The 144,179-nt window shown below is 46.0% G+C and overlaps 1 long non-coding RNA gene across 2 annotated transcripts; it reads right to left on the bottom strand.

The window, feature by feature from the left end:
- Positions 1 to 11,442: 11,442 nt before the first annotated feature.
- LOC137528293 (uncharacterized) lies at positions 11,443 to 85,625 on the bottom strand. Of its 2 annotated transcripts, none has more exons than XR_011023346.1 (3): positions 85,333 to 85,625; positions 78,562 to 78,621; positions 11,443 to 11,755 (listed from the first exon to the last, which is right to left on the bottom strand). It is a non-coding gene; the product is annotated as an uncharacterized lncRNA (long non-coding RNA). The 2 variants fall into 2 exon arrangements; XR_011023345.1 differs by lacking the exon at positions 11,443 to 11,755 and adding an exon at positions 22,728 to 22,789.
- Between the last annotated feature and the right edge of the window lie 58,554 nt (positions 85,626 to 144,179).

Raw genomic sequence — 144,179 nt, forward strand, 5'->3', positions numbered from 1 at the left:
AGGCCCCCCTCCTTCAACCACTGGAAATGCACTATTATGAGAAGCCTACCTTTATATCATCTGACGTATAAAAGCCGCAACTGCCCTCGCAGATTTGATAAAATATGGGCCCCATGGTATAACAACGTAGAAGCTCTTCCTACAGGCCCAGAAGACTAAATTATAATATCAACCTAAAAATATTTTTTGAGAGATGCTATATAATATCCTCATTGGCTCTGGTCTAAGGAGGTAAGCTCTGGACTCTCACACTCTACTCATTTTATATTCTATCTCTTTCTTCTTTTCCTTTCTTTTTCTTCCTTCTTTCCCTTCCTAACTTCTTCTAATGGATGGTACAGCCATAATTGCACAGATCAAACCGAGGAATTTATATGCTATTGCTATAATCAGTGATTTACTGCTCAACTGCTGTATATGTATTATTATACAAATATGCTTTCATATTACATAAAAGATTCAAAGCTATTGATCCTGTGCGATCTACCTCCTGTATGCTTAATATATGTACCACTGTTACTCTCACCTATCTAATGTTACTTGAGTACCTGCGTGTACTTGTTTGTACGTGTTTTTAAAATCAATAAAAATTGATTATCCCGTTTTTTTCGAGAAAAATCTGATCGGGACATGCTGGAAAAATCTTTATATTCGATCTAACGGAATAATTAAACTAAATTATCTAATCGAAAAAAAATAAAAAAATTGTACCATGTATGGACACCTTTATACACACCTTGTTGAGCAAATGATTGCTGGAAGAACAGATCTGCTGGGATAAATGTGACAGACTGAGAGATAACCATTTTTGGTTGTAGTGTTTCGCAGTTGGTCGACTACCTTCTTACTATTATTGGCAGATCCATCATTGATCGTTTGTTACAAAAGATTTTTATCCCATGTGTGTGCAGTCTTTGGGAGAGTGAATAAGGCTCCTTCTATATTATATGCTTAAAGGACAACCGTAGCGAGAGGTATATAGAGGCTGCCATATTTTCTCCCCTCTAAACAATACCTGTTGCCTGTCAGTCCCCGCTGATCTATTTGGATGCAGTAGTGTCTGAATAACACCAGAAACAAGCATGCACCTAATCTTGTAGGTAGGTGCTCCCAGTATAGGTTAGATAAGTAGGTGCTTGCAGTATAGGTTAGATAGGTAGGTGTCGCGAGTATAGGTTAGATAGGTGCCCTGAGTATAGGTAAAATAGGTAGGTTCCCCCAGTATAGGTTAGATAGGTAGGTGTCGCGAGTATAGGTTAGATAGGTGCCCCGAGTATAGGTAAGATAGGTAGGTTCCCCCAGTATAGGTTAGATAGGTAGGTTCCCCCAGTATAGGCACAGCGGCGGTGGGAGAAGCATAGCGTAGTTACAACTCACCTTCCGCGATCCCCCGCAGCCTTTATCTCCTTCCTGTCCCAGGCATCTGTCGCATTGGTAACAGTGCCTCCTGTGATAACATGCGGTCATATCATCACAGGGGGTGCTGTTACCAACATGATGGATGCTTGGGAGAGGATGCTTGTTTAAACTACGTGCGTCGCCCATAGACTTACATTTACCACAAGCACCGTGCGTTAAAGGACAACTGTAGTGAGAGGTGTATGGAGGCTGCCATCTTTATTTCCTTTTAAAGAGACTCTGAAGCCTCTTAAAAAATTCTTTTTTTATTAAACCATCCTGTTTAATACCTTAATCCTACCTAAACCGTCGCATTACTGAGGCTGTAAGCTATCTAAAACCCCCCTTACTCCCCGGGGGGGGGGGCATCCGGGGAGCGCTTCCGTGTGAGGCAGGGCTATGAGCCGCAGCCCTGCCTCACATGCATCTGTCAGTGGCGGATCTCCGCCTCTCCCCCGCCCCTCTCAGTCTTCCTTCGCTGAGGGGCGGGGGAGAGGCGGAGATCTGCTGCCGACAGACGCTTGCGAGGCAGGGCTGCGGCTCATAGCCCTGCCTCACACGGAAGCTAATGCGGGCAGCAAAATCCACGACCAAGAAAGTCGTGGATTTTGCAGGGGAGAGGGAGGGCGAGTTAGGGGGGTTTTAAATAGCTTACAGGCGCAGGGATATGGTGGTTTAGGTAGGATGAAGGTATTAAACAGGATGGTTTAATAAAAAAAAAGGATTTTTAAGAGGCTTCAGAGTCTCTTTAAACAATACCAGTTGCCTGGAAGCCCTGCTGATCTATTTGGCTGCAGTAGTGTCTGAACAACATCAGAAACAAGCATGCAGCTAATCTTTTCAGATCTGACAATTATGTCAGAAACACCTGATCTGCTGGGTTTACCCTGCTAGTGTAAAAGGCGCCTAAAGGGTACCTGAAGCAAGAGGGATATGGAGGCTGCCACATTTATTTCCTTTTAGGCTTCTTTCCCACTAAGACGTTGCGTTAGATGGCACGTTAAGGTCGCATAAGGTTCTCTAAAACCACATCAGCCCGAGGGTTGTTTTCACCTTATGGACGAGAGGAATTTTCACATTTCAGCGCTTCACCCATTCACTCCCCAATAACTTTATTGCTACTTGTCACAAGAAAATGATCTATACTTTGTTTTTTTGCCACCAATTAGGCCTTCTTTGGGTGGTACATTATGCTAAGTATTATTTTATTCTAAATGCATTTTAATGGGAATAATAAGAAAAAAAAAATGAAAAAATGTCTGTAGGTGTAATTTTACTATTTGGCCACAAGATGTCTTTGTGCACTATTTCTTATTGCATACAATAAGTACACAAATAGAAAGTAATGCGTGGCTGTGTTACTTCGGAAGTGACACAGGCATCTCATTGATGCCGTCAATCACAGGGACTTTGAGAGCAGATGAATGAATGGGAACTAAGTTCCCATCTATTAATCTAACAATCGGCGGCGGAAGCACCGGGAACAAGCAAGCGGGAGGGAGCGCAGCGGCCCCATTCAAGAATGATCACCGTTTTTGAACAAAAATAGTGATCACTTTTGCTGTACAAGAACGGATTGGCCACCAATACCCCCTGTCTCTGGGACCATCGGGATTGCGATCTTCCACCAAGCACGATTGCACGCGCAGCTCCGCAAAGTGCACGGACGTGAGTCTCATGTCCTTGAGGCTGTAGCCGCAGCAGCCACGGATGTGACACTCACGTTCGTGTGGCTAAAGTAGTTAAATGGCAATATGAAGAGTGTAATAATAAAATAGTTACTTTGAATAAATGCAAAGTAATTTTCTACCTGATCTGAATGTGTAAAGATACTTAGAAACAAAATATGATCGTTGCTTAATCAGCCATGTTTGGCCAGATCAGGTGATCATATTATATCATTAGTGTCATGGACTGACATGTTACCTGTCTCATTCAGTACTTTTCCTGCCCTTCCCTAGCCTCTCACAAATAGGCAGTACCAGCAGTGTTTGTTGCCGACTACTGACCCATTCCTCACCATAGGCAGAAGCACGTATGGTTGGCCAAATTAAGAATCGGCATTTAAATAGTAACTCCAGTGTATTTTAACTTGTAAGTAATGGCATCCAAAGGCCTAGTCACAGTGGCGCATTAAGGTATAATGGATGCTCTGTAACGTGGCTTACCACAATGCTTTGCACAACCTATGCGATGTTTACAGTGTGGTGGGTGCGTTGCAGTATAACAGGTTGCAGTATGGTAACGCACTGAATGCAGTACATTACTGGTAAACACATTCTTTAACAGTAGCAGTGAAGCATACTTTTCATTGACTATATGATTCACTGTGCCCGACGCAATGCAAACATAATATGTGGCGCTGCTGTCCCGATCCATTGCGTTCCTGCTGCTACAGGGAATGCAACTGCTAGTGGTATGCAAAGTCTTACCACTTTCCAGCCACATTTTCCATAGTAAGTGGTATGCAAAGACCTACCACCTCAGCCACATTATCCTTAGTTACTGGTATGCAAAGTCTTACCACCCCCAGCCACAGTGTCCATAGTGATATGCAAAGTCCTATACACTGCCTCTGAAGACGCTACTGAAGCGAAACGGACGTTAGGTGGGCCGTTCTCACCACCATGCCCCACAACCTTTGCTAACCACAACGGGTATGTGCACTTTACATGTTTGTACTGCATGAATACTGTTTGCATATTGAAAGAGCCGCTGGCAATAAAGCTCTTTTTAAAGCTAGAAGCAGTGCCGGATCTTCATATATCTATTTGGTGAATAAGTCTGATATCTATGTTTCTGGATCCTGAGCATGCTGTGCTTTGTATGTGTTACTACCTGGTGGAATCGATGCATTTTGGGATCGCAAGAAGCGATTTATTTTGAGTGCTGCCGTAGTGCCAGTTGCTGTATCCTCCATTGTGCAAAAGTCCTACCACCCCAGCCACATTTTCCATAGTTACTGGTAACCAATGTTTTAAAACGCCCTGGCATACTATCCGTAGTTAGTGGTATGCAAAGTCTTACCACCACAGCCACATTTTCCATAGTTAGTGGTATGCAATGTTTTACCATCCCAGCCACCTTGTCCATAGTACTTGTATGAAAAGTCTTACACTCCCAGCCACAGTGTCCATAGTTAGTGGTATGCAAAGTCTTATCTTTGCCGCATCAGCAAACTAGAGCTAAGGCTGTGGCCTTTCTTCTGCTTTCCCGAGGCTCTAGTGCCCATGGCCTACCACTAAGTGGTTTGTATATTATTCTGCATGAATTTTAATGGAGGAGAGCCCCTTTTAAAAAAACTGTTTATCGCTACATAAAGGTAAGCATATAATATTTGATTAATGCTCCATGCAGTAAATTGATCAGTATTTCCCTGGTCAAGAATCAATCAGGGAATACTTGTCATTTAACCACCTTACATTGCTTGATATTGATCATATCTCATAAATCTGATTGAAAATTGATTGGAACACTTGGATCACTTTCATTGTATAACTTGAAGTAGCTATCCTGATCAATGGTAAATTAATTTTTTGCTCAGAATCTATCTAAAATGGCAATAGTTTCTGATTTTTCTTTTTGAGCCAACGTTTTTGTTGAACTGAATGCATAATCTTTTAAAAGCACTTATTCGTACATGTCTATAATATGAATACAGCAATGAACCAGATTTTAGCATTTAGCACAGTAGATACTCTCTCATTCACAGAAATGTAACTATAGTAGTCCTGGCAACTAAAGGAGGGGGGGGGGGGCAACGACTGTATGGGGCCCAAACTACTTACTGTCCTTCCAAATCAGGGGTCCATCCTCTAGATCTGATGTTTTTTTTTCTGCCACACTTGTTATTGGTGAGGGAATCATGATGTTATATGACCCCTGGCAGATGAGTCATCAGACTGTGGGCGTTTGTAAGTGGGAAGGGGAAAGAGGGGTAAAAGCTGCTAGAGCCCTATGTAAGGACCCATAATGTATTCATGTTGTTGGTCATACAAACCCCTCTAGAAGCAGATCTTGCTTTTTGGTTTGTTCTATTAACAGAATGCATCCATCCATGTTGTTAAGTGCCGGGGTCCACTGTGTCCCAGATGAATGGCAGCGTTCATCTAAATGCGATTTCCGTCATTTGCTGGCGACTGGGCAAGGGCTATGGTCGATCAAATTTTCAGTGTCTGTTGCAGTTTCGTATCGCACTAGGGGCTGAAAACCCGATGCAAAAAATGAATGACGGGAACCAATGGCCAACGCTTTTCTGCTCGGCTGCAAAAAAGCATTTAACATCGGCGAAACTAGACGGCGGTAGGCGGCCATGTGAACTGACCCAAATACATGTAACACGTACGATGCTTGTATAACAGGCAATGCAAGCGTTGTATAATAGAGTGAGTTATGCTGTTTGCATAATTCTATATAATATACGTAAACATGGTAACAGGGGCGTAACAATAGACCCTGCAAGGGATGCAGCCGCGGGGGGCCCAGAAGCTGCAGGGGGCCCTCGTGGGGAGAGAAGTTTATTTTCCCTGTCTGGAGAGACTGACAACTAGGCATTGAGAGAAAAAAAACTTTCTGCTTACTGCACAATTGTTCTAACGACTGCATCTGGTCAGCCACTGATCAGGAATCATACACAGTTTTGCAAACAAAGATTTGTAGATAGTCCCTATTCAGTGTTCAGCAGGGTCTTGTGTACAGCGCTGTTCTACCCCCAGCCTTTCTACCACTTCCCAAGTACTTTATTCTGTAGTGATGCTTGAGGAGTTTGGACATTGAGAGAAAAAGCTTTCTGCTCTTTGTGCATTTGTTCTAATGACTGCATCTGTTCAGCCACTGATAACGAATCATACAAAGTTTTGTAGACAAAGATTTGTAGACAGTCCCTATTCAGTGTGCAGAAAGCTCTTGTTTTCACTGTTCCCCTCCCCAAGTGTTCTGTACTGTAGTGATGCTGGAGGAGTCTGCAGAGCTAATTCTGCCCCCAATCTCTCTACCCCTCCCCAAGTGCACTGTACTGTAGTGATGCTGGAGAAGTCTGCAGAACCAGTTCTGCTCCATTAAAGATGGACAGAGTAAGTGTAATAAGCCGAGGCTGAGAGCACACTCATCTGTCGGTTTTCTGTATGCATTTTCTGCACACCACGTGTGTCTGTATGTGTGAAAACATGCATGTTTTATCACAGAAGCTAATGTAATTGATAGAGAAAATGCACGCAGTGCTTCACTGCTGTCTGTTTTTATCTGCATCAGGAAAACACATTCAAGTGTGCACTAGCCAATTGAATAACATTGGTGCTCAGCTTACCTGTGCAGAAAGCAGGGGAGGGGGGCCCATCCAAAGATTCGCTGGGGGGGCGAGTGATTTCTAGTTACGCCCCTGCGTGGTAAGCTTAGAATCACTTTTTAGCTAGTGACCTGCAGCTCTGGAGAATCTTACTATATTAGGGCTTATGTGTCTTTGCTGGTCCCTCTCCTACTCTGTATTGAAGTATGCTTTGTCTATAGCTTGCCGCTTAAAACAATCCTAAATTCACGTTTCTATTTTTACTGAAGGATGCCAATGACGTAATAATATGTTTTTTCAAAGTAAATTCCACCTCTTTCCTAAACCACCAAACTACAGTATATTTACCAGTTTAATTTAGACAGTCTACCATTATGAATCAAGCACAGCATCTTTATTAAAGTGACCTGTGTTCATTTCCTTTTAAACAATGCCAGTTATCCTTTGTATCCAAATATAAGCCTTAGTCCCACAATGATTACGGTATGTAGATTAGGTGATTTAACTATGCAGTTTACAATGAGTGTCTCCGTGCTTGGAGTTCTTTTTAGTTTGTTGTTTCTCTTTGGAATCACTGTTGTAGAGGTCCTGTAGAGCGGACAAGCTGTAGCTGCTAATCCTCTCTGTCAATTGCATGATGTGCCAAAATATCACTTTCTTCTGTACTGTGCATGAGCCAAATGAGACCGCCAATGAAGATGTAAGAACTGGTTCAATCATGGCAGAATGGAACTTTACCATTAGTGTCTATGTCTGGATGAATTTTCTCTGCTCTCTCAGGTGGTACACCTTCTTAGACTATCTTGTTGATGGCCACAGTTTAGGCCTCCCATTTTAGGTCTTGAGAGATTTTGGGCCCAAATAATTCAAATGACTCTACCAAGGCAACTGTTGCTGGCTCCATTTGGGATTAAAGGAAACCTGAGGTGAGAGGGATATGGAGGCTGACATATAATATTTCCTTTTAAACAATGGAAGTGGCCCGGCTGCCATGCCTGATCCTCTTCTTCTAATATTTTGAGCCATAGACCCTGAACAAGCATGCAGATCAGGTGCTTTGATGCAAGTCGGACTAGATAACCCACACACTTGGCTTGGGTGTGTGATTTAGACTCCTGATGGCAGAAAGTTCAGCAGGACTGCCAGGCAACTGGTATTGGTGAAAACAAAATAAATACGTCAGCCTTCATCCTTTTATCTCTATAATGCAGAACATGCGGCTCTGCAGATAGCTGAGCATTGCGTTTGTACAGAAGTAGACCACACAAAATGATCATGATTGTTTTGGAAAATTACTATTGCGTATACTTATTTTTATTGTCCAACAGGTAGACATCATCAAGGCTGGCGCTGCCATTAAGGCAAAGAGGAAAATAACTCCATGGCCCCCAAGCACTGCTCTACCCCGCCCCCCCCCCCCCCCAGGTTTCCCACTGACTGCTCCCCGAAGCCCCTGCACCGTTTGGCAGCTTTGTATCTCACCTATCCTGCTGCACTCCTCCATCCATTGTTCTTGCCTTTATCCCCGGTACTGGCAGTTTCTTCCCCAAGACCTGTAGCATGTCATTCCGCATGCGCAGATCCACTAAGGAGAGGCAGCCAGCACTAGTGATGAAGACGGGGAGCAAAAACTGAACAGCGTCCCGGGACAGGTGAGTTACACTATTGCTAAAAACAGGGTAGGGGCCCAGGGGAGCATTGAGTTGAGTGGGGGGAGGAGGGAATGTAGGGGGAGAAAACAGCAGCTGGCTCAGGGGCCCCAGGGCTGATTTTCTTGTTTTGTTTGCTGGGTGGCGGTTTGAGCCTTAAACCTGTCCTGGTCAGTGTGATCACATGACCTGGAGCTCAGTCAGAGTTTCTTTTGTTCTCCCCCCTTATTTCCTATGAAAGGTTTTGTAACTAAACCATTTTCAATCCTGTGTCGGACTATGTCGGACATTGGCATTTTCTAGTTCAGGCACAGGAAAACATGGCCGCTGCTAGGAGCACAACATTTTGATTTGCGCTGGCCTCATTTGATGCCGATGCACCACGTCATTTACATATTAGGTGGGTGCATTTTGGTTTGTTGCTAGAAGTGCCATTGCTAGATCTAGTTTTGCATGATCTATGCAGATTTTAGTGTATACCCACTGTAACTGCCTTGAATATGATTATATATTCAGTATTACATTTTTAGATGTAATAATGGTATTAACTGGCATGAACAAACTAAGGGGCTAAAAATTAAAATACAGGATAGGACATGTGGAAAAATTCAGGAAATGCGTAGGATACACATGGATAATTTTTCCACATGTCCGATCCTGTATTTTATTTTTTTTCCTTTGCAATTTTTTTGTTTTTTGTTTTTTTAAACTGATATTTTTGGATTGAGATTTTTATGTGCACAGCAATGAAATTCATTTACATGAGAATGTATCTAATTAGATACACGGTGGTGTAGTGGTTAGCGCTCTCACCTTGCAACGCTGGGTCCCCATTTCAAATTCCAGATAGGTCAACATCTGCAAGGAGTTTGTATGTTCTCCCCGTGTTTGTGTGGGTTTCCTCTGGGTACTCTGGTTTCCTCCCACATCCCAAAAACGTACAGATACGTTAATTTGCTTCCCCCTAAATTGGCCCTAGACTACGATACATACACTACACAATACATACATAGACATAGGACTACGCTAGGGATTAGATTTTGAGCCCCTCAGAGGGACAGTTAAGTGACAAGACAATATACTCTGTACAGCGCTGCGGAAGATGTTGGCGCTTTATAAATAATAATAATGATAATAATAATTAGCTTCAAAACTGGATGCAATTTTTGCAAAACAAATGTGATTTTTCTGCATTTCTATTGACTTACATTACATGCAAATTGCACATCTCCCACCCAGAAAAAAGCAACTCGATTTAGAAACATGGAAAAAAAAACCACAATGTACAAAAAAATAAGAAAAACGTGGGTCAAATGGGATGCCATTGAAATACATTAAATGTGCAACAAATGTGAAACCGCAATTTCTCAAGACAGGCAATTGCTAATAAGTGTTGATGGCCCCTTATCCCCCTTAGTTGTAAACCCAAGGCAGGCTCGCGCTGGAAATCTGCAGCTCAGAGCGGTAACCCCAAGCTTGACTTTGGGTAGCCGCCGGGAGGTATATGCAGAGCTTGGGTGTAGCGGCTGTTTGTAACTCCCTTCCCCCAAGATCCAGACGCTGGCAGCCATCCTTCTACCACACCTCAGAGGCTCTCAATCCTTCTGGTGGGATCGCCGTTTGTCACATGGCGACAGACGGCAATCTCACTTAAAGGGTAGAGCGCCACCTGGTGGATGGAGGGAGAATTGCAGCACTGGATCCAGGGGAGGTAAGTTATATGCAGGGCTGCCACAGATCCATCTAGCGATAGTTTTTCCTGCTTTTAGGGTCTAAAAGCTTGTAAAAAAATTGCACCACTTTTAGACCCTAAAATCCTTAAATAATCATACCCCTAGGGAGGTTAAACAAAATAATAAATATAATTTTTATATGTGTGTGTTTATGTGGATAAACAGTGTTGACTTTATAGACACATGGCAAGCCTCCTCTCTCAGTGAACAGTGTTTGGATATGACCCTGAATAAGAAATGACTAATACACATTTCACTATCCCCTTTTGCAACGTTTTATGCTAAGTGAAAATGAGAGTTTTCTGGCAGTTGACCACAGTCTTGTCTGTTCACTAGACCCCTCAGTGCTCTTCTCAATAGCCTTTCACAAAGCAGAGATTGTTCTCATTATAGAAGAAAACAGCGCTAGTGGCCAAATTTCTTAATTAGGAAGTTCCTTAATGCTGGTCATTCAGGTGTTCTACAGGAATTTGTTTATTAGGTTCGGACAAACTGATCCCCTGGTAATCCCCCTTGCAGTAATAGGGACAGCGGTAGGGGAGGTATTGCTAGGACATGGTTGCTTGTTAATAAGGATTTTTCTTAAACAAGCTACTAATTATCAGCCTTGTAAAGAAGACCACCAGTACTGAGCATCCTAGCAGGACACAGGGCTGGGAAGGAGAATGAGGATGTTCCAGGCAATTTTAGAGCAGACATCAGCAATTAGATAAAGAAAAAGGTTCTCAAGGTTATTAGAAATGACATTCAGTCTTTGATAATTGTAAAGAAGGGGAGAAAAAATGTTTCTTGAAGAAGTACAGTGTCCTGCCAATGCAACTACCATATAAAAAAAATAATAGGCGGGATAACTTTTTAATACTGATTTTTATGATTCTTGTGGAAAAATATGCTTTAGCCCCGCTTTTATACAAGACCTGTTTTTTTTTTTCTTCTTTTTTAACATGGAAATAAAATGTAGCTTCTGCCACCAGTGGTGTAGCTTAGGAGGTCTGGACCCTAGTGCGAGTTTTACATTGGACCCAAACTCTCTATACATGACAATTGATATGGAGCACCAAAACCTGGACAAGTGCAGTGTCAGAGAGGTGTAACCAGACGGAGAACAGTCTAACAATGGTTACAACTAACACAAGAACAGAACGAACTGACAAGGCAGGCACACAATAGTTAAAACTTAGCACCAACTTTACTGCTGAATTTTCAATTACACAGTTCCAAAAGCTGCTAAGCAGCCTCTTGTAAACACACTGTCCACAACAACCAGAAGCATTATTCAAGCTTACTTGGTGATAGCAGCATAACTTAGCTCAGCATAGCTCAGCATAGAAATAAGACAGCATGGAGTGAGTTAGCAGTGCAGGTTGACCATACTTGCATATCCACGTGAAATTAGACTGGCAACAGATGATGCTGGGCTGCTGTCTCGCGCAGCATGGGGCCTAAAAGCCCACTGCGCCTTACAGCTGTTTCACCTCGTTTGGCCTCATCAGAGGATCACTGGTGGTCAGGGCTCCCCTTGTGGCAACCATCGCCGCAGGACACTCGTACTGCCACTCATACGGATGCTCGTCGGCTTCTAGTGTGGCGGAGGTCGGCGTCTTCCGCCTTTTGACGTCATGCCAGACCTCCGCCTCTTCCATCTTCCGCCCTTCCGCATCCCAAGCCTTGCTCCCGCCGAGGCTTTACAACTAATCAAAGCATATACAGAAGTATTATTTTTGCATTAATTTCCATGAAAATAATCTTAAATTCGACTTTCATGCAAAAATGCCATTGAAAATCATTTTGTATTAAGGTTGTGATTTTTCGTGAATTTTTTACGCTAAAATAAACTATTTTGGCAGTAAAAAAAAAAATGATTTTTCGCATTTTCCTGAATTTTCACCATATTGTAAAAATGCTATGTATTTTCACGAAAAATATCTTGAAATTGAAAATGCCACTTTCAATGCAAAAATTACTTTGGATTATTGTTGCAGCTGCCCACTGCCTGCACACAGCAATGTTATCAGCGGTTGGTGCATCAACCTCATACTTGTGTGGCCTTGCCTGACTACCCATAATCCTCTTCTCTAGATGTTGACCTAGCTAGTCTAACTACTCTGAGCTCTTCTGTTCCAGTTAACAATACTGCTTTACTACCAGTGATACCCTTCTCTCCTTAGTTAGAAAATTCTGCTATATGAATATCGTGGCAGAAAGGCTTTTGCAACACTTGTGGTAAAAGTTTCTTTAAACCAGTGAAAAGATCTTATAATTGCAGAGAATAGCTGGAAAATGTGTAAATCCTGTCATTTAATAGGGCAGCTTTATCACTTGAATGCAATTCTATGGAACTTCTTATTGACATTTTTTCCAAAACCTTTTCTCTGGGCTGGTGCTCACCGAGCGGGTTTTTTGGTGCTTGCGGCTGCGGATACGCTTGGTCAATGTATCTCAATGGGGTGGTTCACACCAGAGCGGGAGGCGTTTTGCTGAAACGCATACTCCCGGGGTGAGGCATTTTTTTGGATTGCGGAGGCGTTTCTGCCTCCAATGTAAAGTATAGGAAAAACGCAAACCGCTCTGAAAAATGGCATTTTTGTTACAGAAGCTGTTCAGTAACAGCTTTACTGTAACAATATATGAAATCTACTACACCAAAAACGCTTCCCAAAGCGGATCTGCTAGCGGGTTTTGGTGTGCACCAGGCCTCTTTCAGTAAATTTCAGTTGCTCCACCTTCCAAGTCTATTTTGCCTAAAATAATTAAATAAATTGTAATCAATTTAGTAAAAAAAAAAAGTGGTAACAATTTTTTGAAAATGGAGAAAGCTCAGTTTTTTGTCACTTTATTAAGTGGTCCAGTACACTCTTAAACTGTACCTCTTTCTTGATTTTCTTTGCTTTTTACTTATTTGTACCACTTTCTTTGTTTATGACCACAAAACAAATACAAAGACTACCTAGGTGAACACAAACTGAGTGAACACAAAAAAAGTTTCTGATGATTGTATGATTTACTGAAGTTGAGAGCTAACCAACACACATATAGTCTTTGTGTAAAAGTGGCCACCACCAAATGTGTTAGTCTACTTTTAGCAGGCTTGTAAGACAAAAACAAAGATAATCAAGAGCCTGTAATAGTGTGATATGTTACAGCCCAGATGAATAAAGTAAACAAAACATGGTTACTAACAAAGGTGAGTTACCACTTAGGCAACCACTGTAACGGTAGAGATGGCCCAAACCTCCGATTTTAGGTTTGCGAACATCCGCAAAAGGTTCAGTTCGCGTGAACTTTCGCGAACCACAATAGACTTCAATGGGGATGCGAACTTTGAAAACTAGAAACATTTATGCTGGCCACAAAAGTGATGGAAAAGATGTTTCAATGGTCTAACACCCGGAGGGGGGCATGGCGGAGTGGGATAAATGCCAAAAGTCCCGGGGAAAAATCTGGATTTGACGCAAAGCAGCATTTTAAGGGCAGAAATCACATTGATTGCTAAATTGCAGGACTAAAGTGCTTTCAAACATCTTGCATGTGTATACATCAATCAGGGAGTGTAATTAGAGTACTGCTTCACACTGACACACCAAACTCACTGTGTAACGCACCGCACACAGCTGTTTGCGTAGTGACGGCCGTGCTGGACTGGTGCGAACCATGGCGAGAGTGGTAGGTAGGCATAGGTAGGTGCCCCAGTATAGGTAGATAGGCATAGGTAGGAGTCCCAGTATAGGTAGGTAGACATAGGTAGGTGTCCCAGTATAGGTAGATAGGCATAGGTAGGTGCCCCAGAAGTTAGCTAGGCATAGGTAGGAGTCTCAGTATAGGTAGGTAGGCATAGGTAGGTGTCCTAGTATAGGTAGATAGGCATAGGTAGGTGCCCCAGTAGTTAGTTAGGCATAGGTAGGAGTCCCAGTATAGGTAGGTAGGCATAGGTAGGTGTCCCAGTATAGGTAGATAGGCATAGGCAGGTGCCCCAGTAGTTAGCTAGGCATAGGTAGGAGTCCCAGTATAGGTAGGTAGGCATAGGTAGGTGCCCCAGTAGTTAGCTAGGCATAGGTAGGAGTCTCAGTATAGGTAGATAGGCATAGGTAGGTGTCCCAGTATAGGTAGATAGGTATAGGTAGGTGCCCCAGTAGTTAGCTAGGCATAGGTAAGAGTCCCAGTATAGGTAGGTAGGCATAGGTAAGAGTCCCAGTATAGGTAGATAGGCATAGGTCGGTGCCCTAGTGTAGCTAGGTAGGCATAGGTAGGTGTTCCCGTATAGGTAAATAGGTAAGTAGGTGCCCCAGTTTTTAGGTAGGTATAGGTAGGTGTCCCAGTATAGATAGTTAGGCAGGGCCTCGCTGGCAAAGTAATAACAATTACCAAGGTCCAGCTGCAACAGATAGGGCTGAATAATGCAGTGTCAGTGGGCAACACACACAAAAAAAACACAACAGGAGAACATTAGCTCTCAAAAGAGCTGTTGTGGGGTGCTATTTTAGCAATAACAATCAGCCAGGAGCAAGCTAACAAGCCTATAACAGCCTAACTAATCTTTACCTATGAGCGTCTGCCAGCAGCTGTCCCTTCACTAATTACTGCAGGCACATGAGTGAGTGTAAAAGCCAGCGCTGCCTGCCTTTTATAAGGGGGGGGGGAGTGGCTCCAGGAGAGAGTGTAGCCTAATTGGCTACAATGTGCCTGCTGACTGTGATGTAGAGGGTCAAAGTTGACACTAATGGCGCACTATGGGGGTGAACCAAACTTCCTCAAAACCGTTCTGGCCATCCGTTCGGGCCATCTCTATGTAACGGCAGGTGGGGAGATTAGACTCGACCCCACTCGGGTTAAAAGTTGCTCTCTGTAGACAGAAAAAAATGGGTAATACCACTCCAACAAGGGTGGACTAGACCATGTGATGAATGTACTATATAAGCAGAGTAAAAAGTTTAAAATCTGTTTAAAAGAGAGGCAGTGGTGGACTTACCTCAGTTAAAGGGATTCTTAAGCCAGGAATAAAAACATCAGTTTTACTTGCCTGGGGCTTCTACCATCCCTCTGCAGCTGTCCCGTGCCCTTGCAGTTACTCACAGAGCCTCTGGTTCCCCGCTGCCAGCTACTTTCGTTTTCGCTGACAGGCCCCGACAGGGAATTGGCGGGCTTACTGTACCTGCGCAGGCCTGGCCACGTGTATCCTTCTTCATGTTCTTGTCCTCAATAGCATCCTTGTGGACGGGAGCGCAAGGAAAAATATGTGTGGCTAGGCCTGTGGGATCTGTCAGCGAAAACTAAACTAGCTGGCGGCAGGGGACCGGAGGCTCCGTAAGTGACTGCAAGGGCACGTGGCGGCTGGAGGGGACTGGCTTAAGTGTCCCTTTAAGTAGACTCAATGCAGTCAATTATCAGCAAAATACTTCATAATTCCAAAACTTTCCAATGCGTTTCACAGATCTTAGCCTGCTTCCTCAGGCTATAACAGGACTAACTGTTATCTGAGTGTGGGCCAAGCAAAAGCGCCTCTGTCAGACAGAGGTGCTTTTGCTGGCATGGATTTTAAAAGTTTTTACGATACTTTTAGTGCCTCTGTTCATGTATTCATCACATACTTTTAGAAGTAGCAGCTGCAATGAAAGGTTATCAGTCTTTGGAACACTCCTTTCTACATAATAGTTTTAATCCAAAAAGACTGGACAACAATATCTCATTAGGCCTCAAGTCGCGACTTCCTTGGTTTGAAATCTTACATTTCAGGTTTTCCAATCATTCAGATGTGGACTTGTTCTTTGCTTAAAGGATACCTGAAGTGACATGTGACATGATGAGATAGACATGTGTAGGGACAGTGCCTACACTGCCTAGCACACAAATACCTATGCTGTGTTCCTTTTTTTTCTATCTGTCTGAAAGAGTTAAATATCAGGTATGTAAGTGGCTGACTCAGTCCTGACTTAGACAGGAAGTGACTACAGTGTGACCCTCACTGATAAGAAATTTCAACTATAAAACACTTTCCTAGCAGAAAATGGATTTTGAGAGCAGGAAAGAGATAAAAAAGGGGATTTTTTATCAGTAAGGATCACACTGTAGTCACTTTCTGTCGGAGTCAGGACTGAGTCAGCCACTTGCTTACCTGATATTTAACTATTTCAGGCAGAGAAAGAAAAAAGGAACACAGCATAGTTATTTGTGTGCTATGCACTGTGCATACCTATGTCTATCTCATCATGTCACATGTCACTTCGGGTATCCTTTAAAGCAGGAGGGACAGCCATACCATTCAAGGGAAAAAAACGCATATATAAGTAGATACCTACTAGTTCTAATGACATAACATATGTATTGTACTGTCCACATTTTGAATTCAGTTACCATATTTTTCGGACTATAAAACGACCCGGACTATAAGATGCACCTAAGTTTAGAGGTCAAAACCCAGGAAAATAAAAAATATTCTAAACCTGGCGCATCTATAGTGCAGGGGTGTCTTGTAGACCCCTTCCCCCCCCCCCCCAAGCTGTCCTTGTCTAAGCTTCACTGCCAAGCTACACTAACCCCTACTGCCCCTGACAGCTAGACCAAGTACCCTACACTGACCCCCCGATGCCCAACCAGTAACCTTGTGCTACACTACACTTGTCCCTGGTGCCCCCACCAGTAGCTACACTACATACTACATTAACCCACCCCTGCTGCCAGACCAGTAACCTTACTGTACACACTACACTACACTGGTCCCTGATGCCCCCACCATTCACTACACTATACAACCCCACCCCTGCTCCCCCACCATTTACATCGGCCTCCCCCAGAAGCTACACTTACTACACATTAACATTACAAAGTGGATGATCTCACCACTTTGACAGAAGGTTCCTTGGTGCAGGCCACACCACGTGGGTCAACAGCAGCGGGATCCAGGCATCTCAGCATACCGGCTGAGGGACAGAAGAGGGGCGATCTTTGTGGCGGTGTCCTCCAACACTCTGGACTTGTGCCCGCTGGATTGAAGAGGGGCGATCCCGGTGGCGGCTGTCCTCCAAATGTCATAGCCTTGTGGCGGCTGGATAGAAGAGGGGCGATCCCGGCTGTGGCTGCAGTGGCTATAACGAGTACCGATGCCATTGTACTTCCTTGTTTACTGGCGCCCCCTCATGACCCTGCCGCATGTGCGTCACACATCATGAGGGGGCGCCAGTAAACAAGGAAGTACAAAGGCATCGGTACTCGTTATAGCCGCTGCAGCCACAGCCGGGATCGTCCCTCTTCTATCCAGCCGCCACAAGACTATGATGTTTGGAGGTCAGTCACCACCGAGATCACCCCTCTTCTATCCAGTGGGTGCAAGTGCAGGGAGTCGGATGACAGCTGCCGGGATCGCCCCTCTGCTAAGAAGACGCCACAAGTGCATTGAGAGGAAGGACAGCAGCCGCCGGGATTGCCCCTCTTCTATCCAGCGGGGGGCAAGTCCAGGGAGTAGGAGAACAGCTGCCGCCAGGATCGCCCCTCTTCTATCAAGCTATCGCCAAGATCGCCCCTCTTCTGTCCCGCCGCCGATATGCTGAGATGTCTTAATCCTGCTGCTGTTCACATGGAGTGGCCTGCACCAAGGAGTGCATGGATAGGTAAGAAAGCTTCCGCTGCGCTATCTGCATCTTCTGTTAGGGGGCACATTTGGACTATAAGACGCAGGGCCTCCCCCCCCCCCAGTTTTGGGGGAGAAAAAGTGCATCTTATAGTCCGAAAAATACGGTAATTATATAAAGTAAATAAAGGGAAAACCTGTTCCTGTCATTTTCCATTTTAATTCCCTCTAACTGAAGCCAATCATGATGTAATTGCTTGCTTTACTCTTTTTTTTCCCTCTGCCTGAGTAGGAACTGCATTGTCATAGCTAGCTTGCTTTGTAAACACATGAGAAGACAGACATAGATCATATTTCAGCAGCACTGAACTGCCCTCAGCCAATCAGTGAGGAGCATGAATGTGGGAGGGTTGATGACAAGCTTCCTTCTCTGCGGCCAAGTACCACATAGAGCCAGGCTGACTGAGAATATGTTAGATTGGAGTGCTTGCAATGCAGGATAAGGCTGCATATTAAACACAGAGCAGTGGGTAAATGGAATTTGATTTTGTGGCTGACAATCCCTCTTTAAGTCTTCTAGAACCAAATAGCAGTGACATTCAGACATTTAGTTCAAGCCCAAAAATCATGTCCACCAACACTGATATACAACCACGTTTTGTTGTTTTATTTAATAGCGATAGGACTTAAGGTACACAAAGCCTCTTATTGACCAACTTAGCAGCAGCCAGTCAGAGGCTTTATATATATCTGAAGGCACATGCCTATGGCCAGGTTCAGGGGCATTGCAAGCCCCAAAGATCAGTGGTATGTTCCCCGGATCTATTTTGGGGTGCCCTGGATGTCTCCAAGGCAAAGTGAGCTGTGGTGCCTCAATGGCGGGCATGCTGGGAGCTGTGGTGCAACAATTGGGGGTATGCCTGGTGCTGTGGTGCCTCTGCGGGCATACTGGGTGCTGTGGTGCCATGCATGGCGTTGTGATGCCTTAATGGGGGAATGCAGGGAGCTGTGGTTCTTCTATGGGGGCATGCTGGGCATTGTGGTGCCTCAATGGGAGGCCCATGGAAGCATGGGAGGGGATACACTAGAACTTCAGGGAATTCTATGGGGGGACTTCTAGATAACCTGGTGGCAGGTCAACCCCGCCCAGCAGAAAGCCACACTAGCCAGCACAGAAGCCAGGTAATTCTGCCTAGTTATGTTTAAAGAGAAACTCCAACCAAGAATTGAACTTTATCCCAATCAGTAGCTGATACCCCCTTTTACATGCAGAAATCTATTCCTTTACACAAACGGTCCATCAGGGGGCGCTGTATGGCTGATATTGTGGTGAAACCCCTCCCACAAGAAACTCTGAGTACCATGGTACTCCTGGCAGTTTCCTGTCTGTGAACCTTGTTGCATTGTGGGAAACAGCTGTTTCCTACTGCCAAAAAAGCATGCAGCAGCTACATCACCAGCCAACAGTAAAAATGTCACCATGTAATAAATGTCAGAATGTAAATCAGGGATTTAAAAGATTTTACAATGGGCAAACACTGACCAAATCATTTATACATAATTATTGTAAAAATGAAGCACTTTTTTTATTACATTATTTTCACTGGAGTTCCTCTTTAAGTGACACTGCCTATTTATGTGCCTACTTATAGGTTTTGTTTTTTGCATTAATGGAGAGGGGGCTTTATTCAACAATTTTCTGGGCAGGCCTACTTAGACTGCTGTTAAGTTCATGTAAATTAGGCTCCACCCAAGAGCACACTCACATTCTGGTGTGTGGTCTCACCCATTTTTTAAAGAGAAACTCCGACCAAGAATTTAACTTTATCCCAATCAGTAGCTGATACCCCCTTTTACATGAGAAATATAATGATTTTCACAAACAGACCATCAGGGGGCGCTGAATGACTGATTTTGTGCTGAAACCCCTCCCACAAGAGGCTCTGGTACCGTACGGTACTCTGGGCAAACTGCCACAATGTAACAATGTTCACAGACAGGAAATGGCTGTTTACAGCTGTCTGCAAGGCCAGAACAGCTAGAAACAGCTAAATAACCTGCCCACAGTAAAAATGTCACCATGTAATACATGTCAGAATGTGAATCTGGGAGAGGAGAGATTTTACAATGAGCAAACACTGACTAAATCATTTATACATAATTATGGTAAAAATGAAGCACTTTTTTTATTACATTATTTTCACTGGAGTTCCTCTTTATGCTGCAGTGCCCAAAAGTGCCTCGGTTCTCTTAGGATCCTAGCAATGCCCCTGGCTAGGTTCTTGTGTCAGCTTAACTGCTGGCACAAGTTTAAAAATACAAGCCACAGTATGCACTGAAGAATTATAAATAAAACACGGTAGGAATCCCTCTCCCAAACACGCCATGTATCGGTTGTTATCGTCTGACTTAGCTGAAAATCTGGTGTGTGTACAGCAGCCCCTGATCCCTGATAGCCGCTAGGCCTGCCTGTCGCATGATGTGAAGTCTGCACTGCTCTGTCAGCCCTCCACCTCCCCACAATAGGCCAGAACATGTCATAAGCTGTATAATTGACTTCACGTCTGTAGGGCTTTGGCCGAGCAATGTCACCCGAGGAAATGGGGCCGATCCTTGTAAGGCAACATCAATCCAGTGAGTTTATGAGCCTTAAGAGGTCAACCATTTTTTTTTCACATAGGTGAAATGGGTTTTAGTGATTTTGTTTTGCTCAAATACTGGTGTAAGAAATTAGCTTTCAAAAACATTCTATTGTATTTATTTAGTCTTTTATATTACACTAAATTTATTTTAATAATAAGGAAAAATAAAAGAAACCAAGCAAATATGTTTTAACAGTTTATTTCATATCTTAGTGAATATGAAATATTCAATATAACACTGTTAACTTGATCACAAAAGCATTCTTATTTTGCATTTTTGCACAAAACAATTACTGATTCTGTTAGATCGTTACCATTAAAGAGAGATTTGAAGTATGAAGGTTTACATTCATAAATTGTTTTATCAACCTGGCTAGTCTTATGTATGTTAGCATTTTATATCAGCTGGGCTGTGTTTTTTAAACAACAAATACAAGCTTAATAATAAACTGTAAACAGCATTTAACGTCACAGTCTTGAAAAAAAAAATCATTTTTTTTTAAATTGTAAACCAAAATGGATTGTATGCAATTTACATTTTAAATTTCTTTTGTCCATAAAGAAAACTGAGTTGTTTTTCTCCGTAAATTATTGTGAATTGCACCCCTTTAGAATTCTTGCCTCAAAGTCCCTAATTAGTTTAGAATAACACCTTCATTAGTATTAAATAAAAAAAAATAACACATTGACCGCGCCATCAGAAATCTAATTTCACATTACAAGCTCTTATAGAGTTAATAATAATATCTAAGGCTTACTAATTTAGGTTTCTAAAGGGCTTTATAGGATAAATAATGAAATTATATTCTATGTTAATTGACAGTATAAAAGCACAAATGAGCCTTTTCCTTTGCAAAGGCATAACAGTTTCTAAATAAAGCTTGCGAGCCACAGAAAAGAGGTTTCAGGCAAATGAATAGTCATTACTACCTTCAATGATGTGGCTCTTTTGATCAGAAAGAAATTAGCTCCACACAACAGACAATACAAGCCTTCCCTGCAATAGGGAGAAAATTAGACAGCCAGGCTTACTTCGCACCTATGTCTATAAGCTATAGAGTGCCCTACTTTTCAATTACAGCTGTTCACTTGGAGAGGGCTGAAGAACATGTGACTGATGGTAACCAGGCTGCTTTGAGCGTCCTCCCAAAAAAAGGAGCACAAACCTTTTTTTCTTCTGTAATAAATTATTAAATGAATATAAATAGATTATAGTGTGTGTGTGCATATATATATATATATATATATATATATATATATATATATATATATATATATATATATATATATATATATACATATATATATATATATATACTGTGCCATTACACTCTAGAAACTGAAAATGTGTTCTATTTATTTTATAGCTATTATAACTATTCTGTTGGGGATTTATGATGTTTACTCTTTAAAAGAAAAGAATATTGATAAACAAAGATAATCAGATTTTCAATAGACTAATAGTTTTTTTTTAGAAAAGAATTACAGAGACATATTTGAAAAAAAATTGTGTTTTTTTTTTTCGTTCTTTATAAAGGGTCATTTCTATGTAGCTAAAAAATATGCAATTAACTTTTTCACCTGAGTTATCTCCCAGGAGATAATTTTCATCTTCTCTTTAAACTAACTTTTCAGCATTTTACATTTGAATGAGTACCCAAAAGTTGGTGAAAAAGTATAATGAAATTTATTTTGAGTATTATCGTGCTTGTTGGTGGCTTAAAATTAATTTTATGACAAACTGTTAAACTATTACCTGGGAGAAAACTCAAGAAAAAAAGTGAATTGCATATGGGCCATTATGTTTATGCCAACATAGCAGTATCAAATATATAGTGTAAAATATTGACAAGCATCACTAAAACTAGCGTGGAGAAATCAATGCATTTTGCCAATTCCCCCCTAATAAATAACTCTTATTGACATTTTTGTTTTTATAAAAAATTATTTTTAAAAGAAAACAAAAATCAAAAAAGTCAGCAGATTGAATACACACAAATCTACATTTACAGAAGTTATGTACAAAAACAATCATCAATTTAGTTTTTTTTTTACCACTTCCCACTTCCACAAAATTGTTAGGACAGATTTAAGCCTCCTACATTTCTTTAACACAAAGTATTAAGTTTCTTATTCCTTCTGCCATTTACCTGTTTTAGCTAAAAGCCTTATCTGTGACACTGGCTATAGAAAATAGTAGCTTAAAATATTGTGAATTCTCCCTGCTCTGTCCACAGTTCTGACATCTCCAGCAAGACAGCAGATTTCATGCAGGCCAAACAATAGACAAAAGCGTTAAACTATTATGAAAATGTAAAAGTGAAAATATACTGTGATGGATAAGCAAGTTTGTTGATGCAGCATGCTCAAAATGTTTAACTTAGTTGAAATCTACATTCAGTATAGGTTTGTTTTCATTTTGGTGTGCTTCCTATAATGTATGTAAGGCATTATTCTAACCTTTATCTCTTTTGCAGGAATGAAGATCCGTCTCTGTCATGTTGGCAATGCCAACAGAAGATCTAGTGGAGTTTTAAGAACAAATTAGGTTACAAAATATCAGAACTCAAAGGAAATCTTAAACAAAGCTTATTCAGCCCTGTCACTTGACAGCACCCCAGGGAAGGTGACACTGGGAGGGACAGCATAGCAACCTGTTACAGTATAAAATGACCTTTCTTGATCAGTATCAAAGAACAACAGAAACCTTTGGCATCCTGGTTACAGAAATCTTCTGCACACATGTGACTTTTGTGTCATGGTGTGAAAAGATCAAAATTCAAATGTAACCGCAATATCACACATGGAGGTGTTTACAATTCACAGGTTGACACCTGTGGGCATGGACCATGTTCATATTTCCAAAATATTGAATGACAAGATGGTTGGCTGGTCGTTAAAACGTCACATGACACCTTTGCATGACACCGACAGAAGACATCAGACTGGAAGAAAAGGTTCCAAGTTGTGGGCTTTAACTTCTTTACTTAATTATTTGTTATCTGATAGGGTGTCCTTCTATTACATTACATTTCATGTTAAATTAGTAGCCTAGTGAACACGGTTTTTCTTGTTGTAAAGATTTCGAGTAAACATAGCACAATATAATCTATGGTTGAATATCTTCCACAATTAAAACCATGATGATGCACCAAACCTGTTTTTATCAAGGATGATGTCTTGTACTGCAACAAGAAGACAATTGGAGATGCAGGTACAAAGTAACTATACTACTAGTGATGGCTAACAAAATTCACAAGGAAAGGGAATTAACTGGTAATAATAGCCATGGATGCCCTTCAATGCAAGGAAAGAATCCAAGCTTTCCAAGCTTCCTTTAAATGCAGATATAAAATCTACCATAACTACCTGTGGTAAAATATTTCACATTGTAACCACTCTTACTGCAAACCACTGTAACCACTCTTGGTGCAAAAGTTGAGGATGCAAGGACTGGGGAAGAGTCTGTGTTCATGGATAGGGAACTGGCTAATGGACAGAAAACAAAGAGTTGTGGTCAATGGATCGTACTCAAAATGGGAGACTGTTAGCAGTGGGGTCCCACAGGGGTCTGTTCTGGGTCCAGTGCTCTTCAATTTATTTATTAATGACCTAGTAGATGCAGTAGTGAGCAATGTTGCTATTTTTGCAGATGATACAAAATTGTACAGAATCATCAACTCTCAGGAAGATAGTGTCATATTGCAACAGGATCTGGATAGGATGGCTATATGGGCACATACATGGCAGATGAAATTCAATGTTGACAAATGTAAGGTCATGCATTTTGGACGTACTAATGGTCTAGCACCATACAAAATAAATGGGATACAGTTGGGGACATCAAACTTGGAGAAGGACTTAGGAGTACTCATTGACAACAAGTTAAATAATCGCAGCACGGTGGCGTAGTGGTTAGCGCTCTCGCCTTGCAGCGCTGGGTCCCCGGTTCGAATCCCAGCCAGGGCACCATCTGCAAGGAGCTTATATGTTCTCCCCGTGTCTGCGTGGGTTTCCTACGGGTACTCCGGTTTCCTCCCACATCCCAAAAACATACAGATAAGTTAATTGGCTCACCCTTAAAATTGGCCCTAGACTACAATACATACACTACATAATACAAATATAGACATATGATAATAGTAGGGATTAGATTGTGAGCTCCTTTGAGGGACAGTTAGTGACAAGACAATATATATATATATATATACTGTACAGCGCTGCGTAAGATGTCGGCGCTATATAAATACTAAATAATAATAATAATAATAATAATAATACTCAATGCCAAGTAGCTGCAGCTAAAGCTAATAAAATTTTGGGATGCATTAAAAGGGAAATAAAAACTCGAGATGCTAGCATAATATTGCCCCTGTTTAACTCTCTAGTAAGGCCACATCTGGAATATGGAATTCAGTTCTGGGCACCACATTACAAAAAAGATATTGCAGTTTTAGAGCAGGTGCAGAGACGAGCAACAAAATTGATGCGTGGGATGGAAGGTCTCACTTATCGAGAAAGGTTAGATAAACTGGGTTTATTTAGTCTAGAGAAAAGACGCCTTAGAGGGGATCTAATTAACATGTATAAATACATCAGAGGGCAATATAATACCTTGGCGGATGAGCTTTTTGTCCCTAGGCCTTCTCAAAGGACTAGAGGACATGATCTGCACATGGAGGAAAAACGTTTTAGCCATTTATTTAGGAAAGGGTTCTTTACAGTTAGAGTGATTAAGATGTGGAATGCATTGCCACAGGAAGTCGTTATGGCAAACTCTATACCTGCATTTAAAGGGGGCTTAGATGCTTTCCTAGCGTTGAAACACATCCATGGCTACAATTGCTAGGTAATGCCTAATGATGTTGATCCAGGGATTTTATCTGATTGCCATCTGGAGTCGGGAAGGATTTTTTCCCTTTAGGGCCTAATTGGACCATGCCTTGTAAGGGTTTTTTCGCCTTCCTCTGGATCAACAGGGATATGTGAGGGAGCAGGCTGGTGTTGTACTTTATACTGATTGAACTCGATGGACGTATGTCTTTTTTCAACCAAAATAACTATGTAACTATGTAACCCTTTTATTTATAGTTATGGAATAAAAGGAGAAGATGGAGCATGCATCCTCTGGCATTGTCAGGCTAAAACTTAATAAATACATTGTTTGGTTGAAAAAAATAATCGTTCATCAAGTTCAACCAGGAGAAAATACCGTAAATAAATATCCAAACATTTGTGCCCTGTATCCTCACATATTACAGTTGATACAGGTGAAGAAAAAAAACCCCTAACAAATACAAATGGCAGACAGCGGGGGAACCAGGACAGTGATAGAACCAGGAAGGCTTTATAGGATCTAGAGCCTTTTCTCTCCATAGGTGCGTATGTGACCGCTACAGATTTGCTTTAACATTTTGAAGGGAAAAATTCCTTCCCGACTTTAATCCGTCAATGCAAGGAAAGCATCCAAGCCTCCTTTAAAAAGACTCTGAAGCAATTTTTTTTTATACTGCAGTCCTCTTCAGCAATACCCTGCTAAATGTTCCACCGCATCCCCGCTACCGAACGATCAATTCTGTCCTCAGACATGTGCTATTTATTTTCCACAGAATAAGAAGAGGCAGAGCTGTTAACCATAGCTCTGAATCTTCACCAGTCAATCACTGCCTATCTCCGCTAGTGTTGGGCGAACAGTGTTCACCACTGTTCGGGTTCTGCAGAACATCACCCTGTTTGGGTGATGTTCGAGTTCGGCCGAACACCTGATGGTGTTCGGCCAAACCGTTCGGCCACATGGCCGAACTAAGAGCGCATGGCCGAACGTTCCCCGAATGTTCGGCTAGTGCTGTGATTGGCCGAACGGGTCACGTGGTTCGGACCCGAACGCGCTCTGATTGGCCGAACTGTCACGTGGTTCAGATAAATAAATACCCGAACCACGTCATATCTCCGCCATTTGTCTGTGGGTTTAGCTTTGGGTAGGCAGGCAGGGTAGTTCGCGCTCCAGCCACGCTAGCCAGGGTCCCCCCAGTCATTGTGTCGCTGCTGGGAATAGTAGTACACCGCTCGCTCAGCCACACTATATAGCATTGTGTTTACTGCCACTCTGTGTACCTCGCTCAGCCACACTATATAGCATTCTGTTTACTGCCACTCTGTGTCTGCTGGGAATAGTAGTACACCGCTCGCTCAACCACACTACATAGCATTCTGTTTACTGCCACTCTGTGTACCTCGCTCAGCCACACTATATAGCATTCTGTTTACTGCCACTCTGTGTCTGCTGGGAATAGTAGTACACCGCTCGCTCAGCCACACTATATAGCATTCTGTTTACTGCCACTCTGTGTACCTCGCTCAGCCACACTATATAGCATTGTGTTTACTGCCACTCTGTGTCTGCTGGGAATAGTAGTACACCGCTCGCTCAGCCACACTATATAGCTTTCTGTTTACTGCCACTCTGTGTACCTCGCTCAGCCACACTATATAGCATTCTGTTTACTGCCACTCTGTGTCTGCTGGGAATAGTAGTACACCGCTCGCTCAGCCACACTATATAGCATTCTGTTTACTGCCACTCTGTGTACCTCGCTCAGCCACACTATATAGCATTGTGTTTACTGCCACTCTGTGTCTGCTGGGAATAGTAGTACACCGCTCGCTCAGCCACACTATATAGCATTCTGTTTACTGCCACTCTGTGTACCTCGCTCAGCCACACTATATAGCATTCTGTTTACTGCCACTCTGTGTCTGCTGGAAACAGTACTACACCGCTCGCTCAGCCACACTATATAGCATTCTCTTTACTGCCACTCTGTGTACCTCGCTCAGCCACACTATATAGCATTGTGTTTACTGCCACTCTGTGTACCTCGCTCAGCCACACTATATAACATTCTGTTTACTGCCACTCTGTGTCTGCTGGGAACAGTACTACACCGCTCGCTCAGCCACACTATATAGCATTGTGTTTACTGCCACTTTGTGTCTGCTGGGAATAGTAGTACACCGCTCGCTCAGCCACACTATATAGCATTGTGTTTACTGCCACTCTGTGTACCTCGCTCAGCCACACTATATAGCATTGTGTTTACTGCCACTCTGTGTCTGCTGGGAACAGTACTACACCGCTCGCTCAGCCACACTATATAGCATTGTGTTTACTGCCACTCTGTGTACCTTGCTCAGCCACGCTATATAGCATTGTGTTTACTGCCACTCTGTGTCTGCTGGGAACAGTAGTACACCGCTCGCTCAGCCACACTATATAGCATTGTGTTTACTGCCACTCTGTGTCTGCTGGGAACAGTACTACACCGCTCACTCAGCCACACTATATAGCATTGTGTTTACTGCCACTCTGTGTACCTTGCTCAGCCACACTATATAGCATTGTGTTTACTGCCACTCTGTGTACCTTGCTCAGCCACACTATATAGCATTGTGTTTACTGCCACTCTGTGTCTGCTGGGAACAGTACTACACCGCTCGCTCAGCCACACTATATAGCATTGTGTTTACTGCCACTCCGTGTACCTCGCTCAGCCACACTATATAGCATTCTGTTTACTGCCACTCTGTGTACCTTGCTCAGCCACACTATATAGCATTGTGTTTACTGCCACTCTGTGTCTGCTGGGAACAGTACTACACCGCTCGCTCAGCCACACTATATAGCATTGTGTTTACTGCCACTCTGTGTCTGCTGGGAACAGTAGAACACCGCTCGCTCAGCCACACTATATAGCATTGTGTTTACTGCCACTCTGTGTACCTTGCTCAGCCACACTATATAGCATTGTGTTTACTGCCACTCTGTGTCTGCTGGGAACAGTAGTACACCGCTCGCTAAGCCACACTATATAGCATTGTGTTTACTGCCACTCTGTGTCTGCTGGGAACAGTAGTACACTGCCGCTCACTCAGTCACCCCATTACTATATAGCATTGCTGGGATCTGTAGTACTCTGCTCACCCACCCATACCATTGTACTGCCAGTCACTGTGTATATTGCTGGGATCTGTAGTACTTCACTCACCGTCAACCACTATATAGCATTGCGTACTCTGCCAGTCAGTGTGTATATTGCTGGGATCAGTAATACTCCACTCCACGTCAACCACTATATGAGCTCACCATGAGTTCCTCAGAGACCTCCGCTGTGAGCAGCACTCCCAACAACAGCAACAGCCAATGCCCCACGCAAGCTATAACATCCACCCCAGCAGCCAGTGGTCAGCAGCAGCCCTCCCCGGAGGAGAACGTTGTGTCCATCGGTCCGGCGCCAGAGCGATTATTGAGGGCTGCCATTGAGGAGATGATGGGGCCTGATGTGGAGGAGGAGGTCGGGCTCAGGCCAGCATCCCAAGTTAATGTTGAGGACGATGAGGGGTCTGTGTCTGGGGATGTTGGGGTGGCAGAGGTGGTGGGTGGGTCAGACTCAGGAGAAGAGTTGCATGATGAGGATGATGATCGGGACCATCTGTATGTGCCTCAGAGTCCGACCCCGGAAAACATGTTGTATCGTGTGTTTAGGTACTAAAATCTGCGTTCCCACTTCCCAGTACTGCCCGGGTCCACGGATCCATATAATTTTTTGGGCAGCACTATCAAACTGTGGTACTATGAGTGAGTTGCCATGGTCCTTCTGTGCTGTCACACTCACCGTCTGTCTGCAGATGGATTGTTCAACACAGCTACGCCATCTGACATGTAGTCCTTGACCATCTTCTCCAGGCGATTGGTGTTGGAGGACGTGGAACTGCCCGATTGCTGTTCTGTGGGCTGCTGCATGGGTGTCAGAAAATGTTCCCACTCCAAGGACACTGCCAATACCATTCCCTTTTGGGCACTAGCAGCAGCTTGTGTTCTTTGCTGCCCTCCTGGTCCTCCTGAGTTTGCTGAAGTCAGTCGATGTTAAAAGAAAATAAACGTACTCAATGAGACTCCTCCATTACGTTGCCAATGAAAATGAAATCTTTATTCACTCAGCTGAGGACCCTTTTATATACCAGCATTTAATTTGAAAGAAGAAACAGGCTAGCTGCAGCCCGGCTAGTCACAAAAGGGTAGAGACTTCCTTTCTCGGTAAATCTTTATACCCCAGTTAACATGCTAATATATTCCTCCCTCCAAACAGTCTGTAATCCCATAAGTCCAATGAGCAATGTCCACTTTCTTCTTCTGGGTGTGTCCTGTCCTCCTCTGTGTCCTTCATAAATAATTTAAAAGTCAACAGGAACAAGAAATCTTCTGTTCACCAGTTTCCGGTTTCGTTTCTCTCACCTTCAGGAAACTGGTTTAGACTGGCCCCTTCAACCTGCTCATTCTGCGCCTGGCACAGAATAACACTGGGGGGAGGTTTTGGAGGTTGTTCTGGAATTTCACTGTGAAGGACAAAGGAGACTGCACAGTATATGGTTCAAAAACATGTATAACATATATTTAATGGTATCGTGATAACTCCTTGGTTAACTTAAAGTGTCACTCTAACACAATAATCTAATCTTGTGCATGTGGTCTATATAGTCACATAGGTTACACAGGATATACAGAATATATATAAAGATTAACAGATTAATTATAAAATTCTTTCCACATCTGTCGGCGTACAACTGGCTAGAGAAGGAGGAGGATGTCAATCTCCTCTCTAAAGTCTCCATCCTCAAGGGCCTGCTGGAATTGTTCCATTTTTGACCTGTCTGACACTTTCTTCAATCAGTTTTTAACATTGTGTTTGTATAAACTGGGTATAAACCCAGTAATTGGTGTTGTCCACAATAATGAATAATAATGAATAGTGAATAATGCGCGGGCCGCGTTCAATGCAGTCTAGCATGAATTGAGCCATGTGTGCCAGAGAATCCTGCCAGACTCCTCTGTCTTCCTGTTCTTGTGAGCGTTGTGATTGTTGTGATGCACCATATTCGTCACCAGCATCACTTTCTTCCTCTTCTGCTGTCCATTCCAGCTAAATTGTGGAAGTCCAACGTGCACCGCTCTGTCCCTCGGCAGTGGGGGCATCCAATTCCTGCTCCAACTCCAGCTGTTCCTCGTCCTGTTCTTTGTCATAGCTGGGACCAGCGTTTCCTGAGGCAGGTTGCCTGATGTTGGTATCATCACGCTGATCATTTTCATCTTCAGATTCCCCCACTTGCATCATGCCAGCGGTTTCCATCTTCAACATTGATTTCTTCAGTAAACACAGCAGTGGTATTGTAATGCTGACTGTAGAGTTGTCACTGCTCAGTCACAAGCAACGTGGATTGCTCAAAATTTTGGAGGACTTGGCAGAGATCCAACATGGTGGCCCAATCAGATCCACAGAAGCTTGGTAGCTCGCTGCTGGAATGCGCCTCGGCACTGCGCAAAAGCGTGCTAGCTTGTGCAGCGTAGAATTCCAGCACGTAGGGAGGGACATCACCCAGCGAGCGATGATGCGCTAGATTGAAGCGCTCCTGCATCTCTTGGTGAGTCCTTCAGAAGCGGTACTGGACTTTAAAAAATGTTTTTTTTCTTTTCCTTCAACAAAAGATCTGCCACGTTGGAGTGAGGAGGACGCCGCCGACCCCGACACCAAGCTGAACCCCGGCGAACTCCAAGCAGAGGATCTTCAGGAACCCTCAAGGATTTGAGCAAGCTGAGGAGGATCAGCAGTCCCGACGAGACCTCTCCTCATATGTGACTGTATGCAGTGGAGTAGAGCTCCCCAGAACAACCTCTCACTTGTCACTTTGTCACTGGTCACTTTGTCACTTTGTCATTTTGTCACTTTGTCACTTGTCACTTTGTCACTTGTCACTTGTCACTTGTCACTTTGTCATTTTGTCACTTTGTCATTTTGTCACTTTGTCAGTCACTTTGTCACTTTGTCACTTTGTCACTGGTCACTTTGTCACTTTTCACTTTGTCACTTGTCACTTGGTCACTTGTCACTTGGTCACTTGGTCACTTGTCCAGATGATCTCGGGACACCTCCTGCGATTCAAATTCCTGCACACATTGCTCTGGGATTTGGGTGTGATGAATGATGCATCTAACTGGCCACCGGAGGCAATTAAGGCCTTCAAAACATTGAAAGCAGCTTTCTGTTCCGCCCCCATTTTGCGTCATGTTCAGTTGTTGACGTCATGTTCATCCTCGGCCTCGCCTTGCATTTCAGTGCGAGGTGCATTTTCCACAGAAAAAGGTTGTGAATCCGGGCACAACATTTGTGGCTGTTCCATTGACCTTTCACAGGTAGAAGATTGTGGGGGTGGGAATAGCTCCTCCGAATAGCCCATTGTGTCCTGAAAACTACTCATTGCATTGCTTTGCGCACGCATTTTTTTGTCCTCATGCAAGGCCTGAGTTGCGCCTGAAAGCGTGGCCTTCTCCTCCTGCGCCTCCTCCTGTTCCATCACGTCTGCTGCTGCTGGGTTAGCGTTGCCGCCCGGTCCCTGTTTATTGAACCTCTTATCTTTATTACATTTATGACTGCATGGCGGTACAAAGCATGCTATCCGCACGCTTCTTGTCCTCCTGCAAGGCCTGGGTTGTTGTGTCTCAAAGCGTGGCCTTCTCCTCCTGCGCCTCCTCCTGTTCCATCACGTGTGCTGCTGCTGCTGCTGGGTTAGCGTTGCCGGTCCCTGTTTATGGAACCTCTCATCTTTATTACATTTATGACTGCATGGCGGTAAAAAGCATGCTATCCGCACGCTTCTTGTCCTGATGCAAGGCCTGGGTTGTTCTGTCTCAAAGCGTGGCCTTCTCCTCCTGCGCCTCCTCCTGTTCCATCATGTGTGCTGCTGCTGCTGCTGGGTTAGTGTTGCCGGTCCCTGTTTATGGAACCTCTCATCTTTATTACATTTATGACTGCATGGCGGTAAAAAGCATGCTATCCGCATGCTTCTTGTCCTCCTGCAAGGCCTGGGTTGTTGTGTCTCAAAGCGTGGCCTTCTCCTCCTGCGCTTACTCCTGTTCCATCACGTGTGCTGCTGCTGCTGCTGCTGGGTTAGCGTTGCCGGTCACTGTTTATGGAACCTCTCATCTTTATTACATTTATGACTGCATGGCGGTAAAAAGCATGCTATCCGCACGCTTCTTGTCCTCATGCAAGGCCTGGGTTGTTGTGTCTCAAAAAGTGTGGCCTTCTCCTCCTGCGCCTCCTCCTCCTGTTCCATCACGTGTGCTGCTGCTGGTGCTGGGTTAGCGTTACCGGTCCCTTTTCCTGGAACCTCTTCTCTGTATTACATTTATGACTGCATGGCGACAAAAAGCATGTTACCTGTGCAAAGAAACATGACATTTTCCACATTTAAAAGACAGTTTTTCCTTTGAAACTTTACAATCAATTTTCTCAAAAACTATAAGCTCTTTTTCAAATATTTTTTTTCCTCTTGTACCCCCTTCCAAGGTGCACATATCCTGCAAATTTGGGGTATGTAGCATGTAAGGAAGCTTTACAAAGCACGAAAGTTCGGGTCCCCATTGACTTCTATTATGTTCGGAGTTCGGCGCGAACACCCGAACATCGCGGCGATGTTCGGCGAACGTTCGCGAACCCGAACATCTAGGTGTTCGCCCAACACTAATCTCCGCCTTCCCCATCCCTCTCCGCCCCCTTGTGAGACTTCACAGCAGAGAAGGGAAGCTGTGGGATGCGCTGCTCTGTACGATGTGTGCGCACCACCATCCCTAGCTCCGTAGACTTATCGGCATAGGTGCAGGGTGGTGCGCTATGACGTGCGGAGCGCACGCACATGAGCGTGGACCGCTCCTTTATACATCTTGAATCTCATCCAGAGATATTGCCTAACCTGCTCTATCTGCTCCTCCAGCACTCTACAATTGCCCAACCCTGGCATCACTTGCTCAATCATGAGGTTCAGGACTTCTCTTGAACTACCCCTACTCTACTAACAGTTTCCCATTTTCAATACGACCTATTTACCACCACTGATTGCCTTCTGTCTCTAACCAGCTCTCTGTAATGCACACATTTTCTCCTAGTCAATGTATCCTTGGCTTCTGCACCAGACTATTGAACAGTGTCAAAAGCCTTTGGAAAGTTCAAGTACAATACATCTATGGCTTTCCAAATATCTAAATTTGCATTTAACACTTCATAAAATACATTTACATGGATATATTATAGTTACATAGTTATTTGGGTTGAAAAAAGACATACGTCCATCAAGTTCAAGCAGAAAACAAATCTCAAGCAAAGGCTGACCATAGCCTCTGTTCCAACTTATACTTCAGTTTTTATACCTGTTATTATTATTAGTAATTTAATGCATTTAAAAGTATATAGTTCTGATATTTTCTGCAATCCTTTACAGAGTACACAAAATAATTAATGCCATGATATCTCAAAGGAATTCACAATCTATTGCCCCTATAGCAGTTAGAGTTTAGTATTCCTACCACAGTGTAGACTCTAGGCCTGGGGTCAGGAACCTTTTTGGCTGAGAGAGCTATAAACGCCACATATTTTAAAATGTAATTCCGTGAGAGCCATACAATATGTTTCAAACTAGGACAGTGCGCATGCGCAGCAGTGGGCTCAAGTCCCTGTTACCATGGAGATGTGTATACAGTTGATCCTCCTGGCAGCAGAAGTGCCAGGCACGTCTTCAGCTTCTCTTGGGTTTCAGCAACATCAGCAATTTCCTCGAGAGCCAGACAGGAGAAATACCGACAGGAGCACCCCAGTTCAGGCAGTGACAGGAACCCCCAGTTCAGGCAGTGACAGGAGCCCCCCAGTGTAAGTAGTGACAGGTGACCCCCAGTGTAAGTAGTGACAGGTGACCCTCTAAATACAGTATAAGTATCCAGGTCTATAGGTGTCCCCAGTTTAGGTAGTAGTCAGGGGCGTAACTAGAAATCACTGGGCCCCCTTTTGGCAACAGCAATTTAAACTAAATACTGTACAAACGTTTTAACTCATACATGAACATTATGGAAAATCCAAGTTGAAAATAAACTGTGAAGATAAACAATTTCATCCATCCTACTCCTGAAAAATAAATACATGAACATTATGGAAAATCCAAGTTGAAAATAAACTGTGAAGATAAACAATTTAATCCATCATACTCCTAAAAAATAAATTAATTTTTCTTACAACCTCCCAGTTTTATTTTCTGTTTTAAAAAGCTAAAAAAGTAGGTTTAATGCTATTGTCTCATATGATGATGATTCAGCTTTTCCCATAGTCTCACAGTTAGCAATCATGTGATCCCCAACAAGACAAATTCAGCAATCATGAGGCCCCTATCAAGACAAATTCAGAAATCATGAGGCCCCTATCAAGACAAATTCAGCAAAAATGAGGCCCCCAACATGACAAATTCAGCAATCGTGAGGCCCCCAACAAGACAAATTCAGCAATCATGAGGCCCCCAACAAATCATGAGGCCCCCAACAAATCATGAGGCCCCCAACAAGACAAATTCAGCAATCATGAGGCCCCCAACAAGACAAATTCAGCAGTCATGAGGCACATAAATAGACAGCATTTCACATAAATAGGCAGAATGCCCCCTTAATATGGTAGACACCTCTCACCTGGCTTCTTAATTCTCCTGTACTGGCTGCTGTGTCTGGCAATACTGTTTTTGGCTGGATTGGGGATGATGTGTGGGCTGAAAGGCCTGGCAGTGATGCTGTGGCCTGGCTGGCGGTGATGCTGTGGCCGGGTTGGCAGGCGGTGATGCTGTGGCCGGGTTGGATGGCGGTGATGCTGTGGCCGATGCTGTGGCTGGGTTGGCGGTGATGCGGTGGCTGGGTTTGCTGGCGGTGATGCTGGGCTGTGCTTGGCTGGTTGAAGTAAATGCTGGCCTGACTGGTGGTGATGCTGTGGCCTTTTTGACAGTGGTTCTGGGCTGGTTGGCTAGTGGTGATGCTGGGCTGGCTGGCCTGGATAGTTTAGGTAGTGACAGGTGCCCCCTAGTTAAGGTAGTGCCAGGATTCCCCAAGTTTAGGTAGTGACAGGAGCCCCCCCAGTTCAGGTAGTGACAGGAGCACCCCAGTTCAGGCAGTGACAGGAGCCCCCAGTTCAGGCAGTGACAGGAGCCCCCCAGTGTAAGTAGTGACAGGTGACCTCCAGTGTAGGTAGTGACAGGTGACCCCCAGTTCAGGTAGTGACAGGGACCCCCCAGTTCAGGTAGTGACAGGGACCCTCAGTGTATGTAGTGGCAGGAGCCCCCAGTTTAGGTAGTGAGTGACAGGGACCCCCAGTTAGGTAGTGATGGACCCTCAGGTTAGGTAGTAAGTGACAGGGACCTCCAGGTTAGGTAGTGAGTGACACGGACCCCCAGGTTAGGTAGTGAGTGACAGGCGCCCCCCAGGTTAGCAAGTGACCGGAGCCCCTAGGTTAGGTACTGAGTGAAAGGGACCCCCAGTTAGGTAGTGAGTGACTGGGACCCCCAGTTAGGTAGTGAGTGACAGGGACCCCCAGGTTAGGTTGTGAGTGACAGGGACCTCCCGGCTAGGTTGTGAGTGACAGGGACCCCCAGTTAGGTAGTGAGTGACAGGGACCTCCAGGTTAGGTTGTGAGTGACAGGGACCCCCAGGTTAGGTTGTGAGTGACAGGCGCCCCCCAGTTAAGTAGTGAGTGACAGGCGCACCCCAGGTTAGGTTGTGAGTGACAGGGACTCCCAGGTTAGGTAGTGAGTGACAGACGGCACCCCCCAGGTTAGGCCGCCCCTCCCCCCGGGCCCGCTCAGGGCCGTTTTTGAGGGCTGGAGGGGTCGCAGCATGAGGGGAGAGCTTGGAGGCATGTCGGTGGGGAGGGGGAAGGGCCCCCCCCCTCCCTCACCTCGGGCTCTCCCCTCTGCGCTCCCCTCCAGTATTGAATAAACATTGTATGCAGGCGGTGGGGCAGCGGCGGCAGATACATACCTTCCGTGCGCTCCCCGGATGCTCCTCTCTCTAGCTTCTGACGCGACTTCCGTTATAAACAGGAAGTCACGTCAGACACTAGAGGGAGAACCATCTGCGCTGGAGTGCACGGAAGGTATGTATCTGCCGCTGCCCCACCGCCTGCATACAATGTTTATTCAATGCTGGAGGAGAGCGCAGAGGGGAGAGCTCGAGGTGAGGGAGGGGGGGCCCCCCTTCCCCCCTCCCCACAGACGTGCCACCAAGCTCTCCCCTTATGCTGCGACCCCTCGAGCACCTAGCGGGGCATCCTGCTGCAGGCCCCCTGTAGGCAACGCTATGGTTGCTATAGCGATTGCTACGCCCCTGGTTGAAAGGCAAGTGGTGACATCTCTGGCACACAGAGTTGGGTCAAGGGTCCATGCCTGGTCTGCAAAGCATGCTCAGGGCTGCCCGAAGACTAAGTCAGTCCCCACAAACAGCATCTCTGCCTGCACACCGTGTGACTGCCTGCCCCAAGACTAATTGCTCCCCACACAGCATCTCTGCCTGCAGGCCCCTTGTTTGCAGTCACTGCATACCTTTCACTGCATCTTTGACTGCACATTGTATTATACCTGGCAGTCAGTGCATACCTTTTACTTGAATGGATGGCAGCCCTCCATAACAGATTCTCGTTAAAGGATTTAAAGTTGATTCATCTCATATACAGCAGGGCCTCGAAAGTCCTCCTGTATTGTTATTTTTGGTCACTACCTCGGGACGTGCATGCCATGCCTGCTGCCTTTCTTGGATGTGTGGTAGCCATTCCTGTTCCTTTGCCCACAGCGTGCCTGCTGCCTTCCTTGGATGTGTGGTGGTGGTAGCCATTTCTTAGGCTCCCACTCCGGACCGAAATTGAACCAGAATTCCCCGTCCATTACCTGTGGTCACCATGCCACTGAGAAAGTACCATTGAAAGTTTCACATAGTTGAATGAATGGCAGACTTGCCCTCCATAACAGATTCTCGTTAAAGGCAAGTGGTGTCATCTCTGGCACACAGCGCTGGGTCAAGGGTCCATCTGACCACAGATGCCTGGTCTGCAAACAGGGCCGGGACAAGGTCCAACATCAACAGAGGCTGAACTGCCCAAATGCGCCCCCCCCGCAAGTTTAATGCACAGCTCTCTGGTGACTGAACTGCATGTTCAACCGCATAAGTAGGGGGGAAAACTCACACAGACAGGCTGACATCACATGAGATGCACGCTGGCTGTCTCTCTGCACAACAGAGGCGCACTGGAGTGGGGAGGGGGGGCGCATCGCATAGTGACCATGGCACAGGGCTGGATTTCAACTTTTCAGTGCCCACACACCACTTTTATTAACTGCGCCCCCGAGTCTAAAAAGTATACACAGAAACCATAACTGTCTCTCGTAGGGACCAGAATCCAATTTTTAGGGTGACAAATTAGGCCACAAGCTCATACAGACACAGTGCTATATAAATACATAATAATAATATGGTAGGACATTAGATTATGACTATGATATGATTAGATTGTGAGCTCCTCTGAGGACAGTCAGTGACATGACTATGTACTCTGTAAAGTGCTGCAGAAGATGTCAGTGCTATATAAATACATAATAATAATATGATAGGACATTAGACTATGACTATGATAGGATTAGAGTGTGAGCTCCTCTGAGGACAGTCAGTGACATGACTATGTACTCTGTAATGTGCTGCAGAAGATATCAGTGCTATATAAATACATAATAATAATATGATAGGACATTAGACTATGACTATGATAGGATTAGAGTGTGAGTTGCTCTGAGGACAGTCAGTGACATGACTATGTACTCTGTATTGTGCTGCAGAAGATGTCAGTGCTATATAAATACATAATAATAATAATATGATAGGGCATTAGACTATGACTATGATAGGATTAGAGTGTGAGCTCCTCTGAGGACAGTCAGTGACATGACTATGTACTCTGTAATGTGCTGCAGAAGATATCAGTGCTATATAAATACATAATAATAATATGATAGGACATTAGACTATGATAGGATTAGAGTGTGAGCTCCTCTGAGGACAGTCAGTGACATGATTATGTACTCTGTAATGTGCTGCAGAAGATATCAGTGCTATATAAATACATAATAATAATAATATGATAGGACATTAGACTATGACTATGATAGGATTAGAGTGTGAGTTGCTCTGAGGACAGTCAGTGACATGACTATGTACTCTGTAATGTGCTGCAGAAGATGTCAGTGCTATATAAATACATAATAATATGATAGGACATTAGACTATGACTATGATAGGATTAGAGTGTGAGTTGCTCTGAGGACAGTCAGTGACATGACTATGTACTCTGTAATGTGCTGCAGAAGATGTCAGTGCTATATAAATACATAATAATAATATGGTAGGACATTAGACTATGACTATAGGGATTAGAGTGTGAGCTCCTCTGAGGACAGTCAGTGACATGACTATGTACTCTGTAATGTGCTGCTGAAGATGTCAGTGCTATATAAATACATAATAATAATATGGCAGGACATTAGACTATGATAGGATTAGATTGTGAGCTCCTCTGAGGACAGTCAGTGACATGACTATGTACTCTGTACAGTGCTGCAGAAGATGTCAGTGCTATATAAATACATAATAATATGGTAGCACATTAGACTATGGCTATGGTAGGATTACATTTTAAGATTTGAGGATAATCAGCAATATTGCTATGTACTTTCTAACATGCTATGGAGGGAATCAGCACTCTTGTCCAGAGAATTTTATTGGTAATGGCCACTTTAAAGCAGACCTGAACGCCCTCTCTGCTCTAAAAGATAGGCAACAGCATAAGAACCTTTAAAGAAAAACCTTTCTTTGCTGAAGCTGATACAAATTCTGCACTGTTTCCACTTCCTGCTTTCATGGAAGCAGACATACTGCAAACATCCTGTGCTTTCAAATGAGCTTATATGCCTTATATGCTGTGGCAATCAGGTGGCACAGGGGAGAGATCAAATCACAACTTTGTATTAGTCACAGATAATAGGGAATTAGACAGACGTAGCTCTCTAAGTACCTACAGGATGCACGTTTCTGTTTTCTTTTTAGACACAGACATAAAACACTTATATCGTGCTTTTCTCCTGACGGACTCAAAGTGCCAGAGCTGCAGCCACTAGGGCGCGCTCTATAGGCAGTAGCAGCTTTAAGGAGTGTTGCCCAAGGTCTACGAACTGTACAGGTGCTAGTTTCTTGAACAGGCAGAGCTGAGGTTCAAACCCAGCTCTCTTGTGTCAGAAGCAGATCCCTAAGCCCTTACACTATCCAGCCACTGCATAGTGTTCTGTGCAATAGTTCAGGTCCACTTTAAAAGTGAAACACTGAAGGGATGCTTCTGGAGAGGGAGATATTTGAGGGAAGGAAAGATAGGGTAGAGAGGCAGAGAGGAGTAGAAAATTTAGAGGGGGGGGTTGTTAAGAGGAGATATAGCATTAGAAGGGAGGAATGGAGAGTGATAGGGAATGGGAGAGAAAAGGAGAGAGTGTTAGGGCTGGTTCAGACGGACGTTTGGAGGCGTTGCGTTTGCTGGCGTCGCGTTCAGCAGCGTTCGTGTGCGTTTGGATGCGGTCGCGTTTTTTCTTCCCCTAGGGGGACATTAGCCGTCGCGGTTAACCTCCCCTGGAAGCTACATGTAGCTTCCAGGGGCTCCTTGAACGCCAGAGAAAATCGGGACCCAAACGCCGCGTTTGTGTAAACGCACTTGAAAGCTTGGTACAAACGCTCCCATTCACTTGAATGGGAGCGTTTAACACCAAGCCCTGAACGCTGGCTGTAAACGCTCTGCAAACGTCCGTCTGAACCAGCCCTAAGTGACACATAGGGCAGCATCACCACAGACCTGACACACAGCTCCTAGCTACTTCCCCCTGTGTGCTCTCCCTGCAGTTATTCCTGTTATCTAACAGCCCCCCACTTATCATGCAGCAGCTTCAGGTGTCATGAGAGAGGGAGGGAGGGCTCCCAGCTGTGAGTGTCTCATGTACACTCGTGGCAGCAGCAGAAACAGATCCATTCAGCTTTAGGAACAGGCAGCGCGTGCTGCATGTGAGCAGAATCATGCCTGCATGTTCTGCTCTCAAGGCATGATTCTGCTCTGGACACTTCTCCCCCTTCCTTACAGTGCCTCTGCCTCACCTTCGTTCCCCAGCACAGCTTCCTGTCTTCCGAGTATTTCATTTCATTCTTGAATTCCCCGGGTTCTACTGTTCTCAGCCCCGCCCCTCAGAGTCACACAGAGGAGAGGAGGGGAGGGGCGCTCTCCTCCATGCTGCAGTGCACGCATGAAAGACTGGAGGACAGCGAGCAGCAGACAACTGATTACAGATAAACAGTTGGATCTGCTCAGCTCCTTCTTCCGCAACCAGCCAGCACTGCAGCGTAGCCAGTAAAGTGGTGAGCGATTCACAGCGTGAATACAGCGGGGTGGTGGTGGGTGGCAAGCCAGGCACAACACAGGCCTGCTCCTTGCGCCCCACCCACACTGCAGTTAGCTCCGCCCAGAGGCTCCAGCCTCGTGAGCCTATGTGTCGGCCCGGCCCTGTCTGCAAAGCACGGTCAGGGCAGGTACATTACTTATACAGCAAATGGGTCCTTACTTGGATGTGTGGTGGTGTTAGCCAGTTCTCAGGCTCCCACTCCGGACTGGAATCGAACCCTGATTCCCCGGCCATTACCCGTGGTCACTCACAATGGCTGACTTGCCCTCCATAACAAATTCTCGTTGCAGGTACTGAACAGCCAGCAGAAAATGTAATTTAAAAAAAATAGATGTAAGCTTTAACAATGGTAGAGAAAGAACCATCGAAAGTTGATAAGGCAGTCAGACATTACCTGATATCACTAAGGAAGAGCAATCTCGCCATGGAGTGCACCAGTCCAGCACGGCCGTTACTACGCAAACAGCTGTTTGTGGTGCGTTACACAGTGAGTTTTGTGTGTCAGTGTGAAGAAGTACTCTAATTACACTCCCTGATTGATGTATACACATGCAAGATGTTTTAAAGCACTTTAGGCCTGCAATTTAGTATTCAATGTGATTTCTGCCCTTAAAACGCTGCTTTGCGTCAAATCCAGATTTTTCTTTTGGCGTTTATCTCACTCCGCCATGCCCCCTCCAGGTGTTAGACCCCTTGAAACATCTTTTCCATCACTTTTGTGGCCAGCATAAGTGTTTCTAGTTTTCAAAGCTCGCCTCCCCATTGAAGCCTATTGCGGTTCGCGAAACTGCGCGAACCGAACTTTTGCGGAAGTTCGCCAACCCAGTTCGCGAACCGAAAATCGGAGGTTTGGGCCATCTCTACCCTTTTTACATGTACAACCTCTGGGCACCAGGAAGGGAAACATTTGGTGTGGTCATGATGGCTTTGGATGGGGCCAAATTTACATGCATTTAGCAGCATCATAACTCAAATACAGCAGCCCTGGCCAGTAAAATATTCAATTTACTTTTAAGAAAAAGTAAGGCCCTAGTTACTGAAGAACCAGCCTTATGAGATGTTAACATAATTAGGCAGCATGCCTCTCCCTACTCCCACAAAACGCATACCAGTCCTCCAATCAGAAGGTAAGCTGCGACCCAGGATGTACTGCCCAGGTCGCAGCTTAGCTTCCGATTGGAGCAAACTCATGGAGGCAGGCAGCGGCGGAGACAGAGGCGGGGAGAGCAGAATAAATGACAGCCTGCAGGTAAATAGAAGGCTAGCGACAAGCAGATTGTCGCTAGCCTGTTGCTTTTTTTAGGGGGCACAGCAGACTCCGGGGGACTAGAGGCAGCAATAGAGAGACACAGAGGCATGTGATTATGCACAGAACATGCCTCTGTATTCTCTTAAGATTTAAAATACCCACCTTGGGTTCTCTTTAACCACTTCAGCCATCAGTGTTTTTTCACCTTATGCATCCAAACAATTTTCACCTCCCATTCATTAGTCAATAACTTTATCACTGCTTATCACAATGAAATAATCTATAGTTTGTTTTTTTCCACCACCAGTTAGTCTTTCTTTGGGTGGTACATTTTGCTAAGAATTGTTTTTTTCCAAATGCATTTTAATGGGGATATTAAGAAAAAAAAAATTCTCATTTTTAAGCCATTTTAGCTTTAAAATAATACATGCTACCGTAATTAAAAGCCAAATATTTTATTTGATCATTTGTCTCGGTTATACACCATTCAAATTATGTCCCTATCACAATGTATGGCGCCAATATTTTATTTGGAAATAAAGGTGCATTTTTTCAGTTTTGCTTCCATCACTATTTACAAGTTTATAATTTAAAAGAATAATTGTAATAGACCCTCTTGACATACATATTAAAAAAGTTCAGACCCTTAGGTAACTATGTTTTTTTATTGTAATTTTTTTTTTTATAAAACATTTTATTTGGGTATTTTTGTAGAGTGTGGGAGGTAAACAGTTAATTTTAAATGTAATTTATTGTGTGTTCATTAAAAAAAAGTATGTAAATGTAATTTTACTATTTGGCCACAAGATGGCCTCAGTAATTTTTTTTAGCATCCTGTAAGCATGAGGTCTCGCTTACAGGAAGTGAAGGGAGAATGTGAAACGTTTCTTTCTTTCTTCAGAAATATTACGGCTTCTCCTAGAAGCAGTCGGTTTTTCTAATGGGGACTTAGACTCAGGGGCTCCGACAATGACATAATCTCTCCTCTGCAGCATGCCCAGTGTCCTCTTCTTGGTGCACATCTTAGGGTGCACACCCAACTATCTGGGGGAGGTGGCCCATCTGGCTCTCTAATGGGGGAACATCTGGCTTTCTATAGAGGGGCAAATCTGGCTATCTGGGGAAGGGGGCACATCTGGCTATTTAAAAAACATTTGACCCCACCCATGACCACGTCCACATTCTGGTGCATAGCCACACCCATTTTTTTTGCTCAGGATCATCCAGAGGGGGAAGGGGGCGCAAAAAAAGCTGTCTTTATCCCCGGGCACTGATAACCTAGCTATGCCTCTGACTGTTGCTGCAGTGACTATAGTGGTGCTTATGAATACAAATTCTAAATTAAACCAGTTTAGTAGTTTCTTTGTCCCCCAAAGTTTTACTTTAATATAACTGTTTAATCTGTTGACCTAGAAATCCATCTTAATTAATTAGACAATCCAAGTACCCACACGCTTGGCAGTTCCTGTTCTGCATCACTGAGACATCATCATCATCATCAGCTGAGGTAAACAATGACACTTCAGTAGGGCTCTGTAAAATGAGGCTGCTAGTTTTTGTGCTAATCACCACTTTCAGATGAGTTGTCATCATTGAGCAATGATTTAAATTATATGCATGTAATCACTCTACCGTAAAAAGACATGTCTTGACAGATAGTTTGTTTGCTTTAATAGTTCAAAACCAGAACCATTTCTGTCTGAATCTCCTCTCATCCTAAATGTTTAATTAAGCACTGTGAGACTTGTCACTACTGATATGCTTCTTTCCAGTACATTAAACACCCTAATCCTTTACATTCCTTGCCTGCCTTCCCTGCCAAGTCAAAAATCTATCCCTTACTACCGTATCCTACTTCCTGTTGCAGCACGGTCGGCAGAGTGAAATGGTAATAACAGGATTTATTACGCTGCTTCATCATTGCCAATTACATGTCAAAAAACATGCAACATTTCAAAGCTTGGAGATGAATTCTTCAGAGAGCAATAGGAAGCAAATGAAGGGAGGTGCGCCACCATCCAAATAGGATAATTGGGATGCTGGGAACCAGATTAAATGGTTTAGGTAATAATATCCAGGGCATGACTGAGCCCACCTGCCTGTGGTTATAGTCAAACATTTTTCCTTGGAAATCTTCTGTTTCCTGGTAGACCTGCACATGACCTCTACAAGGTCGTTGGTCAAGTACGGAGTCCTAAAATCTGTGCTACTACTATGTATTCATATAGCATTAACATCTTCCCCAGTGCTTTAAACAGTACATATTTATTTTGCTAACTGTCCCACCAAGGAGCTCACAATCTAATCCATAGAATAGACATTTTTAACTATTCCAACAGTACCACTGTCTAAAGCCCCATACCGACGGTTAATCTGTGTCACCCTTCAAATGTACCTGAGAGACGTTGAAAGCATTTATACTTACCTGGGGCTTCCTACAGCCCCCTGTAGTCCATCTACACCCTCACCATCCTCCCGGTCCCCTTCATTGTGCTGCTGTCAGCCTTGATAAAGTCTCAGACTGAGCAAAATATTGTGCATGCGTTGTCCTGGGCTTGCCACATGCTCCCCGATTGCATTCCTGTGACCTGGGGTGTTCTGTACAAGCACAGGTTGTAAAGACTGCAACTATTTCCTCTCTCATTCCCTTTTCCTCCCGCTCATCTGAGGCAGCCCCCCCTCTGCCAATCTCTACATTGGTATTTATTACCCAAAGGACCCAGTTTAAATGCCTCATCCTATCACAGAAAGCTCTACATAAGTTGTCATCTTCTTTCATTTTCTCACTAATCTCCATTCTCCAGATACCATCCCACCTGGAATCTTCATTCCTCCCAGGAGACCCTCTTGTCCTCTAGCTTAGTCACCTCATCTCACTTCTGCATCCAGTACTTCTCACCAGTGGCGTAGCTGAGGAGCATGGGGTCCCAGTGTGAGTTTTACATGGGGCCCAAAGCACTGTAGTGATAAGGAGCCCCAAAACCTACCAAGGACAGCTGCAGGTGTAATCAGACTTAGGGCCCTTTTCCATTGGTGAAAGTGATGCGAAGCAGCTACGCATCACTTTCGCTGGAACCCATGTCACTTCCGCATCGCCCGATGCGGAAGAAAATTGTAGAGATGGGACACGGCTGCGGGCGGATGCGGCCATGTGAGAACCTGCAGCATGCTGCAGATTTTCGGATCGCTCTGCACAACATGCACGCAGTGGAAACTATTCCATTGCCGTGCATGTGTTTCAGCATACCCGTGGTGCGGTGCACACCGCTTCTAGTGGAAACAGGCTCTAAGGAAACAATTTGTTAAGGAATAATACTATTTAATGCACATATAGAGGTGTTCATTACCAGCATAGCACCAATAAGAAGCTAAAAACATGGATGAAGAAAGGCCATTAATGGGTCACTCTGGATTAGGGGCCCTGATATGGCCACAACCTCTGCATCCCCTATTGCTAAGCAACTGCTTCTCACAAGCATCACCTCTCCTTCAGAATCCATCATGCTTCAAGCCTGGAAACCTTCAAATGCTCTCTCAAAAGACACATGTTCAGACAAGCCTATACTATATTTTTTGGACTATAAGATGCTGTCATGCTTACCGTCCTGGTTCTCTCCAGCGTCTCCGCGGGCGGGCTCTTACGCGCGCACGCGCGAGCTCGCTGGGATTTGTAGTCCCTGCTTCCTGTCATGGCGCGCACGGCATTGGGCGGTGCGCGCGCAGCGCCTGCGCGCGTGCGCGGTGCGCACACAAGGTTGTGCGCATGCGCGCACAAGGTTGCGCGCACGCGCCCTCTGCACGGCGCGCTGCGCGCATGCGCAGGCGTTAATTTTGGCGCCCAAGCCTCTATTTAAACAGCTCTGCCCTTTAGAGCAGTGCTGTTTGTTCTTGCAGCTTGTACCAGTGAACCTGCTAGTTATTTGTTGTCTTCCTGATATCGACCTTGGCTTGTGACCCCGACTACTCCTGATTGCTGCCCGTCTCGACCCTTGGCTTGTGTTAACGATTACGTCTGTCTGCAGCCTGCCCTGACCTCTGGCCTGTCTCCGATCTTCCTGACCTCCGCCTGCCCTGACCCTGGCTTGTATTTCTACCTCAAGACTCAGTTACCTGGCTCTCCACATCGAGTCATCCCCTGTTCTCCAAATCACTGTGGGGCTATCCCGAGCGCAACCTGGTGGGCACTAGGCAGCGAAGTTCCACTTCCCTCTCAAAGGGTCGTGGTCCTGCTTCCCCCTCAAGGGGTCGTGGGTGAAGACCCGTGGTCACTTAGATCCTGTGCTTGGGTGGTCCGTCAACATAGTGGTGCGGTCAACAGCTCCCATCCCGCAATCCTAACAGTAACAAACAGCCATTATGGAAGGCTCTGGAGAGCGAACTCCGTTTGATGCCCTTTGTGATCTGGTGCAGCAACTGACCCAGTCTGTGCAGAGTGTCCAGAGAGACTGTGCCGAGATTCGTGGCCAATTTGCAAACCTACCGGCCCAAGGAACCGCAGCTGACTCTGCCTCGGCTCCAACTCCAGCTCCAGCTCCTGCCGCCATTCCTGTTCAGCTACCGGCAATCCCTGAGCTACCTGCTCCTGAACCTAAGTTACCTCTTCCGGAGCGCTTCTCTGGTGACCGAAGCAAATTTCGACTTTTCAGAAGCGCTTGCTACCTACACTTCTCCTTACTACCCCGAACTTACGCTGATGAAGGTATTCGAGTTGGAGCCATCATCTCCCTTCTTCAAGGAGAACCACAGGCCTGGGCCCTTCGATTGATGGAACAAGGTCATGTGTGTTTGCAGACTTCCGTGTCATTTTTTGAAGCGATGGCTGAATTATATGATGACCCTAGTAAAGAAGCCTCAGCTGATGCCGCCTTACGTGCCCTTCGCCAGGGTCGAAGATCCGTAGAGGAATATGTCCTTGATTTCCGTCGTTGGTCTGGTGATCTGGACTGGAACGACTCAGTACTCAAATCCCAGTTTCGTTTGGGTCTGTCAGAAGCGGTAAAAGATGAACTTGCCCGTGTGGGAATTCCAGCCACCCTCAAAGAACTTATCCAGCTCTCCATTCAGATCGACCGACGCTTGAGGGAGAGACGACAGGAAAGAGCCGGAATGTCTCGCACCTCTTGGTTTCCTCCCACTCCATTTTCTTCTTCCCCTTCCTCCGCAGCCTCTAACACCCTGACAACGGATGAGCCCGAGCCCATGCAATTGGGTCTTGCCCGTTCTCCGCTGACTCCCGAAGAGAGACAACGGCGTCGAGCTGCCAACCTCTGCTTGTACTGTGGAGCTACAGGACACTTTCTTCAAGATTGCCCTGTCCGCAGGGGAGGACTGGCCCAGGGGGACGGGGGGCAATTGCCCCCCGGGCCGCCCGAATCTTAAGTGATTAGGGCCAGCCTCTGCTATACGCAGCGGCCGCAGACATACCACAGGTGACGGGTTCGCAGTGGGGATCGCAACCTCGCGCGATATTTCCCGGCAAGTTGAAGTATCCAATCAGAGAAGGGGCTGAGGCGGCCGGTCGTGGTGTGCCCTTGTGCGTGGCTGCGCCTGCGGTGTATGTGAGCGGCACAAGGACACAAATAGCTTAGGTCCTCTCCGGCCCGGTGGGTTGACCCTGCTTGACTCCGCCCCCCCGCCTGGAGCCATTGCCGCCCGCAACGTGCTGCTGTGCCTGCGGTGTCATCGGAGTGAGCTGTCTCACTCTTCAGCTTTCTGTGCTGGGGAGGCTGGGGGCCTGGAGCTGTGGCTACGAGTGGCTGGCTGGAGGAGTCGGACACAGTCCTCCCCTGTGCTGCTGTGCCTGAGGTGTCGTCAGAGTGAGCTGTCTAACTCTTCAGCTTTCTGTGCTGGGGGGGCAGGTGGCCTGGAGCTGCGGCTACGAGTGGCTGGCTGTCCTGGCTGGAGGAGTCGGACACTCGGGGGGCTGGGAGTCGGAGATGCCACCTATAGCTGCTTGCTGCTGTGGAGGAGGAGGAGGTGTAGGACTGAGGAGACAGGAGGATAGAGGCGGTCGGGTCCAGGTTGCCAGAGGAGAAGGTGTTTTTTATAAATTTTGTTTCTGTACTTCTTCTCCCTTCTTGTCACTGAGTTACTCACACTTTGCTGCCTGCCTGCTACTGCTGTCAAATTCAATTCTCTGCCCAGGCCAGTGCCCTCTGAGTTTTTTTTTGTGTGATAATCATCCCCATTCTGACCCTGGCCTGAGGGGAAAGTTTTTTCTTCTTGTGGTGTGATTGGCGGCAGGGGAGGGGGGAGGCAGGCAGTTAGGCACCGGCAAACAGGTAGTTGGAGGGGGGGTAGGTGTCAGACAAGTAGTTTGTATGGTGGGTGGGCAGGAGTGGGGTTAGGCATCACCAGGTAGGTAGGTTTGTGTGTGTGTGTGTGTGGGGGGGGGGGTTGTATAAAGGAGTTATCAGGCATTTTTAATGAAATAAGTGCTACTTACCCGGGGCTTCCTCTAGCCCCACACTCCCAGCATGTCCCTCGCTGCAGCTCTTCAGTCAGCCATTCGCTGCCGCTGCCTCCCAGTCCCCGGCTGGATGTCGGCCTGGACTGCGCCTGTGCGAGCAGCACTGGCAATCACCGCCACGTGGACCGGAGTGTACTGCGCAGGCGCAGTAGTTCTGCGTCTGCACAGTACGCTCTGGTCCATGTGGCAGTGACTGACAGCGCCGCTCGCACAGGCGCAGTCGGCCTGAAGTCATCGCCGGGGACTGGGAGGCAGCGGCAGCGAACAGCTGACTGCAGAGCTGCGGCGAGGGACATGCTGGGAGCTTGGGGCTGGATGAGCCCTGGGTAAGTAGCACTTATTTTCATAAAAAAAAAAGCCTGATAACTCCTTTAAGGTTAGGCATCAGACACAGACAGGTTGTGTGTGTGTGTGTGTGTGTGTGTGCGTGCGTGCGTGCGTGCGTGCGTGCGTGCGTGCGTGCGTCTGTTAGTCATCACAATTTGAAGATTTGCACACAAAGAGATATGGCTTTGGGCTGGGGATGGCGTGAAACGGGCCTCTAGTTTGTGTTGTCCCCCCAGGCCAAAAGGTCCCAGTCCTCCCCTGCCTGTCCGCCCTCTAAGTAAGCCTGATTCCTCTCATCCAATGGAGCTTCACAGTCCTTTAGCCTCCTCGGCTCACATTCCTCTTTCTCTCCTTCTACAGGGTCCCAGAAGAAGGAACGTTAAACTCAAGGCCTTCGTTGACTCTGGAGCCTGCTCCTGTTTCCTCGACCTCCACCTTGCTCAAGAACTTCAACTACCCATTCGCCAAAAGAACAAACCTTTACTGGTCCAGCTTGCCGATGGATCAGCTATTCATTCCGGTCCAGTTACCTTAGAGACATTCCCTCTGCTAATCACTATCAAGGATGATCATCAGGAATACCTCTGCTTCGATTTGATTCCTTCCCCGCTGTTTCCTGCCATTCTGGGAATGCCGTGGCTCAAGAGTCATAATCCACTGATTGATTGGGCTTCCGGGGAGGTGTTCTTCAACTCCTCCTACTGCTCCCGTTTCTGCTTTCCAAGCATCGGCCGTCTACTCTGCACTAACTCTGAGAAGGCCTCCTTGATCCCTGCAGTCTACCATGATTACTTAGATGTGTTTGACAAGAAAGGGGCCGATTCTCTTCCCCCGCATCGTATTTATGACTGTCCGGTGAACCTGCAGCCTGGAGCAGCCATTCCTTACGGCAGAGTCTATCCTCTTTCTGAGCCAGAGTCGCAGGTACTCAAAGAATACATCGAGGACAATCTCAAGAAGGGTTTTATCAGACCCTCCACCTCCCTAGCGGGTGCAGGTATCTTCTTCGTGGAAAAGAAAGACGGCTCTCTCAGACCGTGTATCGATTACCGAGCCCTCAATGAAATTACCATCAAGGATCGCTACCCACTGCCTTTGATGTCTGAACTATTCCAGAGGTTACGGTCTGCCAAAGTCTTTACCAAACTTGATTTAAGGGGAGCCTATAATCTAGTGAGGATCAAGGAAGGAGATGAATGGAAGACTGCCTTCAGATCCCGTTACGGACATTTCGAGTATCTGGTCATGCCTTTTGGCCTCTGTAACGCTCCAGCAACTTTTCAACGTTTCATCAATGACGTGTTAAGAGACTTTATAGATGATTTTCTCGTGGTTTATCTTGATGATATCCTCATCTTTTCTTCTTCATTAGAGGAACACCGGATCCATGTCAAACGAGTCCTCTCTCGTCTACGCACACACGAACTTTATGCTAAGCCCGAGAAGTGCGAGTTCGAGCGAGACACTATCCAGTTCCTGGGTCTTCGAATTTCTGCTGAAGGTATCGAAATGGATTCCAAGAAAGTGTCTGCCATCTTAGACTGGCCAGTACCTTCAGACCGCAGGGCAGTTCAACGTTTTATAGGATTTGCCAATTTCTATAGAAGATTCATTAAGAACTTTTCTAAGACTGTTGCTCCTATTACGCTCCTGACTAAGGTCAATCTTCCGTTTAGATGGACTTCTGAAGCTCAGTTTGCCTTTGAGGAATTAAAGTCGTTATTCACCTCTGCTCCTATCCTCAAGCATGCAGATCCTTCCCGAGCATTCGTCCTGGAGGTAGACGCCTCGGAGGTTGCAGTAGGGGCCATTCTCTCCCAACGATTTGGCCCAAAAACCATCCTTCATCCGATAGCTTTCTTTTCTAGGAAACTCAGTCCTTCGGAGAAGAACTACAATGTTGCTGACAGAGAACTTTTAGCAATCAAAGCAGCCTTGGAAGAATGGCGCTATCTGTTAGAAGGGGCGATGCATCCAATCCTTATATTTACTGACCACAGGAACTTGGAATATTTACGTTCAGCCAAGCGATTGAGGCCTCGACAAGCCCGCTGGGCCTTGTTCTTCTCCAGATTTCGTTTCCACTTAACTTTTCGTCCTGGTGCCAAGAATGCCAAAGCGGATGCACTCTCACGCATGTTCCCTGACGATCCTGCAGCCACTTGTGCATCGGATACCATCCTCTCAGCCAATCACTTCCTCCTTCTCCAGACTGGGTTATTGGATCGAATCAAACAGATCACCTCTACTTTACCTGCGCAGGAAGTTCCTTCTCACTTAGTTTTCCAAGATGGCCTTTTTCTTCACGAAAATAGAGTTTTCATTCCTTCCGAACTCCATCAGGCTGTGTTGGCCAGTTGTCACGATCACAAACTAGCAGGTCACTTTGGAGTTACAAGAACTTTGGAACTTCTCAGGAGGAGCTTCTGGTGGCCAACCATGTCCAAGGACTGTAAACAGTTTATTCATTCCTGTGAGACTTGTGCCAGATCGAAGAGTTCCAGGTCCAAGCCCTGGGGTCTACTTAACCCGTTACCCATTCCAGAACGACCTTGGGACAAGATAGCCATGGACTTCATAGTCGAGCTACCTCCTTCTGAAGGGTTTACCACCATCTTGGTAGTGGTGGATCGTTTTACCAAGATGGCCCACTTCTTGCCTTTAAAGGGACTCCCCTCCGCTGCAGTAACGGCTCAAGTGTTCCTAAAAGAGATTGTCCGTCTCCATGGACTCCCTTCTGAAATTGTGTCTGATCGAGGAACACAGTTCACCTCTAGGTTCTGGAAGGAACTTTGCAGACTTTTGAACATTAATTCTTACCTTTCTTCTGGTTACTATCCTCAAACCAATGGCCAGACAGAGAGGACTAACCAAACACTTGAACAATATTTACGTTGTTTTTCCTCTGCTTCCCAGGATGATTGGTCAAATCTACTTGCCACAGCCGAGTTTACGTATAACAACACCGTCCACGCTGCCACAAAACAATCTCCATTTTTTGCTAATTTTGCCTTTCATCCTGTACACTTACCTGGAATCATAGCTGAATCTTCAGTCCCTACTGTTCAAGACAGGCTAAATTTTTTAGTAGAAAATTTCAAAAAGATACAATCTGTTCTACTGGAATCGCAGGAAAGGTCAAAATTTTGGGCTGATATGAAGCGTGAAGAAGGTCCTAGTCTTTCCCCTGGTGACCTGGTTTGGTTATCTACCAACAATCTACATCTCCGTTGTCCTTCCAGGAAACTGGGCCCTAAGTTTGTGGGTCCTTTTCCCATCGAAAGAGCCATTAATGCAGTGGCCTTTAAGCTGAAACTTCCGAACTCGATGAACTTACACCCAGTTTTTCATATCTCCTGTCTTAAGAGAGTGGTCTCTGATAGTTTTAATCGCTCTCCTTCTCCTCCTCCCCCCGTACTACTTGATGGTCATGAGGAGTATGAAGTAGAAAGGATCTTGGACTGCAGAAGAAGAGGGAGATCTCTTCAGTATCTGGTAAAATGGAAGGGTTTTGGTGTTGAGGAGAATTCCTGGGAGCCCTCGAGAAACATACATGCACTAAGACTAATTAAGCAGTTTCACACCAAGTTTCCTGGGAGACCTCGTCCAGAAGGCACCCAGAGGTTGCCTCTAGGGGGGGGGCAATGTCATGCTTACCGTCCTGGTTCTCTCCAGCGTCTCCGCGGGCGGGCTCTTACGCGCGCACGCGCGAGCTCGCTGGGATTTGTAGTCCCTGCTTCCTGTCATGGCGCGCACGGCATTGGGCGGTGCGCGCGCAGCGCCTGCGCGCATGCGCGGTGCGCACACAAGGTTGTGCGCATGCGCGCACAAGGTTGCGCGCACGCGCCCTCTGCACAGCGTGCTGCGCGCATGCGCAGGCGTTAATTTTGGCGCCCAAGCCTCTATTTAAACAGCTCTGCCCTTTAGAGCAGTGCTGTTTGTTCTTGCAGCTTGTACCAGTGAACCTGCTAGTTATTTGTTGTCTTCCTGATATCGACCTTGGCTTGTGACCCCGACTACTCCTGATTGCTGCCCGTCTCGACCCTTGGCTTGTGTTAACGATTACGTCTGTCTGCAGCCTGCCCTGACCTCTGGCCTGTCTCCGATCTTCCTGACCTCCGCCTGCCCTGACCCTGGCTTGTATTTCTACCTCAAGACTCAGTTACCTGGCTCTCCACATCGAGTCATCCCCTGTTCTCCAAATCACTGTGGGGCTATCCCGAGCGCAACCTGGTGGGCACTAGGCAGCGAAGTTCCACTTCCCTCTCAAAGGGTCGTGGTCCTGCTTCCCCCTCAAGGGGTCGTGGGTGAAGACCCGTGGTCACTTAGATCCTGTGCTTGGGTGGTCCGTCAACATAGTGGTGCGGTCAACAGCTCCCATCCCGCAATCCTAACAGATGCACTTTTTCTCCTCCAAAAGTGTGTGTGTGTGGGGGGGGGGGGGGGGGGGAGTTAGTGCGTCTTATAGTCCAAAGTCCTCTGTCCTACTTTGCTGCCCAGTTTATCCGATGTCCTCCCTCGGTGTTCCCCATGTGCCATCTGCCCTCCTGTGTCCCCAGTCTCCTCCTTTGTCTCACTGCTCGTCCCCCCATGCCCTTCTGGTATAATATTTATAGGTACTTTGCATGATCAACATGTCTTCGGGACATCCATGCAGCCATCCAGTCCCCTTCACTGCAGCTCCAACTTATCCTTGCCTGTGTTGCGGCCTCCAGGCACCATGCGGCCAATCAGCGGGAGCGCTGTGAGCCAATCCACAATGTTTCCGGGACCTCCATGCAGCCCTTCAGTCACCCTAGCCGTTTAGCTGTTCCTTGCCCGGCCTCCAGGCGCTATGCGGCCAATTGGGGGAGCGCTGCAAGCCAATCATAGCCGCCTGCTGTTCTGACTGGAGTTGCTGGTCTCGGAGTCGGGACCTTGACTCATTGGGCCAATCTCTGCACTCGCTCAGTGTCAGCTAATGCAGTGATTGGCCCAATGACAGAGCCGTGGTCCTGCCTCCGAGACCAGCGGCTCCCCGCTGATTGGCCGCATTTTGCCTGAAGGCTCCTTCCTAGTAGCCGGTATCCTGTTATGTTTCTTCGCCAGCAGAACAGCCATGATCATGGTGTGGTGGAGCGACCTGATCCCTACCAGGTGGACGCGCAGCTAGAGGAGGCCAAGCCAGGGCGTCATCAGCACATCTGCAACCGCAAGTTCCCGAATGGTGAGCTTTACCACCTGTCCTGTTTAGTGAGTGGTAGTGGTGGTGGCCATGGTTTAGAATCTCCGTACCCTCAGGTCTGCATACTTTGCTGTACTCTGCAGTAGAGTGGTGCTCTTGGGCAATGTATGTCACTTGCATTCTGTGCATGTCCTGATCAGTTGGAGTGGCGATGAGGGGGAATGGCTGCATGGTGGTCCCGGGCGTCTACACCTGGGACATCCTTTATTGTGCCAAGTATCTAAAATTTGTTAGAAGGGCACAGGGGGGCCAGGCGGTGAGTTAAAGGTGGACACTGGGGACACAGAAGGAGATAGGGGCAGATGGCACATAAGACACAGGAGAGTGAGGACACAGGGGCAAATGGCACCGAGGAGACACACACAGGAGGGTACATGGGACACAGTTGGGTACAGGGGGAAAATGGCACAGAGGGGACACAGGAGTGCATAGGGGGGTGGGTGGCACACAGGGGACACCAGAGAGGGGACACAAGAGGGCACGGGTGGGGGGGGGGGCAGATGAGACACAGGAGGACAGAGTAGGAGACAGCAGCAAAGGAGAACAGAGGGGACACAGGAGATAGAGAAGGGCATGGTGACATAGGAGGACAAGGGGCAAAGAAGGACACAGGGACATAGACAGTTATTAAGGTCATAAGCGAGGCAAAGGAGGATACAGATGGAACAGCGAATGACACAAAGTACAAAGAGGGCACTGGGTGGATACAAGGGGAGCATAATAATTGGGAGGATTGAGGGGAGAAGATCCACAAGATGCCCCTGTACCATGGATGCACCAGGTTTAGTATATATATATTTTTATCCTGGTTTTTGTCTTCTAATCCTAGGTGCGTCTTATGTCCAGAGCGTCTTATAGTCCGAAAAATACGGTAATTTGCTATAGGTAGCATTGGAGGTTTACTGCCTTATCTGCTAACCCCTGTGCCACTCACCTTCCCTAATGTCTCCAACCCAGTAGCGTAGCTAAGGAGCTGTTGGCCCGATGCAAGTTTAACATTGGGCCCCCCCAGCACTCTATACATAACAAATGGTATGGCGCACCAAAACCTGCCAATTGCAACTACAGTGTCAGAGGTGCAAGAAGGGGATGGGGAACAGTTTGTTCATGATTACCACAATTCAAAGTATCTGTAGAAGTGATTATTATGAGCACAGGACCAATAGAGAGCCAATACTGTGGTTGAGGGAGGGCCTCTTGGACCCCGATGCGGTTGCAACCTCTGCAACCCCTATTTCTAGACCCCTGCTCCAACCCACTACCATTTCTCAACATTTTATTGGTATGTACCCCTTTTAAAACCCTGTACTCACCAAGTACCTCCTAGCATGGTAAACATTATCACAAGTACCCCTTGACAAATATATATTTAATCATAATACATGATAATTGGTTCTAAACAAGCATTTACTATGGCTTTTAGCTAAAGTACTAATTTGGTGTTGTTAAAATAAGATTTATAATTTTCTAAAACTCTAAATTTGTTATTCTTAGTTAAGTTTATCAAGCCTGAGTACCCCCTGGAACAATCAGAAGTACCCCCTGGGGTACGCGTACCACACATTGAGAACCTAGGGCTCTAGATTGTAAGCTTGCAAGGACAGGGACCTCTTCCTAGTGTTTCTTATAGTGATGTATTGTATCATATGAACATGCACCAGTATTGATGATGTCTCAAACCACACATCTACAATGACTGTATTTGTATTGCTGGATGTCCTGATTGTAAAGAGTGTTAAACCTCTCAAGTATTGATGTTCCCCACTATTTGTTCTGTACTTTGAACAGCGATACGGAAGATGTTGGTGCTATATAAATAAAAATAAATAAATAAAATAATAATAATATGGATAACTTCACTTGCACAGAACACTTCTGGCCACAGGAGCACAATCTGGGAATGCACCCAGCCAGGACCATACATATGCAGGGGCCCACAACCCGGCTGGATCGTGGCAGAATGGAGGTGGCTGGACAGACGCAGAAGGGGCTAACAAACTACAGAGGGGTGGAGGAAGCCCCAGGTAAGTATAAATCCTTTTGCTTTCAATATCTCAGATTTATTTTATTAATGGTCTTTGCTTGGTGTACTGTTGAATGGAGAGGGGTGGAGGGATGATGGGATAGCACATGAGTGAGTAGCTTCTGGTGGGCAGGGTAACTTGCTCTGCTAAAATAGTGTGCTTATTTGTGGCTATTAGTTAGTGACCTGGCCTGCCAGAACACTAAACAATATTGTGTGATACCTATGATACCTACAGGTACACACACACACACAAGATTCTCAGTCAAGATTTTGCAAAACAACCGTCTCAGCTGAGTTTTTTTTTCTAGTGTGTGTATGAGCCTTATGGCCAATTTTCAGGAGATCCAATAAAAATCTTTTTTTGGAATTGGGACTGAAACCAAAGTACCTACAGGAATCTTAAAGGACAACTGTAGCTAGTTACCTGGCTATCCTGCTGATCCTCTGCCTCTAATACTTTTAGCCATAGCCCCTGAACAAGCATGCAACAGATCAGGTGTTTCTGACACCTGATCCACTCTGAAGCACTCCACCAGCTCCCTCCTTGAACCACACCAGTTTGCCTACAGGGAAAACTGATCAGTAGACAATGCCATCAATGTCAGCCTGGAATACATCTCGGAACACCTCGACAGACCAGGGGCCTGCGTTAGGGTCCTATTCCTGGACTTCAGTTTGGCCTTCAACACCATCTGTCCGTACATTCTGATCGAGAACCTTGCACATCTTGGGGCAGACTCACTCCTCTGCAGGTGGGTAAAGGACTTTCTCTCCAACAGAACACAATGGGTCAAGCTTGGCAATCACATCTCCAGCGAGAGAACCACCAACGTTGGTGCACCGCAGGGATGCGTGCTGTCTCCACTCCTGTTCTCTCTGTATACTAACAACTGCACCTCGGCCTCCGACTCTGTCAAAGTTATCTAATTTGCAGACGATACCACGCAATCGGCCTCATCGACAGAAACGGGGAGGACGCTTATCGAAATAAAGTTACGAAGATCTGTAATTGGTGCAAGGACAACAATCTCATTCTCAACACTGCAAAGACCGTGGAACTGATCGTGGACTTCCGGAAACTCCACCCTGCAACCCTACCTGTGTTCATCAATGGGTCTGAGGTCTCCAGAGTTCAAAGCGTACGGTTCCTAGGCACAATCTTAACAAGCGACCTCAAATGCGGACAGAACACCACCAGAACTCAGAAGAAAGCACAGCAGCGGCTATTCTTCCTACGCCAATTGAAGAAATTCGGCATGTCACGGGAACTGCTTACCAGCTTTTACACCGCGACCATCAAATCCATCCTCTGCTGCTCCATCATCGTGTGGTATGCCGGAGCAACCGCCAAAGACAAATACAAACTCCACCGAGTGATAAATGCAGCAGAAAAGATTATCGGCGCCCACCTGCCCTCGCTAGTTCTCCTCTACTCCACGAGGATGAAGACAAGGGCCTCCAAGATCTTACTCGACCCCTCCCAACCGGGCAGATGCTACTTCAAGACCCTTCCACTGGGACGCCATTTTAGATCCATCCCCTCCAAAACCACTAGGCGCATGAACACCTTCTTCCCCCAAGCAGTTCTCCTGTTTAACTCACTGAACTCAGGACGCTCTGGCTTCCAGAGCAACCCTCTATCACAGCTGTAAACTCTGACAAGAAACATGGACTGTCACACCTGTAAACTCTCACCTCCCAAGACTCTAATCGTTGCTCTATACGTTTGCTGTTTGTTGTTATATGTTCCTGAACTGCCATTTGCCATGTGAACCACAAGCAATTCTGGGCACACCTAGCGGTGTGCTTGGCGATAATAAAGATGATTCTGATTCTGATTCTGACATTATTGTCAGATCTGACAAGATTAGCTGTATGCTTGTTTCTGGTGTGATACAGACACTGCTGCAGCCAAATAAATCAGCAGGGCTGCCAGGCAACGGCTATTGTTTAAAAAGAAATAAATATGGCAGCCTCCATATTCTTCTCATTACAGTTGTCCTTTGAGGCTACTTTCACACCAAGACGTTGCGTTTTAGGGGACGTTATGGTCGCATAACGTGCCCCTAACGCAACATATGGTGGTGTTGAAGTTGGACGTCAGATTGAGCTGCGTTATGCAGCTCTCAAAGCAACCGCTCCAGGTTAGTGATAGGAAGTCCAGATCTTTTTAAGGATTCGGATCATTTGAATCGGATCATTGAAAAGATCCGGATCTTTGAACCAAATCATTTGAATCCTTTTACTAGGGAAGAAGACTGGGTGAAATGACTAGCAAGACAGGATTTTCCCTGCACTGTACATTCTGTATGTTCCTGTTTCTTCCAGACAGACATCCACTGTGAACCGAATCTTTCATTGTGATGATCCGGATGATTCGACTCACAAAAAAAGATCCGGATCAAATGAAAGATCCGTTCATGATCCGAACAACACTACAGTCCTACGAGGAGTCTCTGCAGTGCAGTGAATATTAATTAGCCATGTGGCTGGCCGCAGAGGAGGAGGGGAGTCCTCCTCCTCCAACATTACTGAGCATGTGCAAGCAGTCTAACGCTGCTTAGCCCAGTATGAGGTACAGCATGCAGCACTTTGTTTAAACGTGCTGCGCAGGGGTGCAGCTAAGGTTTTTGTGGCCCCAAGCGGACTGTAGTAAGTGGCCCTATCCTGCGCCGCAGCGAAAAATGGGTGTGGCTATCCCGCATAAGTGGGCATGGCCATGACATGTGGGTGGAGCGGGAGGGCGGATTGGGGCGGGGCTGTTTGCAGGGAAAAATGGATGTGGGGGCGATTGAGGCGCGCGTAGCGCGCTGCGCCGGAAAAATGGGCGTGGCCATGACATTGTATGGGCGGAGCTTAACTGTAACACAGCAATTATAGCCAACTATGACCATTAAATAATAAATGCAGCAACAGTTACCCCAGACACCAGAAAATAAAAACGCAATTTGTGCAACATTTCAACAGAAAACAAACGCAATTTGGGCCACATTTCAGCAGAAATCAAACGTAATTTGGGCCACATTTCAGCAGAAATCAAACGCAATTTGGGCCACATTTCAGCAGAAATCAAACGCAATTAGGGCCCATTTTCAGCAGAAATCAAACGCAATTAGGGCACAGTTCAGCAGAAATCAAATGCAATTAGGGCCACATTTTTAGCAGAAATCAAACGCAATTAGGGCACAGTTCAGCAGAAATCAAATGCAATTAGGGCCCATTTTCAGCAGAAATCAAACGCAATTAGGGCACATTTTCAGCAGAAATCAACCGCAATTAGGGCACAGTTCAGCAGAAATCAAATATCAGATACCAAATGTAGGTGAAAAAGTACTGTCAAAATTATTCTAAGTATTAGAAGTATTTTTTTTTGCATGTTGGTGGCTTAAAAGGCATTTTATTGATAAGATGAAAAAATATCACCTAGGAGAAAACTTAGAGGAAATCCGAGGTAAAATAAATAAATAAATAAATACAATAAAAAATCTTTACTCACCTGAGGCTTCTTTCAGCCCCTAGAAGTATGTGCGGTCCCTCGCTGTCCGCCCGATCTCCTCCAGGGTCCCACTGTCACTTTTGGAAGGCCGCTGACCCTGGCCTGGGTCATGAGCTTCTGTGCTCACACCCCCACCCCACGATTTTACTCTAGTGCATGGAATGCTCCTGAGAATGTGAGCATGATTGCAGTGTGGGCACGTGTGCAAAAGCTCACGGCCCGGGCGGCCTTCCAACAGTGACAGTGGGGCCCTGGAGGGGATCAACCAGCCCCGGTCTGCCCATAATGCCAAGTGAGGAGACTTCATCAGGCAGCAGAAGTTTGGGGGAAGCACCAGGCAGAAACAGGAAGTGAAGAGAGTGCCTGGCCAACCTATATTCCCTATATAACCTGTACTGGGGGCAATTGTCCCTGGCTATCAATACTGGGGGCATTTATACCTGGCTACCTACCTATACTGAGGATGTTTTTGGTGGGCTCAATGCAGCTATAATGTGCGATGCAAATTGTCAGGGGCTGTGCGATCTTTCCAACTCGTGGGGTGGGGGAGGGGACATAGGGACAGGATGTACTTTTATATATAGTGGTATTGCCAACACTTTAGTGTGGAACACCCAGGTGTGGTATAATACCCATACACCCTATACAATCACAAACTTATTAGGAATAGTACTATTTTGTTGTATAGTGATTTGCATACTGCATAATATAGCACCTGCTACAGAAGGGCGCCCTTTTGTAGCCCATATTTTTTATTCGGCTACAAGGTTTTCGGCTACAAGGTTTTCGGCTACAAGGTTTTTGATTCTACTACAAAAGCGCTCCCCTTTGTAGTCCATATTTTTGATTCGGCTGCAAGGTTTTCGGTTACAAGATTTTTGATTCTGCTACAAAAGGGCACCCTTTTATAGCCAAGATTTTTTATTCGGGGTGCAGGGGGGGGGGGGGGTAAGATTAGGCATCACAAGTGTGTGTGGGTGGGGGTTCTGTGTGAAAGTATGGAGAAAATAGGTCTTAGTAATAACCGGGGGGGGGGGGGGGTCTAAGGGTTAGGCACCACCAAGGGGGTCTTAGGGTTGGACACCACCAGGGGGTCTTAGGGTTATGCACCACCAGGGGAAATCTTAGGGTTAGGTACCACCAGGGGCGGTTAGGGTTAGGCATCACCAGGGGAGGGTTCTGTGTGAGAGTAGGGAGAAGTTAGGTCATAGTAATCATCAGGGGGGGTCTTATGGTTAGGCACCACCAGGGGAGTCTTTGGGTTAGGCACCACCAGGGGGGTCTTATGGTTAGGCACCACCAGGGGGTCTTAGGGTTTGGCACCACCAGGCAGAGTCTTAGGGTTAGGCACCACCAGGGGGGGTCTTAAGGTTAGGCACCACCAGGGGAGTCTTAGGGTTAGGCACCACCAGGGGGGGTAAGGCACCACCAGGGGGGCAGGGGGGGGGGGTTAGGGCTAGGCACCACCACAGATTCTGTGTGAGAGTAGGGAGAAGTTAGGTAATAGTAATCACTTTTCTTGGCTATATAACTTTTTTAGGCTATATCACTTTTCTAGGCTATATCCAGCACCCTTTTATAGCCCGACAAATTTTGCCTATAAGAGCATCCTTTTTATAAACTAAAACTAGCTTTTCGTCTACACCAGGCACTTTTTGTAGCCAAATTTGGCTTCTCGGATACACCAGGCGCCCCTTGTAGACAAATTTGGAATTTTGCTTTTTTGGTCTATATCGGGCGCCCTTTTTTCCAGGCGCCCTTTTCAAATATACGCCACACCATACCACCACGCCAAAATGGGAGCGGGATCAGGACCAGGTGCAGCCAGACCAAACGACACAGGTAAAAGGAGTCCAATCTCTACCAGCAAACTATTCTGGACAGAGACATATCAGCTCATGCGCACTAATTCTAATTTTATATATGTAAAAATGATTCCCTTTAGAACAACTAAATGCATTTCAATAAACATTAGTGGATTCCTTTTTGTCCTTTTTTTTTGGTCACCTTGTTCACAGGTGTTCTGTGGGAAGTTTTATCTGGGTGTGGCAGGACATGGGCTGTGAGCAGACATTTGGCACTGTAAATTCCCTGCAGACAGGACTACCCCTAGCAACACAACTAAAATATAAAACTATCAATGCAGAGGGAAATTAGGGATTCAAAAATCCTGGATCTGCTACATTGACCAAACATTTGAGTGTCACCATGCCTACAAGGAGACATCCTTTCACATATGCAGACAATCATGTCTGCAGACTGAGCTGGGAAATTTAATTAAAGTGGACATGAACTTTTGACAGGAAAAAAGAGAAACAGAGAGTTCAGCCTAAGCACAAGTTGTAATGTGTTCCCTAAGTTGTGTCAGCTGACTGTCACTGAGGAGAGGCAATAGGTAAACACAGGATATTAACAACATGTCTGCTTCCATGAAAGCAGGAAGTAGACAAACTGCAGATTTCTTGCAGGATTTGCATCAGCTGTAACAAAGAAATGTTTTTCTTTAAAAGTTATTATGCTGCTGCTTATCTTTTAGAGCAGAAAGGAAGTTCTGAGTTCAGGTCCGCTTTAAATAACTAATAACTTTATAAGACAAAAAAGTTTTTTATAGAAACAAACTAAGCAGGATCCTTTTTAACAAACACAACATTTCACTTTAAATTGAGTTTGTATCCAAGTAAGTGTGCCAGGCACTGTGTTTTCTATACACATGTTCAAAACATAAATACATACCCTTTCACAGGCCTGTGTCTATTTGTGTGTATAAAATGTCTTTGAAGTTAGATTATTGCATTTTCTGCTTGGTGAGCCACTTTAAGGCCCTTCCCATAGACTGCAGTATTGATAAGTGATGCCAGAGTATCAGATAAGAGCTCGCTAGCTACATTTCCCATAGTCATGCAAATGAATAACATTTCTCCAGCACTTGCCAAAAACAGCAGCCTTTCCAAGAGACTAGGCACAACATTTCACATTAAATCAGCATGCAAAGCATTTACCAGCAGATGCTGTTGACATGAACCCGATGTAATCTCTTTAACCTTGTCCTGTAAGGAACGCACAAGTCATGACCAAATAATTCAGATTAAATTAGATTTAATATGGCGATTGAAAACCTATGCTGGGCTTCATTTTAAAAGGAGTTCGGCTTTATTGGACTCAAGCTAGGGTAACAATAAAATAAGTACTTTCACCCTAGGACATATGACCTATTGTTCCAGCATTAAAGGAAAAAAACATTTTTTTTTAAAGGAATAGACATATTTATTTATTTTGATACAATGTGCATTGCCTGGCTGTCCTGCTGATCCACCGCCTCCACTTTTACTACTTTTAGGGCCAGATTCCACTGCCCGGGTTGCAATCGTATCGCACCGCAATTACCCGCGGGTGACTTCCAGTTGTCTTATGGAAGTCTGGATGCGGCCATATGTTACTGCCTAAGGGAATCGGATGCATGCTGCGGATATCTGCACAGGGCTGTTTCTTGGGCAGTGCGGGCAACGCAACTGCCCTGGGCGCAGACCGGCAAGTAGAAGAAGGGAGATGCAAGCAGAAAAACATAAACGCTAGGGAGCTGGTGATGCGCAGTGCAGCCAAATGGAAGAAGAAGATTATCAGCTCAATCGCCTTGGTTGACTCCTCCTGGGCTGCCTGTGTCTGATGTCAAGTCATCATCACGTCACCACCGCGTTATGACACCTGATGTCCTGTAGCAGTACTGCAGGCTGTCGGTATGCCGCGCTCTTGGAGGAGTTGGCTTTCCGGGCTCTCTTTACCTGTGTGTTTTCCTGGTCCCTGTTTCCTCCTGGATGAGCGGCTGGTCACTAGTAAGTAGGCAGATCTACTTGTGACTTGTGGCTGTGTGGCTGTCCCTAAAGAGTAAGGGTTCATGAGTCCACGGGGTGGGGGGGGGAGGGGACACAATTTTTACACCCTCATCCTGGGTGCAATTTAGCCTAGAAACTGGCCTGTATCTGCAGCATGCATTTGGTTATTTTCCTGGGTCGCATCGCAAAATTTGCATGCAATGAAAACTACTCCATTGGCATGAAATGGCTTCAGGTTTAATGCGATGCAATGCAAATTCGCAGCTATTGAAAACAGACCCTTAGCCGTGGACCCAGAACAAGCTTGCAGATCAGATGTTTCTGCCAAAAATCTGACAAGATTTTCTGCATGCTTGTTTCAGGTGTGTGATTATGACACTACTAGCTGGAAAGATCAGGAGGGCTGGCAGGCAACTGGTATTGTTTAAAGGGCGATAAATACAGTTAGGTCCATAAATATTTGGACAGAGACAACTTTATTCTAATTTTGGTTCTCTGTACATTACCACAATGAATTTTAAATGAAACAACTCAGATGCAGTTGAAGTACAGAATTTCAGCTTTAATAAAGTGGGGTAAACAAAACGATTTCAGAAAAATGTGAGGCAACTAAAGCATTTTTTAACACAATCCCTTCATTTCAAGGACTCAAAAGTGATTGGACAATTGACTCAAAAGCTATTTCATGGGCAGGTGACGTGGGCAAGTCCATCATTACGTCAGAATCAACAAAGTGGATAAAAGGCCTGGAGTTGATATGAGGTGTGGTGCTTGCATGTGGAAGATTTTGCTGTGAAAAACAACATGGTAGTTTGGGCGCTGGCGACCACCTGGTAAAATTGACACCGCATAGACTGCAGTGTTAATTAATGCTGGCTGGCGCCTAAAGGGTTATTTGGGCACTGGTGGCACCTGGTAATTATTGTAATTATGTGGTGCGAATATTAGCAGAGGAAGTATTTAGCGGCAAAGGTGGCATTCATATTTGTGGATTTTGTGGCGCAAGAGGTAGGTTAGGGTTAGGCATTAGAGAAAAAGTTTAAGTAAGAACAAGGTCAGATTAGGCTATAGTAAAATATTTGCAAAATTTACTGATATTTTACTCTAGAAATTAGTTAGAGCCGAATAGTAAAATATTGGTAATTTACTGATATTCTACGCCGACTAACCCCGGCCCCCAATTTACCATTGTGCACTTTTTCGATGTACATATTTTAATGTGATATAAGCAAACATTTTTACAAACTCCAGGGCCATTAATAAACTGGCACCCTAAACAAGGAAGCACTAGGCACCAAACAGTATTATTTTGTTTAGTTATGCCACCACCCCTGCAGCTCCTACATCAAACAGCACCACTGTACATATTGTAAATCTTTATTATATACTAATGTAACCAACACACAGCAATCAAAAATCAAAAACACTTAAAAAGCAGTGATGATCGTAATCAACAAATTACGATTTCGCTAAATTTCACATACATTTTCGCAATTAAGCTTATACGTAATTACGATTTGCAAATTCAATTGATTTCATGTAGTCATTCGTAATTTTGCATAAAATTTCGCAAAATTTCGCAAAATTTCTTGCCGACTTTAGCAGTGAATAGCAAAGCCCCCATACATGCTATTGACACAAAAATTGCTACATATGTTAAAGAGAATAGTGGGTACAAGTCAAAAATAGAATTTTGCTAAAAGACCTTATCGTTTTTGAGAAACTCGCTTTTAAAAATGCAAGTAAAAAATGTTTCTTAAACTTAGAAAAATTAGTTTAAAAACCATTTTCTTTGCATTTTTAAAATCAAGTTTCTCAAAAACTACTTTCTTTTTGAAAAATTTATTTTGTGACTTATACCCACTATTCTGCTTAACATATGTAGCAATTTTGGTAGCAATAGCATGTATGGGGGCTAAAGTCGGCACAAAATTAGGCAAAATTTTGCAAAAATTACGCAAAATTTTAAAATACTACTATTACATATGAAATTAATTACGATTTTCTCTGAAATTTTGCATTACAAATACGATGCGTAATTGCGAACTTCGATGCGAAATTTCGGCCCACCACTGATTAAAAGTACAGATGACTACTCCTAACTGGATATAATTGTCACAGATAATATACAGTATCATAAGAATCAAACAGCACCAGATGACCTAGAGGACAATTCACCATCCCACAGTGATTTCCAGAGGGACCTCACAGAAATAGACACCCAGGTTAAAAAGTGGTAATGAAAAAATGTACAAGAGTCTGTTGTACAGGTTTATGGAAATAAAGTGCTTATCCTGACCAGCTGGTAATTGTCATTAAAAAAGAGCAAGGTGCTTAATAGAAAATACAATTCATACACACACAATTGATATACAGTGGGATGTGAAAGTTTGGGCAACCTTGTTAATCGTCATGCTTTTCCTGTATTGTAATCGTTGGTTGTTACGATAAAAAGTGTCAGTTAAGTATATCATATAGCAGACACACACAGTGATATATGAGAAGCAAAATGAAGTTTATTGGATTTACATAAAGTGTGCAATAATTATTTAAATAAAATTAGGCAGGTGCATAAATTTGGGCACTGTTGTCATTTTATTGATTCCAGAACCTTTAGAACCAGAGCCGGATCTTCAACCAGGCACCTCAAGCACCTGCTTGGGGCCCCATCCTGGCAGCAGGCAACATGTTAACTTTACTGAAATTATAAATTTAATATAATGCTCTCCAGCCCCACTTCCCACACACGCAGACACACAGATCTCCATTGCCAAGTAGCAGCAGCAGCAGCAGCAGGCAGGTGAGGGTGGGACTATTTTCTCACCAGTCTGCTGCTGGCGCAAGAACACTCCCTGGCAAGCCCGACAATTAATCTTTAGTTCCGGCCAGGGAGGAAGAGCTGGAGGTGGGGGCGGGGCTGCTGAGCACAGAGACTCGAGTCCCACATGATGTGAGAACCACCAGTGAAGACAGGAATGATGCTGCTGCTGCTGCTGCTACTGCTCAGACTTAAGTAAGTAGAGGGGGGTTGAAGGGGATGGGGGGTCCGCAGCTGCTACTGGCATAGTAAGGCATTAGTAAAAAAAAGCCCCACCGTGGCCGCTGGGAAGCCCCGCCCACAACCCGCGAGAAGCCCCGCCCACAACCCGCGGGAAGCTCCGCCTCCCAGGATCCTTTGCAACTCCTTCCTCCAGCACCAACACTGACCTCTCTTCCCCTCCTGCAACCCACACTGACCTCTATCTCCCCCCATAACCCACACTGACCTCTCCCTCACCCCCTACAACCCACACTGACCTCTCCCTAACCCCCCTGCAACCCACACTGATCTCTATCTCCCCCCATAACCCACACTGACCTCTCCCTCACTCCCCTGCAACCCACACTGACCTCTCCCCCCTGCAACCCACACTGACCTCTCCCTCACCCCCCTGCAACCCACACTGACCTCACTCCCCCTGCAACCCACTCTGACCTCTCCCTCATTTCTCTGCAACCCACACTGACCTCTTCCTCAGCCCCTGCAACCCACACTGACCTCACCCTAACCCCCCTGCAACCCACACTGACCTCTATCTCCCCCCATAACCCACATTGACCTCTCCCTCACTCCCCTGCAACCCACACTGACCTCTCTCCCCTGCAACCCACACTGACCTCTCCCTCACCCCCCCCCCCTGCAACCCACACTGACCTCACTCCCCCTGCAACCCACTCTGACCTCTCCCTCATTTCTCTGCAACCCACACTGACCTCTTCCTCAGCCCCTGCAACCCACACTGACCTCACCCTAACCCCCCTGCAACCCACACTGACCTCTATCTCCCCCCATAACCCACATTGACCTCTCCCTCACTCCCCTGCAACCCACACTGACCTCTCCCCCCTGCAACCCACACTGACCTCTCCCTCACCCCCCCCCCCTGCAACCCACACTGACCTCACTCCCCCTGCAACCCACTCTGACCTCTCCCTCACTTTTCTGCAACCCACACTGACCTCTTCCTCACCCCCTGCAACCCACACTGACCTCTCCCTCACTTCACTGCAATCTACACTGACCTCTCCCTCACCCCCGTGCAACCCACACTGACCTCTCCCTCACCCCGTGCAACCCACACTGACCTCTTCTCCCTCTGCAACCCACAGTGACCTCTCCCTCACCCCCCTACAATCCACACTGACCTCTCCCTCACCCCCTGCAACCCACACTGACCTCTACCTCACTTCCCTGCAACCCACACTGACCTCTCCTTCCCCCAGCAGCATCCACACTGACCTCTCCCTCAGCAGCATCCACACTTACCTTTTCCCCTCCTCAGCAGCTCCCACACTGACCTCTCCCTCCCCCATCAGCATCCACACTGACGTCTCCCTCCCCCAGCAGACCCCACACTAACCTCTCCCTCCCCCAGCAGCATCCACACTGACGTCTCCCTCCCCCAGCAGAACCCACACTAACCTCTCCCTCCCCCAGCAGCATCCACACTTACCTTTCCCCCAGCAGCATCCACACTTACCTCTCCCCCTCCTCAGCAGCTCCCACACTGACCTCTCCCTCCCCCAGCAGCATCCACACTGACATCTCCCTCCCCCAACAGCCTCCACACTGAACTCTCCCCCAGCTGCCCCCATACTTACCTCTCCCTCCCCAGCAACGTTCACGCTGACCTGTCCCCCCCCCACACACACAGCACCCACATTGACCTCTCCCAGTACCTGCACCCCTTCCCCCATAGCAGACACTCAGTGCCCACACCCACATGAAACCCCATACTTGCACTCTGTCCTGATATGGCTAGGTTCTGGCCAAATGGGGCCCAGTGAGTTGTAGCTACGCCCCTGTATCCGGCTCTGGCTGGAGTCTGCCTCCTGCAGTGGCGCTGATTTACAGAAATGAGCTGAGGCTGAGCGTCTTTCATTGCTATGGTAAAGAGACGCTCAGCTGATTAGCCCGCAGAGCCAGTCAGGGTACGCCATCGCCCAGGAGAAGGGGGGGGCCCCAAATCTGCTACTTTGCTTGGGGCCCCATTTGGCCTTAATACGGCTCTGTTTAGAACTAATTATTGGAACTCAAATTGGCTTGGTAAGCTCAGTGACCCCTGACCTACATACACAGGTGAATCCAATTATGATAAAACATATTTAAGGGGTAAATTGTAAGTTTCCCTAATTTTAATTTTCTCTGAAAAGTAGCAACATGGAGTCTCAAAACAACTCTCAAATGACCTGAAGACAAATGGTGAGAACAGTCAGTCAACCCACAGACCAACACTAAAGACCTACAACATAATCTTGCTACAGATGTAGTCACTGAACATCGTTCAACCATTCGGCGCACTTTACACAAGGAGATGCTGTATGGAAGAGTGATGCCCACAGCACAAACAGAGCCGCTTGAGGTAAAAGCACATTTGGACAAGCCAGCTTAATTTTGGAATAAGGTGCTGTGGACTGATGAAAGTAAAATTGAGTTATTTGGGGATAACAAGGGACGTTATGCATGGAGGAAAAAGAACACAGCATTCCAAGAAAAACACACCTGCTACCTACAGTAAAATATGGTGGTGGTTCCATCATGCTGTGTGGCCAGTGCAGGGACTGGGAATCTTGTCAAAGTTGAGAGATGCATGGATTCCACTCAGTATCAACAGATTCTGGAGATCAATGCCCAGGAATAAGTGACAAAGCTGAAGCTGCGCTGGGGCTGGATCTTTCAACAAGACAACAACCCTAAACAGTGCTCAAAATCCACCAAGGCATTCATGCAGAGGAACAAGTACAACGTTCTGGAATGGCCATCTCAGTCCCCAGACCTGAATATAATTGAAAACCTGTGGTGTGAGTTAAAGAGAGCTGTCCATGCTCAGAAGCCATCAAACCTGAATGAACTAGAGATGTTTTGTAAAGAGGAATGGTCCAAAATACCTTCAACCAGAATCCAGACTCTCATTGGAACCTACAGGAAGCGTTTAGAGGCTGTAATTTCTGCAAAAGGAGGATCTACTAAATATTGATTTCATTTATTTTTTGTGGTGCCGAAATTTATGCACCTGCCTAATTTTGTTTAAACAATTATTGCACACTTTCTGTAAATCCAATAAACTTAATTTCACTTCTCAAATATCACTGTGTGTGTGTCTCCTACGTGATATATTTAACTGACATTTTTTTATCATAATAACCAACGATTTATACAGGAAAATCATGACGATTAACAAGGTTGCCCAAATTTTCGCATCCCACTGCAACATCCAAATATTCAGTGCTGTGTGCAAAAAATGCAAAACTGTAAACCAATCAAAATGGAGCAGTATATGAGTGTCTTTACTCAGGAAAGTGCAAATATGTAGTAGGTTCCTAGTGCTAGTAAAACAGAAAGGGGAGTATACCCACTAGGTGGCCCAATATGCATCATGGTTATGATGTCCCTTTCAGAGAGCCAAAGTGCTAAATGTCCCCTACATCAAGTTCCATTATCAAGTGCAATCATAAGGTCCCCTGCTAAGAAGTATAGAAATAATGGCCTCAATTCACTAAGCTTATCTCCTGTCTTTAATAACTCTTCTAGAGTTGTTACCATGGTGATAAGGCATGTAGTATTCAGGAAACATTTTACCTCAGGCAAGCCTAAAGTTAACTCTTCTGTCTTTAAGTTAACTCTCCAATCCTTAAAATAACTCCAGAGTTAAAGACAGGCGTGTGAAAATAACTACAGAGGAGGTAAATTAACTACAGAGAGGGTAAATTAACTACAGAGGAGGTAACTTAAGGAATGAAGAGATAAGATTACTCTCTCACAGTGTGGAGGTAAGTTTTCTCTTGCCTTATATCTAGCATGATCTTAGTGAATTGAGGCCAATGTCTGTAACAAGTGCAGGCATTATGTCTCCTCTGTAGCAGGCTTTGACTTTATGCCTGAACTCCCCACTCCCCCTTCCCCCCCCCACACACACACGTTATGCCACTATATTATGTTCAGTCGCTCCAAGTGTCTTCCAAATATCATAATGCCCGACAAATAAATGCAGCCATACTTTTTCCAATGTAAGAATTATATGTGCTCCCTATAACATGTGCTGCTATACCACCTACCAAAATCAGCCATTATGTTCATCCACATAGGTGTCTCCATGCCCCCTCCCCTTCACAGCATACGTCTCAGTCTAACCTTATAACAGTGCTGCGGCATTCCCTAACTCGCCAAATGTAGAGTGTGAAAGATAGTTGCCACCTTCTATAATTATTTGTTCTACCAGCTGGTTAATCTCTAAGGCATTTATATCTGTTCCCAACACCAGTTATAGGATCTCACAGGACAGGCTGGGAATAGACTGGACAGCTCCAGGAGCAAGATACATAAAAGCAATATTTTCATTTTCTTGTAACCAAAATATGTGAACTTATATGCCAGGCTGATAGATTTGTTAAAGAGCAAGAATGTTAATGAATTACTGGTAAAGCATAAGCTTAATGTTATGTCAAAGAGCAAGATGGTCAATTACAGATACATTAGATAGTTTTCATAAAATCAAGCTCCCTTTGATAAAATTTCTGGATGCAATAAGTCATTTACATGCTCACCAGATACATATGCATATTTTCCTTACCATTTTCAGCGCTCTAATTTTCTCTTAATTTTATTTGCTTTTCTAAAATATGTATTTGGCATTTACAATAAAGTCACATCCCCATAAAAGATTTCAGCAAGGCTTGGTGTACAGAGGCGCCAGAGTAGAATAAAAATGTTTAAAAACCGTCTAAAAGAGGGGGATGTTCAGGTGGACTTACCTCCCTCAAAAATATAGAACTCAATTGAGTCACAATATATCAATACAAAAAACGTTTTATTTAACTCCACTTAGTGCAACGCGTTTCGCAGGTGTGGTCCTGCTTCATCAGGCAAACAGGAGTATAACTATAAAGTAAAGGCGCAGTATAAAAACATGAGAAGACATACTGCGCCTTTACTCATATTTTTATACTGCGCCTTTACTTTAAGCTATTTCTATGGGTCATTATGTTTGTATATATTTCTGTTTGTTTCATAGTTATACTCCTGTTTGCCTGATGAAGCAGGACCACACCTGGGAAACGCGTTGCACTAAGTGGAGTTAAATAAAACGTTTTTTGTATTGATATATTGTGACTCAATTGAGTTCTATATTTTTGAGGGAGGTAAGTCCACCTGAACATCCCCCTCTTTTAGACGGTTTTTAAACATTTTTATTCTACTCTGGCGCCTCTGTACACCAAGCCTTGCTGAAATCTTGATTCCACCCTCGGTGGAAGGGGTGCTACCCCGTTTCCTATCTACAGAGAGCGACATCTTAATAACCTGAGTGGGGTCAGGTTCTAATACTCCCCACCTGCATTTGAAGTGGTTGCCTATGGGTAACCCATGTTTGTGAGTATTTCTTAATATTTTGCTTTAAACCTCAACCAACTTAACAATACTACACCATATTGGGCTCTCGATTTCTCTTTGTTCTTCCAAGCACATCCCCATAAAAAGCTAGGTAATTGATATATGTCTTACTTAGATTGTAACCATTGCACCACTGATACTTGATGAATGAGTAAGAGGTCAAGAAAAGACCCTTTAATTCATTAACATGCAACATGACAACAGCACTGCTATGCTGGGCATTAACAGTTAACACCTGCTCTCTAGTAGGAAACATGCATTTCTACCAGGCCAGCAGAAGACATTTTCCCAACTAACAGGATCCCTTGGTTGCAACTGATAGGTCATTACTTTTCCTAATTCGTCTAACTGGTTGTTAGGGGGAGTTAGAGAAAGTTATTCTTCAACATCGAAATCACAAAATTTACTTAAAGGACCTCTGTCGTGAAAATCTTAAAATTTAAAATACATGTAAACATACACAAAAAAGAAGTATGTTTCTTCCAGAGTAAAATGAGCCATAAATTACTTTTCTCCTATGTTGCTATCACTTACAGTAAGTAGTAGAAATCTGATATTACCGAAAGGTTTTTGCTTAGTCCACCTCTTCATGGGGTATTCTCAGGGTTTTCTTTATTTTTAAAAGCACTTAGTGAATGGCAGTTGCTCCATCCAACTGCCGAAAAAGTGTACAGCCAGCAGGGAGGCTGGCCAGCATCTTAGTATAAATCTTTTTCAGGGAATGTCTTTATAAAGAATAAAGTCCATGCTGAGTTTTCCCCATTTCGGTAATGTCAGATTTCCACTACCTATTGTAAGCAACAGCAACATAGGAAAAAAGTAACGTATGGCTCATTTTACTCTGGAAGTAGAGTTGGGCCGAACGGTTCGCCTGCGAACGGTTCCATGCGAACTTCAGTGGTTCGCGTTCGCGTCCCGCAGGTGAACTTTTGCGGAAGTTCGGTTCACCCCATAATGCACCATGAGGGTCAACTTTGACCCTCTACATCACAGTCAGCAGGCCCAGTGTAGCCAATTAGGCTACACTAGCCCCTGGAGCCACTCCCCCCCTAATAAAAGGCAGGCAGCGGCGGCCATTACGCTCACTCGTGTGCCTGCGTTAGTGAGAGTAGGGCGAGCTGCTGCAGACTGTCTCTCATAGGGAAAGATTAGTTAGGCTTAGCTTGTTCCTGGCTGCATACCTGTTCAGCTCAGTGAGCCCACCATACCTGTTCAGTGAACCTGCCACTGCATACCTGTTCTGTGAACCCACCACTGCATACCTGTACTGTGAACCCACCACTGCATACCTGTTCAGTGAACCTGCCACTGCATACCTGTTCTGTGAACCCACTACTGCATACCTGTACTGTGAACCCACCACTGCATACCTGTTCAGTGAACCCACCACTGCATACCTGTTCAGTGAACCTGCCACTGCATACCTGTTCTGTGAACCCACCACTGCATACCTGTTCAGTAAACCCACCACTGCGTATCTGTTCAGTGAACCCACCACTGCATACCTGTTCAGTGAACCCACCACTGCATACCTGTTCAGTGAACCTGCCACTGCATACCTGTTCTGTGAACCCACCACTGCATACCTGTACTGTGAACCCACCACTGCATACCTGTTCAGTGAACCCACCACTGCATACCTGTTCAGTGAACCCACCACTGCATACCTGTTCTGTGAACCCACCACTGCATACCTGTTCAGTGAACCCACCACTGCATACCTGTTCAGTGAACCCACCACTGCATACCTGTTCAGTGAACCCACCACTGCATACCTGTTCAGTGAACCCACCACTGCATACCTGTTCAGTGAACCCACCACTGCATACCTGTTCAGTGAACCCACCACTGCATACCTGTTCAGTGAACCTGCCACTGCATACCTGTTCTGTGAACCCACCACTGCATACCTGTTCAGTGAACCCACCACTGCATACCTGTTCAGTGAACCCACCACTGCATACCTGTTCAGTGAACCCACCACTGCATACCTGTTCAGTGAACCTGCCACTGCATACCTGTTCTGTGAACCCACCACTGCATACCTGTTCTGTGAACCCACCACTGCATACTTGTACTGTGAACCCACCACTGCATACCTGTTCAGTGAACCCACCACTGCATACCTGTTCAGTGAACCTGCCACTGCATACCTGTTCTGTGAACCCACCACTGCATACCTGTTCTGTGAACCCACCACTGCATACTTGTACTGTGAACCCACCACTGCATACCTGTACTGTGAACCCACCACTGCATACCTGTTCAGTGAACCTGCCACTGCATACCTGTTCTGTGAACCCACCACTGCATACCTGTACTGTGAACCCACCACTGCATACCTGTTCAGTGAACCCACCACTGCATACCTGTTCAGTGAACCTGCCACTGCATACCTGTTCTGTGAACCCACCACTGCATACCTGTTCAGTAAACCCACCACTGCGTATCTGTTCAGTGAACCCACCACTGCATACCTGTTCAGTGAACCCACCACTGCATACCTGTTCAGTGAACCTGCCACTGCATACCTGTTCTGTGAACCCACCACTGCATACCTGTACTGTGAACCCACCACTGCATACCTGTTCAGTGAACCCACCACTGCATACCTGTTCAGTGAACCCACCACTGCATACCTGTTCTGTGAACCCACCACTGCATACCTGTTCAGTGAACCCACCACTGCATACCTGTTCAGTGAACCCACCACTGCATACCTGTTCAGTGAACCTGCCACTGCATACCTGTTCTGTGAACCCACCACTGCATACCTATTCTGTGAACCCACCACTGCATACCTGTTCAGTGAACCCACCACTGCATACCTGTTCAGTGAACCCACAACTGCATACCTGTTCAGTGAACCTGCCACTGCATACCTGTTCTGTGAACCCACCACTGCATACCTGTTCTGTGAACCCACCACTGCATACTTGTACTGTGAACCCACCACTGCATACCTGTTCAGTGAACCCACCACTGCATACCTGTTCAGTGAACCTGCCACTGCATACCTGTTCTGTGAACCCACCACTGCATACCTGTTGTGTTCAGTGAACCCACCACTGCATACCTGTTCAGTGAACCCACCACTGCATACCTGTTCAGTGAACCTGCCACTGCATACCTGTTCTGTGAACCCACCACTGCATAGCTGTTGTGTTCAGTGAACCCGCCACTGTATACCTGTTCAGTGAACCTGCCACTGCATACCTGTTCTGGGAACCCGCCACTGTATACCTGTTCTGTTCAGTGAACCCGCCACTGCATACCTGTTCTGTTCAGTGAACCCGCCACTGTATACCTGTTCAGTTAACCCGCCACTGCATACCTGTTGTGTTCAGTGAATCCGCCACTGTATACCTGTTCTGTTCAGTGAACCTGCCACTGCATACCTGTTCTGTGAACCCACCACTGCATACCTGTTCTGTTCAGTGAACCTGCCACTGTATACCTGTTCTGTTCAGTGAACCCACCACTGCATACCTGTTCAGTGAACCTGCCACTGCATACCTGTACTGTTCAGTGAACCCGCCACTGCATATCTGTTCTGTTCAGTGAACCCGCCACTGTATTCCTGTTCAGTGAACCCGCCACTGCACTCTCGCCATGGTGTGCACCAGTCCAGCATGGCCGTCACTACACAAACAGCTGTTTGCGGTGCGTTACACGGTGAGTTTGGTGTGTCAGTGTGAAGCAGTACCTTAATTACACTACCTGATTGATGTATACACATGCAAGATGTTTTAAAGCACTTTAGGCCTGTCATTTAGCATTCAATGTGATTTCTGCCCTTAAAACGCTGCTTTGCGTCAAATCCAGATTTTTCCCGGGGACTTTTGGCATGTATCCCACTCCTCCACCTGGGGGTCCAGGTGTTAGACCCCTTGAAACATCTTTTCCATCACTTTTGTGGCCAGTATAATTTTTTTTTTCAAAGTTCGCATCCCCATTGAAGTCTATTGCGGTTCGCAAACTTTTACGCAAACCGAACCTTACGCGGAAGTTCGCGAACCCGGTTCGCAAACCTAAAATCGGAGGTTCGGCCCCACTCTATCTGGAAGTAATGTACTTCTTATTTGTATGTGTTTTATATTTTAAGATTTTTACGACAGGTTCTCTTTAAGTTAGCAAATAGGTAGATTTGTGTGACAATATCATACACTTCCTATAACTGTGGAAATCACCAGTTTTGTAGCAAACTTCCATTGATGATTTTTGCCTTTCAAAACCATTTGGTGGCTCCTTTTAACAAGGGCAAACCTGTAACCACAGCAAACTGTGTGGCTGTTATGGGGCCTCAGCATAACAGGCGTAGGGTCACAGGACTGTTTGGAAAAAAAAAAACATTCTACTCAGTTGGGTATACACTGATAAAAAATGTCGTAAAGGAACCTTCTACATGACTAACTGAATCCAGCAAGTATATTATAAATTATAATCAACTAGTTGACCTAAGCCAGTTTAAAAACGGGCTTAGGTCTGTCACACCTCCACCACGTCAGTGCGCATGTGCGCGCACCTGTATGCCGCACACGCTCCCGCCCACTGAGCTCCCTGGACCCATCCATCTGTCCCAATGGCTGTCTGTGCTGCACATGCACAGTAGCGCAAACACATGGACACAGGGACAGGATGATGCAGAGACACTTAGGTTTTATTATATAGGATTGCGTTTGAAATTGTCATTATGGCACAGATCTCATAAGAGGACTGCCTCTGGCATGGCTATTCATGTACTGAGGGATCCTATAATGACTTTGAAAAAGAACTAACCTCTATTACATACAATTATACCACTAACTCAAAGAAAGACATATTTTGCAGTGTTGTACTAGAACTACCTTTTTCGGAACATTTTACAATAAACTTCAAAGAATTCCATCACGAGTTACGGTCAATGTTTTTGCTGTATAATGATAAACAGTCCGTTCCCAACTCTTTCATATACAGTAAATCCCTGAATCAACATTCTGCTGTTTAGTTTTAGATCTGCAAGTGTCCGTTCATATTTTATTCTATTAGGAATATGTATGTGGCCATTTTAATAATTGATTGATTGATTTTTAAACTACAGCATCTACTGCATCCTTTAAAACTGAAAAGATGAAGCAAGACTGCACTAGGTAATGTGGCAAAATGTCTACTAACTTTTCAAAATAAGAATCAACTTTTTTAATTACTATAACCAAACTGTCTTTTATGTCTGATTGTAATTCATTGTAAATGGACTTACTTTCTGTGAGCTTGAAACTTTGCCAGTTCACAATCTTTTTTTTTCCTGTTTAACATCGGTACATAAAAATGGCGGTGCCTTCAACTTGATTAATAGAAAGGAGTTGCTATCTAATGTTGTCGCCAATATTAATATACAAAGAAACCTTTTCAGCAAATTAAAAGCGAAACGGTGGCGTGGGTACGTTTTGCTTTACAGCCTAATTAAACCCAGGAACTTATTAGGGTAAAAAAGAAAAACTAACAAACAAGTTTAATTCCTTCTATTAATTTAGTAGGCTGTCCTAGTTAATCAAATGATAATATTTGTTGACAATGATAGATCTCCGCGTCAAAGTAGGTATGATACGAAAGATAAAGGTCATATATTTTCACTCAGCCAAAGGTCTTGCTGAAAGAACCTTAATTACACAAGGTAGTGATGAAACATTAATTAAGTTCTGTCAAAAATAATTAGGTCCATGTTAAAAATGATTTAATTAAACATTTTCCCTCTTTAGTAGGAAAACTTAACTTACTATCGCAGACCTGGCAGGAAAATTGATATTAGTCCTACTATAACCTTGGTTACATATTCATGCAAAAAAGAAGTAACAGGACCTTTAGCCAAGAAGGCCAAGTAATTTCATAAATAACAGTATGAAATCTATATTACATATGTGTGATTTATATACATTGATATATGTATATGTGTGCGTATTTGCAGCATTATTTATATAGCCAAGGTAAGTACATTGAATACGTTCTTGCAAATGAATTGAAAAATTCCCTTCAGCATTTTTCCTGCCGTATCCTCCCATTAAAAATATTTACATGTCCACTTTGTTATCAAAAATGTTAACAACATTCGACGTGATACCCAATTTTCAGTGTTTTTTTTTTTTTTTCTAAATAAATATTTAGATGTCTTAATTCCAAAGTTTAAACAGAATGAAAGAGATTATTGTTAAAAATACATTTTAAAAAATGTATTCACTTTGCTTTTATTTTTGTATAATACCTGTATAATCTCTGTTTTATGTTTTTTTAATTAGTAAATGAAATTAACTAAAAAGATTAATAACAGTTCTTTAAAATAGATAATATCACATGGCAAGCAGAGGTAGTTTTAAAATGATAACCGTGGTTATTATAATGACTAAAATACGTATGCTAATATAAGAACATAATCCTTTTTCTTCCCATAAACGATATGTCAAAAAAGGCATAATAAAATATTTCTTGTGCAGAAATAGAGAAATAGAGAATGAATATATATATATATATATATATATATCTATATATATATATATATATATATATATATATATGTTTAGTATTTATTTGCTATATTATTTATATGGACATATATGTCATTTATTTGATACATTTCATGTAATAATCTTGTACTCCTTGAGCAACTGGAGTTGCCTTTTGTTAAATAATTTCAGTTTTAAATCTCATCCAGTCCCTTTGAAAATTGTAATCATTACAGAAGAAATAACACTATCGATTTACAGAATATATTTTTAAATAATTTTTAAATAAAAGATAAATAACTGATAGATTAAAAAAAAAACACTGCAAGATCATTTGAGGGGACAAATGCTGCAAATTCACCTACTGTAGTCTGCACTTACCTTTATGCCCTGGTTAATAGATGTCCTGGGAGGCTGGCCAGTCAGTACTGCGGCTTTAATCTAATGAGAGAGATAGAATTTGTTCCATTATCAGTCACATACATTCAAGCAGGATCCTGTGCAGCACAGTAGATATAACCATAAGCTCTGGGACCTTCTCATTGAGCTAAGATTGCTTCATACAAAAGTTGACAATGCACTATTGAAAGCCATTGTTGATATTCAACATTTTTTAAATAGCTCAACAGAATAGACAATAAGGCCTGCAGGAAAACTTGGTCAGGAGGGAAGCTGAACTGGAGTCTGGATCTCAGAAAGAAAACAGTGATGGAATATTTGAACAAGGCATTATATTACTCGTAGATTTAACCAAACCTCTAGAATCACTATTGTTAAACAAATGATGTATGCAAATTTGAACTATATTAATAGTAATCTTTCAAAAAAAAGGGTCACATGATCAGTTATTTTATGAATCCTACTAAAGTTAAAATAGACATAAATGTACACACTACTGTATTAATTTTAAAATAAACATTTATTTAGAACAAAACTGCCAAGCTATGAATATGTTTTCTGTGCAGGTATTTAGAGATGCCAGCATGAACTTCCTTCTAATAGTACATGCAAAAGCTATAAAATGTAGCTGTATATTCAAATCTCTAATATGTAAATTTTAAATTGTCAGAACATAATAGAAAATGGCACAATAGGTGTGCAGTACTCCCAGGGTGCACTGAGATCATACAGTAACCATTTAGTTGCATCTCAAAGGAAAATAAACGTATGATATAATGATTTGTATGTGTAGTATAGCTAAGAAATAGAACATTAGTGGCACATACATGAGTCTCATGTTGTTTCAAGTACAGTTAGAGTTAAGAAACTTCAGTTGTTATCTATGCAAAAGAGCTTCTCTGAGCTCTCTGACCAAGCTTGGTCAGCTACAGTGCTGTATCCTGAAGCACTCATTTTAAACTGTCTCTTGCTGTTTCTTGTTTATTTCTTGTTTTATTGCAGGGAAGTTCAAAGAGTCATTAGCTCTGCTCTGCTCATAGTTTAACCACTTAAGGACCGGGGCTGTTTTCACTGACCTGTGCTGTGTGGGCTCTCCAGCCCACAGCACAGATCACCTTGCAGGCAGGGCAATCAGACTTCCCACCTTTTTTCCCTACTAGGGGGATGTCCTGTTGGGGGGATCTGATCGCCGCCGCTCTGTTGTGCCTTGCGGGGGGGGATCCTCAAAGCCCCCCTCCGCAGCGCTATTCCGCCCTCCCTCTCCTTCCCTTCCTCCCCTCCTTCCCATGGGCGGTACAGGACAGCGATCCGTCCTGTAACGCCTCTGATAGGCTTCAGCCTATCAAATGCCAGTGATCCCCGGCAAATCAGAGGCTGGGGATCGCCGATCTCCTTTACGGCGCTGCTGCGACAGCAATGCCGTACGCTGTAAACACCGGGGATTTCTTCCCCGCGTGTTTACATTTAGCCTGCGAGCTGCGATCGGAGGCTCGCAGGCTGTTCACGGAGACACCCTCCATGAACTGACATGGAACGTTTCCATGGAAATCCACTTACGACCAGCCGCCGCCTATCGGCGTTAGGCGGTCGTTAAGTGCTTAAAATACAGAGTGTGGTTTGTAAACTGCAAATATTAGAGACTGATGCAATGTTATAAAAAATACTAGTTTCACCAATTGTCAGTCTGTCTATGACTGATTTGTAAGACAATCCATAAATGGTATAATATCCCATTTTATTCCATATTCATCTAAAATGGACGTTGAACAATTTCTGCCTTGCGGATATGGTTTTCTTAGCTTTATGTCTTCTCTTACATCAACCAAGCAGTCTTACCTCCCTTCCTTCATATCCACACAGTCCTGTTGTTAGGAGGATATAGCTTCCTTCTACCTCCGAAACCTGCCATTTACATTTTAGTTCAAGTGTTAAGTTCAAGGAAAAATAAAAGTAATAATAGTTTATACTTACCTCAATGTCCCAGAGGCTCTTCTGACCCCTCAAGGCTGCTTCTTTTGTCTGGCCTTCTGTCCAACTTGCTACTGTATGCTCTTTCCTGGCCAAGACTGGGGCCATTTGGAGCCTGGTGCATGCACAGTACAGTCCATGAACCCCTGTGTATCATGCTCTTGCACGGCTGTGTCCTGGGCATGCATAGTCCGCAAAGAAAAGGAACTGATTTGCTATAGGTAGCACTAAAAGTTCACTGCCTCACCCATTAATTTAACTCCTTTGTCTCTTTCCCTATTGTTTCCTCCCCACTACCCTCTAGATTGTAAGCTCGCAAGGGCAGGGACCTTCTCCTAGTATTTCTCATACTTCTGTAATTTACCATATGAACCAACTTTATCTCAATCTACATATTAACTATATATGTAATTTGTATTTCTACTATTGAATGTTATGACTGTACAGTATCTTGAATTTCTTATGTATATTTGTTCCCCAATATTTGTTTTGTACTATGTACAGCGCTATGGAAGATGTTGGCACTATATAAATAAACAATAATAATAAATATGCATGCCTCAAACCTCCTGTGATGGCTACTATACAGCCATGTGAAAGCAAGTACAGAGAGGGAGTGGGTATGGATGGTGTATGCATCCTGACCGGAACTCAAAAATGGGACATACAGTATTAAGTGTAAGGGACTTACCTCCGGGATCCAGCAACGTGGCCATCTCTGTCAAGAGCGGGTCGCATCCTGGCACTTCTGCATGTCGGCAGCCGTCTACCGCTGGTGATGGCTCTGCGCATACTGGTGGGCAGATGTCTCACTCCTCTAGGCCGCAGTATGGTCTGAGGCGGCGACAGAGGTAGTGTCGGCTGACAGGATAGTCAGCTGACACTTAGCAGGGGTTTTATTTAATAAATATAAAATAATGGATGCTGACCCTGGCTGGGATTGAACCCTGGTCTCTCATGTTGGAGGCAATGCCCTTAAAGGGAACCTTAACTGTGGGGGAAAAGAAAAATTCGCTTACCTGGGGCTTTCCCAAGCCTCCTGCAGCCGTCCTGTGCCCGCGCCGGTCCTTCGGTGCCCTCCGGTCTCCCTCCGGTCTCCCTCCGCGGCTAAGTTTCGTTTTTGGCTGACTACCAGTCGTCCTCCAGCAAAGCATCTTCTTCTTCCACATTCCCCGCCGTAAAGCACCGTAAAGTGCGTCCGCTTGACGCAAGACGCGTCATGCGGACGTGCTTTGCGGCTCTTTACGGCGGGGAATGCGGAAGAAGAGGACGCTTTGCCGGAGAACGACTGGCAGTCGACCGAAAACTAAACTTAGCCGCGGAGGGAGACAGGAGGGCACCGAAGGACCGGCGCAGGCAGAGGACGGCTACAGGAGGCTTGGGAAAGCCCCAGGTAAGTGATTTTTTCACTCCCCCACAGTTAAGGTACCCTTTAACCAGTATGCTAAAGCTGAAAAACAGTCAGGATGTTTTGCTGGTCAGTACTGATTAGTCAGCTGACATGCATTGCCACCTGTGTCAGCTGATCTCTCTGTCAGCTGACACATAAACAGGATTAATGCCTGCATGTGATTGGCTGTTGTGTGCATGTGACGGGCCACTGATTGGATGCTGTCAGTATTTAAACCTTGCTGTGACAGTTGCATGTTGCTCGTGACAGCTCTAGCTTGCTGGTTGCTATGTATACCTGCTCTTGTTATATTGGATTATATTGGATTATCTGGATTTCGACCTCTGCTTGTTTACTGGACCTCCCTTGTCTGCTGCCTGAACTGACCTATTGCCGGGATTATCGTAACGACTGTTTGCTGCCTGGTTTGACCTCGGATACGTTCTTTGACATCTCTCCTGTACTGCGATATCTCTGTTTACCCGTGTATGACCCTGGACTGTTGCTGGACTTTGCTACTCTGTGTTCTTGTTTAGACCTAGTAGTTTATTTGCTCACCCTGCATTTAGCTCCAATACCTTGCACACTAAAGGCCTGGGTGTAACCAAAGTTGGGTATGTGTTGTTTTCTCACCTCTCGTTCAAGCGGGGACGCGCCACACAGGGTGAAGCGTGTGGAGGTAGATTGGGGCATTGGAACTGATTCGTGAGTAGATATTCCTACAGGCCTAACATTAAGACAGAGTGATAGCTGCATGAAAGAAGTAGCCTGGAGGGGTCTAAAGAGGCCATAGAACATCAAGGTTGGTATGTATTATTACTTTTATTTCACCTCAAGTTTATTTTAAAGATGTTGCCAAAATTAGAGTTCCAACTAACACAAAATTATGTTTGGGTGGAGGTTTATGAGGGTGTGAAAGTCATAATCACCCAGAAGAGAGTCTTAACAATATTCATTCTTGAAGTTCTTAAGTTGTGGCCTGGTGATGTACATGGTCTTCTGCTCCTTTGACTTTTTCCCTTCCTAAACACTGTGAGTCTCTGGACATGCCTTATCAGCTATACCGAGGGAGACATTCAGGCAATTAGGAAAAAACTAAAATCTGGGTCACCTCCAGCAGGCCTGCAAAAAACACTGTATATCTAACTATCAATAGAAAACAGGATTAGTTCTGTACATTTGCAAATGCATATTCAGCCATGGAGTGCAAAAATGTTTCCTGGTTCAACCATGGTCCCTACCCAAGCATTCGACAGTAGGACATACATTGCAGTATATGTAGCATAGAGACAGTTTTTGCCGGGATCTGTACAGACACATTGCTGGTCTGCTACAGGACAGGAGATGGCTCTTAGGGGAGGAGGAGTTGACACCATGATTTACCGCATTGGGTGGCAACAGCCCTAGCAAAGCCTCTTATTCAAACCATCCAGTAGTGTTGGGAATCAATCTCCTTTGTAAGCTGGTAAAGGGATATTTTGATCCCATTACTTATTTACTGTGAGCAGTAAATTGGACCTGGAAGCAGAACCCAATATTCCTCTGTTGCATTGGTTTCCCTTCCACTGCAAACTACAGCATGCTGATTCTTCAACCCAGGAAATTCAGATTTGTTGCTAACACTTTGGTTTACATTATCTAGTACACACAAAAGGGTTCCATTCCAGTGTAAGCCCCTCCATAGCATAGCTGTCTCTCACACTAAAATCATGTTCTCCACATAATCACATGATCTTGCTTGGAGTTCCTCCTAAACAATGCAAGTCTTGACAGGTAGGGGAATTTTCAGCTTCATACAATGCGTGATGTTTGTTACATGTGATGCAAACATGACCTCAGAATTTCCTGGGAATCTGAAGCTTGCACTAATGTGCAGATCTCGTATTTTATTGGTGTGACCTTTTCATGATGACTAGTTATTGCACTTAGAATATCTTTATCAGACAACAACAGTACAAAAACAGGCAAAAAGGAAATCGTACTATCCTACCTCCTGGAAATGTCAGAAGTGTGTTTTATAGGGTAGGTGTGCAGTCTTCTGGGAAAGCAGCAGCTTCCACTTCCTGCTAGATGCCTCACCATACAGAGAGTAGGCAAAGTATCAGGGGACAGACACACCTTTATGAAAGGTTTGGAGGTTGCTACTCCAAAAATATGTGGTTCAAGAAGTGGCTGGTGGTGAAGGAGTTGTTGACCAAGTCTTTGGAAATATTTTATTTAATATGAGCTAATAAAGGAGCCAGGTCAGGGGTGTAACTAGACTGGATGGGATCCCTATACAAAATGATAGCATGGGGCCCCCTTCGTCATGTGATTGGGAGACAAAGAATGGCAGCAGAGAGTGTTCTGCTGTGAAGCAACGTCTGAAAGTAGGAAAAGATTACATACGCTCCTGCTACTCAGCAAGGCAGGAGGAGGTGGCAAGGATGTTTTTTGTAAACAAATGGGGAGGTTTTTTGCTAGGTGGCTGCACTTGTGGTTGGTGAGAGGGAGGAGGAGGGTCCCCAAAAGCCTCTGGGCCTCCCTGAGATGGCAGGGGTCACAGGGGTGATCTTTAGGCCCGTGAAAGGAACTTCTATGCAGATAAACACATGCTTTGTCAATCTTTTCCTGTGGCTCATACTTACAGAGCTGCAGGCAGCAATCTTCCCAGAAAGTTCACTTTGTGCCCTCCCCCTTACAGATTCTTGATGATGCTGAGCCGAGTAGAAGCCCCACCCACAGAAACTGATGATAAATTATAGAGCTAACCTTCCCTGGCTCACAAAACCCTTTCCTTTCAGGGTACAAGTGCAGTCATAACTGTACTATGCCGTAGTCAGATGAGGCTGGAGTCTTTGTACATTTGTGACATTTAAAGAGTCTTAAGCCAATTAAAATACTTCTTTTTACCTGCTATTTATGTTAAGCAATATGAGCAAAGGTGAAACGCCGCATTCCCACGGCAGAATGAGGTCTTTCAAATCCACTGGGCAAAAATTGGGGAGCGCCTCCTGGTAGAGGCAGAGCTTTGCGCTGTAGCTCTGACTCTACTGGAGTCAATCTCTACCGATCACTGCCTCTCCCTGCCCCTCTCATTCTTCTATCACTGAGAGGGGAGAGTCGGAGATCTGCAGAGATTGTCTCCAGTAGAGGCAGAGCTACAGCGCAAAGCTCTGCCTCCCGGGCAGCAAAATCCACGACCTGTAAAGTCGTGCCCCAGGATTTGGGGGTTATAAAGGCCTCATTCTACCTCTGTAATGCAGCGTTTCAGCACTGCTCATATTGCTTAACATAAATAGCAGGTAAAAATAAGTATTTTAATTAGCTTCAGACTCTCTTTAAACTTTTTTTGTTTAATATTTAGAGGTGACTGCATTTTTACATGAAAGAAAACTTTTTCAAATGCAACTTACCTGGTTATTATGCTGAATGTGATCCTTTGTCTTTATAGGGTTATTTCACTTATTTTTATTCTGTTGTTCACAGGTTTTACCTTTTAAGTACTCTGAGACATTTCTCCTGAAGAAGTAAAATCATTTTACATGAAACGTGTTGAGTCTACATATGTCGGGCCTCTATAAAATTCACATCCCTTGTATTCAGAGACTTTTCAATACAGTGGCGTGACTAAGGAGATTGAGGCCCCCGCTGTAAGTTTTACATGAGGCCCCAAGCACTCTTGTTTATATGAAGCCCCAAAATCCTACTGAGGACAGCTGCGTGCCAGAGAGGTGTAATCAGAGTAAGGCCCGGTTCACATTAGCAGTGAGCAGAATGGGAGTGGAACGTATACTGTACAAACGGACCGGTTTGTGAACGGATCCAATGTTAAAACATTGGATGTTGTCCATTCCACTCAATGGACGAAAAAATGTAGCAGGACCTAATTTCCCAGCCTGTTTTGCCCAGTGGAACGAAAACTGAAAGTTTTGCAGCTACATAGGAACAAATAGAAAACTGACAGTTTACAGCACACTGGCTGTAAAAACTGACAGTTTTACCTGATCCTGATGGCCAGATTTGGCCGGTTCGCAAATGTGAACCGGGCCTAAGAAAATAGCTTGTTAAGGATTTCCACTATTCAATGCACATCTAGAGGTGTTCATTACCAGCATAACACCAATAAAATGCTAATAAGATGGATGAAGGAGGGCCTCTAGTGGGCCCCTCTGGCCCAAGGGTCCCAATGCGGTCGCAACCTCTGCACCCCCATTGCTACGCAACTGTTTCAATATGTTTGTCTCCTGAAATGGATATTCAAAATTGTATACCAGATATTATACATTTGTCATTAATATACACACCCGACATGTACATTGATTATTAATATGTCATGAGATTAATAAAAAATATGTATTTATGTCATGGTAGCAGTATTTTAGGTCAAATGCTGTTGTGTGCTGTTTTAACTGTGTATGTCAATAAAGTTGTTCTTTTGTATGTTTCATGTAACCCCTATTGTCCTATTCATGTCTTATGGTAGACTTTCATTTACTAGTCCCCTTAAAAGTCTTTTTCCCCCCTCTAAATACATTCATAAAGGGATTTGGGGAAATTTGTCAGGGGCTCCCAGGGATATGTTGCCTGGGGGACCAATTGTTACTAAAACCAGCCCTGATCACGAGAGAAAGGGCAACATTTTGACTGGCTGCTTAGCCTTACCGAATATCATGTTTTCATTTTGCGGGACTCACTTCTACACTGACTGCAGTAGAAAGCAGTTCTATAAAAGGAACCCAACAGGTTAACCTGAAAACGTGTTTAATAAAAGCCATCATAACTATGTTCCTTCTACCAGTTTTATGATAATGTTACATGGCTTTCATTCCACATGTTTTCCTTGGTGCCTGTGGATTGTGGGAAACAGACATTTAATACCAAAGTATCCCCGGACAAAGGAGAGACTGACAGATCAGAATTACGGCATACACACCTTGGTCACATTTCACCTGGATTCCGCTAAATAGCTGCCAATTTCACCAAACATTTAAGGGCAGAGAATTGCACATATTGAATAGCCGTTTTTATATTGCCGCTTCGAGTTTCATCTGTAATTGTCATTTAGGGTAAAAGTGATTTTTTAGCCATTGTGAAGAATTCAGCCTGAAGATTTTAGTTTTGCTAATGGGCCAGTTTAGCTGTTTCTTGAATTGATCCTTAAAGAGACTCTGTAACAAATTGTTTATCTTTATTTCTTCTATGCTATAAGTTCCTATGCCTTTTCTAATGTGGTCTGGCTTACTGCAGCTTTTCCTAATTGCACAGTAGCTGTGTTATCTCTGTTATATGATCTAATCTTCTCTCTATAGTCGGCACAGTCAGGCTGAGGCAGTCAGACTGGAATGTGCAGGGCTGCTTGTGATTAGCTAGAAGCTGTACACACCCCCTGCAGGCTCTGTGTGACTAACACACTCTGCTTAGCTGAGCCTATTAGAAGCTGGTTAGTTTGTTTGTAAACACTGCCTAAAACTGGCAATTACAAGCCAGGTTTGCAGCAGAGAATGGCAGAAACAGCACAGAGGGGACCAGGAGCACATAATGAATAGAATGGTATGCTTTTTATTGTAAGAATTTCAGAGTACAGATTCTCTTTAAGCAGAAAAATCAAGTCCTTTACTTTTCGGGGATTAGCTTCGTGTTGTCTTTTCAGTTACATTTATACATTGTCATAAAAGAACGAAGTCCACAGTACTCAGTCATATCTTTTAATCTACTGAAGGCTTTCTTGGCTTGTGTACTGGTTACTCTGACTACAATTTGGCTAAATTATTATAATTATAATTATTTTAGATTTATATAGCGCTAGGATCTTCTGTGGTGCTTTACAATAGAGAATACAGAGTATAGACAGTGGCAATTGGGTTACAGTTAAATGAATGAACAGATTAGAGATGCACCATATTTAAATGGGCACTATGGCGAAAAATTGCAAACTTTTAAATATGTGGCAACATAGACAAATAAGAAGTATGTTTTTTTCCAGAGTAAAATGAGCCATAAATTATTTTTCTACTATGTTGCTGTCACTTACAGTAGGTAGTAGAAATCTGACAGAAGTGACAGGTTTTGGACTAGTCCATCTCTTCATAGGGGATTCTCAGCTAGGCTTTTATTTTTTAGAAAGATATTCCTTAACCACTTGCCGACCGCACGCTTATACCGTGCGTCGGCAAAGTGGCAGCTGCAGGACCAGCGACGCAGTTCTGCGTCGCCAGCTGCAGGCTGATTAATCAGGAAGCAGCCGCTCGCGCGAGCGGCTGCTTCCTGTCAATTCACGGCGGGGGGCTCCGTGAATAGCCTGCGGGCCGCCGATGGCGGCTCGCAGGCTAAATGTAAACACAAGCGGAAATAATCTGCTTTGTTTACATTGTACGGCGCTGCTGCGCGGCAGCGCCGTAAGGCAGATCGGCGATCCCCGGCCAATCAGCGGCCGGGGATCGCCGCCATGTGACAGGGGACGTCCTGTCACTGGCTGCACAGGACGGATAGCGTCCTGTGCAGCCCGGATCACCAGGGGGGAAAGGTAGGAGAGGGAGGGGGGGGAATTTCGCCGCGGAGGGGGGCTTTGAGGTGCTCCCCCCGCAACATGCCTGCAGGCAGGAGCGATCAGACCCCCCCTGCACATCATCCCCATAGGGGGGAAAAAAGGGGGGCGATCTGATCGCTCTGCGTGCACCCTGATCTGTGCTGGGGGCTGCAGAGCCCACCCAGCACAGATCCCAACAAACAGCGCTGGTCCTTAAGGGGGGGTAAAGGGTGGGTCCTCAAGTGGTTAAAATGGATTTAAACAATGATGCTGGCCAGCTTCCCTGCTCGCTACACAGTTTTTTTGGCAGTTGGACAGAGCAACTGCCATTCACTAAGTGCTTTTGAAAATAAATAAATTCCTGAGAATCCCCATGAAGAGATGGACTAGTCCAGTGATCTGCAAACTTAGCTCTCCAGCTGTAAAGGAACTACAAGTCCCACTCCCACAATGCATTGCAAGAGTCTGACAGCCACAGTAATGATTCATAAAGGCAAACGCATTGTGGTAGTAGTAGTAGTAGTAGTAGTTCCTTAACAGCTGGAGAGCCAAGTTTGCAGATCATTGGACTAGTCCAAAACCTGTCGCTTCTGTCAGATTTCTACTACCTACTGTAAGTGACAGCAACATAGGAAGAAAGTAATTTATGGCTCATTTTACTCTGGAAGAAACATACTTCTTATTTATATACTGTATGTCTGCACATATTTTGATTGTTACAATTATTCCCATAGTGCCCCTTTAAAGGTGGAAATATAACAGGTTACTCAGCAGTAATAACACATAAAAAGAATCCTGCCCAAGTGGGCTTACAATCTAAGTGTACAAGTAGATGGTTGGTGACTACTACTAGGTAATATGAAATGCGTGCCTGAAAGGGTCAGTTTTCAGGTTCCATCTAAAGATAGCCAGTGGGGGTGAGTGGCGAACACATTTTGGAAGGGAGTTCCAGAGGAATGATTAGAAATCTTTTATACACCAATGAGAAAAGGGACTAGAGAGAAGGAGAGAATAATGTTGTTAGTAGAGTGAACATTGTGTCCAGGGCAGTATCTGGAAACATCTGTAGTTAAGTATGGAGGGGTGAGACTGTAGGGTGCTTTGTCAGTGAGGCTTAGGATCTCCAAATGTATCCTTTGTGTGATAGGAAGCCAATGGAGGGACTGAGCGGGTTGAATGGGGTGATGCTGCTGTCTTACCATTTCTATTACTTCTGTATGTATTTCTATAGCACTGACATCTTCAGCAAATTAACAGAGTAAATTGTCATGTCAGTCTCTTAGAGGAGCTCTCCATGTAATGTCTATGATAGCCATAGTCTAATGTCCCTTACTTAGTCTAAGCCCAGTAAGTTTTTGGGAGTAATGTGAAATGCCCAGCGAAAACCTACACAAACACGCCAGAGAAAATACAAACTCCATGCAGATAGTGTCCTCCTAGCCAAGATTTGAGCCGGGCACTCCAACACTGCGAGGCAAATAATTATCCACTGCAACCACTCTGCCACTACTATTACCACTGCCAATACTACTAACTACTTCTTTTGACTACCTGTACTTAAATTTCATCCATTTTCATGTAGCTTACTTTCATATTTTTTTTAATGTATGGACAGGAACAAAAGGGCATATTAACAAAAGTCTTGTAAAGTCCCAAGGTGCAAGAAGTGCATGGCAATTTTACTGTTAATTGTGCTGACAAGGTTAGTGAGCATTGCACATTTAGTACAACTCAAGTTACCAAAGTAATGCAAGTGTTGGAACGGGATTAAAGAAAACCCGTAATGAGAAAAAGTTCCCCTGGGGGGTACTCAACTCGGGTGGGGGAAGCTTCCGGATCCTATCGAGGCTTTCCCCGTCCTCCTGTGTCCCACGGCGGCAGCGAAAAAATTCCCGGAACGGTGGGGATGTAAATATTTACCTTCCCGGCTCCAGCGCAGGCGCAGTATCGGCTCTCTGCTCGGAGATAGGCGGAAATAGCTGATCGCTGTCGGGCTGCTCTACTGTGCAGACACAAGTCTCCTGTGCCTGCGTAGTAGAGCGGACCTGACAGAGATCGGCTATTTCCACCTATCTCCGTGCTGAGTTCCTCAATATAATAGCCTTATCAGGCTTGTTGAGCCTGGATTGCGGGACACTTCGGGGGTGCCAGCGCTGGATTGCCTGCAGCTACAGCGGAGGGGGAAGTCTCATTGGGACCCTGAGGCTTCCCTCTACCAAAGTGAGTACCCCCCAGGAGCCTAGCTGGTGTCACCCAGTCACCCACCTACACATCCGCATTCAGCCCGAATACCTATTAGTCGAACACTGCTATTCCAGTGCAGGAGACTTGGGCTCAGCCGGTGCCAACATAGGCAGTAACAGGAATTAGGGCTATAGCAGCGCACAGGGAGTAACTTCGGCGCCATCAGAAGACGGAGCTGCAGTTACTTTTAAAACACTATAATTAGGCCTCCAGCAATTGCTGGAAGCTGAATTATTTCATTCCCCACCATCCATGGCGGCCTGGAGGGGGAATAGTATTTAATGTGGCCGGGAACGTGTGCAGCAGCAGGATCAGCCATATACCGGCTGTATCCTGCACCCAAGTCTCCCGCACCGATTCCTCTCGTATGCCTATTAGTACCCATTCACTCGCCCATCAGCATTCAGGCCGAAACAGGTAAAAAGGGCTCCGCCATAGAGATCAATGTAAATTGCAAGGATTTTTCATGTGTTCTCCATTTTGTTGCTGCATGCCGGCCAATTTTTTCCCCTACATGCAAATCGGATGGCAGGTTATAGATTTCAATAGGCTGCGTTTTTCCATCCAAATTTGCATGTGGAGATTGGGAAACGCAGCAATGTGCAGATAGTGGAAATGGGCCCTAACTGTTAGTAAAGTTGCTGTGTTCAGAGAGTGCATGGCAGTTTTACTGTTACTTATGCTGGGTAAGTAGCAGGCATTGTGGAATAAGCATGGCTATAGCCTGTGCATGGCAACTTTACTACCAGTTAGTGAGTACCGGTATAGGCCAGAAACAAGCAATGAAACATATCACTATATGATGAACAGTGACTGGATGCTATTAACTATAGTACCTTAAACCTTGTTCTTTGTCTTACTGAAAAAACCTAATTGTTAGGTAATCAACTTGCTTCAGCTTCCTGTGCTTTAATTGCATAATGCGTTTTGCATATAGAACATAAATTATTTTCTCACACAGACACACACACACACACAGACACACACACACACACACACACACACACACACACACACACACACACACACACACACACACACACACACACACACACACACACACACACACTGCTGCCTAGTACAGACACCACATATACTCGAATACAAGTCGACCTCATGTAAGTCGACTCCAATAATCATGCCTCTTAAGCTGGAAATTTTTTATTAACTCAAGTATAAGTCTACCCGGCAAAGTTAATGTTTTGCACTTGGGGCTCAGGAAGGGTTAATGACTGCAGTGCATACAGTATTGTGGCAATGAACCCCTCCTTTCCCCTAAGTGCAGCCAATACTCCAGGCCCCCAAGTGCTGCAACTATTCACCCCCTTCCTGAAGCCCAGTATCTCCCCCCTACCCCTTTCCTTGTTAATTGTTTTGGCCAGGACTTTCAGATCTGTGTTTTCTTGGCATTTCTTTTCCTCGAAGTAACACTTACCACTGAGTAAATTGTAGCAAATGGATATGTCACTATAAGTACACACATAACTTAGTATGCTTAGAAACTTTCTGGCGCACCACTGAAAAGCACGGTAAAAGTAATTTACCGTTTTGAAGTGCAACATTCTGGCACAGTGATAAATAATTACCGGCAGTGCGCCCTGCGCCATAATTTCCCCCTGCACTTGAATAGCGGCTGTGCGCCAGAATGTTGCACTTCAAAACAGTAAATTACATTTACCGTGCTTTTCAATGGTGCGCTAGAAAGTTTCTATTGCGGAATGCGCCATTTTTTCCTGCTCCGCAACCTATATGCTGCTATGTCCCCCTCCTTCCTATCAGGTTGCTCAATGATAACCTTTTATCCATTACATACAATGGGCTTGATTTACAAAGTGGTGCTAACCTAGTTAGCACGCCTAAAGACCTTTGGGCATGATAAACATTACACTTAGTAGGTTAGCACCGCTTTGAGGAAACATTTTGTGCGCGCAAAGTCCGGTGTGCACGAAACGTCGCATAGGGCTTAATGGCGTTGCGCGCTTAAACTTTGCGCGCAAAACTTTACACACAAAAACTTTGCGCAAGAGTTTATTTTATCACACCTAAACTGAGTTTAGGCGTGATAATGGGCTTTTCAACAGCGTGCTAACAGTTAGCACGGCTTTGTAAATCAAGCCCATTGTGTTATCTGTTCTTGTATTGATAAGGCTGGATGGGTGACAGTGAAACAGACAATATGGACGCTAGTGGCGAAGAGGAAACTTGGGCGCACCATGGACACTTATGAAAATACTTCTTCCTGAAGAAGACTAGGAGTAAAAATAGTGGCAACAGCCAGAAATTAATGAATGGCTGGAAAATTGGGCATGGGGGGTGGAGGGGGGCACACACAAAAAATAAAAATAACAATGGCAGAATTCCGCTGCAGTGGTAAGTGTTAGGAGTAGGTCAGTGTGGTTAGTGTTAGGCATAGATAAATGGAGGGTTCTTGTTAGGCATAAATGGAGGAGGGTTGTTTTTAGGCATCTACAAGGGAGAGTTTTTGTTAGGCATAGATAGAGGAGGGTATTAGTTAGGTATGGACTGAGAAGAGTTCTTGTTAGGAGGGTTCTTGTTAGGCAATAGGCATAGAGAAAGGAAGGTTCTTGTTGGGCATACATAGAGGAGGGTTCTTGTTAGACATAGACAGAGGAGGGTTCTTGTTAGGCATAGACAGAGGAGGGTTCTTGTTAGGCATAGACAGAGGAGGGTTCTTGTTAGGCATAGATAGAGGAGTGTCCATGTTAGGCATAGATAAGGAAGGGTTCTTTTTAGGCATATATAGTGGAGGGTTCTTGTTAGGCATTGATAGGGGACAGCTCTTGTTGGGCATAGATAGAGTAGGGTTCTTTCTAGGCATTGATAGAGGAAGGTTCATGTGAAACTTAGGGTACAGAGGGACATAGTAGGACATAGTAGAATTGTAGTAAAATTACTGATACTCTACTATAGTGGAAAATAGAATATCAGTACAGATGCGGGCGTCAGACGGCAGACTCTCATCTGCATTATGGATCCTGGATATGTTATTTTATTTAGAAACTCTCTTCTCATTTGTGAAATCAGACTGCACTTTGAAATGTAATCCTTTTGCTTTTCCTAATGATGTCCAATATAGCACCAGCCTGTTGTAAATCTGTTTATGCCACAGTCTGTCACAGCCATATTCACTACATAACCCACAGAATATTTGTACTGTGCTCTCTGACCACAGTGACCGCAGTTCTATGGTTCAAGCTCCCTCCCGCTCCTCATATAAAATGAATACATGTCATCTCTACGCCCTACAAATAAAAGCACACTAAACGGCAAGCCCCTGTGTTACAAAGCAAACATGGAGATTTACATGAAGTTATACAAGAATTACACATGAGTAAGAATCTCCCCCCAAAAAATGCCAGAGAGCAATATTTTGATTAATTTTGTTTCTTTTAATATCAAATTGTCAAGTAATCTCGTTTAGTTAAAAATACTACAATTTAAAATTCTGCCCATTGCTATCAGACCCAACTGGCTTTTAGAGCTATCCTTGGTACCTAAGCTTGCACTGCTTGTCAAAATTTAATGAGAGTACCCGTTCTAAAATAATTGAATTTTCATATCAGAGAGCAGCAGGATTTTGCAGACAATAAAAATGCTGAGTCTTGTACTGTTACTGGCAAATACCTTTTGCTCTGCTCACGAAATCAGTATGTAAATGTACAGGGTTTGCATTTAAGGCATCTTGCATTTTGAGTTGTAGAACTAGAAATAATTTCAAATGGTACCATTGATAAGTAACTGATTAGAATGCTTGGAATGTAATTTGTTTGGTGAATCGGGATAAGCATTTGGTTTATGTATTATATAAATGTTAATGCGGAGGGGAGTTTAATTATGTTTCTTAACTTTCTAACCGACGCTCTAAAAGAGTTTTCAAGGGCATGGCGCCATCAGATGATTTCTTTCGAGAAAATCATTCACGGTGAACGTTTAATGACCTACAAATTTGAAGGGAGAGAAACGCAGTCCAGGTAGAGACTAGAGAGCGGGGTTACGCAATTATTCACAATGATCTGTTACCGGAAAGTGAGATAAGGGATATAGGGCTGGAATAAGCACTGGGCATATGCAAGAACTCCAAGTTAGCTTATCTATACAATACATATATCCATTGAGCAACTAATGTCTCCTTGTAAACTGTGCTATACGCACATTTAAATATTATAAATAAATACATAAATTATTGTTATAAGTGTTTAATAAGCAGTTATTTATTGAACGATTGCATGAGCGTGTATATATACACAGTATATATATATATATATATATATATATATATATAATTTTAAAGAGACACTCTCTTTATTTAAAAAAAGAAAAAAAGCTTAAATTAATTTACCATAATTGTACCTCCAACTTTTGTGTGACCACCTTAATTACTTTACATTCCAGGACAAAGATTATACGTCCTAATTAGTGCTGCTTTACAATTATTTCAGACTGTAGAATCTACGTCCAGCATAAAACCCTGCCGCCTGCCGTGCCAGCTCGTGCACATGATTGTGCTTGTGCGTGGGCATAAGAGTTGGGCCGAACCTCCGATTTTAGGTTCGCGAACCGGGTTCGCGAACTTTCGCGGAACGTTCGGTTCGCGTTAAAGTTCGCAAACCGCAATAGACTTCAATGGGGATGCGAACTTTGAAAAAAAAAATAATTATGCTGGCCACAAAAGTGATGGAAAAGATGTTTCAAGGGGTCTAACACCTGGAGGGGGGCATGGCGGAGTGGGATACACGCCAAAAGTCCCCGGGAAAAATCTGGATTTGACGCAAAGCAGCGTTTTAAGGGCAGAAATCACATTGAATGCTAAATGACAGGCCTAAAGTGCTTTAAAACATCTTGCATGTGTATACATCAATCAGGTAGTGTAATTAAGGTACTGCTTCACACTGACACACCAAACTCACCGTGTAACGCACCGCAAACAGCTGTTTGTACTAGTGACGGCCGTGCTGGACTGGTGCGCACCATGGCGAGAGTGCAGGTTTTGGTGGCTTTACAGCCCATATGGTCGGCCTGGCTGATGTAGCTGAATGACAGAACAGTGACTGTCCAGCTGATCAAATTTGGTCTGACCACAATGAAGCAACGACCTTATTATCTTTTGTGTGCCCCCCGAGACACTCATCTAGGCGCCGGTCATTGCTTCATTGTGATACGCAAGCCCCTTCACCACGGCAAGGTAATGATCACGAAGGGGAATGGGCGCATGTACATGCCTTTTCTTTTGTTGTTGCAGCTGCCCTCAGTGCAGCCAGAAAAATTAGGCAGTCATGTACACGCACCATAAAAATTATTACAGCGGCCGCTGCTAGCAGCGGCCTAAAAAATTCAGCAATCCGCCTGGAGTCCCGGACCCTGTTGGTGGTGGCGGAGAAGGTAGTGAAGCGGCCTGCAGGCAGACATGCTGTGTGGAGGGACTGGGAGCGACTTAGTCTTTTTGGGGCAGGCCAGGCAGCCAGTCACACGGCGTGCAGGCAGAGATGCTGTGTGTGCGGGGACTGACTTAGTCTTGGGGCGGGCAGCAGCCCTCCGGGATCCATGCCTCATTCATTTTGATAAAGGTGAGGTACTTAACACTTTTGTGACTTAGGCGACTTCTCTTCTCTGTGACAATGCCTCCAGCTGCGCTGAAGGTCCTTTCTGAGAGGACGCTTGCGGCAGGGCAGGAGAGAAGTTGGATGGCAAATTGGGACAGCTCTGGCCACAGGTCAAGCCTGCGCACCCAGTAGTTCAAGGGTTCCTCATCGCTGTTCACAGCAGTGTCTACATCCACACTTAAGGCCAGGTAGTCGGCTACCTGCCGGTCGAGGCGTTGGTGGAGGGTGGATCCGGAAGGGCTACGGCGAGGCGTTGGACTAAAGAACGTCCGCATGTCCGACATCACCATGAGATCGCTGGAGCGTCCTGTCTTTGACTGCGTGGACACGGGAGGAGGATTAGTGGCAGTGGTACCTTGCTGGCGTTGTGCTGTCACATCACCCTTAAAGGCATTGTAAAGCATAGTTGACAGCTGGTTCTGCATGTGCTGCATCCTTTCCACCTTCAGGTGAGTTGGTAACAGGTCCGCCACTTTGTGCCTGTACCGAGGGTCTAGTAGTGTGGCCACCCAGTACAGCTCATTCCCCTTGAGGTTTTTTATACGGGGGTCCCTCAACAGGCAGGACAGCATAAAAGATGACATCTGCACAAAGTCGGATCCAGTACCCTCCATCTCCTCTTGCTCTTCCTCAGTGACGTCACGTAAGTCAAACTCCTCCCCCCAGCCGCGAACAATACCACGGGAAGGTTGAGCAGCACAAGCCCCCTGCGACGCCTGCTGCGGTTGTTCTCCTGCCGCTGTCCCCTCCTCCTCCTCCTCCCCCAAAGAAACACCTTGCTCATCATCCTCTGAGTCTGACTCGTCTTCTGCACACGACCTCTCTTCTTCCTCCTCCTCCCCCCTCTGTGCTGCCGCAGGTGTTGAGGAAACAGCTGGGTCTGATGAAAATTGGTCCCATGCCTGTTCCTGCCGTAACGGTTCCTGGTCACGCTCATTCGCAGCTTCATCCGCCACTCTACGCACAGCACGCTCCAAGAAGTACACGTAGGGAATTAAGTCGCTGATGGTGCCCTCACTGCGGCTCACCAGGTTGGTCACCTCCTCAAACGGCCGCATGAGCCTGCATGCATTTTTCATCAGTGTCCAGTTGTCGGGCCAGAACATCCCCATCTTCCCAGACTGTTTCGTTCTACTCCAGTTGTAGAGGTACTGGGTGACGGCTTTCTTCTGTTCTAGCAGGCGGGAGAACATGAGCAGGGTCGAGTTCCAGCGAGTGGGGCTATCGCAAATGAGGCGTCTCACCGGCATGTTGTTTTTACGCTGAATTTCTGCAAATCGTGCCATGGCTGTGTAAGAGCGCCTCAAATGCCCACAGAACTTCCTGGCCTGCTTCAGGACATCCGCTAAGCCAGGGTACTTTGCCACAAATCTTTGAACCACTAGATTCATGACATGTGCCATGCAGGGTATGTGTGTCAGCTTCCCCATATGCAAAGCGGCAAGCAGATTGCTGCCGTTGTCGCACACCACGTTGCCTATCTTCAGGTGGTGCGGGGTCAGCCACTCATCCACCTGTTTCTTAAGAGCAGCCAGGAGAGCTGCTCCAGTGTGACTCTCCGCTTTGAGACAAGCCATGTCTAAGATGGCGTGACACCGTCGTACCTGGCATGCAGCATAGGCCCTGCGGAGCTGGGGCTGTGTAGCTGGAGAGGAGAACTGCCACTCAGCCAAGGAGGAGGAGGAGGACAGCGAAGAGCATGTAGCAGGAGGAGAGGAGGTGGCAGGAGGCCTGCCTGCAAGCCGTGGAGGTGTCACAATTTGGTCCGCCGCTTTCTGCTTGCCATCGTTCACCACCAGGTTCACCCAATGGGCTGTGTAGGTAATGTAGCGGCCCTGCCCGTGCTTGGCAGACCAGCCATCCGTGGTCAGGTGTACCCTTGACCCAACGCTCTTCGCAAGAGATGACACCACTTGCCTCTCAACTTCACGGTGCAGTTGGGGTATGGCCTTTCTCGAAAAATAAGTGCGGCCTGGCATCTTCCACTGCGGTGTTCCGATGGCCACAAATTTACGGAAGGCCTCAGAGTCCACCAGCCGGTATGGTAACAGCTGGCGAGCTAACAGTTCCGCCACGCCAGCTGTCAGACGCCGGGCAAGGGGGTGACTGGCCAAAAGTGGCTTCTTCCGCTCAAACATTTCCTTCACGGACACCTGACTGCTGCTGTGGGCAGAGGAGCAGGAACCGCTCAAGGGCAGAGGCGGAGTGGAGGAGGGTGCCTGTGAAGGTGCAAGGGAGAAAGCGGCAGAAGCAGATGATGCACCTGAAGGAGGAAGAGGAGAAGGAGGGTGACTTTTCTTTTGTGTACTGCTGCTGCTTTTGCTCAGGTGGCCATCCCATTGCTGTTTGTGCCTTTTCTCCAGGTGCCTTCGTAAGGCACTTGTCCCTACGTGAGTGTTGGCCTTTCCACGGCTCAATTTTTGTTGGCAGAGCGAACAGATGGCTTTGGTCCGATCTGAGGCACACACATTAAAAAATTTCCACACCGCTGAGCCACCCTGGGATGTGGGCACTATGGGGACCTCAGCAGCTGATGCTGAAGGGCAAGTTGGCTGGCTGTACATAGGTGGCGATACATGGTGCCGGACTCTGCCACCAGCTGTTTCTGACGAAGAGCTGCCCCAGCTTCTTTCAGCAACTTCTCTCCTCCTACTACTCTCTGACTCCCCCTCTGAACTGTCCCCCTCTTCATCTCCTCTATTGGGAACATACAGAGGATCCCTATTACCGTCATCATCGTAGTCATCCTGCCCAGCTTCGCTTGCCTCAGACAAATCCAAACTTGCACCATCAGTAGGTCCTTCATCCTCCTGACACGTTACATCCATAGTGTTGCCGCGTAACTCAGACATATTAGCTGGTGAAAATTCATCTGGCTGTAACAACAATGGCTGTGCATCAGTGATTTCAACACTAAATAATTCTTGCGAAGTGTCAAATGCAGCGGAAGTGGTGCTAGTAGTAGCGCTGGTGGCTGAGCAAGATGAGGTGTTCTGTGTCGCTAAATACTCAACCACGTCCTGACAATCTTGGGAGGTGATGGGACGTGCCTTCTTCCGAGCACTGTACTGTGGGCCAGGTCCACACGAAATTACATTTACACGACCTCGCGCAGACCTGCCGGGTGGCCTTCCTCTGCCTCTGCCACTACCTCTTCCTCTTCCTCTACCTGTTTTGTCCATATCGGGTATGCACGGAGTGGTATATCACACTGCGTGCACTCACGTAGGTAGGTGGGTTCACTTAACTGCACAGGTATGCGCACTGATGCGGTGGGTTCACTGAACAGTACAGGTATACAGTGGCAGGTTCACTGAACACAACAGGTATGCAGTGGCGGGTTCACTGAACAGGTATACAGTGGCGGGTCCACTGAACAGAACAGGTATACAGTGGCGGGTTCACTGAACAGGTATACAGTGGCGGGTCCACTGAACAGAACAGGTATACAGTGGCGGGTTCACAGAACAGGTATGCAGTGGCAGGTTCACTGAACACAACAGGTATGCAGTGGCAGGTTCACTGAACAGGTATACAGTGGCGGGTCCACTGAACAGAACAGGTATACAGTGGCGGGTCCACTGAACAGAACAGGTATACAGTGGCGGGTCCACTGAACAGAACAGGTATACAGTGGCGGGTTCACAGAACAGGTATACAGTGGCGGGTCCACTGAACAGAACAGGTATACAGTGGCGGGTTCACAGAACAGGTATGCAGTGGCAGGTTCACTGAACACAACAGGTATGCAGTGGCGGGTTCACTGAACAGGTATACAGTGGCGGGTCCACTGAACAAAACAGGTATACAGTGGCGGGTCCACTGAACAGAACAGGTATACAGTGGCGGGTTCACAGAACAGGTATACAGTGGCGGGTCCACTGAACAGAACAGGTATACAGTGGCGGGTTCACTGAACAGGTATACAGTGGCGGGTTCACAGAACAGGTATACAGTGGTGGGTCCACTGAACAGAACAGGTATACAGTGGCGGGTTCACTGAACAGGTATACAGTGGCGGGTCCACTGAACAGAACAGGTATACAGTGGCGGGTTCACAGAACAGGTATGCAGTGGCAGGTTCACTGAACACAACAGGTATGCAGTGGCGGGTTCACTGAACAGGTATACAGTGGCGGGTCCACTGAACAGAACAGGTATACAGTGGCGGGTCCACTGAACAGAACAGGTATACAGTGGCGGGTCCACTGAACAGAACAGGTATACAGTGGCGGGTTCACAGAACAGGTATACAGTGGCGGGTCCACTGAACAGAACAGGTATACAGTGGCGGGTTCACAGAACAGGTATGCAGTGGCAGGTTTACTGAACACAACAGGTATGCAGTGGCGGGTTCACTGAACAGGTATACAGTGGCGGGTCCACTGAACAGAACAGGTATACAGTGGCGGGTCCACTGAACAGAACAGGTATACAGTGGCGGGTCCACTGAACAGAACAGGTATACAGTGGCGGGTTCACAGAACAGGTATACAGTGGCGGGTCCACTGAACAGAACAGGTATACAGTGGCGGGTTCACAGAACAGGTATACAGTGGCGGGTCCACTGAACAGAACAGGTATACAGTGGCGGGTTCACAGAACAGGTATGCAGTGGCAGGATCACTGAACACAATAGGTATGCAGTGACGTGTTCACTAAACAGGTATACAGTGGCGGGTCCACTGAACAGAACAGGTATACAGTGGCAGGTTCACTGAACAGGTATACAGTGGCGGGTCCACTGAACAGAACAGGTATACAGTGGCGGGTTCACAGAACAGGTATGCAGTGGCAGGTTCACTGAACACAACAGGTATGCAGTGGCGGGTTCACTGAACAGGTATACAGTGGCGGGTCCACTGAACAGAACAGGTATACAGTGGCGGGTCCACTGAACAGAACAGGTATACAGTGGCGGGTCCACTGAACAGAACAGGTATACAGTGGCGGGTTCACAGAACAGGTATACAGTGGCGGGTCCACTGAACAGAACAGGTATACAGTGGCGGGTTCACAGAACAGGTATACAGTGGCGGGTCCACTGAACAGAACAGGTATACAGTGGCGGGTTCACAGAACAGGTATGCAGTGGCAGGATCACTGAACACAACAGGTATACAGTGGCGGGTTCACTGAACAGGTATACAGTGGCGGGTCCACTGAACAGAACAGGTATACAGTGGCGGGTTCACTGAACAGGTATACAGTGGCGGGTCCACTGAACAGAACAGGTATACAGTGGCGGGTTCACAGAACAGGTATGCAGTGGCAGGTTCACTGAACACAACAGGTATGCAGTGGCGGGTTCACTGAACAGGTATACAGTGGAGGGTCCACTGAACAGAACAGGTATACAGTGGCGGGTCCACTGAACAGAACAGGTATACAGTGGCGGGTCCACTGAACAGAACAGGTATACAGTGGCGGGTTCACAGAACAGGTATACAGTGGCGGGTCCACTGAACAGAACAGGTATACAGTGGCGGGTTCACAGAACAGGTATGCAGTGGCAGGATCACTGAACAGGTATGCAGTGGCAGGATCACTGAACAGGTATGGAGTGGCAGGATCACAGTACAGGTATGCAGTGGGCTGAGGGCTCACTGAACATAACAGGTATGCAGTGGCAGGATCACTGAACAGGTATGGAGTGGCAGGATCACAGTACAGGTATGCAGTGGCAGGATCACAGTACAGGTATGCAGTGGGCTGAGGGCTCACTGAACAGAACAGGTATGCAGCCAGGAAGAAGTTAAGCCTAACTAATCTTTCCCTATATGAGAGACTGCAGCAGCTCGCCCTACTCTCACTAATGCAGGCACACGAGTGGCCGTAATGGCCGCCGCTGCCTGCCTTATATAAGGGGGGTGGGGCTCCAGGGGCTAGTGTAGCCTAATTGGCTACACTGGGCCTGCTGACTGTGATGTAGAGGGTCAAAGTTGACCCTCAGTGCATTATGGGGCGAACCGAACTTCTTCCGCAAAAGGTTCGCGTGCGGTACCCGCACGCGAACGACCTACGTTCGCGCGAACCACGTTCGCCGGCGAACCGTTCGGCCCAACTCTAGTGGGCATGCTCGAGCCTTTGTTAAAAGCGATTGATTGCTGGTAGTGTTGGGCGAACACCTAGATGTTCGGGTTCGCGAACGTTCGCCGAACATCGCCGCGATGTTCGGGTGTTCGCGCCGAACTCCGAAAATAATGGAAGTCAATGGGGACCCGAACTTTTGTGCTTTGTAAAGCTTCCTTACATGCTACATACCCCAAATTTGCAGGGTATGTGCACCTTGGGAGTGGGTACAAGAGGAAAAAAAACTTTTGAAAAAGAGCTTATAGTTTTTGAGAAAATTGATTGTAAAGTTTCAAAGGAAAAACTGTCTTTTAAATGCGGAAAATGTCATGTTTCTTTGCACAGGTAACATGCTTTTTGTCGCCATGCAGTCATAAATGTAATACAGAGAAGAGGTTCCAGGAAAAGGGACCAGTAACCGTAACGCTAACCCAGCAGCAGCACACGTGATGGAACAGGAGGAGGGCGGCGCAGGAGGAGAAGGCCACGCTTTGAGACACAACCCAGGCCTTGCATGAGGACAAGAAGCGTGCGGATAGCAATGCTTTTTGCCGCCATGCAGTCATAAATGTAATAAAGATGAGAGGTTCAATAAACAGGGACTGGAAACACTAACCCAGCAGCAGCAGCAGCAGCACACGTGATGGAACAGGAGGAGGCGCAGGAGGAGAAGGCCACGCTTTTTGAGACACAACATTCCAGGCCTTGCATGAGGACAAATAGCGTGCGGATATAGCAATGCTTTTTGCCGCCATGCAGTCATAAATGTAATAAAGATGAGAGGTTCAATAAACAGGGACCGGAAACGCTAACCCAGCAGCAGCAGCAGCAGCAGCACACGTGATGGAACAGGAGGAGGCGCAGGAGTAGAATGCCACGCTTTTTGAGACACAGCATCCCAGGTCTTGCATGAGGACAAATAGCGTGCGGATATAGCAATGCTTTTTGCCGCCATGCAGTCATAAATGTAATAAAGATGAGAGGTTCAATAAACAGGGACCGGAAACGCTAACCCAGCAGCAGCAGCAGCAGCACACGTGATGGAACAGGAGGAGGCGCAGGAGGAGAATGCCACGCTTTTTGAGACACAGCATCCCAGGCCTTGCATGAGGAAAAATAGCGTGCGGATATAGCAATGCTTTTTGCCGCCATGCAGTCATAAATGTAATAAAGATGAGAGGTTCAATAAACAGGGACCGGAAACGCTAACCCAGCAGCAGCAGCAGCAGCACACGTGAGGGAACAGGAGGAGCCGCAGGAGGAGAAGGCCACGCTTTTTGAGACACAACATCCCAGGCCTTGCATGAGGACAAATAGCGTGCGGATATAGCAATGCTTTTTGCCGCCATGCAGTCATAAATGTAATAAAGATGAGAGGTTCAATAAACAGGGACCGGAAATGCTAACCCATCACAGATGGTCATTGTTCGTGTTACTTGGTTGGGGTTAGTGTTGGGCGAACACCTAGATGTTCGGGTTCGCGAACGTTCGCCGAACATCGCCGCGATGTTCGGGTGTTCGCGCCGAACTCCGAACATAATGGAAGTCAATGGGGACCCGAACTTTCGTGCTTTGTAAAGCTTCCTTACATGCTACATACCCCAAATTAGCAGGGTATGTGCACCTTGGGAGTGGGTACAAGAGGGAAAAAAATATTTGAAAAAGAGCTTATAGTTTTTGAGAAAATTGATTGTAAAGTTTCAAAGGAAAAACTGTCTTTTAAATGTGGAAAATGTCATGTTTCTTTGCACAGGTAACATGCTTTTTTTCGCCATGCAGTCATAAATGTAATACAGAGAAGAGGTTCCACGAAAAGGGACCGGTAACGCTAACCCAGCAGCAGCACACGTGATGGAACAGGAGGAGGCGCAGGAGGAGAAGGCCACGCTTTGAGACCAGGGCCGGATTTGTATCTTTTAGTGCCCTAGGCCAACTGTCAATAAGCGCCCCCCCCCCCTCCACCCCACACACACGTGTACCTGTACGCAAAATATTATAATACCCCCCCCCATACTTGTCGCCCAGGCATATGATGATAATCTGGCATCTTTGGAGCTCTCGTGGCCTGACAAGTCCTCCCACTCTGCATTTGGATAGATGGAGTGTGGGGGGAAAGAGTTGTATTGTGTGAACCAGCCATAAGACTGTGGTAAGGATTAGATTGTGAGCTCCTCTGAGGACAGTCAGTGACATGACTATGTACTCTGTAATGTGCTGCAGAAGATGTCAGTGCTATATAAATACATAATAATATGGTAGGACATTAGACAATGACTATGGTAGGATTAGATTGTGAGCTCCTCTGAGGACAGTCAGTGACATGACTATGTACTCTGTAATGTGCTGCAGAAGATGTCAGTGCTATATAAATACATAATAATAATACTATTGTAGGATTAGATCATGTGCTCCTCTGAGGACTGTTAGTGACATGACTATGTACTCTGTAAAGTGCTGCAGAAGATGCCAGGGCTATAAAAATACATTATAATGATACAGTAGAACATTAGACTATGGTAGGATCAGATTGTGAACTCCTCTGTGGACAATCGACATGACACTGAAAAGAGCTACGTAAGATGTCAACACTATATTATATGTTGGTGCGAGCGGTCAAAAACTGTGCAGTAGCGTGGATACAGTTGGTCTTAGCTTTTTCTGCTGGTGCCTGAACGGTTTTGCTGCTGCGCAGACGCAATGCAGCTGCACTTTGAGGGTCTGAGGGCTAGATTGGCTTGGCACCGGAGGACAAGGAAAGCTTAAGATCCACAGGCTTCCTCCTCCCGATGTAAGTATCCAAATGTGCACATCCCAAAACGTCATAAGTTTGCTCTAAATGTTTAAAGAGAGGGGGAGGGTAAGATAGGAGTGGGGGGACATAGGGGGAGAACAAAAGAGAGGAGACAAAGAAAACAGGATTAGAAGCAGTACAAGAGGAGAAAATTGTGGTAAAAAGGAGGGTAGCAGGGAGAGAGAGAGAGAGAGAGAGAGAGGAAAAGAATGACACAGAGTAGAGTAAAGGAGAGACAGTGGTAGAGAAGAGAGGGGTCAGGGCAACAAAGAGAGAGTGAGAGGAGATATCAGGGTAGTTTTCCAACCTTTGCTACATATGTTTTTTTCTCCCCAAATACAAAATTGATAGGAAAGAGGAGACAGAGGAGGGAAGAGAAGCTAAAGAGAAGGAAAGGATAGAGATTGGAAGGAAATGAAACAGGTAGAGATAGAACTAAGCACAAGAGAGGGAGAGTGTGAAGGAAAGTACAGCACGAAAGATGTTTCACATACAGATTGTGAGACAGAACAGGCAATAAATTAGCCAAGCTGAGACAAAGCATTCCGCTGTGGCTGTCAAATCAGCTTATCTATGGACAGTGTTTGTTTACTTACTGTTCGTCTATCTGAAGTGTGAAACCTCCGATGCTCTGTCCCCATAGCTGATCCCTGGGTGGGCGTTTGTGTCCTAATTAATCTCATTAATGGGGATAAGCAGGAGAGAGCCACAGGAAGCAGGAGAAGAGTCAGCAGAGGGTCTTTGATCTTCGCGCCGCTCCGTGCTGAAGACAAGGGGCGGAGTCAGTGTGTTGGTAAACACAGCAGCGTGTCTTCTCTGCGCCCAGCATTTTGTTGTAGCTTGAAACTGCAGGGAAGGTCCGGCGGCCATGTTTTGAGGGACTACTATGAATGTACACAGCTGCTTGTTTGTAGTCTCCACGTCCCCCTACTCAGACACAAGCAGCCGTCCATTATGGGCGGCTGCGAACGGAACAAACTTTCTCTCTGCAGAGTGTGCAGGGGGAGTGCCAGGGGAGCATGGAGGAGTCAGAGGGAGAGAGTGCAGGCTGCAAATGGCGGCCAGACGGGCTGCGGGCGGCATGAATGAACGGATAGTCATCTGCCATGCTGCACACAATTTTCTGCCCTTCAGCCGCCCCAAACAGTGCTGAATTTCTGCCGCCCTAGGCCATGGCCTATGTGGCCTAGCCAGAAATCCGGCCCTGTTTGAGACACAACAACCCAGGCCTTGCATGAGGACAAGAAGCGTGCGGATAGCATGCTTTGTACCGCCATGCAGTCATAAATGTAATAAAGATAAGTGGTTCAATAAACAGGGACCACGCGGCAACGCTAACCCAGCAGCAGCAGACGTGATGGAACAGGAGCAGGCGCAGGAGGAGAAGGCCACGCTTTGTGAGACACAACAACCCAGGCCTTGCATGAGGACAAGAAGCGTGCGGATAGCATGCTTTGTACCGCCATGCAGTCATAAATGTAATAAAGATAAGTGGTTCAATAAACAGGGACCACGCGGCAACGCTAACCCAGCAGCAGCAGACGTGATGGAACAGGAGGAGGCGCAGGAGGAGAAGGCCACGCTTTGTGAGACACAACAACCCAGGCCTTGCATGAGGACAAGAAGCGTGCGGATAGCATGCTTTGTACCGCCATGCAGTCATAAATGTAATAAAGATAAGTGGTTCAATAAACAGGGACCACGCGGCAACGCTAACCCAGCAGCAGCAGACATGATGGAACAGGAGGAGGCGCAGGAGGAGAAGGCCACGCTTTGTGAGACACAACCCAGGCCTTGCATGAGGACAAGAAGCGTGCGGATAGCATGCTTTGTACCGCCATGCAGTCATAAATGTAATAAAGATAAGAGGTTCCATAAACAGGGACCGGCAACGCTAACCCAGCAGCAGCAGCAGCAGCAGCAGCACACGTGATGGAACAGGAGCAGGAGGAGAAGGCCATGCTTTTTGAGACACAACAACCCAGGCCGTGCATGAGGACAAAAAGCGTGCGGATATAGCAGCAATGCTTTTTGCCGCCATGCAGTCATAAATGTAATACAGATGAGAGGTTCAATAAACAGGGACCGGAAACGCTACACCATCCCAGATGTTCATTGGTCATGTTACTTGGTTGGGGTCCTGGAGTGTTGCGTAGTCATTTCCAATCCAGGATTGATTCATTTTAATTTGAGTCAGACGGTCTGCATTTTCTGTGGAGAGGCGGATACGCCGATCTGTGACGATGCCTCCGGCAGCACTGAAACAGCGTTCCGACATAACGCTGGCTGCCGGGCAAGCCAACACCTCTATTGCGTACATTGCCAGTTTGTGCCAGGTGTCTAGCTTCGATACCCAATAGTTGAAGGGTGCAGATGGATTGTTCGACACAGCTACGTCATCTGACATGTAGTCCTTGACCATCTTCTCCAGGCGATCGGTGTTGGAGGTGGATCTGCACGCTTGCTGTTCAGTGGGCTGCTGCTGCATGGGTGTCAGAAAATTTTCCCACTCCAAGGACACTGCCGATACCATTCCCTTTTGGGCACTAGCTGCGGCTTGCATTGTTTGCTGCCCTCCTGGTCGTCCTGGGTTTGCGGAAGTCAGTCTGTCGGTGTACAACTGGCTAGAGGAGGGGGAGGATGTCAATCTCCTCTCTAAAGTCTCCACAAGGGCCTGCTGGTATTCTTCCATTTTGACCTGTCTGACTCTTTCTTCAAGCAGTTTTGGAACATTGTGTTTGTACCGTGGATCCAGAAGGGTATAAACCCAGTAATTGGTGTTGTCCAGAATGCGCACAATGCGTGGGTCACGTTCAATGCAGTCTAGCATGAATTGAGCCATGTGTGCCAGAGTCCTACCAGAATCCTCATCATCCTCTTGTGAGCGTTGTGATAGTTGTTGTGATACATCATAGTCGTCACCTTCCTCCTGGTCTGCTTCTGCTGACCATTCGCGCTGAATTGTGGAAGTCCAACGTGCACCGCTCTGGCCCTCGTCAGTGGTGGCATGAAATTCCTGCTCCAACTCCAGCTGTTCCTCCTCCTCTTCTTCGTCATAGCTGCTGGGGCCAGCATTCCCTGAGGCGGATGGCCTGATGTTGGTACCATCACGCTGATCGTTTTCTCCTTCAGATTCCCCCAGTTGCATCATGACAGCTGTTTCCTTGATTTTCAATATTGACCTCTTCAGTAAACACAGCAGTGGTATGGTAATGCTGACTCACAAAAGCGGGCTAGCATGTGCAGCGTAGAATTCCAGCGCGTAGGGACATCACACAGCAAGCGATGGTGGGGGAGATTGAAGCGCTCCTGCGTCTTGGCGAGTGCCCCCGAAGCAGTACTGGAATTTCTACAATGTTTGGCCACTCGACGCACCTTCAACAGAAGATCGGCCACGCCTGGGTATGTCCTCAGGAACCGCTGAACTACTAGTTTCTTCACGTGCGCCAGGCAAGGGATGTGTGTCAGCTTAGCCAACCTTAAAGCGCGAATGAGATTACTCCCATTATCACACACAACCATGCCCGGTTTCAGGTCCAGCGGTGCCAGCCACAAATCCGTCTGTTCCTTTATTCCCTTCCAAATTTCCTCCCCTGTGTGCTGCTTATCCCCAAGGCAGATCAGCTTCAGCAACGCTTGCTGACGCATGCCAACAGCTGTGCTGCACTGCTTCCACGATCCTACTGCTGCTGGGTTAGCGTTTCCGGATGAGGTACAGCTTTGAGATGCGTTGGAGGAGAAGGAGTCAGAGAGGTAGGTGCTGCTGTTGTTATCCAGTGGGAGGGACGGCGGTGCAGCTGTTTGCGGCGTGGGCAACGTAGCAGGTGAGGAATCGCTGCCAGGCTCCACAAGGTTCACCCAGTGCGCGGTAAGGGAGATGTATCGACCCTGGCCGAACGCACTCGTCCAGGTGTCAGTGGTGAGGTGAACCTTGCAGGCAACGGCATTCTTCAAGCTTCGGGTTATTTTGCTGACCACGTGCTCATGCAACTCAGGCACTGCAGAGCGCGCAAAGTGGTAGCGGCTGGGAACCACGTAACGTGGGATGGCCACTGACATCATGCCCTTGAAGCTGTTTGTCTCCACCACTCGATATGGCAGCATTTCGCAGGCCAGAAGCTTGGCTATGCTGGCTGTTACTGCCACGGCCCGGGGGTCATTTGCTGGCAATTTCCTCTTGCGCTCAAACATCTCCGACACAAACAACTGAACCGTAGCGCTGCACACGGAAGGGCTGTTGGTTGTTGTGTTTGATGAACACTGGGAGACCTCAAGAGCACTACTCCGGAAAGTGACAGTGTCAGCGTCGTCTGATGTTTGTGAATGTTGTGAACCACGCAATGGCTGGGCTACTGCTGCTGCTGAGGCGGGTCTGGTGGTGAGTCTGGTGAACCCAAGGGAGGCAGTGTTGCTGGTACCCTGTCCTGCCGCGTTTGCCCACAGAGTGGGATGTTTGGATAGCATGTGGCGGCTCATGCTGGTGGTGGAGAGGTTGTTAATACTTTTCCCCCTGCTCAGGCGGGTCTTGCACACCTTGCAAATCGCCATGGTAACATCCTCAGTGCAGTCTTCAAAGAAAGCCCAGACTTTGGAGCACCTGCCTCCTTGCTGGCGATTTCTGTTTGCTCCTCTTTTGCCTCTCACTTGAACTTCCACGCTTGTGGTGCCTGAAATTGCGCGCCGCCTACCTTGTGGCACAAGGCGAACTCGTGCAGCAGTGGGTTCTTCAACAGACTTATCTGTGCTGCTGCTACAACGGCGATGTTCTCGTTTACAAACAAAATCTGGGTCTCTGTCCACATTGTCCATACCCTCCTCTTCCATCTCCTGAAACTCGTCATATGTCATTGTGGGGGGCCGCCGCCGTGGAGTAGAGCTCCCCAGAACAACCTCTGCGCAGCTCACTCCAACGTCGTCTTCCAGATCTTGTCGGCCGACCTCCTGCAATTGCAACCCCTCCTGCCCAACTTGCTCTGGGATTTGGGTTTCCGAGTCCTCCTCGGACTCGCCTTGTATTTCAGAGCGCGGTGCATTTCCCACAGTTAATGGTTGTGAATCCGGGCACAACATTTCTGGCTGTTCCTCCATTGACCTTTGAAAGGTGGAAGTTTGTTGGGCTGGGAATAGCTCCTGCGAATACCCCATTGTGTCCTGAGGTAATTCATCGGACTGGTTATCTGGCAGTTGTGTGCGTGGTGTCGCTGCCGGTTGTGTCAGCTTTGTGCCCACTGGCTCCTTGTAATTGGCTGAGGACTCGGACCTCGTGCGTGATGTGCTGGTGCTGCTTAACCCACTGCTGGACGCTTGAGAGGTCATCCAAGTAATTATCTGGTCCTGTTCTTTTGGATTTGTGAGGGTTGTTGTCCTGGACAACATGGGCGGTATTGAGTGGGTTTTCTTGGGTGCTCCCCTGTGGCCTGTACGTGAACCGTCAGGGGAAACACCTCTTCCCTTGCCCCTCCCTCTTTCACCGGATTTCTTCCTCATTTCACTTATCCTTAAAGTACACGCTGACTGGCAGCAGTACAGTGGCAGTACAGAAATGCTATACAGTGGTGGGTGAGCGGTGTACCACTATTCCCAGCAGCGAAACAGAGCACAATGCTATACAGTGGCGGGTGAGCGGTGTACTACTATTCCCAGCAGACACAGAGTGGCAGTAAACAGAATGCTATATAGTGTGGCTGAGCGAGGTACACAGAGTGGCAGTAAACAGAATCCTATATAGTGTGGCTGAGCGAGCGGTGTACTACTATTCCCAGCAGACACAGAACAGTAAACAGAATGCTATATAGTGTGGCTGAGCGGTGTACCACTATTCCCAGCAGCGACACAGAGCACAATGCTATACAGTGGCGGGTGAGCGGTGTACCACTATTCCCAGCAGCGACATAGAGCACAATGCTATACAGTGGCGTGTGAGCGGTGTACTACTATTCCCAGCAGACACAGAGTGGCAGTAAACAGAATGCTATATAGTGTGGCTGAGCGAGGTACACAGAGTGGCAGTAAACAGAATGCTATATAGTGTGGCTGAGCGGTGTACCACTATTCCCAGCAACGACACAGAGCACAATGCTATACAGTGGCGGGTGAGCGGTGTACCACTATTCCCAGCAGCGACACAGAGCACAATGCTATACAGTGGCGGGTGAGCGGTGTACTACTATTCCCAGCAGACACAGAGTGGCAGTAAACAGAATGCTATATAGTGTGGCTGAGCGAGGTACACAGAGTGGGAGTAAACAGAATGCTATATAGTGTGGCTGAGCGAGCGGTGTACTACTATTCCCAGCAGACACAGAACAGTAAACAGAATGCTATATAGTGTGGCTGAGCGGTGTACCACTATTCCCAGCAGCGACACAGAGCACAATGCTATACAGTGGCGGGTGAGCGGTGTACCACTATTCCCAGCAGCGACACAGAGCACAATGCTATACAGTGGCGGGTGAGCGGTGTACCTCTATTCCCAGCAGTGACACAGAGCACAATGCTATACAGTGGCGGGTGAGCGGTGTACTACTATTCCCAGCAGACACAGAGTGGCAGTAAGCAGAATGCTATATAGTGTGGCTGAGCGAGGTACACAGAGTGGCAGTAAACAGAATGCTATATAGTGTGGCTGAGCGAGCGGTGTACTACTATTCCCAGCAGACACAGAACAGTAAACAGAATGCTATATAGTGTGGCTTAGCGGTGTACCACTATTCCCAGCAGCGACACAGAGCACAATTCTATACAGTGGCGGGTAAGCGGTGTACTACTATTCCCAGCAGACACAGAGTGGCAGTAAACAGAATGCTATATAGTGTGGCTGAGCGAGGTACACAGAGTGGCAGTAAACAGAATGCTATATAGTGTGGCTGAGCGAGCGGTGTACTACTATTCCCAGCAGACACAGAGTGGCAATAAACAGAATGCTATATAGTGTGGCTGAGCGAGGTACACAGAGTGGCAGTAAACAGAATGCTATATAGTGTGGCTGAGCGAGCGGTGTACTACTATTCCCAGCAGCGACACAATGACTGGGGGGACCCTGGCTAGCGTGGCTGGAGCGCGAACTACCCTGCCTGCCTACCCAAAGCTAAACCCACAGACAAATGGCGGAGATATGACGTGGTTCGGGTATTTATTTACCCGAACCATGTGACAGTTCGGCCAATCAGAGCGCGTTCGGGTCCGAACCACGTGACCCGTTCGGCCAATCACAGCGCTAGCCGAACGTTCGGGGAACGTTCGGCCATGCTCTCTTAGTTCGGCCATGTGGCCGAACGGTTTGGCCGAACACCATCAGGTGTTCGGCCGAACTCGAACATCACCCGAACAGGGTGATGTTCTGCAGAACCCGAACAGTGGCGAACACTGTTCGCCCAACACTAATTGCTGCTAGCAATAGCAACAATAATTTATAAAGGTAAAAAAAAAAGTTTTAAAAGTAAAAAAATAAATAAAAAATAAAGTGACATGGTTCTAATAAAATATTTTTTTTTTTAAATCTCCAGTTAAGTTTTAACCCTAGCCTAGCCTATTAACCCACTGTTAACCCATGCAATACCCATACCTGTTTATAAATAGAGATGGCCCGAACGGTTCGCCGGCGAACGGTTCCCAGCGAACTTGCGGTGGTTCGCGATCGCAGAGAACCGCAAACTTTACCGGAAGTTTGGTCCGCCCCCATAATGCACCATTAGGGTCAACTTTGTCCCTCTACATCACAGTCAACAGGCACATTGTAACCAATCAGGCTACACTCCCTCCTGGAGCCACTCCCCCCCTTATAAAAGGCAGGCCCCAACGGCCATTATACTCACTCGTGTGCCTGCAGTAAATAGAGAAGGGACAGCTGCTGCTGCTGCAGACTCTTATAGGGAAAGATTAGTTAGGCTCTTGTAGGCTTCTTAGCTTGCTCCTTGCTGATTCTTATTGCTAAAATAGCACCCCAGAACAGCTCTTTTGAGAGCTAATCTTGTTCTTGTGATCTATTTTTTTTGTGTGTGTGTCCCACTGACACTTGTGTTGCATAGACAGCCTTGATAATTCATACTGTGTGTGTGCCACTGCCAGGCCCAGCACTTTCAGTGACTACCTGTGTGTGTGACAGGATCACATTGTAATACCCATCACTGCATATACCTACCTGTTGTTCACAGTGCACCCACCTACCTACATGAGTTGAGCGAAGGCAGTGTCACTGTGCCTCTCCGCTACCTGTCTGAGTGTGACAGGTGCACATTGTAATACCCATCACTGCATATGCCTATCTACCTGTTGTTCACAGTGCACCCACCTACCTACGTGAGTTGAGCGCACGCAGTGTCACATTGCCTGTCCGCTACCTGTCTGTGTGTGACAGGTGCACATTGTAATTCCCATCACTGCATATACCTACCTATCTGTTGTTCACAGTGCACCGACCTACCTACGTGAGTTGAGCACACACAGTGTCACTGTGCCTGTCTGCTACCTGTCTCTGTGTGACAGGTGCACATTGTAATACTCATCACTGCATATACCTACCTGTTGTGTTCAGTGCACCCACCTCATCACTGCATATACCTACCTGTTGTGTTCAGTGCACCCACCTACCTACGTGAGTGCACGCAGTGTGATATACCACTCCGTGCATACCTGTTAACTGTACCTGTGTGACTGCACATTGTATTAGTCAAGTCAGTGCATACCTTTCACTTCATCCCCCCGATATGGACAAAACAGACAAAACAGGTAGAGGCAGAGGTAGAGGCAGACCCAGAGGAAGACCACCCGGCAGGTCTGTGCAAGATCGTGATGATGTGATTTCGTGCGGCCCTGGCCCAAAGTACAGTGCTCAGAAAAAGGCACGTCCCATCAACTCCCAAGATTGTCAGGACGTGGTTGACTATTTAACACAGAACACCTCATCTTCCGCAGCCACCAGCGCTACTACAAGCACCACATCCGCTGCATTTGACACTTCACAGGATTTAATTGGTGGGGAATTAACTGATTCACAGCCATTATTGTTACAACCAGATGAAGGCGCTGATGGGGTATAAACAGAGGGGCTGGTAAGGTATAAACAGTACACTGACCGTGCACTAACGTACAACCTCCAGCAAGCTGGAGGAACAATCCTGATGAAGCTGAATCTCCAGAGGAGCGGGTGATTCAGAATATACTGCAGGCAAATGAAGGATCGGGATGAAATCTTAAAGGCTGCAAGGAAGGAAGGAGATATATACTTCCAAAGTTCACGCTTGATGATCTTCCCAGATTACACCAATGAAACACAGAAACAGCGGCGCTCATTTCAATCGGTTAAGACCAAGCTGAGAGAGTTACAATTACCATATTCCATGCTCTTCCCGGCAAGACTACGTGTACAAGAAGGAGAGAAAACTCATTTTTTTGAAACGCCTGAAGAAGCCACTAAATGGGTGGAAGCTCACACAAAGCAAAAGAAAACCACCTAAGATGTGCTATTACAGTTGTTTAATTGCTTGGATCTACTCGTGAGTAGTATGTGCCTTCGGTGCAGACTTTGTTTTTACTTTTATTGAACAGGTTACACTTCATTTGTATTTTTCTTACGTTACTGGTGTGTTTTCCCGCTGTCATTATTCATACCCCACCTTAGTTAACTCCCCTTTGCCCAGGAAAACATGATCACTCCCATAAACTTCGGCCATGTTTCACAATATCATACTGGCCCCCTTCTTTCTCATATTACTGTGTATGTATCTGGTGCCCTTATTTTCGCATACTACTAGACTGTGCAATCTACAGAGACATTACTACAACGGGGATATAATCTTCCGTTTCCATTATCACCCTTTGGCCTGAGCTGAAAATGCTATAAATATATACATGGCTTGACACTAGTGATGCCGGACTTGCAGGCAAATGAACACCCGAGGGGCGGGTGAGTCAGACTAAACTGCAGCCTTCGAGATGCAGTAATGCTACAATGACTGGTTACCTAACGAGCAGGTAATTAAGGCTGAACTATAGTCTACCAGAAATGATTTCACCAGCGGAGCTAGCGTAGTAACACCTCGCCAGCGGCGAGGGCCCACTGGTGAGTAGAATGGTCAGGCAGGCAAGGTTCGGCAACAGAGAGGTAAGTATCAGTACAGGATCGTGAGACAAGAGAGTAATCGTTAATCAGGCAGAGGTTCAGCAACAGGAAGGTACGTATCGGTACAGAATCGTGAGACAAGAGAGTAATCGGTAATCAGGCAGAGGTTCAGCAACAGGTAGGCAGATAGGCGAAAGTACAGAATCAGAAAGCAGGATCAGAGTCAGAGTAATCGCTAAGAGTCATACACAGGAGATCAATACAGTAAACAATATCCTAGTCTGGGTGTGAAATCCATAGCATCAACACCAGGGAACTAGTCTAAACAATTAACAATAACAAGGTAGCAAATCCTAGTCTAGGTGTGAAATCCTTAGCATCAACACCAGGGAACTAGCCTACGGTCTGAGCGCTAACACGCAAGTATTCACGAAAACAGACTCCAGCAGAATGAAGCCCGAAGGCTTAAGAAGCAGAGGAGACCCCACCGGCACGCCCCTCCTGGATCAGCCAATCCTGGGCGCCGTGGGACTCCTCTGACGTCAGCCGACTAGCAGGTCAGCTGAAGGGCTTCCTCCCCGCATAAAGGTCCCGTCTGTGCGCGCGCCCGCGCCCTAAGGTGACCCCCTGCACAGAAGGACATTCCGTCCTCGGCGTTCTGGATGCCGGGCGGAAGGATGGCCGCATGGAGGCAGCTGCGACGGCGGTGCTGTTCGCCGCAGCTGCCTTGTCTCTTACAGTACCCCCCCTTCTAGGCGTGGACTCCGAACATGCACCACCTGGTCTATCTGGATGCAATCTATGGAACTCCATCCTGAGTTCTTCTGCATGCATGCGAGAGAGTGGTACCCAGGATCTCTCTTCAGGACCATACCCTCACCAGTGGACCAGATACTGTAAAGATTTACGTACTCGCCGAGAATCCAAAATCTTTTCCACTTCGTATTCTGGTTCTCCATTAACCACTACAGAGGGGGGGGGGGGGGGGGGGAGGAGTGGCAACCACATACACGGCAAGCTTCAACAGCGAAACATGAAACGTCCTACCACCCCTGAAACTGGGGGGAAGCGACACCACATAGGTAACATTATTCACCTTTTTAGAGATAGGGTAGGGCCCTATGAACTTGGGACTGAATTTTACAGAGGGCTGCCTTAAAGACAAATGTCGTGTGGAAATCCACACCAAATCTCCCGGTGCGAACCTCCATTCCACCGAAGTCTCTTGTCGGCTTGTCTCTTTTGAGTCAAAAAGGCTCTTTTCAAATTTTGCTTCACCTTATTCCAGATATCTCTCATTGGGCCTGATTCACAAAGCGGTACTAACAGTTAGCACGCTGGTGAAAAGTCCTTTATCACGCCTAAACTCAGTTTAGGCATGATAAGTTTAGGTGTGATAAGTTTAGGTGTAATAAGTTTCGGCATGATAAGTTTAGGTGTGATAAGTTTAAGCACCAACTGGGTTAGCACCGCAGTGCACAGCTGATGAAAAGTTTTGCGCTAGCAAAGTCTGGTGCACTTCGCATAGAGTTTAATGGCGCAGCTTTGTGTGCAGGACTTTGCGCACGATCTAAACTTATCTAAACTTATCATGCCTAAACTTATCATGCCTAAACTGGCTTTTCACTAGCATGGTGCAATGGTTATCACGCCTAAAGTCTCTAACTGGGTTAGCACCGCTTTGTGAATTGAGCCCATTGCCTCTGACCAGTGATCTAGAGCTGGAAAAGGTGAAGCTACTACTGGCAGGGGTGAAAACTTGGGTGATCTTCCCGTGACAACCTGGAACGGTGAGAATTCTGATGAAGCAGACCTTAAATTATTGTGGGCGAATTTGATGACAAAATTCTTTCCAGAACCGAGAAGTTAACTGGACTCCCCTATCTGAGACTACATCCTGGGGAATCCCATGTAGCCTGAAAATGTTTAGGACGAACAGCTCTGCCAATTCCTGTGCAGAGGGGAGTCCGTTCAAGGGGATGAAGTGCGCCATCTTACTAAACCTGTCGACCACCAGCCAAATGATCGTTTTACCCTCAGAGAGAGGTAATTCGCCCACGAAATCCATGGACACATGGGTCCAAGGTTCCTCTGGCACTGGCAGAGGCTGTAAGGTGCCGGCAGGCGCTCGCCTAGAAGCCTTGCTCCTGGCACAAACGGCACAGCTTCCCACAAACTCTTTACAATCGAAAGTGATGAAAGGCCACCATACACTCCGATTTAATAGTTCCTGGGTGCGAGCCACTCCCGGGTGACCAGCACTTTTATGGGCATGGAATGCCTCCAAGACCCTGAACCTCAACTGGAGGGGAACAAAAAGAACCCCCTCTGGTTTGCCTTGAGGAACCTCCTGTTGAAAAGGACCCAGCTCTGATGCTCAATCCAACTTAGCCTGATCCCCAGAGGGTTCTAAATCCTGTTCAATGGTTCCAACTACTTGGGCTTCATTAACTGCAATAGGAACCTGCTTTAAACAGTGATCATGACAGTATGGAGATCATCTTATCAACTGTCTGGTACCCCAATCAATGTCTGGTGAGTGCTTTTTTAACCACGGCATGCCCAGGATGACCGTGGACGTGGACATTTCTAACACCAGAAACTGCATTTGTTCCCTGTGCAGGGCCCCAATCTGGCATAACAAAACAGGAGTCTGAGTGATGGTGAGAGGCAATGGGGAGTCGTCCACAGCCGTAATCTTAATCTGCTCCCCCAGAGGAAGCAACAGAAATCTGAATTGATTAGCGAATCTAACAGACATGACATTGACAGCTGACCCAGAATCTACAAATGCCTGAGTAGTATGAACCTGACCCTCCCAGGTGATAGTGCAAGGAAGCAACACCCGCTTATTGTTTAGAGGTATATCAAGATCGCCTAGGGTAGTACCTCCAGTTACTCCTAGGCGACAGAGTTTTCCGCCTTCTTAAGGCAGGCAGAAATTTACTGTGCCTTTATCGGCACAGTATAAACATAGCTTCTCTACTCGTCTTCTATTTTTCTCTGCCTCTGAGAGCTTGGTCTGCCCAATTTGCATTGGCTCGTCAGCGGGTGGAGAGGAAGGCGTAGTGTGAGAAAACGCGGAAAACCCGCTGCGTGCGCTCAGAATAAGGCGGCTGATTCTGGTTTGCACGCGTGGGCCTACATCTGTCAGTATGGCTGAACGCGGAGAAACCGCTGCATGCCTTGATAGCAGTGCGGCTGGCTCCGCGTCCAGCGCGGCGGGTGGTACGCAAGACATGTCTGGTGTGGCTGGGACTGATAGTCCACACAGGTTTAGAAGGACGCGTGTGCGCGCTGAGAGGCAGAACTTTTATGACAGCCAGAAGGGAGTCAGCTGACCAAGCCTGTCAGCTGACGATTGTACCAGTTCCTATTGGTCCAGCACTTAGGGGAGGCGCTGGAGAGCGCTGGGCTATATATACTGGGTACTGGTCATTCGCTGGTTGTCTGCCGCTGTGATCACTACGTGGAAGCACTCAGACCTTTTTGTCAGAATCTGTGTTATTACTCTGTTATACTTCAGACTAGTTCCAGGGTGTTGATGATCAAGGACCTCACACCCAAGATTAGGAATTTGTGTTATCATTCTGTTATACTTCAGACTAGTTCCAGGGTGTTGATGATCAAGGACCTCACACCCAAGATTAGGAATTTGTGTTATCATTCTGTTATACTTCAGACTAGTTCCAGGGTGTTGATGATCAAGGACCTCACACCCAATATTAGGAATCTGTGTTATCATTCTGTTATACTTCAGACTAGTTCCAGGGTGTTGATGATCAAGGACCTCACACCCAGATTAGGGACTTGTATTATTATTCTGTTATACTCCAGACTAGTTCCAGGGTGTTGATGATCACGGAGCTCACACCAAGACTAGGCATTGTTTATTATCTGTTATGACTTTCTGCTTTCCTGACCACTCTTCTGATTACTGATTTGGTACTTCGCTATATCTGATATTCTGTTGCCAAACTCTGCATGTCCTAGGATTTCTGTATCGGTCTCCTGTCTTTGTACTTTGTATGTCCGTGTGTTGCCGACCTGGCTTGTCCGACCTTGAGAGCTATCTCCCCAGTTAAGAGATAGTTCACAGATCAGTCAGTGACATCCTCCTTGGTGTCACTCACGCTCTGGTCCTTCCCTCTCCCAGTCTGACTCCTTCCTGCGGGAGAGTGATGTAGGTGGAACTCCGCTCACGGCTCCGTCCACCAACAGTGCAGGAAAGACGGGCTGCTCGGACCCCAAATCCAGTACAATAGAGAGTAGATTCCGCACTAGGTCAGTGGAAACAAACTTTGCTTTATTGAATCACGTACATGACAAGCTAAAATTGAATCACGTACATGACAAGCTAAAATCCATCACCACATGCTGACATGTTTCGGACGTTACACGTCCTTAATCATAGCTATGATTAAGGACGTGTAACGTCCGAAACATGTCAGCATGTGGTGATGGATTTTAGCTTGTCATGTACGTGATTCAATAAAGCAAAGTTTGTTTCCACTGACCTAGTGCGGAATCTACTCTCTATTCTGCGGGAGAGTCTCAGGCTGCTGTAAGGTACTCATACTCTTGCAGTATTACTTACTGCCTTTGTACCTGTCCTCCTGATACTGTTCTCAAAGTATTACTGTTGCACCAAACACTCATATTACTCAGGTGTCCAGAGGTTAGTAATATATCTGATTATCGGTGATACTGCAGATCATCAATAATCAGGTATATCTGTATTCTTGGTGATACTGCAGATCGCCAATAATCAGACCCTCTCTGTGTTACACCGATCGTTACACGTAGGAGCTGAGAAAGTACAGGAGGAAAACTTTCTTGGGGGCTTAGCCCGAGTTTGCTTTTGATAGCGAACTCGTCTATCAATTTTAATGGCCAAGGAAATGGCCTCATCCAGAGTCTTGGGGTTCTGGATGACCCAACATAAGATCAGACACAGCGTCAGACAATCCTGACAAGAAACAGTCTAAAAGTGCGTACTACTGCCCCCACCTGGCTGACACTGCCCATCTCCTTAACTCGGCGGCATAAACCTCAACGGAACTATTACCCTGCCTGAGGGTTTTTAACTTCCTCTCTGAAGTCACTGCCAAATCAGGATCGTCGTAAATTATGGCCATGGCTTTAAAGAATTCCTCCACTGAGACCAAGGCCGCATCCCCTATAGGGAGACTGTATGCCCAGGACTGGGGATCTCCAGATAACAAAGTTTTAATGAATGTGACCCGTTGGGCTTCTGTACCAGAAGAAACAGGTCGTAATTCAAAATATGACAAGCATCTATGCTTAAAATTACTAAAATCCGAGCGATGCCCCGAGACTTTTTCAGGGAAGGGGGAGACACTCGAGTATTAGGGTCCAATAAACTGTTAACTGACTCAGTTAGTTGGTCAATCTGAGTTTGTTGAGCATTCACCGTATTAATGAGTTCATTAACACGTCGACCCGTTGGCAGAGTGCCTCCATTATACTTTACTGGTCTGTTGTTCTGTAACGGTCTTGTGTCGTAGCTCAGATGTCTGATTATGTGGTGATCTGCAGAATCACCAATAATACCAGTATAGCAGACAAAGAGCAGAGAGTGTAGTGATTTGGTGCAACCATAACTTTAATGGTTAATGAGACCTCACCAGAGGGGCTGGTATAAACAGTACACTGACCGTGCACTAACGTACAACCTCCAGCAAGCTAGAGGAACAATACTGATGAGGCTGAATCTCCCGAGGAGCGGGTGATTCAGAATATACTGCAGGCAAATGAACACCCGAGGGGCGGGTGAGTCAGACTAAATTGCAGCCTTCGAGATGCAGTAATGCTACAATGACTGGTTACCTAACGAGCAGGTAATTAAGGCTGAACTATAGCCTAGCAGAACTGCTTTCACCAGCGGAGCTGGCGTAGTAACACCTCACCAGCGGCGAGGGCCCACTGGTGAGTAGAATGGTCAGGCAGGCAAGGTTCGGCAACAGAGAGGTAAGTATCAGTACAGGATCGTGAGACAAGAGAGTAATCGTTAATCAGGCAGAGGTTCAGCAACAGGAAGGTACGTATCGGTACAGAATCGTGAGACAAGAGAGTAATCGGTAATCAGGCAGAGGTTCAGCAACAGGTAGGCAGATAGGCGAAAGTACAGAATCAGAAAGCAGGATCAGAGTCAGAGTAATCGCTAAGAGTCATACTCAGGAGATCAATACAGTAAGCAATATCCTAGTCTGGGTGTGAAATCCTTAGCATCAACACCAGGGAACTAGCCTAAGGTCTGAGCACTAACACGCAAGTATTCACGACAACAGACACCAGCAGAATGAAGCCCGAAGGCTTAAGAAGCAGAGGAGACCCCACCGGCACGCCCCTCCTGGATCAGCCAATCCAAGAGGAGATGGATAGTACATCTGGATCCAACTTTGTGCAGATGGCGTCTTTTATATGCTGTCCAGCCTGTTGAGGGACCCCCATATAAAAAAACTCAAGGGGAATGAGCTGTACTGGCTGGCCACGCTACTAGACCCTCGGTATAGGCACAAAGTGGCGGACATGTTACCAACTCACCAGAAGGCAGAAAGTATGCAGCACATGCAGAACAAGCTGCTGGCAACTATGCTTTACAATGCGTTTAAGGGTGATGTCACAGCACAAAGCAATAAAGGTACCACTGCCAGTAATCCTTCTCCCATGTCCACGCAGGCAAGGACAGGATGCTCCAGCAATCTCATGGTGATGTCGGACATGCGGACATTCTTTAGTCCAACGCTTCGCCTTAGCGTTTCCGGATCCACCCTCCACCAACGCCTGGACCGGCAGGTAGCCGACTACCTGGCCTTAAGTGTGGATGTAGACACTGTGAGTAGTGATGAACCCTTTGACTACTGGGTGCGCAGGCTTGACCTGTGGCCAGAGCTGTCCCAATTTGCCATCCAACTTCTGTCTTGCCCTGCCTCAAGCGTCCTGTCAGAAAGGACCTTCAGCGCAGCTGGAGGCATTGTCACTGAGAAGAGAAGTCACCTAAGTCACAAAAGTGTTCAGTTCCTCACCTTTATCAAAATGAATGAGGCGTGGATCCCGGAGGGCTACTGCCCGTCCAAAGACTAAGTCAGTCCCCACACACAGCATCTCTGCCTGCACGCCGTGTGACTGGCTGCCTGCCCCAAGACTAAGTCGCTCCCCACACAGCATCTCTGCCCGCAGGCCGCTTGACTGTCTTCTCTGCCACCACCAACAGGGTCCAGGACTCCAGGCGGATCCCTGAATTTTTAAGGCCGCTGCTAGCAGCGGGTGCTATAATAATTTTTCTGGTGCGTGTACATGCCTGCCTAATTTTTCTGTCTGCAGTGCATCTGCAACAACAAAACAAAAGGCATGTACATGTGCCCATTTCCCTTCGTACAAATTACCTTGCCGCGGTGAAGGGGCTTGTGTATCACAATAAAGCAATGACCGCCGGTTATATGAGTGTCTCGAGAGGTGGCACACCAAAGATAATAAGGTCGTTGCTGGACAGACCAAATTTGATCAGCTGGACAGTCACTGTTGTTCTATCATTAAGTTACCACAGCCCAGCGACCATATGGGCTTGAAAACTGCCATGGCCTGCACTCTGGCCATGGTGCTCACCAGTCCAGCATGGCCGTCACTACACAAACAGCTGTTTGCAGTGTGTTACACAGTGAGTTTGGTGTGTCAGTGTGAAGCACTACTCTAATTACACTCCCTGATTGATGTATACACATGCAAGATGTTTTAAAGCACTTTAGGCAGTGCTGGGCGTAATGGAAAAAACTACGCTTTCGGATCATTACGTGTAATTTTACGCTATTACGCATTACGGAATTACGCTTACGGCGTAGACATTTATTTACGGTTCATGTCTGTAATTACGCATAGCCCTTACGCAATTACGCGTAAGAATACCGTAATGCAGGTTGTTATGTTATTGCCTTACTCATAATTTCCTACTAGCAAATAATGCGTAAGGCCATGCTCCCAAGCGGAAAAGTTGACGCATGGATCAATGTTAGGTAGCCGCCGACTTTAAGGGTTAATAGCAAAGCCCCCTTAAGTGCTAAGAGCCTCACATTTGGAGAATATATTAAGGAGATCAGAAGGAATAAGAGGAAATTTTTTTTTTCAAAAAGACCTTATAGTTTTTGAGAAAATCGATGTTAAAGTTTAAAGGAAAAATATATACATTTAAAAACCCGCCGACTTTAACGGTTAATAGCAAAGCCTATTCTGATTTGAAGGAACCCCATTGGTCTGCTAAGGACCAATGGGGCTCCTTGGAGCCTAAATACAAAGATGCTTAGAAGAGCTCTGAGCTATATAGCTCAGAGCTCTGTGGTCCGTGCAGGACGCTAAGTCCCGCCGGCTCTCGCTGCCCTCCCCGCCTCTCCCACATGTCACCTATATACATGCTGGCACCCATGGGTGCCAGCATGTATATGGGTGACAGGTGTGGGCGGAGTGGACGGCGGGAGCCGGCGGGGCTTTAGCGTAAGTGTATGCGGCGGCCGGCGGATGAGCGGCGAGTGACGTCGGGTGCGGTGGAGTTACAAAGTAACAAAGTTGTTACATTGTAACAACTTTGTTACATTGTAACTGATTAGCCAATTTCCGAGGATATTGCGTGGGAACTGGCTTTTAAAGGGACAGGTAAGTATTAATGGTTAATTAAGAATATTAAAGGACTTTTTTCGTGGCTATGTTTTTTGTTCAATTAAAATACTTTTTCTAAGTACAAGTACCCCTATACTCATTTCTCCTGGGAGGGGGGGTGGGCATCTGGGGGTCCCCTTTTTAAAGGGCACTTCTTAGATGCCACCATGAACCCCCCCCCCCCCCCAGGAAATCGCGGCCTCCACCTCCACCGCCCATCGGAGGTGGAGAAGAGCCCCTTGTCCTTGGATTGGACAAGGGCTCGGAGGGGGAGGGGAAAGCTTGGCTGCCCCTCCCCTTCCGAGACCCCCCAATCCATGGACCATGCGGGCTGGTATAGTCAGGGTGCGGAGCCCCACGCGGCCGGTGCTCCGCATTCTGGCTATCCCAGCCTGCGTGGGGGACAAGGGGTTAAAGAGGTCTGGGAGGGGGGGCCCCACGTTGTTTTTTTTTTATATTTCCCACACTCAGAACGAAGTAAGTAAAACTCTTCCCACTTGGGAGAATCTATGAAAATAAAACACTATTGTTACCTGTGCAAAAAAAACTGACATTTTCCGCATTTAAAAGACATTTTTGCCCTTGAAACTTAAAAATCGATTTTCTCAAAAACTATAAGGTCTTTTTGAAAAAAAATGTTTCCTCTTATTCCCACTGATCCCCTTAATATACCCTGGGAATGTGGTGTTCCTAAATTTTAAGCAGGCTTTGCTATTAACCGTTAAAGTCGGCAGGTTTTTAAATGTATATATTTTTCCTTTAAACTTTAACATCGATTTTCTCAAAAACTATAAGGTCTTTTTGAAAAAGCTATTAACCCTTAAAGTCAGCGGCTTTTTTATATTATACGGGAGCGTAATATTACGCGATTACGGCAGACTGTGTAATTTCAATAGGAGTTTACTGTCTTACGCGTAATTTGTTACGCGTAATAACGTAACCTACAGTCTACGCGTAATTAATTACGTGTAATACCGTAACCTTACACGTAATGCTTACGGTGCATTTGTAGTGAATTACGATGCGTAATTACGCTAATGCGTAATTTCGGCCCAGCACTGACTTTAGGCCTGCAATTTAGCATTCAATGTGATTTCTGCCCTTAAAACACTGCTTTGCCTCCAATCCAGATTTTTCCCTGGGACTTTTGGCATGTATCCCATTCCCCCATTCCCCCATCCAGGTGTTAGACCTCTTGAAACATCTTTTCCATCACTTTTGTGGGCAGCATAAATTTTTCTAGTTTTCAAAGTTCGCCTTGGCATTGAAGTCTATTGCGGTTTGCGGAAGTTCGCGAACCCGGTTCGCGAACCGAAAATCGGAGGTTCGGGCCATCTGTATTTATAAACTGCTGCCTATAGCAATCAGATGCGATCGCTAGGGTGAAAGTTTGGGGCCCCGAACCTCTATAGATGTATCACTCTGCCGTTCTGTACAGCAGTTTGGCACCTCCAAACTGTTGCCCTAGCTAACGCATCAAATCACCACAGATGTGTAGGCTGAGGATAACGGTCCGCCACATGCTCAACCATTAATAAGATATGACATATGGGGTATCATTTTAACCGGGAAGGGCCAAATAATTCATTTTGTATGTGTTTTGTATATGTATTGCTAAGATGGTATAAGTAATTAAAAAGTTTCTGCTGTATCAGAGCTACAGAGCTAAAATGTCAAAAATGTCAGGAACTTTAAGGGGTAAAACCATGCAACGTGAACTGGTTAATGAGGGTAGAGACATCAATAGAATTGTTTTTTTTGGGGGGGAGGTAAAATATGATTCGAAGCAAATTCATATCTATCTATCTATCTATCTATCTATCTATCTATCTATCTATCTATCTATCTATCTATCTATCTATCTATCTATGATATTATTATTATTATTATATCTATCTACTGTTTTATTTAGTGTTTATATAGCACCAACATCTTGCACAGCGCTGTACAGAGTATATTATCTTGTCACTTAACTGTCCCTTATGCTGGGCATACACGGTGAGATAATGCGCTGGTATCGAGCCAGCGGCTTGATGCCGCTGCGTCACCGCTCGTCCGCGTGTGCGCGCGGATCGATTCCCGCGGTGAACGGACGCGTCTGCCATCGGCGGCTCGATTAATAAGAACTATCGCGCCGTGTATGCCCAGCATTAGAGGGGCTCACAATCTAATCCCTACCATAGGCATATGTCTATGTATGTATCGTGTAGTGTATTGAACATAGTCACTCTATAGCCAATTTAGGGGAAGCTAATTAACTCATCTGCATGTTTTTGGGAATCGGGATGTGAGAGGAAACCAGAGTGCCCAGAGGAAACCTATGCAGACACGGAGAGAGCATACAAACTCCTTGCAGCTAGAGCCCTGGCTGGGATTCAAACCAGTGACCCAGCCTTGCAAGGCGAGAGTGCTGCTGCACATATTTATATACATTTACATTTTATTTACATTATAATATCTATCTATCTATCTATCTATCTATCTATCTATCTATCTATCTATCTATCTATCTGAAAGTGCTTTTCTGCCAGCATGGTACACACATCCAATTTTGATTGGCCAATCACTGATTTATTTCACCACCTCCATGTAGTACGAGGGCCAGTAGATTGTGAATACTATGAACAGATTGTATCAGGGCCGGATTTAAGCCAAGGCCACATAGGCCATGGCCTCGGGCCCCACAGGATCAAGGGCAGGTGGGCAGCAGGCTATACTAGGGGGAAGGGTCACCTGGCTACCTATATTGGAGGAAGGGGGGGTCATTAGGCTATCTATACGGAAGGGGGGTATTTGGCTTTTTATAATAAATGAAAGGGGGGAAGGGTCATTAGGATATGTATACAGGAGGGAAGGGGGGGGGGGGGGTTCAAAAGGCTATCTAAACTGGAGAAGGGAGGTAAGGGTCATCTGGCTACCTATACTGAACGTAAGGGTCAATGGGCTACCTATATTAGAGGGGGGAGGAAGGGTCATCTGGCTACCTATAGGGGCGGCTGCTGACAGTGGCCTTGGGTGGTAAAGAGTACAAATCCGGCCCTGGATTGTATAGGTGAGCTCTCATGCTACATGGAAGTGGTAAAATTGGATGTTTATACTAGGCTATAGTCTTATATCCTTGTCATAGTCAAATGCCTTTTTTTCAGTTTGCATGTGTGTTTTAACATTCCAGTATGTTTTTGTTATGTGGGTTGAAACTGAAGTGTAAATACAGAGAGAACGTACAGACTCCATGCAGTAAGGGTCACGGACAGAATCCAGTTGCTTTTGCTTTCAGGTTAGGTTTCTTCCAATCTGACCATTATCTATATCCCAACCTGACAAATGTCCAAATCCCAAGACTTGCATTGGGAATCTACGGAGGGATGCTGCAGCATGCTGACTGAATACAACTGAATACAATGAAGAGGAGAAGAGAATCCAAACACTGGAGTACCTGTTTATGCTCCACTGTGCTATTCAGATGGGGGAGAGAGGACCTCTTATTGTCCAGACTTAAATGTATGATAGGTGAAGTAAAGAAGACTTTTGTAAAGGGGGCATTTACTAAGAGGAGTGGAAGGGTCAGGGATGATTTTTTAGTTACAAAAAAAATGGCCATTGGGGAATTTTATACTGGCCATAGTTCTTACTAAGGTTAATGGGGGTCGCGGGACGGGGATGGGGGGGAGGGGGCATAGCATTTTTGCAGGGGGGGCCTTGATTTGTATTTCTTCCCCTTCTAACAATAAGGGGACCAACAGATTTGCCTTTACTCAGCTTCAGAATGATTGTATTATAGCTAAAATGAGCATATGGCATCCAAGTTTTCCCAGCATGGGACATGTTAGTCTAAGTATATTCCCCTTGTGGGGCCATTATTCCAAAGACATGGCATGGGATCATTAGTAACAGGTTAATTATAACTTGTTTTTGCTAAGATGAAATATTTTTTCTCTGAGCTTGTGTCTTAAAGGACACCTGAAGTGAAAGGGATATGAAGGTTTCTGTATTTATTTCCTTTTAAACAATGTATCTTGCATGGCTGTCCTGCTCGTCATGTTCTGCCTCTATTTCTTTTAGCCAGAGACCCTGAACAAGCATGTAGATCTGATGTTTCTGACAAAAACCTGACAAGATTAGCTGCATGGTTGTTTCAGGTGTATATGGTTCCGACACTACTGCAGCCAACAAAGATCAGCTGGACTGTCAGGCAACTGGTATTGTTTAAAAGGAAATGAATATGGCAGCCTCCATATTCCTGTCACTTCAGGGGTGCTTTAACATTGTTGCAACACCACCATCCCACTTGGAATGGATCCCATTCTTCCAGACATTTGTAACATTATCCTCAGGGCTGGAACCCACTACAGCGCTTTTTTGAGCGTTTAGGGAGCGCTTTAAATTGCTAGCGATTTCCCTAAATGCTCTGCCAATGTAAATAAATGTGACAAATTCCACAGTAGCGATAGTGATGATCAAAATCGCAATCATGGGACATGCAGCCTTTTTGGGGAGCGTTTGCGCTTCAATGTAAAGTATTGAAGAGCTGGCAAATTGCTCATGAATCGCTACACATAGCGATTTGTGTGCGATTTTAAATGACTGCAAACTGTAAAAAAATTAAAATCATTTAAAAGGACCAATCAGAATTAAAAACGCTAATCGCAAATTGCTATCACAATCGCTGGCAAAAAGCTTAGACTTTTTAAAATCGATACCAAACTCGCCAGAAAACACTCATAAAATTGCCAACAAAGCTAATTAAAAATGCAGCGATTGCGGTAGAATTTTGTGATTTGTTGTGGGTTCCAGGCCTTAGTTAAGGCTCAGTTATTATTTAAGGGGATTTATGCCCTCTCTCACAATATCAGAAAATTCATTGATTAAAAATTGGGGCTCTTAATGAGTAAGTTTCCTTACCAAAACTTGAATTAGAGTTTCTCAAGAACCCCATTAATTTTAACATTTTTTTGAAATGTTCCTACAAGTGTCTTTGACCTCCATAGCGAATCTACTCAAACTTCATTTAACACGTAAATTAGAGTTTAGTGTATTAAAGTCCAGAACTTCAATCTAAATGGAAGTTTTGCCAGATTTGTGGATAATTCTGAAAATTTGGTTGCAATCAAATTATGGAAAATGTTTACATCCCTATATAAATTTTCTTACAGCTCAACTAAAAAATGAGAAAGGAGTAGTCTTCACCGAAACGTCGCTATGCTGCTATAGAATGTCTACCTGATTCCTCACAGGAGTGCTGTCCATTTGCACTTTAGAAGTCATATCATATCTTAGTGACATGAAACAAGGATTAGGGTGTAAGTGCCTGAGGTCAGTGATATGAGGCAGGGATTAGACTGTAAGGTCAGTGATCTGAGGAGGGGGGCCGCCTTAGGCTTTGCTGTCCAAGTTATAAGACAGCGAACTCGCTTAAAACACTCCCAGCAGCACAACCTCAGCATATGGATCAACAACCGGAGCAATGTCAGTCCTTGCTTTGCCTGACCTAACAACTGAAGAAATTCCTCATAGTGTAAAACCATTCATTTATTAAAAAATTAAAAAGTAGTGCACTCCTTAATCCAAAGTGAATCGAGCATATCATAATACAATCTCTTCCAAGCCGACTCCCCACGCCTGTAGCTCCGCCCTACGCGTTTCGTACATGCATACTAAAGCTGTTTCTGAGCAGCTTTACTGTTTTGGTCACAGCTGCCTCCAACTACTGATATATCTTCAGGGGAACTATAGACCCCACTCCTCTCTCTCAGCAAGGTTGCAACAGCCCTAGCACAGCTTGAACACCAACAGGAGAGAGTAGTGTAAGGTGTGTGAGGTCATGGAAAAGGGTCCAGTGAAAAATGGCGCCGGTTAAATAATGGCGCCCCCTTCTGCCCGATATTTGTTTAAAACTATATTTATCGTTTTAAAGGTTAAAATAGTGCAGACCTTTTGAACGAAAATTTATCGTTTTAAAACTTGTTTTTTTTTTGTCCTGCCTGAGCGATATTTATTGTTTTAAGCCCTGCTTTGCTGCCGTTTGGAAAATATCTGCCCGCCGACTTTAATGTTTAATAGCAAAGCTCCCTTAAACGCTAAAAACACCACATTTGCAGGGTTAAGAAAAAAATTGTGAACAAGAGGTAAACATTTTTTTTCAAAAAGACCTTATAGTTTTTGAGAAAATCGATTTTGAATATTCTCCTTCTGACCGTGAGAAAACTAAATGCCCGCCGACTTTAGCGGTTAATACCAAAGCCCCTTCAAATGCCAGAAACACCAAATGTGTAGGGAATGTTAAGAAGAACAGTGGGAACAAGAAGAAAAAAAAATCAAAAAGACCTTATAGTTTTTGAGAAAATCGATTTTCAATGTTCAAAGAAAAAAAGTATCTATTTAAATCGCGTAATGACATTTCTGCGGGAAACAATTCCCACCGACTTTAGCAGTTAATAGCAAAGTCCCCTTAAATCCTAGCAACACTAAATTTGCAAGATATGTTAAAAAGATACTGGGAAACAATATTTGAAAAAAAAAAATAAAATTTTTTATTTATTTATTTTTTAAATTTCAATTTTTGTGTTATGTTCTGGGTGTGGGAATTTTTTTTGAAAAAAATGGCGTGGGGTCCCCCCTCCCGAGCCTCTGTAACCCCTTGTCTCCCATGCAGGCTGGGATAGCCAGAATGTGGAGCCCCGGCCGACTGGGGCTTCGCACCCTGAGCTATACCAGCCCACATGGTCCATGGTGTGGAGGGGCTCTGGGGGGGAGGGGCGGCTAAGCCTTCCCCTCCCCCCCGGAGCCCTTGTCTAATCCATGGACAAGGGGCTCTTCCCCAGCAAAAAGCATCTTTAAATTTTAGCTCCAATGGTCCCCATTGGTTCCTTAACAGACCAATGGGGATCAGGAGAATCCCCATTGGTCGATAAGGCACCAATGGGGAGCTTTGGAGCCAAAGTTTAAAGATGCTTTTGTTCTCAGCTATACTAAGTATAGCTGAAAGTGCGTCTATACAGACACATTACCGCTAGCTCCCGCTGCCCTCCCTGCCTCTCTCACACCTGTCACCCTCACCCATGCTGGCACCCATGGGTGCATTAGGTGCCAGCATGGGTGAGGATGACAGGTGGGGGAGGCAGGTAGGGCAGTGGGAGTTAGTGGTAATGCGTCTATATAGATGCGCTCTCAGCTATACTGTATAGCTGAGAGCAGTGTGGCGGGGACGGCGTGGGTGGCGTCGGGGCGAAGGAGATCTTCAATCAAGATGTAACAGAAGATCGCAAGATAGGGGATACTGTCGGGGGACCTAATTGGCATGGGAACATTTTTTTAAAGGTACAGGTAAGTATTTCTGGTTAATTTAGAACATTAAAGGACTTTTCTCGTTGTTGCGTTTTTATTTCATTTAACCCTTTGTGGAAATGGGTAAGGGGTACTTTGTACCCCTATACTCATTTCTCCTGGGAGGGGGGTGGGCATCTGGGGGTCCCCTTCTTAAAGGGGACTCCCAGATGCCACCATGAACCCCTCCCCAGGGAGTCGTCGCCCCCGCCTCCACCTGGGGCAAGGGAGGCGGGGAAGAGCCCCTTGTCCATGGATTGGGCAAGGGCTCCGGAGGGGAGTGGAAGGCTTGGCCGCCCCTCCCCCCCGTAGCCCACCCATACCATGGACCATGTGGGCTGGTATAGCTCAGGGTGTGAAGCCCCAGTTGGCCGGGGCTCCGCATTGTGGCTATCCCAGCCTGCATGGGAGACAAGGGGTTACAGAGGCTCGGGAGGGGGGACCCCACGTCATTTTTTTCAAAAAATTTCCCACACTCGGAACATAACACAAAAAATTAAATAAAAAAATAAATAAATAAAAAATAATAAAAACAATTTTTAATTTTTTTTTTAAATATTGTTTCCCAGTATCTTTTTAACATATCATGCAAATTTGGTGTTGCTAGGATTTAAGGGGACTTTGCTATTAACTGCTAAAATCGGCGGGAATTGTTTCCCGCAGAAATGTCATTACGCGAATTAAATAGATACTTTTTCTCTTAGAACATTTAAAATCAATTTTCTCAAAAACTATAAGGTCTTTTTGATCTTTTTTTTCTTCTTGTTCCCACTGTTCTTCTTAACGTTCCCTACACATTTGGTGTTTCCGGCATTTAAAGGGGCTTTGCTATTAACCGCTAAATTAGGCGGGCGTTTAATTTTCCCACGGTCAGAAGGAGAATATTCAAAATCGATTTTCTCAAAAACTATAAGATCTTTTTGAAATTTTTTTTTCCTCTTGTTAACAATTTTTTTCTTAACATTCCCCGCAAATTTGGTGTTTTTAGCGGTTAAGGGAGCTTTGCTATTAAACATTAAACATTAAAGTGGGCGGGCAGACATTTTCCAAACAACTGCAAAGCAGGGCTTAAAACGATAAATATCATTCAGGCAGGACAAAAAAACCCCCAAGTTTTAAAATGATAAATTTCGTTCAAAAGGTCGGCGCCATTTTTTAACTTTTAAAACGATAAATATCGTTTTATAATGTAAGTCAATGGTGCGCCGTTTTTATCTATCGGCGCTGGACGCCATTTTTAACTGATTCGCATGGAAAGGGAGGATGGTTTCATGGGATAAAAGGGTAATGATGACACTTGAGCTTTGCTGAAGTCTGCAGCACTGGCATCCAAAAGAAGATGAATCTAGATAAGATAGAGCCAAGGAGGAAAATATTTTATTAGGTAAATATGAGGTCTTTTGTTTTTGCTAGGCTTTCAGATGTGCTAATTATGTCTATAAACATCCTGCTCACTTATGAAAAAGGCATGAGTATAAGTACACTGAAGAGGAATGCCTGGGTACACCAGGGGCGTCGCTAGCCCTATTTTGGGGGGGGGGCACGTGCCCCCAATCTGTCCTGGGGTGCCACGGATCTCCTCCCGGCCGCCGCTCACCCCCTCTGTCAGCGGCTCCCTCCAGCCGCCGCCGCTGCCACGTCACTCAGACCTCGATCAGGCGGCGACCAATCGTGCGGGCGCTAGGACCCAGCGCCCGCACTGATATGCGGAAGTGACATCACTTCCGCATATAGAGCGGGTGCTGCCGGCGCCCGCTCATACTACTGGTCGGGTGGCCGCTGATCCTGAGGTCTGCTGACTGCGAGGTAAGGGGGAGATCGGCGGCGGCGGCTCCCTGGCACTCACTCACTACCTAATGGGCTCCCTGTCACTCACTCACTCCCTAATGGGGCTCCCTGTCACTCACTCACTTCCTAAAGGGGCTCCCTGGCACTCACTCACTACCTAAAGGGGCTCCCTGTCACTCACTCACTGCCTAAAGGGGCTCCCTGTAACTCACTCACTGCCTAAAGGGGCTCCCTGTCACTCACTCACTACCTAAAGGGGCTCCCTGTCACTCACTCACTGCCTAAAGGGGTTCCCTGGCACTCACTCACTGCCTAAAGGGGCTCCCTGTCACTCAATCACTGCCTAAAGGGGCTCCCTGTCACTCACTTACTGCCTAAAGGGGCTCCCTGGCACTCACTCACTACCTAAAGGGGCTCCCTGGCACTCACTCACTGCCTAAAGGGGCTCCCTGGCACTCACTCACTACCTAAAGGGGCTCCCTGTCACTCACTCACTGCCTAAAGGGGCTCCCTGGCACTCACTCACTACCTAAAGGGCCTGCCTGTCACTCACTCACTACCTAAAGGGCCTCCCTGTCACTCACTCACTACCTAAAGGGCCTCCCTGTCACTCACTCACTGCCTAAAGGGGCTCCCTGGCACTCACTTACTGCCTAAAGGGGCTCCCTGTCACTCACTCACTGCCTAAAGGGGCTCCCTGTCACTCACTCACTGCCTAAAGGGGTTCCCTGGCACTCACTCACTACCTAAAGGGGCTCCCTGTCACTCACTCACTGCCTAAAGGGGCTCCCTGTCACTCACTCACTGCCTAAAGGGGCTCCCTGTCACTCACTCACTGCCTAAAGGGCCTCCCTGTCATTCACTCACTGCCTAAAGGGGCTCCCTGGCACTCACTCACTACCTAAAGGGGCTCCCTGTCACTCACTCACTACCTAAAGGGCCTCCCTGTCACTCACTCACTGCCTGAAGAGGCTCCCTGGCACTCACTCACTGCCTAAAGGGGCTCCCTGGCACTCACTCACTGCCTAAAGGGGCTCCCTGGCACTCACTCACTGCCTAAAGGGGCTCCCCGTCACTCACTCACTACCTAAAGGGGCTCCTTGTCACTCACTCACTACCTAACGGGCCTCCCTGTCACTCACTCACTACCTAAAGGGCCTCCCTGTCACTCACTCACTGCCTAAAGGGGCTCCCTGGCACTCACTCACTGCCTAAAGGGGCTCCCTGGCACTCACTCACTACCTAAAGGGGCTCCCTGGCACTGACTCACTACCTAAAGGGCCTCCCTGGCACTCACTCACTGCCTAAAGGGGCTCCCTTGCACTCACTCACTGCCTGAAGGGGCTCCCTGGCACTCACTCACTGCCTGAAGGGGCTCCCTGGCACTCACTCACTGCCTGAAGGGGCTCCCTGGCACTCACTCACTGCCTGAAGAGGCTCCCTGGCACTCACTCACTGCCTAACGGGGCTCCCTGGCACTCACTCACTACCTAAAGGGGCTCCCTAGCACTCACTCACTACCTAAAGGGGCTCCCTGTCACTCACTATCGGGGTCCCTGTCACTCACTACCTAACTGGAGGCTCCTGTCACTCACTAGCTAACCTGGGGGTCCCTGTCACTCACTACCTAACTTGGGGGGCTACCATATTAAGGGGGCATTCTGCCTATTTATGTGAAATGCTGTCTACATTTGCCTCATGACTGCTGAATTTGTCTTGTTGAGAGCCGTATGATTTGTTGGGGGCCTCAAGATTGCTGAATTTGTCTTGTTGGGGCCTCATGATTTGCTGAATTTGTCTTGTTGAGAGCCTTATGATTTGTTGGGGGCCTCAAGATTGCTGAATTTGTCTTGTTGGGGGCCTCATGATTTGTTGGAGGCCTCATGATTGCTGAATTTGTCTTGTTGGGGGCCTCATGATTTGTTGGAGGCCTCATGATTGCTGAATTTGTCTTGTTGGGGGCCTCATGATTTGTTGGGGGCCTCATGATTTCTGAATTTGTCTTTATCATATGAGACAATAGCATTAAACCTACTTTTTTTAGCTTTTTAAAACAGAAAATAAAACTGGGAGGTTCTAAAAAATTGAATACATTTTTCAGGAGTAGGATGGATGAAATTATTTATCTTCACAGTTTATTTTCAACTTGGATTTTCCATAATGTTCATGTATGAGTTAAAACGTTTGTACAGTATTTAGTTTAAATTGCTGTTGCCACTTTGCGATAGATAAGTGACTTTTGGGTTGCAGTTTGGGCACTCGGCCTCCAAAAGGTTCGCCACCACTGTCATAATCTAATGTCCCACCATTGCTAGGTTCATGTAAATTTGTCTCCACATCTATATTCTGGTCCATGGCCCACCCATTTTTCGGTGCGGCGCGATAAGCACGCCGCACAACGTGATGCTCATATTTTTGGCACGCTAGCTGCAGTGTGCTGAATTCTGCTGCCTACAGTATGTACAGTATACGCTCTTCTCTAGTGTCTGCACTGTGTGCTGATTTACCTCCAGTGTGTACAGTGTAAGGTGTTACTCTGTGCCTTTACCGATTGTAAACCAGCTATATTGTATGCTGATTCCTGCTACTTTCAGTATGTACAGTATTATCTGTAAAGCCTGGTCAGGGCCGGCCCTAGACTTTTTGCCGCCTGAGGCAAAATTAGAAAAAATCGCTGCCCCCCCCCCCACCCACCGAGCTAAAGGGGTAGCGGGCAGAAAGGGGGTATTGGGCCTAGCGGCGGGGAGGGGGGTCGGACCCCCCCTCCCTCGCCTGGGTCCCCCGATCTGCGCTCCCCTCCAGCGTTAAGTACAAGCCTGCATATGATGAAGAGGCAACAGGCGGGGGAATCACTCACCTCTTCCGCGTTCCATCGTGCGCTCCACTGACGTCACTTCCTGCAACGCCACCCACTGCATTGTAAGTGGACGGCCTTGCAGGAAGTGACGTCAGTGGAGCGCACGATGGAACGCGGAAGAGTTGAGTGATTCCCCCGCCCGTTGCCTCTTCATCATATGCAGGCTTGTACTTAACGCTGGAGGGGAGCGCAGATCGGGGGACCCAGGCGAGGGAGGGGGGGTCCGACCCCCCTCCCCGCCGCTAGGCCCAATACCCCCTTTCTGCCCGCTACCCCTCCAGCTCGGTGGGTGGCCCCCAGTGCATGGACAGGAGGGTGCTGCCCCCCCAGATCTGCCGCCTGAGGCAAATGTTTCACCCCGCCTCATGAGCAGGCCGGCCCTGAGCCTGGTACACACATACAATTTTGATTAGCCAATTTTAGCTCTGTTCATAAAATTCATTGTCTGTTGGCCCACTTACTGCACGGGGGTGGTAAAATTGGGGGTCAGTGATTGACTAATCAAAATTGTATGTGCGTATACATCTTTGATCTATGCCTATACTGATTGTAAATTATCTAAATAAAGGACAGGGGGCTCCATCCAATATTTCGATGGGCAGGCCCGTTATCTGTAGCTTATACCGCTGCTAAGTTCATGTACATTTGGCCCCACCCATGGCCACACCCACTCACCTCATGGCCACGCCCACCTGGTGCCCACAGGTGCCCCCGATCTCCAAGGAGGACTCTAGAAACGCCCCTGGGGTACACACTTCAGATCTTTGTCACCTGAAATAGCCTTTTCAGATCATTCTGGTCATCACTTTTGGAATGCCTGCTGTGCACACAGGCTTTGTGGCTTCTATTAATTATGATTGGCCAATCACTGTCCAATTTTACCACCTCCATGTAGTATGAGGGTTTACCTGCACAATCTGCTCATAGTATTCAATCTCTGTTGAGTCTCATACTAAATTGAGGTGGTAAAATTGGTCAGTGATTGGCCAATCACAATTGAATGCATGTACCAGGCTTAAACGAAATCTGAATTGAAATAATAATAAAAAAGTTTAACTTACCTGGGGCTTCTTGCAGCCCCCTGCTGTCATCCTGTGCCCGCACCATACTTCCGTGACTTTCCCCTTTAAAGCTGGCCACCCACCCGCCTCCTCATTGCAGTCCGTGCGCGGCAACGTTCTGCGCACTCGCAGTAAGTAAGAATTGCAACTGCACATGCACAAAACGCTCCCTGGGAGTGTGATCAGGAATTGCCCTGCTCAGGGCCATGCATGCTCAGTAGCCTGCGACTGGCCATGACCGTCCAGCTGCTGCTGACAGGAGGATCGCAGAAGGATGGCACAGGTACAGGATGACTGCAGGTAGCTGCAAGAAGCCCCGGTAAGCTAAACTGCTTTTTTTATATTACTGTGTATTCCGGCCTATAAGACGACTGGGCGTATAAGACGAGCCCCCAACTTTTCCAGTTAAAATATAGAGATTGGGGTATACTCGCCGTAAAAGACCACCCCTCTTTCAACACACATTAAATAAAGATTAAAAAAAATTATATGCTGGTGCTATGTATAAACCAGATATTGGTGCTGTACTGTATGTGGTACCCAGCCTATAACCGTATATAGGCAATTGGTTGGATTGGTCAACTCTCCCTCTACCTAAGTGGATTGGTCAGCTCTCCTTATCTACCTGTTTATCACAGCGGTGTAGAAGAATAGATTGTGCTGTGCGCATACAACACGCCTCTTTCACCCTTCTGGCCCACCCTTGTATCCTATTTACCTCCTTCTCTGCCTTTCAGATCTCGCACATGTGTGCCTGCACCGCTTCACTACAGTCCTCAGCATCAAGATCTGAGAATCGGTAACAGGATAGGGCGTATCACCCGGCATCAATGACACACGGCATATAAGATGACCCCTGACCTTTCAGATAATTTTCAAGGGTTAAAAAGTAGTCTTATACCCCAGAATATACAGTATTATTATTATTATTTTTTACACTTAAAGAGACTCTGTATCGAAAAAAAGGGCCCCTGGGGGGTACTTACCTTGAGAGGGGGAAGCATCTGGATCTGATTGAGGCTTCCCCTGTCCTCCTCCGTCCCACGTTGGTCTCAATTCGAAGATATAACAACAAAAGTTGTTTAGGTGATACCTTTAATGACTTACTGTGCAAGATTTCTTTAAGTTTCAAGAGCGATTTTTCACCTTTCAGTGCTCATCCCTTTTGGGCCCAATTGGGCTTTTTGGGGTTTATATTTGTTTTCAGTAATTATTTTATTTTCTATGCATTTTAAAGGGAAAAACAAGGAAAAAAATGAAAAATATACTATTTCTCCAATTTCATCCCCTATAGTTTTAATATAAACACTGCTACTGTGCACAAAACCCACAAATTTGATCTGCCTATTTGTCCTGGTTAGCATAAAGGTGTTTTTTTTTTTTCACTGCTTTCACGTGCACGTGCCAGGGAGTGCACGTGCAGGAGCGCACACTAGAGATGGCCCGAACAGTTTGCCGGCGAACAGTTCCTAGCGAACTTCTGTGGTTCGCGATCGCAGCGAACTGGGAACTTTTCCGGAAGTTCAGTTCGCCCCCATAGTGCATCATGAGGGTCAACTTTGACCCTCTACATCACAGTCAGCAGGAACATTGTAGCCAATTAGGCTACACTCCCTCCTGGAGCCCCACCCCCCTTATAAAAGGCAGGCAGCATCAGGCAGTGGACTCACTCGTGTGCCTGCAGTAATTAGTGAAGGGATAGCGGCTGCAGACTCTCATAGGGAGACACATAGGTGCACATGTAATACCCCTCACTGCATATACCTACTACCTGTTGTTCACTTCAGTGCACCCACCTACCTACGTAAGTGCACGTAGTGCCACTGTGCCTATCCGGTACCTGTCTGTGTGTGACAGGTGCACATGTAATACCCATCCCTGCATAAACCTACTACCTGTTGTTCACTTCAGTGCACCCACCTACCTACGTGAGTGCACGTAGTGCCACTGTGCCTATCCGGTACCTGTCTGTGTGTGACAGGTGCACATGTAATACCCATCCCTGCATAAACCTACTACCTGTTTTTCACTTCAGTGCACCCGCCTACCTACGTGAGTGCACGCAGTGTGATATACCACTCCGTGCATTCCTGTTAACTGCACCTGTGTGACTGACTGAACATTGTATTAGTCAAGTCAGTGCATACCTTTTACTTCATCCCCCCCTATATGGAAAAAACAAAAGGCAGAGGCAGGCCACCTGGCAGGTCTGTTAGAGGTCGCGCTGTCATGATTCCGTGCGGCACGCAACCAAAGTACAGTGTTCAGAAGAAGGCACGTGCCATCAACCCCCAATATTGTCAGGACGTAGTACACTATTTAACACAGAACACCTCATCTTTCTCAGCTTCCGCATGGGAGCGTGACATATCTTCCTTCTCCTGCTCTGATTCTGGCACCCCACTTAACACTCAGTTGGCCGCCACCACCAAAGTGCCATCACCCCAGGGCTCAGTGGTGTGGACATTTTTGTGTGTGTCTGCCTCAGATGAGAGCAATGCCGTCTGTACTCTTTGCCACCAAAAATTGAGCCGTGGAAAGACCAAGACCCACGTAGGGACAACTACCTTACAAAGGCACATGATTACAGCACAAACTGCAATGGGATGACCACCTGAGGGAAAGCAGCACACAAAAGCAAATCCACACATCGCAGTGGAAGATATGCAATTATTTCTCAAAAAAGTCGATACCCAAACTGTACCGTGATGTTGAAAGGCAAGTGGTGTCATGACTGGCACACAGCGTTGGGTCAAGGGACCATCTGACCACGTGGACTGCAAAGCACGGTCAGGCCTGCCCAAAGACTAAGTCAGTCCCCACACACAGCATCTCTGCCTGCACGCCGTGTGACTGTCTGCCCCAAGACTAAGTCGCTCCCCACACAGCATCTCTGCCTGCAGGCCGCTTGACTGCCTTCTCCACCACCACCAACAGAGTCCAGGACTCCAGGCGGATTCCTGAATTTTTAAGGCCATTGTGGACAGACCACATTTGATCAGCTGGACAGTCATTGTTCTGTCATTCAGCTACCTCAGCCCAGCGACCATATGGGCTTTAAAACCGCCACGGCCTGCACTCTGGCCATAGTGCGCACCAGTCCAGCACGGACTGTTTGCGGTGCATTACACAGTGAGTTTGATGTGTCAGTGTGAAGCAGTACTCTAATTACACTTCGTGATTGATGTATACACATGCAAGATGTTTTAAAGCACTTTAGGCCTGCAATTTAGCATTCAATGGGCTTGATTCACAAAGCGGTGCTAACCTACTTAGCACGTCTAAAGTCTTAAGGCACGCTAACCAGGGTGCTAAGTAGGTTAGCACCGGTTTTCTCAATTGAGAAATCCGGTGCTAACCTACTTAGCACCCTGGTTAGCACGTCTAAAGACTTTAGACATGCTAAGTAGGTTAGCACCGCTTTGTGAATCAAGCCCAATGTGATTTCGGCCCTTAAAACGTTGCTTTTCGTCAAATCCAGATTTTTCCCCGGGACTTTTGGCATGTATCCCACTCCGCCATGCCCCTCTCCAGGTGTTAGACCACTTGAAACATCTTTTCCATCACTTTTGTGGCCAGCATACATTTTTCTAGTTTTCCAAGTTCGCCTCCCCATTGAAGTCTAAAGTTCGCGCAAACCAAACTTTCGTGGGAGGTTCGTGAACTTGGTTTGCAAACCCAAAATCTGATGTTCGGGCCATCTCTAGTGCACACATGCACACGCACAGCGGCAGCAGCACTGTCTGACTTAAAAAAACGTCCTGGAGCCATTAAGAGGCTCTAGCAGGACATTTTTATAAGTCAGCTTGTCATTAAGTGGTTAAAGTTTCGAATGCTCGCAAATAAATCTTGCACAGTTAGTCACTAAAGGTATTGCCTAAACTTTTGTTGTTATAACTTCGGATTCTCTCCATGACTAATACCAGACCACATGCAACTGGCTCAAGCCTCAATCTCAAGCGGGATTCCTGCTAATCTTCTCCCCCAGAAGTTGACGCCGATCAGCATTAGGCGGTTCTGGGGAGTCACCTTCCTGACGCCTATAGGAGTTAAATAATATGAACAGATTGTGTTGGTAAGCTGTCATGCTACATGGAAGTGGTAAAATTGATCTGTTAAACAGTTGAACTGTGTGCTCAGCAAGCAGTTGCCAGGCAGCAGTGAGCAGTTACCAGGCAGCAGTGAGCAGTTACCAGGCAGTAGTTGTGAGAGTTTGAGAGGCATTTTCACTGCCTAGTGCCTATCAACTGCCTGTGGAAAAAAGGCCTAAACGCTGCAAAGAACGGGGGATGAGTGTGTGTGAGCATTGCAACACCACATTCAAAAACTTCCTTTGAAACTCCCAGATGAAGAAAAGAGATATCTGCAAGTAGATATGTCCCGGAGGATTGCAGCAGAGCTGGGTAATGACATTGGGAACAACTATACATACCTTATATTTCTGGAAGAGGCACTGTATGTCCAGCAAACAAACAGATTCCGGCTGGACTTGGAGTATAGTTTTTAGGCTGCAGCATACTAAAAGGAATTATTTCAAATATATTTATTTTCTGTGTCTTTCCACAAACAAAACATATTTTCTCTATGAATTACATTGCACTGATTTGCATCAGCTCGTGCTGTTTACCATGTGCACACATGCATGGTGGTTGGAAAACATGCATGGAAAACCACATTGCAAATCAAGACTTACGTTGCATACACCTTTTCAATTTTGTTTGGCTAAATGACTGGCCAGTTTTACCACTTCCATGTAGTATGGTATTAGGGGCAACACGACTCGAGTGCTATAATCAAACTGCGTAGGTGAGCTCTCATTGATGAGGTAAATGTAATTGGCCTGTCAATATGGAATGTAAGTCTGTGAACTTAAGCCTGGTACACACATCCAATTTTGATTGGCCAATGACTGGCCAATTTTACCACCTCCATGTAGTAAGGAAAAATAAAATATGGCACTTAGGTAATGTTCAATGAGGTGTCAGAACATTAAAACACAATATATGCATTCACAGTGTGTAATCAAACTTCCAATGCCTCAGTAAGGGCTCCAACCCACTAGAAGCCTTTTCTAAGTGCTAGTGATTAGAGATGGCCCAAACAGTTCGAACGCGAACAACGTGAGTTCGCGTCGAAACGCAAACTTTATGCGAGTTCAACCCGCCCCCTATACTACATCATTGGGCTAAACTTTGACCCTCTACATCACAGTCAGCAGACACATAGCAACCAATCAGGCTGCACTTCCTCCTGGAGCCCCTTCCCCCATATATAAGGCAGCAGCATCAGCCATTTTCTCACTCTGTGTGCTGCTGTGTTAGTGAGAGAAGGGAGAGAGGTTGCTGCAGAAATAGGGATTAGGAAAGCTTAGTTAGGCTCTTGTTAGCTTGCTCCTTGCTGAAATTTGTTGCTGAAAAGCACCACCAAAACAGCTCTTTTGAGTGCTAATGTTCTTGTGATGTGTTTTTTTTTTGTGTGACCCGCTGACTAGAGATGAGCGTAATGGCGTAATTACGATTTCGCGAAATTTCGCGTAATTAGTGTAATTACGTTTATGGCCGTAAGTACATAATCGTAATGAAGAAGGATTTCGCGAAATTTTGCGTAAGCGTAATTTTCGCGTAATTTTCGCATTGCAACGGGTATTACGAAATTAATGCGTATGGCCATGCTCCCGAAGCGGAAAAGTTGACGCATGGATCAATGTTAGGTAGCCGCCGACTTTAAGGGTTAATAGCAAAGCCCCCTTAAATGCTAAGAGCCTTAAATTTGGAGAATATATTAAGGAGATCAGGAGGAATAAGAGGAAATTTTTTTTTTTCAAAAAGACCTTATAGTTTTTGAGAAAATCGATGTTAAAGTTTCAAAGGAAAAATGTAAACATTTAAAAACCCGCCGACTTTAACGGTTAATAGCAAAGCCTGCTTAAAGTTTAGGAACACCAAATTCCCAGGGTATATTAAGGGGATCAGTGGGAATAAGAGGAAACATTTTTTTTTCAAAAAGACCTTATAGTTTTTGAGAAAATCGATTTTTAAGTTTCAAGGGCGAAAATGTCTTTTAAATGCAGAAAATGTCAGGTTTTTTTGCACAGGTAACAATAGTGTATTATTTTCATAGATTCCCCCAAGTGGGAAGAGTTTTACTTACTTTGTTCTGAGTGTGGGAAATATAAAAAAAAAACGACGTGGGGTCCCCCCTCCCAGACCTCTTTAACCCCTTGTCCCCCATGCAGGCTGGGATAGCCAGAATGCGGAGCACCGGCCGCGTGGGGCTCCGCACCCTGACTATACCAGCTCGCATGGTCCATGGATTGGGGGGTCTCGGAAGGGGAGGGGCAGCCAAGCTTTCCCCTCCCCCTCCGAGCCCTTGTCCAATCCAAGGACAAGGGGCTCTTCTCCACCTCCGATGGGCGGTGGAGGTGGAGGCCGCGATTTCCTGGGGGGGGGGGGGGTTTCATGGTGGAATCTGGGAGTCCCCTTTAAAAAGGGGTCCCCCAGATGCCCACCCCCCCCCCCCTCCCAGGAGAAATGAGTATAGAGGTACTTGTACCCCTTACCCATTTCCTTTAAGAGTTAAAAGTAAATAAACACACAAACACTTAGAAAAAGTATTTTAATTGAACAAAAAACATAACCACGAAAAAAGTCCTTTAATATTCTTAATTAACCATTAATACTTACCTGTCCCTTTAAATAAATGATCCCTCGAAATAGCCTCGGAAATGTTCTATCAGTTACAATGTAACAAAGTTATTACAATGTAACAACTTTGGGCTCCAAGGAGCCCCATTGGTCCTTAGCAGACCAATGGGGTTCCTTCTGATTTGAAGGAACCCCATTGGTCTGCTAAGGACCAATGGGGCTCCTTGGAGCTAAAATACAAAGATGCTTTAGAGAGCTCTGAGCTATATAGCTCAGAGCTCTGTCGGGTCCGTGCAGCGCAGACGCGTATGCGGCGGCGGCGAGTGACGTCGGGTGCGGCGTAGTTACAATGTAACAAAGTTGTTATTTACTTTTAACTCTTAAAGGAAATGGGTAAGGGGTACAAGTACCTCTATACTCATTTCTCCTGGGAGGGGGGGGTGGGCATCTGGGGGACCCCTTTTTAAAGGGGACTCCCAGATTCCACCATGAACCCCCCCCCCAGGAAATCGCGGCCTCCACCTCCACCGCCCATCGGAGGTGGAGAAGAGCCCCTTGTCCTTGGATTGGACAAGGGCTCGGAGGGGGAGGGGAAAGCTTGGC

Source organism: Hyperolius riggenbachi, chromosome 8 (genome assembly GCF_040937935.1).
Source record: "Hyperolius riggenbachi isolate aHypRig1 chromosome 8, aHypRig1.pri, whole genome shotgun sequence".
Taxonomy (NCBI): Eukaryota; Metazoa; Chordata; class Amphibia; order Anura; family Hyperoliidae; genus Hyperolius; species Hyperolius riggenbachi.